The sequence below is a fragment of the Octopus sinensis genome, unplaced genomic scaffold, assembly GCF_006345805.1.
Source record: "Octopus sinensis unplaced genomic scaffold, ASM634580v1 Contig10079, whole genome shotgun sequence".
Classification (NCBI taxonomy): domain Eukaryota; kingdom Metazoa; phylum Mollusca; class Cephalopoda; order Octopoda; family Octopodidae; genus Octopus; species Octopus sinensis.
In genome coordinates this window covers 336,952-481,130 of record NW_021831989.1, presented here as the reverse complement: position 1 = coordinate 481,130, position 144,179 = coordinate 336,952, and the positions used below count along the sequence as shown (strand labels likewise).

The 144,179-nt window shown below is 34.4% G+C and overlaps 7 protein-coding genes, 1 long non-coding RNA gene, 2 other non-coding genes and 2 pseudogenes across 10 annotated transcripts; 7 read left to right on the top strand and 5 right to left on the bottom strand.

Annotated features, from left to right (window-relative positions):
* Positions 1-22,591: 22,591 nt before the first annotated feature.
* On the bottom strand, positions 22,592-23,971 carry LOC115228258 (60 kDa neurofilament protein-like). Its single transcript, XM_029798887.1, has 3 exons — positions 23,517-23,971; positions 22,990-23,485; positions 22,592-22,816 (listed from the first exon to the last, which is right to left on the bottom strand). Exons 1-3 carry the CDS (start codon positions 23,963-23,965, stop codon positions 22,592-22,594), a joined length of 1,170 nt encoding a protein of 389 aa, XP_029654747.1. The 5' UTR covers positions 23,966-23,971.
* Positions 23,972-48,502: 24,531 nt separating this feature from the next.
* On the top strand, positions 48,503-49,174 carry LOC115228257. The gene has a single exon (XM_036498893.1). It carries the CDS (start codon positions 48,559-48,561, stop codon positions 49,096-49,098), a length of 540 nt encoding a protein of 179 aa, XP_036354786.1. The 5' UTR covers positions 48,503-48,558; the 3' UTR covers positions 49,099-49,174.
* Positions 49,175-60,089: 10,915 nt separating this feature from the next.
* Positions 60,090-62,922, top strand: LOC115228256 (annotated as a pseudogene).
* A 10,580-nt stretch (positions 62,923-73,502) lies between these two features.
* Positions 73,503-75,797, bottom strand: LOC115228255. Its single transcript, XM_029798885.1, has one exon. It carries the CDS (start codon positions 75,795-75,797, stop codon positions 73,503-73,505), a length of 2,295 nt encoding a protein of 764 aa, XP_029654745.1.
* Positions 75,798-80,774: 4,977 nt separating this feature from the next.
* Positions 80,775-82,112, top strand: LOC118761172. Its single transcript, XR_004997191.1, has 4 exons — positions 80,775-80,970; positions 81,003-81,354; positions 81,421-81,749; positions 81,782-82,112. It is a non-coding gene; the product is annotated as an uncharacterized LOC118761172 (long non-coding RNA).
* A 1,174-nt stretch (positions 82,113-83,286) lies between these two features.
* Positions 83,287-87,061, bottom strand: LOC115228254 (annotated as a pseudogene).
* Positions 87,062-88,640: 1,579 nt separating this feature from the next.
* Positions 88,641-91,194, top strand: LOC115228253 (synaptosomal-associated protein 25-like). The gene is made up of 6 exons (XM_029798884.1): positions 88,641-88,667; positions 90,449-90,490; positions 90,522-90,570; positions 90,639-90,756; positions 90,953-91,097; positions 91,129-91,194. Exons 1-6 carry the CDS (start codon positions 88,641-88,643, stop codon positions 91,192-91,194), a joined length of 447 nt encoding a protein of 148 aa, XP_029654744.1.
* A 7,260-nt stretch (positions 91,195-98,454) lies between these two features.
* LOC115228252 (serine/threonine-protein kinase pakH-like) lies at positions 98,455-105,757 on the top strand. The gene is made up of 5 exons (XM_029798883.2): positions 98,455-98,556; positions 99,742-99,834; positions 101,699-101,887; positions 104,733-104,930; positions 105,333-105,757. Exons 1-5 carry the CDS (start codon positions 98,455-98,457, stop codon positions 105,543-105,545), a joined length of 795 nt encoding a protein of 264 aa, XP_029654743.2. The 3' UTR covers positions 105,546-105,757.
* An 8,167-nt stretch (positions 105,758-113,924) lies between these two features.
* Positions 113,925-113,996, bottom strand: Trnat-cgu. The gene has a single exon. It is a non-coding gene; the product is annotated as a tRNA-Thr (tRNA).
* An 8,005-nt stretch (positions 113,997-122,001) lies between these two features.
* Trnar-ucg lies at positions 122,002-122,074 on the top strand. Its single transcript has one exon. It is a non-coding gene; the product is annotated as a tRNA-Arg (tRNA).
* An 11,088-nt stretch (positions 122,075-133,162) lies between these two features.
* Positions 133,163-135,247, top strand: LOC115228251 (polypeptide N-acetylgalactosaminyltransferase 11-like). Its single transcript, XM_036498888.1, has 4 exons — positions 133,163-133,179; positions 134,127-134,491; positions 134,743-134,870; positions 135,107-135,247. The coding sequence occupies exons 1-4, from the start codon at positions 133,163-133,165 to the stop codon at positions 135,245-135,247; spliced, it is 651 nt and encodes a 216-aa protein (XP_036354781.1).
* Positions 135,248-138,156: 2,909 nt separating this feature from the next.
* Positions 138,157-141,420, bottom strand: LOC115228250 (arginase-1-like). The gene is made up of 5 exons (XM_029798880.1): positions 141,364-141,420; positions 140,839-141,104; positions 140,625-140,729; positions 140,516-140,592; positions 138,157-138,227 (listed from the first exon to the last, which is right to left on the bottom strand). The coding sequence occupies exons 1-5, from the start codon at positions 141,418-141,420 to the stop codon at positions 138,157-138,159; spliced, it is 576 nt and encodes a 191-aa protein (XP_029654740.1).
* Positions 141,421-144,179: the final 2,759 nt, after the last annotated feature.

Below are 144,179 nucleotides of genomic sequence, written 5' to 3'. Positions count from 1 at the left end.
ATATCCCGCTGTCCCTCGACTTGTGGCTTTCTTGTTCGGCCAAATATATCCTCTGCTGTTCCAGTGCCCCCATGTACTGTCGATTGCACTTACTCTTCTTGTCCACCAGACATCCGTCATAATAATAAAACTTAATTCCCTGCAGAGTGAAATACGCCGGGAACTGACCGATTTCCCACACTTCCTGTTGACCACTTTGCTGCAGTGGACTTTCACTTCCTTGTCTAATTGGTCGCTGTTCAGGCGAAGTAACATCTCCTCGTCGGACTTGAGGATATTTCCAGCCACTAATTCCAGTGGACCTGGTCGGTCCTTCAATTTCCCGTTTAAATTGGTTTCAAGAAAAGATCTTTTGAGAAGGGGCACTCTCTGAGACACGAGTGGGTCAAAGTGAGGGGAGGCTGTCTTATTTATACTTTTACACTCACCTATCAGAATACTCTGATTCTCCAACTCAGTTCGGTCTGGTCGGTGTTCGAACTTGTGTTGCAGAAAGTCCTTGGTCTATTAACGGTCTCGATTTGGAAATGTGAACCTGGGCCATTATTAGCTTTCTTCGCTCGCCAGAATATCTTGGGGGCCCGTTGAGAGCTACAAGTAAGAATGTGTTATAAACAGGGATATATTCCGTTGCTGGCTAGCTGGGCTAGTGTTGGTCTTTTTTGTAAATTTTTGTCGAGTTCTGATAATTATTATGGTAATGATAACCAATTGCATTCTTTATAATATCACTGTTTGCATTCATCGGATTAAACAGGCGTAACAACAACAATTATTGATAAAAATTAATCTTTATTCTAACATTTTTATTATCAATAAATATGTATTCGTTTTAAATAAATGAAATTATACATTGATAGGTCAATACAAACAAAAAACAAACATTCTGAGAAGTTTATCCGGATTATGCCAAAACAATTCTCACCTGGTATTGGCAAACATTTATCGTCAATACTCCAAACCATTCATCTTCTACGCCCGCCTATCATGAGGACCGCTTCTATCTTGGACCAACAGGAAGAGAATAGAGAAGGCTCAATTAAGGATGTACAGCTTAGGCAAACGTTAATCTTATAAACCAAAACTAGCCCAGCTAGCCAGCAACGAACGTTGCGGAGCGGTTTCTTCAAAAAACCGGCCAATATCGCCGAGAAAACGACAAGCGGCCTTGTGTGGACTCGTGGAAAGATTACCGAGCGAGAATGAGGTCCCTGGTGGAGTGCATCGAGGTCACGTGACTATTTGTCCGGTTTGTAACGTGGTCTTGGTGTTTAAATAAAATAGATTGCATTATATCTTCACAAACCAACGTGATTCCAAAGTCATGATTTCAATTCCTACTAGAAAACCTATCGTCAATCTACGAAAAATTCCAATGAAGTCAGATTTAAAAATTGCAATATCATTCTTTTTCCAAAATAAAAAATTAGCATTTTGTTTTGGCTGTCAATATAAATAATGAATTGACATCTGCGTTCTAATAAACTATAAATAATAAAAAATTCGAATCATGCGGCTTTATTAAATATTAATTATTAGCATGCTCTGTAATGTGTTTTTAAATTACGTTTTGTAGCAAAGTCCGAGTATCAAGCGAAATCCCTGAATAAAAACTTTGACAAGATTGGAGCCGGCACAATTTTGAGGATTGAAAAGCAAAAGAAGATAATCGAACAATCACACAACAACCGGATCAACAGATACAATGATAAAATATGGCAATATCAAAAAATAAAAATGATAAGTTTTACATTTTTGTGAATTTAGATAAACTTTACAAACAACAAATTAATGATATTAATGAAATACTTAATTTGATAAATATACAAAATTCACATGGCACCATGGAAAAAGGATTGCGATGTCACGAAAATTTGAGGTAAAAATAATTATCAGACAGATCGTCGGTTTTCCGCAAAGAAATCAGTAGAGACAATATCAGAGATTTCTTTAAATACAAAAATATTGAAGGCATTAGGGAAGAATCAAATAAGCACCTTAAACAATCAATTGAAAGGTGTAAAAATTATTGTTTTTTTTGAAAAATGATTTGTTCTTGTTCGATTTAATTTAGATTCACCCTACTCGCTGAATATGTGTTCTAGTTATCAAATAAACAAATTAGTGAAAATTGTTTCTAAACACAACTAAATAAAATTATTGAGATATTCGAACAATTTAAAAATTACTGTTAGATAAATTTATTGTGTTAAGCTTAAAAAATTTGATTTCTATGCAAGAATCCTTTTGAATTTTAAATTTTATGAAAAATATTTTTATTTGCTTTACAATCGTCTGTGGCTATTTTTTATGTGGCTAAACTCTTATTATATGCATAGCGACAACCCCAAAACATTATTTATTCAAAAGACTGTCAATTTTAATAGATAAATACTCATTTACGAATAAGATCCGTTTGAAAGTATTTTCTTCAACTAATTTTGTATTCATTTCAAGAACAAAAAGATTAAATTGTCGAAATGTGAGCAAAAGGTTGTCGGTCATGAGATCAAACCTTACCACCTTTAATAGAAGTGTAAGTAAATAAGAGGCGGAGTGGCACATGGAAAAAGTGATGTGACGCTGATTCCAATTACCAAGCTCATTTTCGTTAGTCAAAGTGTGAAGACAATCCATCAAACAATTAATTGACTTGACAAACATGTCATTGAACTGACCAAGTTCTTTCGCATCAAATTGGCAACTCATCAACATTTTATCAACATTTTCATCCAGAAAAATGGAAAGAATTTTTACAAGGGACACGTTGTCTTGAAAAATGTTTTTTAATTCACTTTCAAACAGAGACTCGGAGAAAGCCGAAGTCAGACAAGAGAAATCAATCGTAGAGAGACAGTTCAAAATAATAAAAACTACATCAGACGTACGAATCAAGCTGCAAAAGATAGGAACAAACTTCTGTAAACTGCCATATACATTCGTATGAGGAATTGTTTCAAAGTTATACAAACAAGCTACCCAAGCTACAAAATTAGTCATCAAAAAACGAATTTCCCCATCGTCATCTTGTAATAATTTAATAACGGAATTAAATACGAGTGAAAGGTGATTGACTAAAATTGAAGACAATAATTCACCATTTAAAGAACTCAGAATTTTTACGACGTTCACTACAAATAAATTCTGCAAAAACGAAGCAGCACATTTTCTTAAATGAAAAAGCTCACTGTCGACAAAACCAACAAACACAGAAGATATGTCCTCAAAAAACATATTCAGGTCAAATGGAATTTCCTAGTTTAATTATCAATTTAAAATGGAACATCATTCTCAACAAGACGAGGAAACAAGAAAGGCAAAAGTGTTAGAGGAGCGACCCGCAGGCAGTCACTAAACTCCATTATGTAAAACAAACCTTGGTGCGTTTTTTAAAATAAAGACTACCGAATTAAGAGTCTAGAAAAATAAAACACACCAAACCCTGTGAATAAAATCCACAGAAAGATCAGAAAGTTTATGACCAACTGTACTCAAAGCAAGCATTGCCTTAAATCAGAAAACTATACCAACATTAGTGACAAGTTGATGATTGATGTGATCAACGAATTTGTCTTGTTTTGCATTTTCGTTTATTAGGAAGCAGACTATGCTTGCCAAGTTAACGGAAGAGTGATTGAGCAATAAAACGATGTGCTCAGGCTCACAGAATGACATCACTTTCATAGCAACATCGTGAGAACACAACAAAGACAACAGAGGCTCTCCGAATAAAGTACATTTAACGACAAGCTTAATAGCCCGTCGCAAAATTGCAGATAAATACACAGTCCCGTGAAAGTGACTGACAATTTCTTTATCAATGTTGCGAATAGAATCAACAAAAAAGTCAATTACAAAAGGATCGTTGTGATCCATAGGGGAATTAATAACACTCGCGGAAATCAAGTCCAACGGAACATATTTTCCCCCAGAAGTAAACAATCTAGAGTTTAACAAATCAGGAACAACGTTTCCTTTAGTTTATACACAACAAGTTTAAAAATATTATTCATTTCAAAAACAGACTCGTCGCTAATTTTCATAGTTTTTATTTTTTTAAATAAAAGTAGTACCTAAATAATACACACATCAGCTTCATACTTGTAGCAGCTTTCCATGAGCAAAGTTGCAATCAGCGGATTCCATGGACAACAACTGGATTAGAAGAGAGCTCAAATTGGCGATTATATTTTGTTCACTGAGCATATTTACACACAATTCGGCAGTAAATATTCGTATTCGGTACACAGGACAAGAAGACAGTCTAAAAACATCAGCAAAAACAACTTTTGAGCGAGAAGTGACAAATGACTTATTCTTGATGAAACACTGTCTGTTGACTGTTCAGAAGAAGGTTTGAGACGACTCAGTAGCAAAATCATGGCAAACAAACACGAATTTCGATTGAAATCGTCAAAACATGTTGACAGATCTTCAATTTTGGAAATGATAAAATCCGTAAGCATGCAATAACGTTCGAAAAACACGGAATGAGTAATCCTAGGACATGAAAAAGAGGTATAGACGTGGACACGACATTTTCATTCACCCGTTTATTGCCAAGCAAACGAAAAGAAACTGATCCAAACAAAAGTGACGACAAATTCCGAATCTATACAAATAGATGGTCAACGACACCTTCCAACAAGAACTACACAATCCTTCAAAAGAAATGCAGCAAAGTGTTTCCAAATGTATTTCAATTATCTCTTCCATTCCCCGATCGGACACCAAATCAGATAATGTTTCCAAAATGCACAAAACAGACTAAATTTTGATAAAAATCACAATATACACTCAATTGCACATTCTCCTGGCGAAGAAAATAGTCTTCCAAAATAGAAACAAATAAAGAAATACACTCCGAAGACCTAATTTTTCCATGTTTAAATGTTTCCATCTCCGCCAAAATCACATTCTATAAAAATTTATAACACATGGAATCACCTTAACGATGAAGCAGATTCCACCACAGTTTCTAACAATTGGAAACATCGACGGTTCCTCATCAACTTTAAACAATCTAACAAGATTTGGAAGCCACGACATTATGTCACAGGGAATAAATTGTCTCTGATTTCTATCGGTCAAAATATCATTGTCAAAGTGCATCTTCCACAAGGAAACACAAATCCAGTAAAATTGGGTTGATGTAAATTCGAAAAGGCCATGGTGAGGACATTTAATCATTTCATACAGATAAAAGCAAATAATATCTCGGATCTACATTCAGATAACTGGAACTATACATGTTCTGAGTCTAACTTGGAAAAAACACCACTCTTGAATATCTGAGAGTATATTCTGACTACTTCTTTGATAGACTTCCATGATGAGGAAATAGCAGCGGACTCTGCCGATTAAATATTTACTATACCAAATTGGTTTTCCTTGAAGGCCATTACGTAGGGCAGTGCTATTCTCCTGACTGTGGAACAGAGAGTGAGAATAGTTCTTATTAACTCAACCTCTATCCTCTCACTGTAGAAATTTATATTTCACCAAAGCTCACCAAATTTTAGCAAAGATGTCGGCCATCAAAATGAGCGATGGATACAGTGGTGCTCGATGTACTTCCCCCTCAAAATCAAGAGACAAAATATCAAGTTGAGAAGAAAGCACATTAATACTTAGCTGGATCATCAAATCATCCACTTGGTGATACTGGCTTAAGTATTTGACCAAATATATGCTAAAAGTGGCATGGGAAAGATTATTTGACTTGAGAAAAAACTTTATCATCTCAGTCACATCAGCAATTTCCTTCAAAATTAAAATGACAATACTTGTTTTAAAGAGAACGCCTTTAGTATTTGGAGAACATGGTGTCTGTTATTCGGGTATGGGTCACCCAACAGGCGAAACAAGGTTGTCGTACACCCCGAAGGAATAGGATAGAAATCGAGCTTCTCGATCCTTAGAATTATTGTTCTCATAATTTCAAGAATCAAAGCTCGTCGCCAGTATGGAGTCGGGAGAGCCAGGTTAGTGAATGCAGAATTCAACAATTTTGTGATAAAATCCTGTAATCATACTCAAAGACAAACTAACCATATAATCGCGCTGATGCTGAGAAGAAGAAACAGAATTTGTTCCGAATTGGGTAGCAACTCGAGCAAGACACTACAATTACTGAAATATGTAATATACTTTATCGAATGTGTGCACGACTTGAATTCGGGAGCCATTATTATCAATACAAAATACTCGCGACAGATACTGTTGGATAAATTCCATGGCATGAACGGAGTATTCACTACACACAACATGTTCGCAGAGTACGGAAAAGACAGGGCAATACACCTAAATATGACAAAAAAGCTAAACCCTGGAATCGTAGTGTTTTAGTGATGTCCAGAGAAGAAGCAAGTCATCTCGGAAGAAAATGGAATACATTTTTTCAACATTAATCGAGAGACTTCGCCTGGTAGATGGCACACATAGCCAACTGAGGGCGGTCCATATAAATATGAGGTAGTTAGTGTTATATACCAAAACTAACCCTATTAGGTACAAAAATACATTTATTTAAAAATACTTCACTAATAATGACCCTGAGAAGGACCAATGGTTTATTTTTTGACAAATGTGGAATGACTTCATTAGTAAAAAGACTGACGTCGTCACACGATTCCAACACATTCGAGATGAAAGAAATGTGAGCCTCAACCAAATGGTCAATATTGGAAATAATTTTCAACAATGATTGGTAAACACGCGAAATCTGTCAATAAAAACATTTGTCAAACATCGTAGTTAGTAAAACCATTTTCGTGCTGGAAACACCATTCAAAGAGTTTTATAGTAATTGTAATAGAAAGAGTTGCACGTCGACACAAAACGTTGACTGCACAACTGAAGAGACAATCTCCACAACCCAGTTGGTTCAAAAGTTCTAGAAAAGCCTCAGGGTGCGTTTTTTGAATGTCATTTTCTGATATTTCACTTGCCGTAATTTGAATTAAAAATAAATCAAAACAAGTTTCAACCAAAAGCTCAGATTTAAACCTCGATTTCTAATTGAATATAAAAACACAATACTCGTTTTTTGACACGAGAAATGACACTGACAGTCCGAAGTACAAATTTTATGATCTTCAATATGCTCGGCGCCATTGCACAAATAGTATATTTTGAATGTTTACTACATTCATGCAGAATAGTGGACAGCCAGATTTCGAATGATTTCACAGCAATTTGAGAATCCAGAAAAACACTAAAATGGTTTTTATTATTAACTTGAGGGAAAAGAACACGTTGGCAATATCTTGGCAAATAAACCCAACAGGCATTTCTTGTTCGGATGCGTAGATGGCTGCATTGGACAGAAATAACATTTTTGTAGCAATCGGCCAATTCTGAGGAGGAAAATCTTTACTTATATTATTAGAAAAATACCAAAACAATTTTTATTAGCCACGGCTTCATGAAGTGAATTCGGAGTCCATTTCCATTGGAGATATATGTACACCAGATGTTTTAATAAACCAAATGAGTTGTTTTCCTCTATTAAATGACAAGCAAAACGCACCCTCGAAAATAATTTCTGAAATTCTGTCAAGTATGATTTTGTAAACTTGGTTTAAACAATTTCTTGGTTTCTTGTCAATATAGGTACTGAACTTCTTTAGTAATTTTTTATACTCATATATTTCTGATCGAGTTAGTTGAGATCTTTTGGTCATATAATTATTACTTTATATTTTTTAATTTGTCTATTTCAAAATCATCAAAAATAACTTCAGAATCACACATAAAATAAATTTTAGTCTAATTCATAACATTCAATGTATATTTTCAATTAAGTATTAATTCGTATTAAGAAAGTTGGAAAGAGGTTCAGGTGAAAAGCCGGGTCGATGAGGATTCACAGACTGTGAAAGTCCTCAATCAACGTCTCACCCCTCTTGTCCCGCACATGTCCCGTTAGTCATTACGGATGCTTTCCTTTGAAGTCTCTACATATAAACACATCTTTAAGTGTGGAAAGTGGGAAGAATCCATGAGTACGAGAGGAGCATGACTCAGAGGAAAAAGATATACGTTAACTAATGTTATCGAACGTCTCGGGAGACGAATTTTTATTGTTACAAGTTCAATGTTTTCGCAATCCTGGAGCAAAGTGCATACATTGTCAGTAACATCCACATAGGGAATCCCGTTCCGAATGATAGTCAGGATGCCTCCTCCAATTTTCCCATTTCTGTCTTTACGAACAACTGAATATCCAGGAAACCTTAGAGTGGATTGTTGGGCGATAGTTTGAAGTAGTAATACGTCGATGTAGTGTTTCTCCAGAAAGGTTCTAAGTCCAAGAGATTTATTCTTGATCTCATTTACATTGAGCTGGACTATCCTAGCTGGGTCAGAGTTTGACTTGATGTTCCCAGATCGAAATAGGCACATCCTTTACGGATAGGTAAAGTGAAGCTCTTTTTTCCAAATCCCACCACGTTATCGGCGAGCCACATGACATCCTGAATGCAGGTCTCATCAAAAGGGAACAAAAAATGGTGAGGACAGCCTCTATCGCTGCGATTCCTTCATACGTATTCTTGTTTAACTACTTCAAAAAACGTCCCCGTTTCGAGCTATCGACATGCCTTTTCTGGAGAACCATCCAAATTTTCGTCCACATAACCTCCATTGCCTTCGTCTGGGATCATTTTTCTCTTATTTCCGTATAACCTGGTGATCCTGGAGTAACAATAAATAAAGTTGGAAATAGGTTGATTATTTCAGTATGAGGTATAATTTTAGTATGGTTAGCATGATTAAATCGATAATTAAAAAATATTCAAAAGGTATAACATAAATGTCTATATTCACATCCTAAACTTTAGCTATTGATTATTCGCAATAATTTTCCAGAGTATGTTATTTTTCACCATAAAAATAATAGCTCATCAAGCGATTGCTTTTTCAGACCAACATACTCGAAATAATAAAAATCTTGCGGTGAAAAGTTCATTGGCAACACATTCTAAAATTCAGTCGCGTATCGATCCCAAAAATGTGATTTTCTACGTCATCGATTAAAAATTTGTCAGAAATGAGTTGACATTTGCGTTTTATGAGTAATAAGATGCAAATTATGCGCCTCGATGAATACAATTGAACTTAATCAATCACTCCGATGATATGTAAAGTGTTAAAATCTGAGTTTTTTTAGCAAAATCAAAGCTTCGGGCGAAATCCTTGAATGAGAAATACGACAATGTAGGTGCCTCCAATATTCAGATGATTGAAAAACAAAAAAAGATAATCGAGAAATCACACAACGATCGAATCAGCCATTACAATGACAAAATATGGGATTACAAAAAATTAAAAATGATCAGTTAGATATTTTGTAAAATCTTAGAAATACTCGACAAAACGAAATCAACAAATTTCAATGAAATGCCTAATTTAAACAAATTACAAAATTTATCCGATATAACTGACAAAGAATGTCAAGGAAATTTGAGGTGAGCCAAGTAGTTTCAATGCAGGCCGTCAGTTTCCAACCACGAAATCAGTAAAGAGCATATCAGAGATTTTTTCAAATGGCATAAAATCGAAGGAATCCGAAAAGCATCAAAAACTAATCTTGAAAATTCAATTGAAAGATGCAACAGCTTCAGTTTTTTTTGAAACAAATTTTTACTTGTTTGATTATAATTTAACCTTATTGCTGACTTGATTTTATCCGAAATAACACAAAATGCCAAATATTATAGATTTGATTAGAAGGGCTACAATTTAACAAAGATTTCATTTAAATTTTCTTCGAGTATTTGTTTGGCAGACTATTGAATAATTGGGTAACTTTAATGCTTTTTAATCAATCATTTGTGGCTAATTCTCGTTTGTATTACACCATAATTACTAAACAGTTAGCACATTATTTTTGAAGGAATTTTAATTTGAATTGGTCGGCCCTTGTTTACTTTTATCAATTCAAAATACAGAACTCTAGTAGAAAACACAGAATGCTATCCAAAATGAGAAATGTATTCGAATTATAAAGTTGACATGTTATTAATATAAAATAATATAGAGCAATTATTTGACACCATTAAACTTATACACGACCTTCATTTTGTTGGTGGGAAAAGACACAATATTGCAGATCACCTTCGCCAGAGTGCTTCTGTCACATCCAGTCATGTACCCGAACAAAACTTGCCGAAAATACTAAAAAAGACAACACATGTGTACCTCGAGTTTTACTCCATCAATACTACTACACGTGAGAGAAGTATAAGAATCAGTGTGAGAACTGAGCTGCCTGCAAATTCATAAAACATTGCTCACATAAACTGGAGAGGGAAAGTCTTGAGAGAGTGAGCAAGTGAGATCGAATGGAGTGACCCGATAGAGCCCGTCTCAATGTACCGTTCAAAAAGGGTGATGAGTTGTTCATTGATATCACACACATTCTACCCAATACTCACACAAACTCACGTCTATAAAGCTGATCATTTTGCTGCTCATGTCCAAATTGGCACCAGTCAGTCTAAGTCTTACATCCCTAAACTGAGTCATAACCATAGATAGACAACCCTCCGATCGTACGAGTCCTTGTGTTGTGTCTACGTTATTTATTAATAAAGAACAACTCACATTCTCGTCGAAAAACTCTCGATATATTGCTATATCTGCCAACAGGTCATTCAATCCTCCAATCATTCGCGTGATTCTGTCTTCCTCCACGTCTCCCAAAACAATTGGCAGATATGGCTGGAGAGAGGACTCCAACGCGTCTCTCAACCGAGGATACAAGTCCTCTCCAGTCTGCACTCCCGCCTGACTTGACTCGACGGGAATACCCAAAGGCTCTGCACGATCCTCGTTCATTTGTTGTAGTTTGACTATTTGGTCGGCATACTCCCTATTTTGAGCTACACACGTGTTGTAATCCACTCTCATCTTGTCCTTCTCTCTATCATTTTCTTCTCTGAGCAAGGATATTGCCCGCTCATAATTCTGAATGGCCTCCGTGACTTGACTTTGGAAGTCATCTTCAACCTCCTTTATCTTCTCCTGAGATTCACGCAGCAAATCAGTCTTTTGTTGGAGAACCCCCACATAGTGTGTTCTCAGTGTCCCATAATTTTGACTGATTCGAGATTCCAGGGTATCCACTGTCTCCGCTTGCCTCTTCAATTGCTCTTCCATCTCAGACAATCGACCAAAGACATTTTCTACTGATTTGGAAGTGTCGAGTTTTAAATTGGTGTATTTCTCTCCAATCTGACTCCACTTGGACGCCGACAACTTACATCTTGACATTAAAAGTGAAAATGAGTTGTCCAGCTGACCAATCTTAGTTTCCAATACACATAGACGTACACATATAGCATTATACAACTCACTAATCGTGTCCTATGCAATTATTCCAGGAATATTACAGTGATTGAACACATTTTCGACTGCAATACTGGGAATTGAGAAGTCCTGACATTTTCTGTATTCATTTCATGTATTTTGGACTCGGCCAAGCTGAGTTGAGAAGACAAATCATTTTTCTGGGACATGTACGACTCCTCTGCTTCCTCCATGGCTTTTTTATAAGCAGAAAGTTTAGAATTGAGATGCAACAAGTCAGACTCTTTCACTTCAAGTTCTTTTATTAGAGAGTCAATCTAGTTTAAGTATAATAAAACAACTTTTTGATATGATTTGGATTTTGCCTGTTCGAGTTGATCATTCTTTGCTATCAGCTTGTCCACAACATCCAGCAAAGAAGCATTCTTGCCTCCTAATATTTCAATTTCTTCATTCTTTGCGACATTATCACGAATAATCTGTTTAATCCACACTTCGACCTTGTCCTGCCTCTCCATATTACTGATTAATACATTCCTTAAACCACCCAATCGCTCTAATGACTCGTCTAGGTTACTTTCGTCTATATTTAACGACTAGATGTTATTTTCGGATGATCAAAACATACCTTGTCAGCCAAACCATTCTGATTGATATAAAATTCAGTATTATTCCGAAATTGTTTGTTTTCCTCTACGAAAGTCTCCAAAGAAAGACACTCCTCAGATCTCCCTTCACTTTTACTCTGTAATATTTTAAAATAAATAGTGCCATTGCTGCTGAAAGTCTTTTGCTGTATTCCATGCAGAGTTCCTTCAGTTCATCAAATTGGGAGACATTGAATTTTGATATAGCTGAAGGGGATATTAAATCTATGTCTTCAGAGTGGCGTCGTTCATTTTTTTCATTAATGTCAGCCTATTGTCATTAATATTGTATATAAGGGCTTTACCACATCAAACTTTTGTATTAACTTCCTGAACATTAAAGTCAACAAGAGGACAAATAAGTTGCGTAAATAAAATATTATTTTTTATTAAAAAAAATATTTTTATTTAATTAAAACTAATTTAATATTATATTTGCAATTTATAAAATGACAATCTTTTAATTCCGCAAAAGAAATATTGTCTCCAGTAGTGGAAATTGTTGAGTTAAATCATTTTAATATAAAATTATTCTATTTTAATGTAATTCAAATATTGAATAAAATGTAAACGTAATTTGAATTTATAAATGGTGCCTTCTCTATCGAAGGTGACTACCTTTGTGGGTGTTGTATACAGTTTATACTCTCTTTTTACCCTTTACAATCTCTTGGTTCCAAAGAAATGTGTCGAATCCCCTAATAATGAATGTTACCAGTCACTCTTGTCCCGTGCTCCTCTTATATCGGTTTATTTGTGTCTCAAAAATGCAGTTCGACATACATTTGTTTGAAAATTCTCTAAATTATGTAAAGAAGATTCAAATCGACCAATTTGACAGTGAAATTCCATTTCAAAAGTTTGTTTAATCATCAAATCTATCAGAACTATTACCCTCTCAAACATCCCAAATGGTCTGATGGCCCAAATTGTGCTTCTGGTGAATGGCGAACGTGTGTCCACCAAATGGACTAATCTGACATATCTCGGAGTAATCAAAACAGCCACTAAAAGTCTCCTGTCTTCCAATAATTCAGCTAATAGTGTCCCATAACCTATTTAGAGTGCATTGGATAAAGCAAAACAAGTCGTACCTCACTGGAAGGGAGTCCTCTACCTACATTTGGTGGAGTCCCATGCCATCACAAAGGGAAATATCCCCCAATACCTCAAGAGTGAAATAAAGTAGTCGTTTTGAATGATCCCCAGATTAGTCGAAGAGAAGGAATATTTGCCCATTCTGTATGTAAATGAATTGAAATTCACACAAGATGAGGGAATTGTCGTGTAATCACGTATTCCAATGTCATTAGAGACAACGAGACGAATTTCAATCTGACAATTCACTACAGTCTTATTTCCATGGGCATGTTTGCATTCCATTCAGAAATACTGTCGACAATGGCTACTCTGAGTGAATATGGTTGGTGGTGACTGCCCTCCGATAGGGGTTAAGGATGAGGCATTCGATCAGCTGAAGAGTCTGATAAACACGAATATATATTTGCTGTTGCTTACATTTTCAGTCTCGATGATCCACGTGAGTCAGTTGTTATTTAATGTCAGTTGCTGCTGGATTTTATGGCCATAAAGTCAGAAGTCGCGTTTTGGAAAGCCAACAAATCAAACGACGGCATTTCAGTCACGTCCGGTCTCTTTCATGTCTATATAGCCAGTTCGCTGGCGTTGTCTGAGTAGTATCGTCATTTTCTTGTACCTCCTCGACAAGAAGGCGAGTCTGCTCATCCTCGTCCCCTCCGCACTCTCTGTGTTGTTGGAGATTTGGAAAGTAGTACTATGTGCACGTGCCACATTCAGTCTGACCTGGCCATTTGTCAAAGTAGTATTGTCGGCAGTCCTTCTTTAGTTTAATAAACTTTCCGTGGCTGAATTGGAATCGTGGAGTGCGGAGATGGAGGTTGCTTCTTGTGTGAATTGTTAGTGCGTACGACTGATGAGTCGCTACGTGTATCCACTGCTGGTGATATCCGCAGGGTACTCGCTCGTGTACTTTCCCTATGAAAGGTAATGACCGTGGATTGTAGCATAGTTGGTATTCTTGGATTGTGGGCACATTGGCCAACGGTATTGTGGTGTGGTGAGTCATAGGCGTGTATTGCTTTGGATTTGTGTTTATGATGCCCCAGTTGTACATCAACTATAAGGTGGGGTGTTTTTATACGATTGCAGCTCAAATCGGTCGATAAATTGCCATGGCCTGTACTAATATATAAAGTAAGGGATATCCTGTCATTTTAGGGAATCAACGCCTTCATTGACGATCTTTTTGCATTTGTGATCAAAATGCCGACTGCTCATAGATTGGCTCATTTCCGGGATGACATCATTTTTATTATTTATATGGCACAACGATGGTTGTCGTTTATATATTTATGGATATAGGATGTACCCAGTCGATTCTTCACGCACTTGTCAGTACACGTCTGATAAGGAGGATTAGTCCGTACTAATATTGGTTCATTTCTTTAGGAATTTTTAAATTATTTAATGTTTCTGTTGTTATTAAGAGATGATATTTAAGCCAGGTCATTAAACCTTTCCATCACTCCTGACGTCTTCAATTTTACTGGGTCACGAAAAGTAGAATAAAATTCGGAAGAGTTTAATTAAAGAAGAGAGTTTTTAATATGATTTGTCTAATAGTTTGGATTTAGTACGTTTAAATTACGATATAAACCAACTAAATATAAAACAAATTTAAGCCTTAAACAAAAAAACCAAAGTCCAAGGGTAATTAAGACGCATAAGGTGTCTCCAAAACACTCGCGGAAGAGGCGACAATCCGAACCATTTTGTTGGGGGCATCTCGATGGTCAGTCTTAATATTGCCAATTCTGATAACAAGATCCTATAACTCAGACTGACAGTGACAACCATCCCATCAATCACTTTCCCGAAAACAACGTGTTTCCCGTCCAGCCAGTTGGTGGCAGCAAGTGTTATGAAAAACTGTGAGCCGTTAGTGTCGGGGCCACTGTTTGCCATAGACAGGACACCGGCCGAGTTGTGACTCAATTTGAAATTTTCGTCCTTGAATTTCTGTCCGTAGATTGACATGCCTAGATATGACACCCTCCAGAAACCTCCCGTCCCGTCTCCGCGGGTGAAATCTCCCCCTTGGATCATGAAACCGGATATGACACGATGAAATGTCGAGGAATTGTACGACAAGCCGGGATTCTGAAAGAATTATTAATTAATTTTACTGTTGAGTTGGCAATTTGAACAAAATTTTCCACAGTTTTGGGAACAGTTTTTCCATAAAGTCCGATTTTAATCGTCCCCTCAATTTTATCTCCGATCGAAATTGTGAATTCAACCTACAATTGTCATGTTTAAATAACCTCGTGTGTGATTAGTGGTCCCTTCGATAAAAAATGGGAGAATAATATGAAACATACCCACATCTAATATTGACACGTATATACTCTTTATTAATTAAATTATTACTTCTGACAAAAATATTTTATTTATGAGATATAAACTAAATATTCGGAAATGAGATTATCACTAAGTCACTACAGAAACCAAGTTTTGCTTTAACTGTAAGACAACCGGGTCTCAACCGTGGTTATATAAACGATTTTCTGGGTTAGATATCTCTAAGCTTTCCGTGAGACTGAGATTTTTTTGTAGGTCGTCAGTATTTTTAGTCGCATTTCTGTAGGTAATTTTGTATGGATAATGGCGATGTTGTGCGTGGTCTGCTTACAACTTTATTTTGCAGAGAATACATTTTCAGTAAATTCCAAGACGTCCTTAAAAATTATAAAAAAAAATTAAACTAGACTAAGCTAATTACAAAAATTAAAGTTAAAAAAATAGAATCGATAAATAACGTGTTTGTCTCGTTGTGGTCAACAAAAATCGACGAAGTGGGTACCTATAGTAAAAAATAAGGATTTGTTTTTTAATCAAGGGAGCATTGTGTAACCATTGTGGGTAACTTGGCAACCCAGTGTGGTAATACGCAAGAAAGTATGGAAACGTAAAAGTCAATAAATTAAAATGATCCTCAGTCCAGTCGATTTTATTCACATAAAAATTCAGTGCAACCAAGTCGATATTTTTGTGGAGAAAAAAATAAAATTACACGACCTTTTGGCTACAAAGAGTGGATTGATAAGTTTTAAATTAACTACCTTAAATTAATTGTTGAAATTAAAGTTTTTGTATTAAATTAAATTTGAATATTTTTAATAAATAAATATGCCGCCAAATTGATATGGTCTAAGTGGTGATCCACGATTTTTAACATTTAGATGCTTCAAGACATACAATTTCAGTTTAAAATAATCATTGTTGGAAACGGGGGAGTTGGGAAGTCTAGTTTAATCCAACGATATTGCAAGGGATACTTCACTAGGATCTACAAAAAGACTATAGGCGTTGATTTCCTAGAACGTCATGTCAAGTTATTTCATTTACGCTGAGTTCATTTAGAATTGGGGACAAAATCGTGAATTTGATGTTATGGGACACTGCAGGACAAGAAGAGTTCCAAGCTGTGACTCGGGCTTACTACAGAAGTGCTCATGCAGCAGTGATTGTATTCTCAGTGGACGACAATCAATCATTCTTGGCCATTCCTCGCTGGATTCAGCAGGTTTGTGCTTGTTCGGGCATGTTTGGACAGGTCCGTGAAGAATTGGACCAAATCCCCATGGTTCTGGTTCAAAATAAGATGGATCTTGCATTCTGTTCTCAAATTGACAAGTTCACTGTTTGACTACACGTGTTATAGCAATTCCTCTAACTTTTTGTCAAGAAAATATGGATTGCCCCTTTTGATGACTTCAGCCAAGGACAACGAAAACGTCGATGCAGGTTTATGGCTCATTTTATACCCAGTTTTTCGAATTGTGGCAGAAAAGTGTTTGGACAATCAAATACGGTTGTACGAACAGTATAAACGTGTTTTGTTGTGTTTTAAATACTAGTTAACCACAATGGAGGGTCTAATGGAGTCCTGAGGGAATCTGCTGGTCAATATCATCAGCCTATTCGACTCAGGTTTTCCGATCACAAACATAAGAAATCTAAGAGAACTATTTGCTTTAAAATTTGACTAATCTTAAATTTATTTACAATAAAATTAGCTTGTTCAGTTTTTTGATAAAACATGTTTTGGCGTGTTTGTGTGATTTATTCTTAAATTGACTAAATAAAGTGAATCTGACGTGGAACGAACAAGAACTTGTGATACTTTTTTGTTATTTTTTGATATTCAATAATATTCAACACATTCGTTTGAATTTACTTGTTTGTCTGCTGCATTTTGGACCAAATTGGTATTTTTGTTTAACTTCCTGAGAATAGTGCTCATTTATTATTAGAAAATATAATTATTGAATTTTTCGAGTAACTGAATACTTTGTGTTTTATAAAATTTATCTTTCGATTCTGGAAGATGTTTCCACAATGATACACCAGAGTTATTACTACATTTGTAAGTTGCATATCAGCTTCTTTCTGATTTTCAACTTACCCGTTTTATGATATTCTCACAAAAGAAAAAGTGTGAATGATAAGCATCTGTTTTAAAAGTTGACCAAGTAGATCATACGAAAATATATTGACATCACCAAAACACTTTCTCCAAGTTTCAATTACTTTTGTTTGTTAAAGGACATGTATTAATACTGGTATTTTGTTAAGAGGTCAATTATGATTATTCATAAAATCGTAATTACTTAAAGGAGTTAAAATAAGTCCCGGGTTGAATTTCTAAATAAGTCAATTAAAATTTAAAGTTACTAATACAAGTATCTCTGTTGTTAAGTACAATAATATTGATGAAAAGAATCGTCGATAAATTTATTCAATTCAACCCACTCTATAAAAAAAACAAATTTTGTGTTCTGGTCTGGAAATATCTGAATTGTGAATAATTTTGGATTATGATTTTTTAATTACTTAAGTGTTTCAAGAGGTAACTATTCGATTCTAATTATTCATTGATATTTCTAAAATAAAAAAAATTTTACATTTTTATTGGGATACTTTTTTAACCCACGTGACTTTTTCTGAGTCTATTAAAAAATTTTAAAGAATCCGCCAGTGATTTAGAAAATGTAGAAATTTGAGACGGAGTTGAAAATTTAAAATGATTGATTTTTATCAGATAAATAAATTGTTCTGGAAAAAAAATATTTTAAACAATAAAGCAGGAATGAAAAAAAGAGTGTAAATGTTGAAATAAGTATAGATCCAGATTTTATATATTGAACTTAAATTTAATTGTTTACTTTGTAATTTTGGATAAAGCTTGGTTATTAGGAAATTTTTAAATCCAAATCTTATAATATTATAGCAGTAGTGATTCTTTTGTATTTTAATGCACTCAATTTTAATTAGCAATAAAATAGTTTAGTATGGTAATTGCATTCCATTAACTTCTAATGGACAAAACTTGAATATTTTTATCAATAATTCATCCATTAAGGAATTTAATTTTAATTGAATTTTCTAGCAATTTCTTTCCGAGAAAAATATTTTTAAATAGTAAATATTTCATGTAAAAACCCAATTTAATTCAGGCCGCCTAAAAGGATTTTAATAGGTCATATGATTAATTTCATATAATTTATTTTAGTGATTTATTGTAGACTTAAGTGGATAAATTAAAATAACTATAATGTAAAATTGATTGTAGCGAATTTAACGAGTTAAGTATCAGGTCACATTGTTAATTTAGCAATAAACTTTAAATCAATTTCCTTTCATCATCTGCACCTGTTTGAATATGGTTTGGCAAGTCTAAAGAATTTACAAGTCTAAAATTCAGTCTGTCACTTTTTAATGACAGTCTCAATTACGATAAGATCTTGAAAAATAATCTTAACGTTTTTTGATATCTCAATTTCAGAAGATGACAGATGATTATTGTTTTTTACGATTCGTTAATGATTAACAATGTCTATTAAGAGTCTCATACCAAAAAAATAATCATCTCTAGACAGTCCAAAATCATAATGTGACATTAAATAGTTTGGTATCTATACAAAATCTGTCTCAAAAATGAATATAAAAACTATACTTTAAGAATAATGATTTTTTTGAGAACCCAAAAATTATTTTCAAAGTGGACACTCGATTTAGTACTTAAAATATTGCATTCGAGTATTACAATTAAAAAAATCTCAAAAAACGTATATTTAATTAGCACGCTGCCGTATGCTTAAATTAGATAAGTGAGTGAAAATTACGACAGATTACCGAACCATGTGGATTGACAAAAATAATAATCGCAGCATAGAGAATTATAAAAGTTGTTCTAAAGGTTCAGGTTGTTCATTCTTTATATCAATTTATAGAAAATGAGATTATGAACAAAAATAAATCTTCATTGTTGACATTCACTGTATATTTTACATAAAAAATCTTTTTAGAAAAGTGTTAACCGAGGAAAACATGGATTTGGTTTTTCAATCACCCTTGATCCGCCAATAAGGGTCTGCATCGTCTTTGAAAAATCTCCAGCTGCTAATGCTGGTCTAAAAAATGGGGATTTAATAATCAGAATAAATGGAATGAGTATATCTGACTATAAGATCCACGATATAATTCGAATGATATTGTAGACATAACTATTTTTGTTTTCTTAGAAATTATCAGGGTTCGTTGGAACTTGTCCTCGGAAGAGTCACATTAACAAAAAACCCAGATGGGGCCGCATATAGGAGTAAAAACAAACCAAAAATAAAACCGATTTTTAAAAAAAAGTCTAAAAATCTCAAAGGATTAACATCCAGTAATATATTGATAACCAATTTATCAATTATAAATCTGAAAAAAAGAAAGAAAAAGCGGAATAATTTATCCTTACTTTCAAATAAAACTACAATAGAAGAAAGAGTTTCAAACTGGCTTGAAAACCAGGATTCGAATATATTTTATAAACTTCCCGATTTAGAGAAAAAGATCCAATACCCGGGAATGTACGGAGGAATCTCTTTTGACGAGACATTTAACGAAAATAATCTAAATATTTCAGCCAACGGAAAAGTTTTAAAATGCGAATTCAAAAATGAAATTCCTGATGTTCCAAAAATAGACGACTATTTTGAAACCGCTAATTTCAATAATTATACAAAATTTGAAGACAATCAACATGTGTTGGGATGCCATGAAAAAAGAACAATGGATTTTTCTGACTCGGATGGAGAAAGTGATGACTCTGTTCTCTTCAACCTTAAATTAAGCAATCACTTGGTATTGGATAGAATGATAAATAAATTAATCAATGACGAAAAAAAATGTTGGGATCTATTTACAAATTTTTTGTTTGATGAAAGTGGTGTTATTAAACATTATTTTGAAAAAAATTGGATTGATTACAATTTTTACAATCAATGTATACGAGTATATTTTTAATAGCCTGATTATACATTTTAGTTATTTCTATTCGTTCAAGAAAGAAATTTTAACAATTCACATATTCAAATTGAAAAGTCCATGTCTTTAAAACTTGAAAATTTACAAAATGCTTTAAACAAAGACGTAACATTAATACTTAATTTATTGTATAGATTTGCAGTCTAAAATGTCATTATATGAAATATTCTATTCACTTACCCCATTTATTCGAACTAATCGAACAAAACACTTTAGAAAATAATGACATTAAATTTCAATATTTTGTGGAATCGATAAAAAATCCTTTTTCGGTTAAAAATGCTGCATAATATTATTAGAATTTGCAACAAATGATATATAATCTTAAAGAAATTGACACGTTTCTTATTGCAATTTCAGACGAGCAACTTTCAAAGATTTCTTTCAGAGAAATTTACACAGGTGTAGGAAATAGTAAAATTTTTAGAGCTTGGTTCAATTATCTCAGAGTCAAAAACTCATTTGGGTTTAGATAACTATGAGATTTTTTTTAGTTTTAACTGTTAACTTTAAATTGTAAATCAAAAAACTTAGATTTTTATTTAAGTTTGAAAAAAAACGCTCTATTATTGTCTGGTCATTCTATTAGTGCCTGTTAAGGCGATCTTGGAATTATACAAGATCTTAGCGCTAGTCAATCAGTACTCAACAAAGGATGAACATTGCATTCACAATGAGCGACGATGTAGGGGGCAAAAGAGAAAAATATCGGAAGCAGATTTGTCGATCTTCGAATCCTCTGGCTTGGAAGAGCCATATCCCAGAGCTAGTGATGAGAGGTTTCGAAAAGTAGGCGTGTAGGTGTTTCCGCATGTCGCGTTCCATTCAGGGAACTTTTTGCACTTGACAGGGAAGATAATTGTCCAATTAAGGCGTTTCCCATTCGAGCCAACAGGTTCGAGTACGAAAAGAAATCCGGGCACATTTAGGGGTCTTTTCACAATGTCGTTGAGCAATCGTTCCTGCACTGAGCTTGCACAAAGGAGGATAAAAACTATATCGGCCAACGGTTCCACGCAAACACAACTATAACGGTTCCTCCGCATTTATGCTTGCGAGCTGACGCTGCTTAGTTTTGAATCAAAGACTCTTCAAAATTTCTTATCACTGTATTCTACCTTGATTTTTCTAAACGCATTTCCGGATTTGAGGGTTGGCCGTGAAACGTGTTTCAAATCAATATACCAGTTTAAAATCTCTTGCCCGAGATGGGGGATCCAAGAATAACGAGTTCATAAATTCGGCAATCTCTTTGCTCAGCGACGACAGAGAGATTGTTGAATAATCTTGATAAGCAAATTATATTGGATTTATTCAGAGAGATTATATGGGAGACATCCGTCTTGATCATTTTAAAGTACCACCAGGGTGACGTCATCCAGGTACCAAAAGTTCAGATCAGAAGATAAATTACAGACGTTGTGATTAACTTCAAAAAAATAAAGGACCCGGCCACTCTAATAAATTCCAGTTTCATTAAGGAATTTACTTGTTAATGATAATCAGTTTGAGATAACACAGGCATGTATATGCTATCGCTGGTTACATGTAATATTATCTCGGTTATATGAAAAAACCCAAAACATATTAGCAGGAATATTAATGTTAATTAACAACTAACGAAAAGTGTCGAAACTTAGACTTTATATAAAGCTTTCTGTGTGTATGTCGATTTTTCCTGCAAAATTAATTATTAAAATGCAACTTTTCCCCTTGAATTGAACAGAATTGTGACAACTTGATCTCCAATTCCAAGACAGGTTTCATTTTGCCATTCCAAATCGTTTGAGTTTCTTGTACCGAATCCCTTTGCCCAAATATTTACAATATCTCCAGGTCCAAGATAATACCGTCCAAAAATGAACTCGTTTATTTCTGCTCCATCAACTTTTTGCACAATCCTCCAATCTTCTAGATTTTGGGCCTAAATCGATATAATTAGACAATATTTGTTTTTGTTACAAAATTTTTATCCATGTTAATAATCGTTACACACGATCCATCGGATACGGTATCCGAAATAGCGATAGATCCTTTCGAACTTCTTTTGTAACTATATTTTCTTTCCAACTTTGGTTTGGGTCTAATCTCTTGAACAACTTTAATAAATTTAATTAATCGACAACCTGGTTCTACAACTTTATTGGACTTGGAAACATTTTCATTACTCAAATCGGAAATCCCAACTCTAAATTTAATTTGTTAATTCGAATTTACCTAGCCTCCTCGTATTCAAGCAACTTTTGATATGACACAATTTCCATTTGTAGAGATAAATTATCATCAATAATTGTTCTAAGTTCCGCAAGAGCAGCTGCCTGGTGCTTTCTGATTTCGTCTATTTCATTCATTTTTTGCATCGACAAGTAATCATATTGATCTTTCAAAAGTTTAATCTCATTTCTAAGCTTTTCATTTTGTGAAATTAGCATCGAATTCTTCAATTCGGGAAATTATTATACCCTTTCTATAGTTTCCGATGTTTCGTTTTCTAAAACAGAATTAGATGTCTTTAAAGTTTCAAGTTGATCTGATGAACTTGTCAATTGACTATTCTGCATAGAATAAGTCTCTATTTCACAGATCTGTAAGTCAGCATCTCTTTATTTACTTTCGTATTGTATTGAGATTCCATTTCAGATTTGACTTCATCCAGCCTATTGTTGTATTCTTCTTGAATTTCCTTAATGCATGACGAAAATTCACAATTCAACCACTCCTTTGACTGATTTAGTGGATCGTAGTTAGCCATAGCAAGCAAATCTTTCAATTCCTTTTTTATATTTCGACTAATTAAAACCCGTTCGTGAATATCTGTATTAAACTGTATTTCTTCCGCAATTGATTGACATCTGTTTTGGCTGTCTGATCGTAAAATCGTCTCTTCGTTTAATTCCTGCAAAATTAATAATTCCCACACATTTTGAGCGATTTCAAGATCTAATCTCAAGTTCTTTATAATCTCAGAATCTCTGTTTTTTTCATCTTTCAAAAAGTCATTTTTTGAAGATAAATTATTTATTTTAAAATCCAAATTTGACAGTTGGTTGTCCAATTCTTTTATTTTTAAAATGTTATTCTCTTCTGAATTTTTAAAATTGTTAATTCTAAAAAAATCAAAAATGTTTTTTATTGAACCTTTCTTCTAAATCGTCACACATTCTTTGATTGTTATCAGCAACCAAAATAAATTCGTTTTTATCATGTTCCATATCATCGAGAACATTTCTGAGTTGTCCCAGCTCGGCTTCATACAATTCTTTAATAGCACCAGTTTCGTTTCTGATTTGGTTTTTGACATATTCAAGTTCGTCCATCAATTCAAAATTTAGATTTGACTTTTCTCGAGAAATTTCTATGTAATTAGCTAGGCGGGAATTCAAATTTGTCATTTCGGATTTTTCTCTCATCCTAGAGTCTTTAAACATGTCTAATTCAGGAGTTCCAAAAGCTAGACTCGTGGGCGGATTTGAGATTTCTACAGTTTGTTTTAAGTAGGTAGTTGTGTTTTCGGAATTGATATTGTTTTCATCTTTAAAGTCTCGGCGAAACTTGAAAGAATCACCAAATCTTAAGTTTCTTGACATGTGCTATTTCCCAGAACTAGCTAAGTTTGTAATCTTGATTCGTTTAATATTCGTCGAAACCGGAAATTTATCAATTAAAATTCCAATTGATAAAGATAAAATTTTACATGAAAAATGAAACATAGTAATTTCAACAATCCAAAATAAACATACAAATTGCTCTTTTCTCTCCACGCGGATTATCAATGTGATTTTTCTGCCTTCCAACCTTATAACCACTTTACTGATCCTCAGAGGAAAATAGCTTTTCATCGTGACACTACTGACTTTCAATAGTTTTATAAATGGCTCTTAAAATTTGTAAACGAAATATCATCACTTTATTAGAAAGTTCCGTCTGAAAGAAATATATTAACAGTATCAAATATATGTGATATAAAATTCTTTAATTTTTTTGATATTTCTCAATTCAGATAAAAGGAAACACCCATTTTTGCCCCTCTCAATGTGGTTATCTGCTTTCTACATTTAGTGAAAGAGTAAAAATAACTAACATGCAAAAATTGAATTACTTTTAGTTTATCAAATTTCAAGAATTTGTTGTAATTTTATTTTGTTGATACTTTCAAATCTTCGTGATTCATAGTGAAAAACTCAGTAGTATTTTAATTAAATAAATATGCGAACTCATTGTTACTTTTTCAAGGTAATTTAAAATTTTACCTATTGAATGCTGCGGTTGCAACCAAATAAGATTGTCGAATTTATTTGTCAGATGAAAAAAGCAAAATATTGTTTTGAGTGAGTTTCATCTTTCTCCAATAATAAGAACAAGTATTTTCAATGCTTTATAAGCATTTTTTTGAAATCTCTGAATGTTATGTTCATGTGCTTGATTCTTACATATCTAAAAATCATATATGATTGAAATTCGTTTTATACCGGCTTGAATGCTACACCTCAGATCAAAATAAAATTAAAAATGACAGGTATTTTGCAAGATAGATTGGTACAGTTATCCATATTTTAATTTGGCTATCTCATGAGGAATTTTTCTTGATAAGGTTAAGTCATTCGTCACTTTGAAAGTATTACTCAAAATATGTATTTGAAATTAATGTCATTTTTATAAGAAATAACATTTAATCACATAAACAAGAAAAAATAGGACTAAAACGTACATAACTGAACAGTGTGTTTTTATTCCACGGAAATATTTCTCCCTATAATTCAGGTTTAAAAGAAACTTTGTCACCTTTCTAATTTTCTTCCGAATCCATCAAAATGATACTACTACAATAAGTAAAGGCAATTATTCATCTATATTTCAATAGATTAAATATTTCTTAGCGGGTTTTTAATTTATGGATAACATCTATTAGTAGTAAAGTCAAAATATCAAAACCACTAAACGTGGAGACCTCCCAGCAAATATCCACAAATAGGCATAAGCCGATATGAAGTCTCTATAAAATATTTTCAATTCACTTTATGCAAGGATCTTTTGATTTATTATTAAATTATGACAGTATTAATAAATTAACCAGATATAAAACCGGACTATATGCTTTGGAAGAATCTGATGCTTTTTCTGGGGACTATAACTAAGGTACTCTGGTTTCCGACATCACCTTTATTGATTATTTTTAAATGAATTGGAATTCCTACAGAAAAGTCGTTTTAAATTATATTTTTTTCCACATTAGCTTAAATTTATTGATTATTTATTATTAACTAATAATTTCATCATGGCAACTCTTGTGGCTCAAAATCTCAATGTCTCGTATCAAATCTCTACAAAGATACAGGCACTCTCAGATATAGGTAACAAGTTATTTAAATGATTTTTATTAGTTTCGTCTCCATACGAGGATATTTCTCACAAAGAACAAGCGTGATTGAACTTGGAAGTTGCTATCAAAAAACAAGTTGGGCAAAGGTTGTTTCAATGACACAAAATGATTAGAACTGGGAATTCTTATAAAGAAACTCCACCCATTTATTGAGGAATTGAGCAAAATCAAAGCAGCAAAGATAATTAAATCTCTCATTGATTCATTTCTCACTTCCAATGCTAATTTGGACGATCAAATCGACCTCTGCAAGGACTGTGTTGCCTGGGCTCAAGGGAACGGTCACGTTTACCTCCGACAGTCTCTCGAGGTAGCTTATTAAGTAATTCCCCAGTCCCGTCTAATTACAATTTATTACGAACGGAAACAGTATCAAAATGCACTGGAAATTGGTTTTTGTCCACACAATATTCTAGTTTCTAAACTTTTATGGGAACTGAAAAAAATTGACGACAAGGAACTTTTGGTTTATGTGCATTTGCAGGAAAGTCGTATTTACTACCAGCTGGGGAATATTGTCAAGTCCAGAGCTGCTTTGGTGTCGGCGAGGACGACTTCGAATGGAATTTACTGTCCCCTTGTGATGCAGGCCAAGTTGGAGTTCCAGTCGGGGATTATTCATTCCGGGGACGAAAAAGACTTTAAACTCGCCTTTTCGTATTTTTATGAAGCTTTTGAGAATTTCCACAAGATTGAAAGCCCTGTGGCTGTTTTGGCTCTCAAATACATGATTTTGTGCAAAATTATGCTTTTAGCGTATTCTTACAATTTGAAGTATTTTAGGCCGGAGGAGATATCTAAAATAATGACGGATCGAATCACTCTGAAGTATGGGTGTCCTGAGCTGAACTTCATCATGCAATTTGGGGATGCCGTCAAAAAACGATCCTTAGTTGACTTCAATAATGTTTTCGTTTTAAAAAACGTGTAGCTTATAATTCAGTCCCACGAGAAATACAACGAAGATCCAAATATTATAATGCATTTGAGGGACCTCAGGGAAACCTTATTTGAGCAGAATCTCCTGCGAATAATCGAACCTTTTTCGGCAGTGCAGATTTCTCATATTTCCGAGCTCATAAACTTGCCCATGGTTGTTTATTTGTGTTTCATGCTGTAGCATGTGGTGGAAATAAAATTGTCGCAAATGGTGTTGGATGGAATGATCAATGGTTGTGCGTTTATTGCCTATGTCTAGGAATTCTCGACCAGAATAACAATTCATTGATTATCCACGACGACTCTTCCACCGAAAAGTTGTACGAATCTGCCCTTTCGGTGTTACACTCGACTGAGAATATAATCGGGAGATTGTTTACTCGTGCTCAAAAATTGTCTTAGTGACTTATTAGACTTTATTCTTTCCTGATAATAATCCTCACAGTTTTTATTTGATTATTGAGCTTAGTGAGATAGTTAGTTTTATCCTTAATCTAATTTGATACAACAATCGGTAGAATCTAAAGCCCGAAACATTTTTTGGATGGCTAAAACATTTTGTGGATGTGTAGAATATTTTTGTACCGAAAATTCCTTAGGTGGTAGTCTGAACGTTTTGGGACAGGACTAGAACTGCACAAAAAGTGTAAAGTTAAAACAAATTAACGATCCAACTCAAATTTTACCAATTTTATTATCTAAGTCAGGGTTTCTCAAGTTTTTTAACGTCGGGGCCAAATCGATAATTAACCATTGTCTTCGGGGCCGCAGAATAAATTAAATTAAAACTTTCATTAACTTTTAACTAATTTTTTTTTAGATTCATTTTTTATTCAGAAACCGAGATAGTTAGTCTTAATTAATTAAAGGAAAATGACTAAAACGAAAAATTGTTAACTAAAACGAAAAATTGTTAGCTATTTTAACTAATTGTTAACTAATTTGTCATAACACGGAATATAGGAGGCACATGTAGATCGCAAAAGCTGGCATAAGTGATTATCAGTCAATTTATTTCGATATTTATTTTTTATGTGAATCATTTTACTGAAAATTGACTCACATAAATAAGTGGATCCGAACATTGAAGCATATTTATAAGCATTTATGAGTATATTCGGATATTTTTCTTTGGGAAGTGAACTATAAAATTCCATTAAATTTTCAATCTTTTGCACTGAGGTAAATTGCACATCTGATTGAAGGTCTATCAATTCTAATTGGAGTGATGGCGGAGCATTCTTAGGATCTATATTGAATGGTGCTGCAAAAATTTTCATTGATGGCAAAATTTCATCAAAATTCTTAAAATAAACTAAATTTTAATAAACCTTAGAACGTTTTTCAAATTCAACAATAAGGTGACTGATAATGGTAGTATATTTTTCAAATGAACCGTTAGCTTTATTTTCACTCAAACAAGTAAAATGAATTGTATCTTTGAGCATTATTTGATCCCTCCAAAGTTTTAATTTTGATATAAAAGAAGCAATAGATCCATAGAGTTGATGGCAAAATTTATATTTCCCCTGTAATTCACAATTTAACGACGATAAATGAGAGGTTAGATCTACCCAAAAAGCTAAATCGGCAATCCACTCTTTACTGCTCAACAAATCATGGTATTTGTGGTCTTTAACAAATTCTCTTATTTGAGGGAGTAGTTCATAAAATCTAACTTCTATTCAAGCAAATATACCTTTTGAGGCACGCGGCACGACTCAACCATCGAACAGTGGTATGGTAAAGCACATCATTATGCACTGTGTCAATTTCCACTAACATTTTTTTAAATCTCCTGTGATTGAGAGATTTACCGCGTATCCAATTCACAATGGACAACACCGTACTTATTACATTTTGCATTTTAAGTGACTTTGCGATTATATTCTCCTGATGAATGATACAATGTTGCCAAAATATAGGATCAAGATTTTTTTCAAGTCTCCATTCTGAATAAAGTCCATGAAACCCTTTATTACGACCAATCATATTCGCCCCCCCATCAGTACATATGGAAATTATTTTGGAAGGATCAATGTCAAATTCTTTAATACTTTCAAGGAATTCGTTAAGTACATCCATTCCTTTTGTAGTGCCTTTTAATGAACGAAGAGAAAAAAATTCTTCAGAAATTTTAAAATCCGAAGTGACACCTCTAATGCATACGACCATTTGTTCGGTATCAGAGATATCTTTACTCGTGTCGACAGCAAAAGAATGATATAAAAAATCTTTCGATGTTCTATAAAAATTATTTTTAATAGTAAAGAACTTGATTAGCTGACGGGCAAGGTCCTCAAAAATACATTCTATTCTTCTGTAATAGTATCATTACTTAATGGTAATCGTTTTGCAATATTTTGTATATTTGACGGACAACATTCATCACAAAAAATGGAAATAGCAGTTTAATAATTTCTCCGTCAGAATAAGGTTTCATATTTACAGCAAGAAGGTGGCTAATTTTATAAGACGTTAATAACTGATGCTTATTTTCCACTGGTTTAAATATTGAGGACTGATTTTTAAATGACGTCTTTAATATATTGAGTTTTTTTTTCCTTGACTCTCCGAGATAAATTGTATATTTCGGAGTGCTTCTTATAATGACGTTCAATAGTATAATTTTTCAATGAATTAATGACACAGTTGCATATCAAACAAACAGCTTTACCATTCAGTTCAACGAAAAAAAACTTTTCTTCCCATTCAATTTGAAATTCTCTATTTTCTTGAGATAATGTTCGATATTTCTTTGATGGCATGAAAAAATACTCAACCTGAAATATATTTACAAACACGTGTAGTTAAAATATTATCTTTAATAATATTAATTTACAATTAATTTTATATCCAAAATTTATTTTAAAGTTTGGAAGTCGGGGCCGCAAAAAAGATTCTCGGGCCGCATGCGGCCCGAGGGCCGCACTTGAGAACCCTGATCTAAGTAAATAATTGCAGCTTTGTGATGATTAAAAATAACTTCTTATCTTTTTGTTCATAAATGATATATTTTTAAAAATAATTAAATTACGATTAAATATTTATTAAATGTTGACTATCGAATTATAAGTTTGGTTATGTCTGTAAAATGTCCAATTTGTTGCGACAGAATCAACGTCGAAGGAAATTCCTCAATTTCAGCCTTAAAGTGTGGTCACGTGTACCACGAACAGTGCATTACCAAGTGGTTGAGTATCGGTCACAAAACGTGTCCGTCCTGTCGACAGGGACAAGTATCAATGTTTCGTCTTTTCTTTGACAAATCCGAATGCATTGAAGTGAAAGACGTGGATTTCCTCAAAGAAAGAGTACCGTCTGCTCATAATTCTGCAGATTATAAGCTTAGAACAAGAAACTGCTCTTTTATCTACCCAAAACTCAATTCTTCAATCAAAAAACGAAGAACATACGAGAATTGTCAGCCAGGCGGTGAATCAGTTACTCCAGTGTCAGTCCTCGCTCAAAATAAATGACGAAAAGAGGGATTGTCTTAGAAAAAGAGTACGGATTGACTGTTCTCAACGTAGGTCGAATTTTTAGAAGCAGAAAACACTCGATTGGGGCAATTCGAGGCTCGGTCTAAAGAAGTGTCTCTCAGAGAGGAACAGTTGGAGAAAACACGAGAAATCCTCAAAAGTAGAGATTGTTATCTCCAAATTAGTTCACCCCAAGGATGTCGAGAACATGGTCAAAAACTACTCGGTTAGTTCTGAATCTGTCCGACAACTCTGTCTTATGGTGTCAATGCTCACTGAAGAACGTCAAAGGTAGTTCACGTGGTATCATTCAGACTTTTGAAGGATCGACTTGCGTATAAGAAACGTTGGCAATTGGCCGAGAACCGAGTTGAGAGTCTTTGCAAGGAAAACTCAACTTTGTCCAATCCTTTGTTGGTGGAGTGATTAAGTGATTGTAGAGAGAGTAGGGACTCTCCCGTATGTGATAGAACCATCCATTTATTCAAAGGGGATGACCCAGTAGAGCGGGCGGAAAGTAGCGAGAGTATTCCGCAGCTCAAATTTGCCCCATTAAATAATAATCCGGTCAAGAGGCCGTTGACTCGTAAAATCACCAATGTGACTAAAACTGCTTGCAATGGACTTGGAGGAAACTTTATTTGGAAATTACCCGAGAAGAACAAGGGAATGAGATTCAATTTGAATCCCAGAGGTGGAATGTGATGATTTTTGTTTATATTTTATAAATTTGTTTTTAAACCAAAGCGAATTTATAAAGCTGATGATGTTTCTGATTTTGTGGTTTTCGATGTAAAGTCGAAGTGAACAAGTAAATTTAAAAAAAGACAATGTCTGAACAGCCAATTAAGAACTTTGATTAATTAAATATACAAGTCAGATCATTTTTTGAAGATTCTTATTTAGTTTTCACCAAATAACATCAATAGTTTTTAGACACACATGATAGGTTCCTCAACTTTTTGTTTCAATCAATGTTTTATTCTTGATGATTTTGAATTTTTTATATTTCATAATGATCTGTTGAAAATCCTGTTTTCTATATTGTGTTCAACTTTTTTTTGATAAATATTTGACTAATAATATTTTGATGTATCTTCTGTGATTATAAAAATTGAAATTGTTTGGTCTTCAATAACCGAAAGGATTAACTTTTTAATTTTAAGATTATTATCGTGAAGGTAATTAAATATAGCTGATCAAGGTGACTTTCTCGTGGACCACAATGTTGGTTTTGTTGTGCTTGACAATAATCAAGGTGCGTAGTGACGTATCCATCTTAATACACACTTTTGAATGCACATTTTAGAATTCTTACATACAAACGGTCGAATCCATTTTTCGAATTGACATTTTCGAATTCTCGGTTAAACTGGATAGGTTCGCAAATTTCTACTGCATTCGTAAACTCTTAATTCTTAAAAAATTCTATTAAAATAGTCATTTTCATGATAATATTATTGTTTTGTCTGTTTCAGGCGGAGCTTAAATCGATAGAAAAGCGAGTCTTTATTTTTTAACTTAACATTCAAATTATTGTAATTCAAGATACTACATGTCATTTAAAATAATTTAAATATAGCATTTTTAATAACGCCGTAATCAAAATGATTGTAAGTGTAGGTTTGTACAGCGGGGAAAATAAGTCATGGCACACCTATCATTTTTTTTAATTCAATATGTCGCGACCCACGCTGGCGACCATCAGTTTGACAGGTTTTTTTTTTTAATAATAATATTAGTAATTGTCGTAAGTTATAATGTCTAGGCCCGTTCTAAGTGTCCGGAGTGATAAATCGGATTTATCACTCCAAATCATCTAAATTCTTTGTTTAAGATCTGAAATTCTTAATGATTACTTTTGTTAATTCAATAATTTTTTAAATTATTAAAATTTGAAAAAAGTAACTCAGTTAACAAGAACGCGGAAATTAAACAAAGAAATTTTCATCAATCAGGTGATTGAGCGTCATAGTAACGAACATAAAAATGTAAGATTACTCTATGCGAATTTTTTATAGGAATAGGAATAGGAAGTTTTATTGGAAACAGAGAAGGGTTAAAGGTTAGGGGGGAGTTTGTATAATGAAACAATAGGACTACCCTATCGACTTCTTCCCAGAAAAAAAAAAGAGACCCCCTCAAGTAAATTTTTTTTTTTTTTTTTTTCTTTTCTACCTCTGCAGGTACGTCCCAGTGACAATTGAGTTGGATTTATAACCACTTATAGCTTTTTCGACAGTTTCACCGACCATGGAGGATTTACTTTCAAGCCACAGGGGGATTGGATCTTCAACTTTTTGGTGGTAAGCAAGCTTCAAAGCGAGCCTGCGAGACTTTTCAAATTTAGTTAAGATGGTGTCCTTCTTTTTAGAGAAGTACCATCCCTCTTTTCCGTATAGTAGTCCCGGTAGGATCACCGTATTGAAAACGTAGAGGAAAGTATCAGGCTCCAAATTTAACTTCCTCAGGCAGAACAGAGCATTAGTTGCTTTCCTTTTACTTATTTTGCGTTTTCGAGATAGTTTCCCTTTTCATCGATGAACAAGCCAAGATATTTAATTGAGTTTTGTCGAGGTATGTTCTTGATCAGGCACGGTAAATTTATTAAATTTCTGCTTTCTGTGATTCTCAGTAATGCGGACTTCTCACGCGCAATAATGAACATATTTTCATCGCACCATTGCTCCACTGTATTCATATATGATATAATCCTTTGTTCGGATAAGGCAGGTTTCGATGAAATGTCAAGGATTACAACATCATCGGCGTATATCAAAATTTCCGTCCGTGTGTTGACAGGAGACGGCAGATTGCTCATCACAATGTTGAATAATAGAGGACTGAGGACTGATCCTTGAGGGACGCCTCTTTTAAGTTTCAGTTCATCCGAGTCATAGTTCAGAAAGCTTATCACAGAGCGCCTGTCGCGGAGGAAGTCTTTTAGCCATAGGAATAGTCCTTTGTCTATGTGACACTTCGCCAGATGTCTAAGGAGACCGAGGTGCCAAACCATATCAAAGGCTTTTGAGATGTCTAGAGACACAATTGTCAGACACTCTTTGAAATCCAGAGCCTTTACAATCGACGAATTGAGTGTATAAAGACAGTCAGCACAGGAACGACCCCTCCGAAAGCCCCACTGCACGTCTTTGAGATAACCATTTCTCTCGACGTGTTCAGAGAGTCGTTCAAACATTACCCTTTCCATTATTCGACTGATGGTAGGAATTAGGCTTATAGGCCTATAACTTGTCGCCAAGTAACCAGGTTTTCCAGGCTTCCGTATCATCCTTACCTCCGTCAGTTTCCATGAAGAAGGGACGTATCCCAAGCTCACACTGCGGGAGAAGAGACATCCAAATATTCGTAAAGTTGCTTGGGAGCTTCTTTGAACATGCGCATGGTTATCTTGTCCTTTCCCGGAGCGTTATTTTTGGAGTATCTAACTGCATTTTCCACGTCTTTGCACGTTATAGATTCCGAGCACATTGGTAATGAGCTAAGATTGTCTTCCAACTCTTTTTCCATATCAAACAAAGCTGAATCAGATAGATTTGTATCCGGATTGACTTCTTGTATTCTTTTGAGACTATCAGCAAATATGTTCGGGATTTCTTCATGAGATGCAGGGGATCCATCTTGTTTTAGCAGTTTAGGTATAGTTTTCTCAGACGTCGAGGTTAATTTCGAGTAGACCTTCCAAAAATTTGGACTTCCTTTATGTAGCTTTTTGCACTCAGTATTCCATTTTTTATCCTTCGCCACCTTCGCCGATTTTCTTATTTCTTCCGTAATGGTGAAGATTTCACTTTCCAAAACGGACCGGTCACGAAAATCTGCGCAGCGCCGGAGTTTGTTCCTTAGACATTGTTTTTTCCTTAGTAGGATTTCAACATTCATGTTTGGCATGTGAGTTTTCCTATTGTTTGAGACGATTTTTGTAGAATATGTTTCCAGATAAGACTTTATGTATCCAATAAGGGAATTGCTAGACTTCTCGAGGTCCTCAGATGAAGAATTTTCGTCAAGTTTAGGAGCGAAATTGCTCAGATAAAGTGTAAAACATTTTCGGTAGTGTTCCCAGTTTATAGTCGAGAGGTTATATCGTATAAAAGTTGGTTTACCCTTTAAAGGTCCAAGGTTGAGTTTGTATAAAATTGGTAGATGGTCACTTCCAATATCATTTAAGGTGTAGGCGGTTGTTCCATAAATTGAAGAGTAGACATAGAGACCAATGCTACGCCCAAATAGTCCCACCCTCCTGGTGAGTAATGATTTGGGGTTTTGATGTGATGACCGAGAAACTGAGAGATTCTGAAAGCTCTTAAGAATGATGCCATCCCTGTTGGTTCTCAGACAGCCAAAAGATGTGCATTTGGCATTTAGATCCCCGAGGAGTATTGACAAATGATTGTGTTTATCGGCAAAAAAGTCCTTGATAAGCGATGAATAATTGGAAAGGGATTTTGAGTACATCCCTCCGATTGTTACCCACCCTTTTCCAGAAGGACGTCGATTGTGAGGAATTCACACAATTCCTCGGACACAATTTTTAGATTTTTCACCCTTAGAGTTGATTTGTAGTAGATAGAAGTGCCTGTTCCAGCGATCGAGCCCGGCTTCCACTTAATATCAAGGGAACGATAGCCATCCAAGTAGTAATCATCATGTTTTTTGATTTTTGTTTCGTTTACGATCAAAAGGTCCACGGGGTTATGGGATAACATATCCTCAATCTCTGAACGCCTTCTCTTTAGAGAACGTGCGTTCACAGCGATAATAGACAGAAAGGGGCTCACGCCTGATCAATCCTTTCCCTTCCAAGAGAAAGGGACAACAGATTGTTGATATCGAGGCCTTTTTCATCGCATATAGCGATTATTTTGCGAATCATAGAGGTAAGCTCAACGTCGATAGTTGGTGCTTTCCTCTTAAAGCGGGTTGGAGGCTCTGTGTGTTGTGTATTGGGAGGCAAAGTTGCGTCTTCACTAACATCTGTTTGCGTTGAGGAGTCAAAACAGCGGGAAATTGTGGGTTTTCGCCATACAGATTCAACGGCCTCCGCTTTTGACCATACAGTTTTTGAGTGTTCTGCTTTGGCCAGTCTGTCCCTGGCACTGAGCTGCTTTTTTAGTTGTTCAGTGGCTGCCTTAGCTGAAGAGCAGCCACCGTAGCAAGCCAAATGCCCACTCAGACCGCAGTTTATACATTTTTTCTCAGTTTTTCCTTTAATCGGGCACATTTTCATATTATGATCACCACCACAGAAAAGACATCTTTCCACTTCTTTGCAGAAGTTAGCAATGTGACCAAATTGTTGGCAGCGAAAGCATCTTGTTGCTGGGTTTTTAAACCATTCGCATCGTATTTTTTGAAATCCCACTTCGATTCCCATCCTTACAAGCGAAGTGGCTTCTGCCCTCGAATTCAGACTCAACTTTCCAACAGGTATACTCCGTCCATTTTTGTAGAACCGTTGGAAAGTAAAACCGGGGTTGAGAATTTCTTTGAGGTAAAGATCCAGGTCTTCCTCGGAGACCCAAGATGGTATTCCCTTCAAGACTACGGTCGATGGTTGCAGACTGCACGCAGAAATATAATGGCCGTCCTGGCCAAATGGTTTGTTATACTCGAAGTCATTCACAAACGAGTCCCTATCACTAGAATTTGAGAATTCGAGGGTAAAGTCCCCAGACTTCCTGGCAGTAATTCGGGCCTTCTGTGCAGTCTCGGATTTGGTTAGAATATTAAAGGACTTTATTCGTCCAATCGCATAATTTTTTATCTGCAGCGAGAGGACAAGAGACTCAGTACAGTTTGGATTGTTCAAAGAGACTTGAGAGGAGTGTGACCCCTCCTCATCTTTGATACGGATTTCATCTTTGCGTTCAAGCTCTTGAGACAAAGAAGATTTTGAGTTTTTGATAGTTTTATTTTTTGCACCACGAGAAACGAAACGTGTCATGACCTCATGATGCGAATTTTTTTTCACATTTAACCTCAATTAATTCAATTCAAATCCTTTAGTTTTATAACTATTTGTTGATTGCTAAAAAGACTATAAAATATAGATATTGACTAAATCGAAAACCGAAACTAAACATAAAAATAGATAATAAAATTTACAAACATTGTCCCAAACAGTCTCGTATAATATAAATTCAGTTTTCAACAGAGTCTGTATTTAACCGCTACATATGATTCTGTGCAAACTCTTCCGGTCCTTATTTATGTGACGAAAGGGTTTAGACGAGATGACCTTCTTCCAGTATAGAAGCAACGTCTCCTATGTCGAATAAAACAAAGCAAAAGTTCACTTATATTATGAAACAATTTTTAAAAAACATTACAAATTGATTGAATATAAAATGAAAATGTAATTTTTTAAAGTTAATTTTTTTAATCATTGACTTTGGAATTGTCTTCCTTTCACCAGATGTGCAATTCTCAACGAGAACGGAATGCAGAGAAACTTCTTCCACTACTAGAAATTGTTCCTTGCTAAAAAAACTAGTGAGTGGATATTTTCTTGTTTTTATATTTTTATCGAAATCAATTTTAATTGTAACATTATCTCCAATTGTGATATCTTTTTTTCGAAAATTTTTATTTGCGTCTTCTGTAACTTTTCTTTTATACTTTTAATTATGAGTTTTTACTTCTAAGGATAATTCCGTTTCTTCCGATTCTGAGTTAATCTCTTCTTCTTCGCCTCCACATGGCAAAATATTAAAACCCGTTATTCCGTAAAATAGACTGGGTAAATAAAAAGAGACTAACCAAAATGGTGACTTTCCAGTTCCGCGATGACAAGTTATGTTGTATTTATACACCACCTTCTGTAGAATTTCTCTCCACCTTATATATTCTGTTGCGAACAAAGTCTTCCCCCACCAACGTTTGAGAGTTTGGTTATATCTTTCTATTTGTCCTTGAGATTGTGGGTGCCTTGGTCTTCCATATATCGGAGTTATTTTCCAATCATCAAAAAGTTTTGAAACTTCTTTGTTGCGGAATTCCTTTCCATTGTCCGAATGAAAATAAATTGGAGGACCGACAGTCTGGAATAAACTCTCAATTGCATTATAGATGCTTTGTGATGTTTTATTCTCTAACGCGAACTTTAAAATATAGACATTTTATCCCCAATTCGACCCATTTCCTATCTAATTCAACAAAAAAAATTTCAATTTTTTTGCCTACCAGAAAAACATGCGGGTATTTTACCAATAATTTCATCCGTATCCCCGTATAGGACGTTATTTAACCAAAATTAGGCGACACAAATAAAATTTATTCCCAAAATCATAATGATTTGGAGTGATAAATCCGATTTATCACTCCGGACACTTAGAACTGGCCCGGACGCTATAACTTACGACAGTAATTAACAAATAGTTATTAACTAACTAAATTCCCGGCATCGTAAATGGAAACACAGTTTCCACGTACTATGGCCAAGGAAATCCTTTCGAAAAGCCACTTGGACTCGCGTGGGTCTCCCCGTTTATGGGAGATCATGCGGCCAAGCTTTTTTAGAAAGGAAAGAGACTTTTCGCCGATGACGCCGGAAGTCTCGACGGCGATGGGAGTGAACAGATACCGTTCAGAGAGCTCCTTGTACTTTCCAATCTTCATCTTCTCGGTTTTGCGAGAGACTGAGCCAGACGTGTTCAGATGCGACGTGTTCAGACACTTTCTCGGAGCTCAACCTTCCTTCTTCAGCTGTCGAGCCTGGCTCAGTCTCTCGCAAAACCGAGAAGATGAAGATTGGAAAGTACAAGGAGCTCTCTGAACGGTATCTGTTCACTCCCGTTTGACAGGTTATGACCTTAAGTTTGACAGGTGATTAGTTTGATATTTAATTTAAACCGGAAAAAATTCATTTTAAAAAATGGTTTAGCGTCATTTTAGAAAAAAAATTATGGTTTCTCTCAAAAGATCTTAGCATGAAAAAAGCGACTCAATTTATCATTATTAATTATCGATATATTTGCGACTCCTAACTCATAGTTTTTATCTAAAGGACGAGAATAACCAAAAACACAAATTGGTCATTTGTTTGGACAATGAAATCGAGATGAGGACACTAGCATTCGCCATTCACCAAGAATCCCACTGGGGAATACGAAAGCTTCAGAAAAAGTGCAGTGAATTCTACTTCACTGTAAAACGTCCAATCATCGAACAAATTATAAAAGACTGCGAAATTTGTAAATTTTCCCTACCATTGAAAGTATTTAAAAAAAATATACCTAGGTGTCGGATTCTAATTACCATGTAACTGCAGGAAAACTCAATGAAAGATTCCAGGCGGATCTTATTGATGTTAGAAGATATAAAAAGTTTAACGATGGATCTAATTGGATTTGAAATTTAATAAAAGAAGTGGTGAATAAATTCCAAAAATTGTTTTATCAAATTGGATATTGTCAGATCTTGCAAACGGACAACGGGTTGGAATTCAAAAACCAACTTATGGCTCAACTATGCGAGGAATAAATTTGAAATAAATTAGGGTGTAATTGAGCGCTTTAACTAAATATTGACACGTGGTATGGCAAAACTGATGGATAAAGAAGGAACTAAAAATTGGAAACAATACGGCGGACATATTACGAACAAATTTCGACCTTTCTAAAAATCAAATTATACAACATGCTACTGAAACCGGTCTTATTGTACAATTTCTCTACATAAAAAATACGTAAAAATTGGAAACAATTTTTAGACAAAGTAACTTTTTCCTATAATACGACACACCACTCGGCGATCAATGAGACCCCCTTCAAAAGTTTAGAGGTATTTCTGGAATTAACACTGTGATTCATAAAATACCAGGTTAGAAAATAACGAGGCATCGTTTGTCGAAGATGAACTTAATGGTAAATTTACGATGTATTTATTTTTAGAAACGAATAATAAAAGATTATGGGACGAATCCGTCATTGAAGCTACACAGATTTGAATCCCCATATGAAGAAAAGGGAAAAGTAAAAAATATAATGTCTAAATACAGATTAATGGTTAGTTGTCTTTCCTAACAAACATTTAGTTTGAATTACGAAATAGTTACTATGAATAGAGATAAAAAATGTTAAGTTTTTTGATTTTTTTAGCAATTATCTTTAGTTCATAAACAATATTTTGTGGTCGGACGAATCAAAAATACAACTTTTCGGACTGAACTACACGCTTTCAATTTGGCGCAAATCAAATCAGGCGTATATCCCAAAATGCACCATACCTACCGTAAAGCACGGGGGAGGTAGTATCATGTTGTGGGGTTGTTTTTCATCAACAGGTGTTGGTGAACTATTTGTAATTGATGGAATGATGAATTCTCTTAAATATTGCAAAATTTTGGAAAAATGTCTTTTACCTTAGGTCGCGAACTTAAATTTGACACAACATTGGACATTCCAGCATGACAACGATCCTAAGCACAAGTCAAAAGTAACCGTTAAATGGTTAGAAAAAAACAAAATAAATGTTTTGGAATGGCCAAGTAATCGCCAGACCTGAATCCCATCGAAAACTTATGGAAAATATTAAAAATAAAAGTTGGCTTAAGAAAACCAAAAAATATCCAGGAATTAAAAACAATTTGCTACGAAGAATGGAAAAATATTTCTAAAGTAGAATGTCAAAAACTAATTTTTTGTTGCAAAAAACGATTAGAAGCAGTTCTGCTAGCAAAAGGGAATGCAACTAAATATTAATTGGATTTCGTGCCATTATTTTTTTCCCTCAAAAAATTGACTTTTAAAAATAAATCGTTAATTAGTGCACTATTAATAATTCCCTTTAAGATAGTTTTTTTAATAATTTATCTAAAAAGTTCTATATTACTAATTTATTTTTTAAAGTAATGTATTTAATAATTTTTTTGCAAAGAATTGTTAAATTTAGTCAAAATTTGCAAAGGTGCCATGACTTTTTTGCCCCACTGTATATTGAGAGCATAATTGTTTATTCATCGGAAATATGCCCTATTTTTATTGATTATGTCACGAGCCTAGGGTGTTACCGAGCCTAGGTCGTTACACTTATGGACTTAGAAAAAAATTCAAAAAAATATTTAAATTCAATTTCAAAATCGACTTTGTCAAAATAAATATTATAAAATGACAAATACTTAGAAATGGAATTGGATAGATAAGGGTTTATTTTGCAAAGGGATATCGGACATAAAAGGGCCAGTAGTGACCTTACACAGAGGGTCGTACGGGGCTATTTTCTTCTCTCTGAGTCTTCTCCGCAGGACTTGATTCTTCTCAAATGTTCAAAATGGAATTGGATGCCAATATTTTCGATGATAAAATATTTTAATTTATGAATTGCTATTTTTTCAAATAAGAAAAATTCAAAATGCTTCATAGAAAAATACGCAGAAAATATATTTTTATTCGAAAATTTTGTCTATTTGAATGTTCGGTTATAAATGTTTCTCTGCTAATTAGTATTTGAATTTTTTTTATTAACAAAACACTCAAGACAAATTATGTTGTTATTAAAATTTTTTAATTCTTTTCATAAGTGTCTTCTTAGTATTTCCATCGTCCATTTCAACTCTGACCATATTATGCGGGAGGGAAAATTTGCAAATTTCACAATCGGCAACAATTTTTCGGATTATTTGTCGTTTTACAGTGAAGTATCTTTCATGGCACATGTTCTCGAGAGTATTATGTCAACAATGCGAAACGAGATGAATTTGGCTAGCCAACAATTTCATCTCGTCAACGTTGTCCGTCGAAATCACTAATTTGTGATTTCCACACGGCTGTTTGAGGTATATTCTTCCATTGATTAAAATAAACTTTTTAGCTTTCTTTTTAAGGCAGTAAACTTTTTGTCTCGATTGATTTTCGATATTTTGTCCATTTAAAACTTTTTCTAGCAATCGATGCTCATCCATATTTCTTACAAAAGAACGCGACATAAGTAACACAGAAGAAACACGCTTATATATATATTACAATTACAGATGTTGGTAAGCAGGTGAGGACGGGTCCATTCTCAGGACGTGTCCGAAAAGCCTCCAGCGGCCATCTATGATGTCCTGGCTGACTGGCACCGAGTTACTGAGTTTGTAGAGCGATGAGTTGTTAATTTTCTTATGCCAATGCAGACCATTTAGGACGCGAAGCTGTTTTCTGTGAAACGAGTCAAGATTCTTTAGTTCGGTGTCAGAGATGCCCCATGTAGATGAGTTGTACAATAGTACCGGTTTGACAAAAGCATTGTAGATTCTAGAGCGTAGTGATGGGTTCCCGGGGCAATATCGTAGCCAATCTTTCATGACGGATTTTAGAGCAACAGCGGCCAGTAGCTTTCTCTGCATGATGTCTTCTCGGTCTCCAAGCAGAGAGCCAAGCTTCTTCGAAAGTCTCCATTTTTCCATAGTTTGGGTATCCGAGCGTGATACATCGACCACGTCAGTCTTGTCCGTGTTCGTGTCCGTGGAAGAGTACTTTCTCTCGGATAGCCCAAAGTTTCGCGGACGTCCCCGCACAACACTGCCGGTTGCGCTGGAACACGATCTGAAACACGTGGGCAAAACCCTGAAAAAATGCGAGGACTTGGACGAACCGCGATGGCTTGCACAAAACCGCAGAGGATGGCAAACGATGGTTAAGAAGATTGTATCGTGTGTGGCACGTGTGGGAATATAACTCTTTCTTTTCCTTGTTTATGTTCCTACGGGAAGTGCTAATAATATAATAATAATTGTGACCGGTCGAAAATGAGATACGGTTGAATACGAGCCGTTAAAAATATCGATAGTCAATATACCGATAAAAAAGCCAATTGACAAAATGGCAAACGGCGCGTACTAATGATTGAACCTTTAATCTTTTAAAAAATGAAGTTTTATATCTAAACCAAGTTTGCTTTAAATTAGTCAAATTATTCACAATATTAGCAAATTATAATTTACATCATTTTAATTTTTGATAATATACATTTCATTGATAGGCGGAAAGTATGTATAAAAAGGAGAAGGAAAGAGGCCACGCAGCCCCCAATGAGAGACGCTGAAACAGCCATTGGGTCTTGCGAGTGTCCTTCATGTACACAGATCAGCGATCCGAGCCATCTGACAAAAGAATTGATTGAATTTGGATTAAACAGAAAAAAATTGCTGAACAACTTTTCTTGATCATATTCGGAAATAATTTAACAAGATCTTTGTTCCTGTTATCACTTAAATAATCTTATTTAAATTAATTTGTAAGAAAATCTTAGTACATAAACTAGTGTACAAGTTTGCTTTAAACTAGTCAAATTATTCCCTACATCATTTTTATTTTTGAAAATATAAATTTTATTGAATTAAATTTCGATTAAGCTATTCTAGCCTCGCTAAGTCTCTGCTATTTTCTTGTATCACAGTACCATCTTCTGCCTCGAGATCAACAATTCCTGTGGCAGATACTCCTCTAACATAATATGTGAATGTATCAATGTGCTCATTTAAGGCACTTTTCCGTGTTTTTTTATTATTGTCAAGATACACCCTCCTGACAACTCGATCGCCGATGTTAAAAATGGAAATATCATTCTTCCACGTTCTTTTTCCTAACATTTTTCTTTCAGCATGGTCTGAATTCGAAATTGCTTTCGTTCTCGTGGTTTCATTCGATGACCAAAACCATGCAAGATATTCAGTTGCTTCACTTTGTGTTTCTTTATTCCCGAATCAATTTGGTGGAATATTTCATTCATTTCGTTTTCTGAGTAGTGATTATTAACGGTGTCATCGGCAGAAGCTCCAAACATCAATTCGAATGGAGCGTGCAAAGTGGTCGAATGCTGGACAGAATTATACGAACTTGTAATTTCTTCGATGATATCGATCCATCTGAAATTCAAATTCTTTGAAAAGCACGTAGAAGAAATCATGAACTTCAATGTCTGATTCAGACGCTCTACTTGTCCCTGCACCCATGGACACCTAGGACGCCCTCTGACGTGTTTTATACGATATGTTGAGCATAAATCGAAAATTTTTTCGTTTACGAATTCCTTGCCATTGTCTGTGTGCAAAATGGTTGGTTTTCCAAACATCAGAATTATACTTTTTATTGCACAAGACACCTCCATGGCCGATTTAGTCTTTAGAGGTCTTGTCCAACAAAATTTAGAAAAAGAATCCAACCCAACCAAAAGCCAGCAAAAATTGTCATTGGCATTTGAATAATGCCGTAGATCAACTAAATCAAAAATATATCTGATATTAGAGTAGATAACTACTATCTTTCTCTGACTGTATATGCTCTGATAGGTGTTATACTTGGTCGAGTGTTCATAAGTCGTCTTGCAAGACATTGTGGACAAGACCTGAGAACAAGCATAACTTCATCTCTGCAAGATCCATAGACTAAATTCTTTAAAAGAGAAAGAAGTCTATCACGACCAGGATGTCCATTTTTGAGGTGAACATTTTCAATAAATATCCTCTGCTGTTCATCCTCTTCCACAGCGAACACATGCAAAAGAATTCCACTTGTTTTGAAAAAAAATAATTGATCCGGCGAGGAGTCTATTAATCTGAATAAGGATGCAGTTCTTATAAAATTTCGCTTCTCCTTTAGCAAATTGGATGGTATAATTTGATATTTCAGATAGGTTATAATTTCTTGCTTTTGTAGCAGATTGAAACGGACAACCCTCATAACAAAAAAAAACTAACGTGAGGAAAAATCTATTACTATTCTATCTGACGTAAACCGTTAAGAAAACAAAAATTTGTGAAAAATTTAGAATTATTAAAATTACAAATCATTATAAAGGTATAAATTAATTAATTGATTAATTTTTTCATTAAAAAAATATTGACGATTTTTTTAACGGCTCGTATTCAACCTGGGCTCGTATTCAACCGGTCACATTAAATAAGATAACCCAATTCTTTAAGTTAGTCTTAAGATTAATTTCAGGCCACAACCCCTTAATTAATTTCAGGTCATTGACCAGTTTTTAAAAACAGCAAGTTTCAACTGCCGCAAGAGATCCGCTATAAGTGATCAAAAGGCAACCAAAAATCAATGAAGTCTATTCCATAAAAATAATTATAATTTACCTCCGATTGCTCGTAAAATTCTCGTACTCGCCGAATTTCGATATTAAAAAAGTTAATTTTTAAATATTTATTATCATAAAAAGGAAATGAAAGTGAATCAATTTATGATAACGCGCAAGCAATCCGTTCGGCTGGATTAATTTAGTTAACTGACAATTGTTTTGTTCATTTAATCAATTTAACACATTAAAAAAAAAAAATTTATGATAATTATGTATATTTAATTAGCAGCAGAGGATAAGATGGAATGGCAATTCCCACGCAAGATGGCTATTGATATGCGTTGGAAAAGCAAGGAAAGGAAATTATAAATTATTTTTTGTCGCGTTTCAAAAATTTAATTCGAGACATGCAATAAATAATTTTAAATCAACCAAACAGAAGATTTTTGGAATTAATCCAATTATTTGGAGAAGATGTCGTTTTTAAAACTTAGATATTTATCAATTGATTCTAGAATCATTACTAAGATAGATTACATGGAATCTTTTGAAGCTTGTCTCAATTATGAGATAATTTTATCGAAAGTAACTGAATTTTCTGCGTTAAACGGCCTCTCTGAATTTAAATCAAGTATAGGATGGCTTGAAAAGTTCAAAAAAGCACAATGTAAATTACAATTTTTTCATGGTGAATTGAGATATACTGCGGATTGTTCAAAGAAAAATCTTAAAGATGGAGTCTTATTTTTTTATCTTGCCTGTACAAAGTGTCAATGTTTTCAATACGCCAAATGGAAAAAAAGGCATTAAAAAACCTACTAAGAAAGATCATAAAATAAAGAATTTCGAACAATTAATGATCTCAGATCCCATAAAAGAAGAGGACTCTATAGACTTTAATACTCTAAAAATGACAAACTTCATGAATATCTTCTAAACAATAAAGATGAAAATAACAATTTAGACAGCACAATTACTGAAGATTGTGAAAAACAAATGTGCTGCACATCGAGATGCGATAAAAAGTATTTTGTACCTTAAAAAACTTTTTTACATTACGACCATTTTGATGTAAATATGCTTGAAAGTTTAATACAAATGCAAAAAAATATGGAGAAAGATCAGGAAGAGGTACAGCGTGAGATTTCTCGTTCTGCACCATGGTAGGTAAATTTGATTCATTACAGTTAAAAATTTTTATCCTTAAAGTCAAAGATAACCTTGATAATTTCGAGGAGTCAAAACAAATACAGCAGAGTCTCTCATTAGCAGCAGAGGATAAGATCCGCCAATTTTATGAAGAATTGAAAACGTAGACCCGATCATCTATCGATTTCAGTTTCTTCAAAACGACTTGAGTTCATGGTTGAGCGTGGTCGGTAATGTTATTCTTTGTCGGGCCCGATATGTTGTCTTGTTTGGTAGGCAGTTTAAAATTCCATGGTTTGATTGGCCGGCGTCATTTGGGAGGTTCTAAGAACATGTCCAAAGAGGAGCCACTTCCTGGAGGAGAGCCTGTTTTTGCGATCTCGATGTATGAGTAATTCTGTATAGTTTTTCGTTGCTCATCTATGGCCAGGGAATTTTTAGTCTTAATTGCTTTCTTGGACATCCCTCGCGATAGTACGCTCTAATTCTTTCTCGATCGCGTCGGCTTCCCGTTCATGAAGCTTTCAACACTTGACCGATTGCGACATGAATCGGGGATCACGGGGGATTATAATTAACTGGCTTACCCTGGTCTTTTGGTCAATAAAATCTCTTAAAATCAACATAGGAATGATTTTAATTCGCAATATATCACGTGATTTATAATAGTTTAAATAGCGCTTTTTCCATTAACTGCGCAATAAAAATAAAATGACTGTAATTGTAATTTTGACTTTTTTATCAATAATAGAATATTGAGAACTCAATTGTTAATTCTTTGGAAACATGTCCCATATGCCTTGATTATATCGTCAATCCAGTAAGAACGAAATTGACAATCATTTCTCGACTTGTATTAGCAAATAAACTAATTTAATAGAAAAGGAAAAGATGTAAACATATTTATTGTGAGAAATGTCTTAAAAAATGGATTGGCTATAATTCAACATGTCCGATGGACCGTAGTTCGATCTGCGGATACATAAAAATTGGTTGATTCAAATCGGTCCATCAAATAATTTATATTTTTGATTTATGTTCAAATATAAATATATCTTTATTCAATGAGATACCCAAGTTTTTAGCCTAGTATCAAAATTAATTTCACGCCACGATCCCATGGATCACCTCATCAACCGATCTCTGAAGTTTCCACTCTCACAAGAGATCTGCTGTAAGTAATCAATTAGTTATTTCAAGGTTTAACTGGATTTGATTAGAAAATAATTAATCAAAATGTTAAATAATTATGTCACTGCAGCACAATTACTCAAGATACATGACATCACATAAATACATGACTAATAAATGACAGTATCACGTGTTTTTAGCGTGAAAGCACGAATAAAGCATGTAAAATATAGGTAAACATGGTTATTCTAAATATTTATTTAGCTAGAATCTAGATGAATACTCCGGTACTATCCCATTAAAGATATTCACTGAGATTAGCGACAACTAGCTGTCAATTTTTTAATTAGTAGCAACGGTTCTCGATCGTCATTATCCGGGAAAACAGTTTGGCAATCCGCCAGGCTACATAATAATGAATCATTATTATGATGATTATTAATGATTATTAAATCATTATTAATGATTTTTTTGATTAACTAATTGAAAAAAAATTAGTAGTTTTTAAATAGTTCCCCAAAAATTAAAGCGAATTTTTTAAACTCAAACATACGACGAGTTTTTTCCAAATTATCAAAAGTCTTAATAAAAAACGGATTATAAAATCTAATTACTCTGACCAGGTGCACTTTATAGTCCGACTGCCTGAAAACTAATCCAAATAAAATCCCCAAAACTAAGATTTTCAAAAATTCTAAAATGTATAGTTTAGAGCAGAGGTTTCCAAGCTCTTCTTTACACGCCTCCCTTAGAAAAAATGTACAATCTTCCGCCTCCCTTTATATTCCATAATATAATACAATTATTAATTTATCAAAAACAATTTTGTAAAACAAAAAGTTAGTGAGATTATTTTTTTCCATCTTGGCGCAAAGTTTTTGAAATCTTGGTGTCATTGAAGAGAGTGCTACTCTTAACTTATTAGTCACTACTAAATGAGTTCGATATTTAGATTTTATTGCAGCTAGTCCAGAAAATCCAGTTTCGCATAAATATGAGGTAGCAAATAGCAACAAAACTTTCATTGGTTTATTCGACAAAATTTCATATTCCGTACTTAAATTCAACCAAAAATAAATTAGCGGTTCTCTCTCAAATTTTTGTTTCAATAATGTATCACCTGACAATTCTATCAATTTTTCTTTTTCAAAAGTTGTCAATGCAAATTCATTATCTTCTTCATCAATAAATGAATTCTGTATTCATTCGAACGTTTTACAATCAAAATCTTTAAATAATGAGCAAAATAATGAGATTCCGACACAATAATAACTACCGGAAATAAAGGTTTTAATATGTTAAAAATAAGAGAAAATTATAGATTAGTGTTGGTCTGTAAAAAAGTCGCGACTGAGTTTCCAACGGTTGAAGGAATCAAATTGAGTGAGGAAAACAAATTCCTAACTCCATTATTCCAGTACTGTTTGACCTGAAAAACAGGGTCTGCCGGCCTCTACAAGCATTAAAAATAATAGAACATTCATGTTTAGCTGTTCCATTAGTTCGGGGAATGCAGAATTGCTCAATCTTGTGAGAACCATGTAGTTATCAGCATTAGAAGATAACAGTCCGGAATAATGAATTAAATACACAGATCCACCCCCGATTGCTGTTTTAATAATACTTAACATTTTATTTAGTTAATTCTATGAGAATGACAACTATTTTGAGTAAATGAAAGCACTAAACTACAAAAAATGAATTTAAATATTATTAATTTAATAATTTTAATAATAGTATATTAAACTAATAAGATTAATAATAAAAAAATTAATTTAACAAAAGAAACATAAAAATCATTTTTAGCGATTTTTGACTCCTTTATTAATTTTTTTTCTATAAAAAAAGATATGAATTTTTTTTCGAATTAAATTAATTTGAACTTGTCAATAGTCATTAAATAATTAAATAAAATTTAAAAACCCTTTGTCACTTGTCCATTTTGTTGTGTTTGCCATTAGTCCTCACAAAAATGTACCAAAATACATACAATAAAGGACCCGATGAGAACCAATGCCAAGATCCAGTAATTATATAAATTAATAATTAGGTCTATGCAACTGCAATGTACCAAACTCGTCTACCTAACGAACTGGAACGAGTTTTATCGAATAGAGAGCAAAGATCCGCAGCAGAGGTGCATCAAGATATCGAACCAGATCAAATTGTAGAAAAATCCTCAGATACCGACTTTTTTTCCTCAGACCAAGAAAAGCAAGACGAAAATCACACAAAAATCCAGCCAAACAAATTGAAACATCGCAAAAGAAAGAAAAAGCCAAAAAACCCCCAAAACAGATCAAAAATCCCACCAATAACAGAAAAACCGCCACCCACATCGGAACCCCTCCCAGAAAACGTGGTGGTCGAATATTTGGAGGAGGAAATTAAGTTTGACGTGAACGACCCGAACTATCTCGACTACACCCGAATATTGGACGCATTCAAGACGGCGGAGGCTCGTTCGCAGCCGAATCGAGTCGTAGTCCGCAATGACAGCAATGCAGTCAAAGACGAGGCCATGAACGTGGTCCCCGTCAAGGCAAGAGGTGCCTATGCTCAGTTGGAGGTCGAGAAGGAGGTTGTGTCACGACTGACTGTTTAGATTCGCGAAAACAAGGATAATCGAAAGCTGTCTAAAAAGCAGTGGAAAAAGCTGAATCGGTACACTGTGGCTGAACTAAAGCAAGTTTGATGGTTGTTTGTGTATTTTAGTTGGTGGACAGACCGGAGTTGGTGGAAATGCAGGACGTGACGGCCAGTGACCCCAAACTCCTCATATTCCTCAAGTCATATCGGAATTCGGTCCGAGTGCCCCGCCATTGGTGTTTTAAGAGGAAGTATTTGCAAGGAAAGCGTGGGTTTGAGAAGACCCCCTTCGTCCTCCCCGACTACATAAGGGCTACTGGTATCATGGAGTTGAGGGGAGTTGTGCAAGAGAAAGTAGGTCACAGGAATCACGTGTTTAGGAAGCCCATAAAAGTTTAAAATCGAAAATGCGAGATAAAATAAGGCCAAAAGTGGGCAAACTTGACATTGATTATGCCAAATTGCACGACGCCTTTTTCCGTTGGCAAACTAAGCCATCGCGAATGACGGGGCATGGCGATATTTACTACGAAAGTAAGGAGTTTGAGACTAAGCTTATGGAAAAGAAGCCTGGCAATTTGTCTGAAGAGCTCAGAATTGCGCTCGGAATGCCCGCAGGCCCTGTTGGCCGTTGTTTTTGATCTTGTTTAGGATGCCTACAAGTTTCCGCCTCCGTGGCTTATTGCAATGCAGCGATACGGTCCCCCGCCCTCCTACCCAAACATGAGGATTCCCGGACTGAATGCCCCCATTCCTGACGTCTGCTTGTCCTGTTATTTGTAGAATTGTTCGTTTGGGTACCATGCGGGAGGATGGGGGAAGCCCCCTGTGGACGCCTCGGGCAAACCACTGTACGGCGATGTATTTGCGGCCTACCAGATCCACGTCCCGGTCACGTGCGTGGTTTTATTCCTGTAGGAAGTGGAAATTGAAAGTGTCGATAGAAAACGGTGGGGGCAAATGGAGGTTGGTTCTGAGTCTGACGAAGACTCTTCTGAAGAACAAGAAGATGACGAGGTACCTTTGGAGAAGGATCACATTCCGTTGGCGGGACTCGACACTCCGATGGAAGGGTACTTAATAATTTAAAGCCAGATTAATTACTCCAAGTGGAACCTCTACTTTCCCTCTGGGGTTCGAGACTCCCGACAGAATTGAATTGCGAAAGAAGATTGAGGATTACATGGACTCTACCGAAACCCCCTCTTTATATCAAGTACTTCCGGAGAAGAAAACTTCCATTGGTTCCGCGATTATGGGATCTTCTCACGTATACGACGTGTCTGCTGTAATTAATCATTATTGTTATGGACAGGCCAGTCATTCAATACCAGCTCCTCCTGCACATAGTCGGAGTGTTGATGTGGCCTTGAATCCGGATGAGTTGGATTTGGATTCTTCAAAGATTAAGTCACTTTATGAAGAGAAGGTCAGACAAACAGATGATTTGCTCTCTCCAAACATCTCTTCTGATCACGTGTCTAAAAAGGTATTTTAAATTGTTTATTCTTAGGTGCAAAAGGATAGCCAACATTCGTCCAATAAATCGAAAAGTTCAAGCAGTTCAAAGAAGCACAAGGATTTTAAATTTTAGAATTTTGCTAATCTTTCCTTTTTTGGACTGAAATCATTTTTTTAATTCTCTGTTATACTTATCACAGACATCTTTAGGTGATTTTTTGAACTAATTTAGTTGACTGTAAATCGTACCGGTCTGTATTTTTGAGCTTTAACCTTCAAAGCGCAAGCATTAGTGTTCATGCTTTAAGCATTGATGTCTAAGGTCCAAAATTAGTTTTTAACCGCACATAAGTAAGCATTAACGTTTTTAACGAATTAAAAGAGTCACAGTGTTAAATTTATTTTATCCATCTTTTCACTCATCGCATTTGAAAATTTTATGGAAAATGATTCCATATTTGTTCATCGCAGCCTTGCTGTTATTTTCACAATTTGTTTCACTGTGTAGTCAAAGTCTTTAGGACATTTGTTAATAGTACTTAGACTGATATTTAGAAAACAACATCTCAATAATGGATTATTGATCAAACCAAGAATGTATTGCTTGTGTAAATTGTTTAATTTGGAAGAATAATCTCCACCATGAATTCGCACTCAATTTCTTCATTGACAAAGTATTCGGGTTATGGAGGATTGAGGAAAATATGTTTGCTTATATGCCGTTTTAAAGCCAATGTTAAGAGCTTTGACATTAATCACTGAAGCGTAAACACTAATGCTTGATGCGTCAACACTAATGCTTGCGCTTTCGACGTTAACGCTCGAAAAACCATATAGATTGACTGATATGCTAATTACAATTATGCGTTTTTAGACTGTTTATGTAATTTTTTATTGTAAAGTGCACGCAACAATGTTTTGAGACATTTTTTTGTATTATTAAAAATTAATAACAAAATATTGCTATGGGATCCTTGTCTCAGCCTGTGGCTTGGTGGTTTATTCCCAGTAATAGGGGAATATATAAAATTGAATTTTATCACAACACTCTGACAGGAGTAAGAGTCGTAAAAGTGGACAACGAAGTATTGCTTTACGATATCCTTTAAGATTAAATATCAGAGTCGATGGAAATTTAATTTGTGCGGAACACAGAAATTCACAGTTCACAATAAATATGACCTTAGATTGAGGGCAAAGAGTTTAGTATTATTATCTCACCCGCCCACGCAATGGAAATGAAATACACTCTACTGGTGGAGGGAACGGAATATCAGGAGTATATGTTTGCAATTAGCAAGAAATTGCTCAACTGGGAAGTCATTCAAAATGATATATCCCATAAGATAGTGTTATGTATGAATCTCTAAATAATTCTAGTCAAGAACTCTGGAGATATATACATAAATGGGAGAGAAGTGATTGCAGAGGTATTGTTCCGTGAACTATATAGACGGTGTTTACTAATGATGGGAATGAGACGTGTTTCACGCAAGAAGGTCAGTCGTATGTCGTAGTCGGAGTCAATACCAATAAAGGAATGGTGTATAATCTCTACAGAAATGGGGTCATTGTTCCTGTGTGGGATAAACATTAATGTGATGTGAACTGATTATTACAGCAGTCAAAACTTAAATGAAAATACTTTAAATTTGTTAAAACGCCTACAGAAGTATAAAAAATAAAAGTAACAAATCATTCATTAAAATGAGAACGTGATTTGGATGTCTTTTTAGGACGAATAATTTCATCTAAAAATTATTAGGATTGGAACCTCCCGAATCTCCGAGAGTAACTTCGGTCACCTTCCCTCTCTTTGGTTGAGAACACGTGGGGGCGACTACCTGCATCTAAAACAGTCCCCACATTTCTACTGAGTCTATTTCTTCGTTATCTTCTGGGTCTTCAATATCCGGAGAAATTGATAAAAATATAAGCGATTTGACAATCTTGGAAGGCTCGTCCTCGTCACTAAGTCCTCCATATCAATATACTCACCTACTGAGATACTCGGGGTTGAGTTCCTGCTTGAACACGTCTATATTCTCCTCAAAAATCTCCACTAAAAGAAAAATCAACACAAAAATAGAACAGTCCACGTCCTTGATCGACGCGTCCTCGTCCTCGCAGTCAAACTCGGACTCCCTTTCCTCATATTCCACATTCTCATCCAATTCCTTAAAATCCGGGGCATATGCGCTCCAATTCTCCTAAAAACGTGATTCCGGGTTAAACCTGTCTCGAATGCCCCCACACGTAGACCTCCATTTTGGTGACTGCACATATCACAGGGCGGTGGGGATTCCACTGGTTGGTAACCACAAGACCAGTACAGTCACGTCCTGCAGTGCATCGCTCTGGGAGTCCCCCAACATCTTCACCAACACCCCCGTGGCCATTTCCCATATATAAATCACGTTTTGGTTTCCAGATGAAGCACAAACGTACTTTCCATTACCAGAAAATCGACATTTCGTCCAATAATTTCTAAAATCGTGACATTTGGCCACCTGTTGACCAGGTCCTGCAGTCTCAGCAATGTTTGGGGCTCTCCGTCCACTCCAGATTCGAGGACAGCATCCAAATCAAATATCCGAATTGTCTTGTCCCCACAATTAACCAGAAAAAAACTAAAAATAGAAAAAAACCCCAACTCTGTCCTCCGCGGGAACTCGATTGCCTTCACCGCCGTGGCATTCGAGGATCCCACCAAAACACGGAAGGAGGCCACCAACGTCAAATCCCGTGATCCGTACACCATAACCTTAAACTCCGTGGACATATATATACTATTCCGTGACTATTTCCCGTGAGTATATACTTCCCTCTCCGGTCGTAGGAAAAACAGATATTGGAGTCCTGGGAAGGTCCGAGGGGGACTGTCTCGAAATCGCAGGTGGAGAGTTTTATTAAAATTGTTGCAGACCTGACAGTCCCGACCAACATATTGTCCATATTTCGAGGATTGAAGGCCACATTTAACACTGGGGACCGAAAACTGAAAATTATTTTCCAATTTTTCAAACCGGAAAGTGTTGAGACAATCTCCGGATTTGACGTCCCACAAAGAGCAAGTCCAGTCAGTAGAAGCCGAGGCGATTGTACAGCCGTCACGTGACCAACTAGTGTGGTTAAAAGTAAAAGGACGTACCTGATGCTGGAGATAGGATAAACGTGTGCTAAAATGATTTTGCTGATTGAAATCGTGATAAAATCCCATAAAAAGATGCGTCCGTCTGTACAGCCAACAGCCAGAATGGTCCCCAGTCGGTTGAAGGTACAGGTGGTTGCCCGACTCACACAATCGAGTGATCCGTGGAATGCCTAATATTTTGAGAATTAAAAAACCTCGGGGTATAGTTGAGAAAATGAATCTACATTATTTAAGGATTGTAAAAGCAACCAATAAAAGGTAAATTCATTATTTTATTTATTACATATAAAATTAAATAATTTAACAATATAATAAAAATAGTTTTTATACATTCGGTTATTTCCTAAATAAAAAAGTAGATTGACTTCGACTTAAAAATATTTTATTTCCTTAAAATCTAAACTTTGTGTAAAAAATTATGCATTTATAATCAAATTAAAAATTAAAAGTTAATTATTAATTAAATGAATCTCAACTCTTACTGCGTGTCTCAATAAGCCTGAAGATGGAATGTATGTCTCCTTGTTGCACATTCGAAACATTAAAAAACCGTTCTTCTCCTTTTTCTGTGTTATAAAATAAAATCAGTGACCGAATCTGGCATAAATGCGGGGCTCCGTCCCCACGGATTCCCTTACTAATAGTGGAAGATCTTCATTTTGTTTCTTCAAGCTCATGTAGTTAGTTAAAATAAATTGCCTATTTTTAAGTCAGTTTTTCACTGCCTGATCGCGTTACTTGATTCTGACACTTGGCAAAGTAAAAATCGAATTTCTCTGAGTTTATTCCCAAAAACGAGTTTCATTATTAAAATAAATAGTTCACTATTAACAAATTATAAACCAATTAATTGATGAACCACAAGAAATCAAAATATAATTTTTTTAAAAGTCCATATTTTAAACAATTTATTTTAATTTAAATATTCAGGTTTTTTACTCTTAGGAAATAATGTCTGTAATTTTTCTTTACTAGTCGTCTATGACTTTAATAAGTCGCGGTTGTTAATAGAAAAGTAGTCAAAAATGTTTTATTGTAACTAGAATGTAAAATTTAAAAGTCGATTTACATATTAGCAAAATCATAATTAAGATGACGCCAATTAGAAGAACCATTTGGTGATATTCATTGCATTTCCATCACCAAAAGTCACAAATTTATTGCAAATTTTTGTAAAAATGATCTCTTTTTGAAGTTGTCTTTTTGGTATGTCACTTTTGGTTAATTAAAATTGCATTTGAATACTGAATTAACAAAAACTGGAGAGAAATTTTTAATTAGTCGTCAGAAATAAATAAAAAACTAATTAGAAGCAGGATCAAAGTGTTTTCCATAAATTTTTCGCTCGAAACCCCAGAGAAGGAAAACGTGTGGACTGCATCACTAATTTTTTCATCAAAAAATCAGTTTCCTCGTCTCAAAAGTTCGGACCATTCTTAGAAGGAAATTAAATGACATTTTGAATGACACTTTTCTTTGAAAAACATGTAGTTAAATGGAAATTGGCATGTTGCAATTGATGTCATAAAATGACTTTTAAATTAAACATCTTTTGTTAATAAAAAAGAATGCCTAAGTCTTGAGCGTTTAGAGTAAACAGGAGTTGGCACTTCATGCATTTTTTTCCTCTTATTCTCTGGCTTTGTAGACCTTCAATATAGTCCAGCTGACTAAATGTCAGGAAAGACTGGATCTGCATTTTTAATAATTAATGATAATTATATAAATGAATTAGGAATAATCATGATAAATCACATTACCATATCTGAAAAATAATGTAAAGGCTTCGCATATTACAGACATCTCAGCTGGTTATTTGCTACTTTTATATTTCTTTAAAATTCATAAACAGGTTGGATGTATGAACTAACAAAGTCTATAGACAAAAGAAATTTGTAGTCACTCAAAATAGACTAGAAATAAAAAAAATGTACTCAGCCTAGGAAAAAACGTGGGGATATATTAAATAAATAGAAAAAATTGAATTTCTGAATAAATTATCTAATAATTAGTTTAGAATATTATAAAATTATGCATCCACCAGATTTGTAGGGATTCACTGATTCTCTAAATCCAGACACAAGGAAATCATTGCTTTGGTTATTAGAGCAAAAATTTTTGAGATCTTCCAGTGTCTTGGATGTCAGTTGCCTATCGAGGTTCTCTCCTTCCTCTAGCCAAGTTAGTGGACTCGGGATCGGTATATTTGAACCATCATCCATCTAAAATACATTTAAAAGAAGCCAGACTTATGGTACAACCACGAAATTAAATTGATAATTAATATTTAAATATATTCTGAATAAAGTTACATTATAAAATTTATTTCCAATTCTTTCATAAGAAAATTTTTAAAGTTTAGATCCATCTGGCAGACCAAGGTATACCAACAAGTGATTGCCCCGACGGTTGAGTATGCCTGCTCAGCCTGGAGGTTTGCAATTGCTTGTTCGAAAGCGGAACGTTTGAACTCACTCAGAAGGAAGATTATGCTCCACACTGACACCTCAGTTGGCAGCCTTGCTTCCGAGGAGGCGATGCAGAAGAATGGACAGGGTTTCTTACGTTTCTGCAAGGAACTAGGAAACCCACTCAAGGAAAAGGTGGCCCATGCAGAGGAATTTCGGTCGGTTATAAAGAAATGCACTCCAATTGAGTTCCTCTGCAGAAGGAAGAGAAGGCATTTCCGGATTACGGTCGGGTCATCAGAAGATCATGCAAGGAGAGTACGGCTGTTGTTGGAGGCAGGGATCACCTAATTAGTTAGTTCTGACCTATCTTTCTCGGTGATCTTGGAGTTAATAAATAAATAAATAAATCTGGCAGAAAATATTCTTTCATGAAACGATAGTCAGGCGAATTTGGATCCATTTTTAGGATGTGATAAATATCTCCAGCAGCCGTCTACGATGCCCCGGCTGATTGGCAACGAGTTACCGAGCCTTTAGAGCGATAAATTGTTGACTTTCTTAGGCCAATGTAGATCATTTATGACAAAAAGAAACAAATCAAGATTCTTTAGTTCGGTATCATATATGCCCCATGTGGATGAATTGTACAGTAAAGCGGGTTTAACAAAAGTATTCTAGAGCGTCGTGATAGGTGGACAGGACAATATCTGCGGAAGTTGGAAAACGATAGTTAAGAAGGTTGTATCGCGTATGGCACATGTGGAAATATGACTTTTCTCTTTATGTTCCCACGTGGTGTGTATAATAATAATTAAAATAAGGTTAGAGTTTGGGTTTATTTCTTGGAAAGTATTTCTAAGTAATCACTTTTCCTTATTTGTCCAATATAAATCAACTATAAATCTGTAATGCTCCATTTACGGACACAACATTTTGAGTTTTGTCTAAATATTATAGTCTTTAGGAATTTCAGATTTTAGAATTTTGATTTGTCATTTTTTACTTAGCAGATTCAAAATACTTTTTTAATTATGTTGACCTCATTTTGAAGTTATAAAAATAGTTTTTGCCTAGAATGTATTTTTAAACATCAATCGAACATTAAATGTTCAAGATGAGTTTGTTACTTGAAAATTATTTCAACTTTCAATAAATCTCTGATAAATTTGAAATGAGTTTTTGTTGCTTTTAAAAAATACATTAATTTTTTAATGGCATAAATAAACATTCATAAAAAGTCATTTTAGACAAACAATGTATTTTAAACAAATATGTCTTGTTCTAAACAATTTATGAATAGAAACATTCCTAAATTTTGAGAAAAATTCCAAGACATTAAAATTGACTAAATTAAATCAATTTATAAGCAGTTTTGTGTTACATGGATCAGACTGTAGGTAAGTATTAATCGATTTATGTATTGTTATTCAAATACTAATATACTATCCATACTCAGTCACCTGTTATTAATTATAATGAAGGATATAATATTTTCTTTATTATTCTAATCCAGTCAACTATCCATAAAATAGTGTTTAAACAAGTGTAAAAAGAAAATCACTTAATACGAAAAATCAATATATTTTTAATTTTAATTATTTGGCAAACTCTAGTGATTTATTTTTAATTTATTTCAGATTTCTCTTTCTATGAACGAATAATTAATTTTCCCGACTCTTTATCCACTAAAATACATAAAATTGATTTTTTAAAGTATTTTTTATACATTTACAAAAATTCATATATTACTAACATCTTTGAAATATATTTTTATTGTCTTACTGATTTTATCTCAAATAAAAATATTTTTATCGATCTTGTCAATAAAATACGGTGAAAACTGAAAGAAAACAAATTAAATCGTCTAAAACAATTTACGCAAATTTATTACTTATTCTCCACGCTAGGCTGACGTGTAAATGCAAATTCCCAATTCTGTAGAATGCGTTGTATCCAACTCAATAATTGTAACTTTAAGGAATCTGATTCTGATAAACTCAATGAATCGAATATTGGCATCGATGCTCATTCTGAAAATCGTTATATTCCTTATCAGGCAGAAAAGACAAATCCCCAAATTGTAAATTTATATTTTTACAAATTTACAAGAAACCAGACCAGTATTGGGAAAATGTTTTAAATTTGGTTAATTTGAAAACTCCCAATGAACTTATAATGAATAATTATTTGAATAATATAAAGTACAAAAAAGATTTGTTTACATTTTAGTGTTTTCGATTACAATAATTTGCTCAGAAAACGTTCTTCGACTAAAGAAGCAACAGGAATACTCAAAAATTGGTTAAGCTCTCATTCCTATAATCCATACCCAACCAAAAACGAAAAAATAATGTTGGGAATTTTTTCAAATATGTCCCTTACACAAGTAATTGTAACTTTTGAATATTTTAGGTATCGACATGGTTTGCTAATGCCAGAAGGCGTTTGAAGAAAGAAAGAAATGCAATTCAATTAGACAATAATAATCAAAAAAAATCCCTAACAATCAAAAATGAGGAGAATAGTAATCTTAAAACTATAATGATTAGTCCCTGAAATGATAAATAACAATTCGAGTACTGAAAAGCCAAAAATATGGTCTATTGAAGATATAGCGAGACCTAGCACAAATGTGGGCATAAATTATTTCCAATTTCCGTTTACAGAAATTAACCAGCCTTTAATAAGCCAACTTATCTATCAAAATATTATTCCAAGTCCACATCAAAATAATCAAGAAAACCAAGTTGAAACAAATGCATCAGAATTTGAAAGCAAAATGAATAATTAAATTAATTGGCATTAAGTAATATTTTGTTCTTTAGAAAAGTGATTGTATCTACATAATCTAATTGATACCTAAAAGTATATTAGTAAATTAAGAACCTGCTATAAGTGTCTAATTATAGGTATATTGTTTTGATATACTTAACCTATTAATTGCACTCGATTTATCAAATTAGATGAAATTGAGTCAGATAATTGACACTTTCCATATGTGACGTTTACTTAAGAAAAACTGCTGCTAATTAATAGTTACATTGTTCACATGTTGACAATGATGTTTTAATTATTTGGTTTTAAAAGAAATTTAAAGATTTCTTATTGACCACGGAGAACAATTTTGACCAAAATAATTAATTAAAACAAATTTTGTCTACTGTTTATACCATAATTTCAAAATTTTAATAATCAAAAAATAGATCATCTCTGTTACAAAATAAATCGTCATTTCTGTGGCCAACAACTTTTTATATCAAAATATTTTTGGAAATTTCAGCAGTTGAAAATATAAAAACTGAGGATCGGATTTTCAGATCTATGAAAAGTATTTTTACTACCATATAGTCAATAATCCTCCGATAAACTAAAAAAACAGTAAATTAGGTTTTCCCTAAAGATTTCAATGTTTAGTGTACTTTTTGTAAATGTGCAATATGTTTGTGTTATTTGGAACAGCCAAACAGAAACTAGATTATCGTTTGTTGTTTTTTTAATTTTTTTGTTGGATCATTTTTTCTAAACTTGTGAAAATCAGATATCTCCTCCCAAAATGATACAGCTCATTTCGAACAGTCTTTATGAAACTAAAAAGGCTATTTTTTAGTCCAAATCGTTTTCTTTAATAAATTTTTATCTCGAAATATTTTGAAAATAACCTTAAAATCTCTTCTTCCCTCTGAATAAAAATAAAGTTTTATTTAGAAAATTATTGAAAATATAATTTCTTTATTTATTTTAGACTAACTAAAGTAATATAGTTTAATCTCTTAATAAAAAAATAAGCAGGTTGACGAACGTGGTTACATGAAACGCAACTCGCAATTCCCCTACGAAAGAATTGCATTTCTGGGAGAAGGACAGGTAATTTGTCCGCCCCAAACCATTCCAGTACGCAATGGTCTACAAAGCGTACAAGAAAGACAATCCAGATATGTTTGTAGCACTCAAAAAAGTTGATAATTTCAAATAATTAAAAAGATGAAACAAAATGACAGAGAATGTGATGGCGTCCACCAAACCTCAATAAGAGAAATAAAATATTTAAAAGAATTAAATCATCCAAATATAATAAATGTATATATATAATGACATATATAGCTCATTGAAATATTCGAAAACGACGGATGTATATACCTGGCCGTGGAGTACATGGAGAACGATCTGGAGGTCCTCATTAGGGCAGGGAAGGTCCTTTCCCCATATCCGACATCAAGTCTTATATATATCAGATACTGCTGGGACTCGACTACCTGCATAGCCGCTTTATACTTCACCGAGTGACTGTTTTCTAATAAATGTAGGACATCAAACCCAGTAATATGTTGGTCAGCCGCCAAGGGGTTCTTAAACTCACCGATTTTGGGCTAGCAAAGAACTATGGAACTGCCAACCAGGAATATACCCCACAAGTAGCCACAAGGTCTTATTTTAACTCGAATTATAGGTGGTATCGGTCCCCGGAACTTCTTTTAGGGGCCAGACACTACGGCACGTGTGTGGACATTTGGGCTTTCGGGTGTATTGTGGCAGAATTATATTTAAAAGTTTAAATTATTCCAAATTTCAGCACGCTTTATTTCCTGGACAAGCTGACCTGGACCAACTGTACAAAATATTCACAGCACGCGGCACACCAACTAAAGAAACGTGGCCGGTACATTATTTTTGTGATAAAAATAGAATGTCGAGTTATTGCCGGATTATTGTTCTTTTAATCATATTCCGTGCATTCCTCTGCAGTCCGTGCTTCCTGGTGCTCCCGTGGATTTGATTTGTATTGTGGACGCCTCGCTGCAGCTGAATCCTCTCGCTCGTCCATTGGCTTCGGAGGTATTTTTATTTTAATATTTTTTGTTTAGTTGATTTCGTTCGATTTTTTTCGGAATAGTCCACCGCCTACCACCTGGACAAATCACCCCCAGGTGTCTCGAGTGAATTCCCCACTTCCCTCTCAAGGCAGTGAATTTTTATAATTTCGATAGATAAAATTTCAAGAAGATTGTTTGACTGATTGTTGTTTATATTTATGTAATAAATCGTTTCTAAACTTGTATTTCTACTAATGTGGAGAATAAATCCACGTGCTGTCGGAAACGCGTTTTATTGTAAAAAGTGTACATATAACAATTCAAAAGTAGTCATGAGATTTTTTGAAAGGTCAGAATATGCCATCCTTTACAGTCTACTAATTAGGAAACAAAACTAGTCCATCATCAAGTTCTAAGAGAGTCAAAGTCTGATAGACAAGTTGATCTTAATGATTCTGTTTTAAATACACTTAATATTGCCAAGAAAGAGGTGGCTGATGAATCTGTATTTTATTATGACAGTAGAGTACTTATTTACCAGTGTTCATTTTTATAATTTAAAGACATTTACGGCCGAGACTTAAAAGTTTGTAAATAATTATTCCAAATTTGCGACGTTTTGATGTACATTACCCAAAATTTATTAAAAAACTGAAAATCTGTTCGCAAGGTTAACGAGTCATGTACACAATCACCTCTACATGTCGAGTATGGGGAAACAGATCAACAGGCATCACATAACTTATTTCAAACGGAGTTCCCGCCATTCGATTTGACCGTTGTTTCAGTAAACTAACACAATCTAAACAACAAAAATTACTCCACAAAATTGTTCGAAGCCTGCTCCAACGAACAACTCACAAAAATGAGTGTTTTTATCAGTTCTTCCCGGCGAATTGCAGCGATTACATTCCGGTCTACACTTCCTACTAATAAACTAACGAACTCCCGAGCGTGGAGGATCCAATACCACCACACATTCTTCTGAAACACCAGAAAGGACGGTCGGCAATGCTTCCCGAATATCTTGTGCTATAAATTCAACATTTTCAATCTTATTTCTCCGAGCATTCACACGAGCATTCAACACCGCCTCAGGACATAGTTCAATCCCAACAGTTTTACGAGGCTTTAACAACTTAACAATCCATAAATGTGCTCACATTGGATAAAATGACCGAGAAAGTACCCGTCCCGCAACATAGATCAAGCAAACATATATTTTGGGGATCTTTTATATTTTGGAGGACCAAATCAGCCACTGACTCAAAGAGAACTTGACTCGCCAACGTGTTGACTTTGGTTAGTTGTAATACAAACTCTGAAAAAACGAGGCGGGGGATATTTCAAAATCCAGGCCACATACACTCTCCACTACAAAAGGGTCTCCCAGAATATGCTCGCAGGGCACTTCCGGAGTGAACTGACAAATCCTCAAAAATTGACAAAACCACTCACTTGGAACCCAGGACGGCAAAAAAGACAGATTTTACGGGAAATGAAGACTGTCCAAAATAGCGAGCCAACTCTTTCTTTATCAAATCCAGATTGTCCTACCAATAATCACACGCAAACACATTTGTGAGTTCCTGGCGATGTACCACCACGGTGATCATAACTTGAGGCTCAGCTTGACCCACAACTCGGACAACCAGCAACTTCCAATGACCAGAATTGTCCACCGGATTAAACACACTCATCCCAAGTTCACCAAAAAACCCATTTTTCATATTTGTTGACAAATACAAAGCAAATTCCTGTAAAATCAGTAAATTTAAGTACAGATACGATCATCTTCATTACAGGACTGACAATGGGACAGTCTTCCGGAGATACGACTTCCACTCCCTCGCTGTGTCTGCTCAGTCGGAATCCCACTTTTATGACTAAAATCAAATTAGAGAGACAACCCCCCGAAGATCCCGCCCCAATAGAAAATTCGCACTTATTTCTGTACCCGTTTATAACAGGCTGCAAAGGAATTGGAACACAAACACAACTGATTTTTTTGTAGGGAGAAACGTGATGTTCTCTGATCTAAAAGGACTCATCAGGACAAGTACATTCGAGATTTGGCTTCTGGGTCCAACCACTTTTCTTTCTTCAATTTGCTGTGAAAGAAATTTTTTACTTGGTTTGATTTATACTATAATTTTATAATATTAAATGTCAATTTTTTATAGTAGTTAATATTTAAAACAAAAAATACATCAATTTGTTCTTCATACTCGATGTGGTGCAATGGGCAGACGACGTTCAAAAGTCTAATTAAATTACAAAAATATAGAAATACCCATCATGCTCGTCCAAACTGTGCTGCGATGGGGCAGTAGTGTCTATTTTTTGTACCGGCTCCTTTTTCTCTTTGCAGAACTATCATAAGAAAATTTATTTCTACTTTTGCTGAAATTTTAGACTTTTTAATATAAAGTCCTTCCTCAACTTTGGCCATAAACTGATTTGCCTCTTCTTGAGTTCTAGTGTTTTAGAGTACTCTCAGAGTGCTCATACTTGAAGAAAAGTCGAGCATTTTTTCCGCAAGGAACCAACTTTGATGTGAAAATATCTTGTTTTTTGAGAAGAGTTCTAAGTGTCTTGAAATTTTTATATGATTATTACTCCAAAATCCATTTTAAATGGAAGTCCTGAGATGTAACATTGTGACATGCAACACAACAAGAGGGTGCTCTACTTAATTATTTATTCAAAAATTGAATATATTTATAAATACAAAAATATAACTAAATAAATATAAGTTACAGAAAATTATTCTTTGGGAAGACATTAAGTGTTCTCTAACTATCCTCCAAATGAACCGCATCTTTCTCCTCAGACTTTTTTAAATTCAGAAAATAACATTTTATTGACTAGAATCAAAAAACGTCATCAACTCCGTCAAGAATGACTGCACTTTTAATATGTGTCATGTGGTTTATTTAGATTATGAAAATAAATTAATCTTTGGTTAGTTCAAATGAAATATAAAGTTAATTAAAGCCAAGGAATCCCAGGTTCGGCAAACTCATTATTGGGCCATTTATACATTTCGCTGTATTCTGATATCAGTTTAGGCTGGACAAAGTTCATAATTTCCCTTCCGTATTTATAATAGTTTGGAGTTTCGTTTATAATAAACTGAGACTTTCCTCGTTTTACTTGTAGTCGTTTATAGTTGTCCATATATTCTGAGGTATCAGCAAATCGCTCGTCGGTGTACGGAATGAATAGTATTTTACCAGTTGGAGTTTCGGTTCGTTGTATTTGGTCTAAATAATTATTAGTTTGTGAACGAACATTCATTACTATCAACTTGCTCATTTTCGAGTTCTAATAATATAAAATAAGGAGTTAACTAGTATTGTCCTGAAAACTTTGTGAATTATACTCAAATTTGTCAGAAGGTTTTAAAATGTTGTTTCTCGAACCTATAAATCTGTCGGTGACCCCAATGTCGTCTGTAAAGGCGTTCATTGCTTTCTGCACTGTGTCCCCATATGGTCGAAATTTCTTGTTTATTTTTGATTTATAATACCTCGATGTAATATTCAAATCGAGTCTGAATCCAGTCTCTGAATTGTTCTACTGCGTTTTGGCAATTTGTGTCAACGCTGTCAATTTTTGTACTAATTTCAGTTGTGAATTCGATTAGTTCGTTTTTCAGTGTTTCGAATTCTTATTTTAAATTATTTAAAAATTTTACCGGGCTCAATTCCTAGGAGTTCATTTTTATAATAATTCTCGTTAAATACTTTAGAATTTTGTAAAAATTGTTGGCAAAGTGAAAAGTTATTGATAGTGTCGATCAAATTATTAAAATAAACCAAATCTTCGTTGAAAATTTCCACGTTTTTACTGTTCTGAATGCAATTTAAAGATTCGCAGAGTTTTGATGGCAACATTCAGTTTCTATGACTATAAATTAGTTTTTGTTCTTATAAATTATTAAAAATCAAACAATTAAAAAAATAATTTTAGGAAAAATTAACAGTTGACATTTTGTAGAAAATCCGTTAGTTTTCCGTGGTCAATTACTCATTCTTAACAAAAATTTAGATTTTAATATTTCTACCCACATTTAATCTCAAACAAGAGAATTCACAAGGGTAAAAATATTTTTGACATTTTTTAAAAAAGTCGTTGTTTGTGGTTTTGTTTACAAAATATCTTTTTTAAAAATCCCTTAACACCATTCACCAATGATATTATTAATGATACTATTAAAATAAGTTATTCAACCCAATAGAACAAACAGTTTGTGTTGTTGCAAGAAGTTCAACACGTCTTTTATATCATTGGTTTTTACTGTTTTTTAATTTCGACTAATCAGGCTTGCTCTGCTCGAGGAAGGAATTTTGTTTAAAGAGGAATTTATTTTTTTACTCACGTCAAATCAATTTGTCGAAGAGAATCAGTTTTTATTCAATATAGGAGTTGCTTCACAGTTTTTTGTTACGGGAAATGAATAAATTAAAAAAATATATTAAAATAGCCAATTTAAACAAAATATTTTGATTATTTGTTGTTTAATTTATTAAGTTATTTGCGGTTCATAAAAAATATCCCTATAAATCTCAACATTGAAGGTATAAAAATGCTAATTCACTTAAAAAATAAATTTTGTGACTCACTTATATTTATTAATAAAAAAATAAGTATTATTAATAATACTAATGATGGTCATTCTGCATGGCTCTATGCCAGCCTTCTTTCAAATATTTTCTGGTTTCCTCGTCCTCCATAAGTCGATTGGTCTCTGTGATCACGTCATCTTTCCCGAATTTAAATTTCCCAGACGGAACGGGCGATAGATTTCCCCATTTTTGTTTCTTCTGTTTTTTCATGATCACCCGCACTCTTCGTCCTGAAGATATCTGTCATTTTTAGATTATAAAATTACTTTTATGTTAGTCTCTGAAGTATAACATTAAATAACAATGTTAAATTAAGTCTCCATTCAGCAAAGGAAGTCGAATTCAAAGAAATGGAAACGTGGCAAAGAGTCGAATGTGTGACTTGGATTGTATTTTCATCAAAATTAAAGTTAGGTGTAATATAAATGCTGACAAGAGAATTGGTTTCATCCCAAGCTTATATATATAATATGTATTATACCAAACGATTCAATTCGATTATATATGGCAGGTGAAGTCATTTGTATTTCTCTTTGCTCACACATAGTTTCCACAAAAAACTAAAATGCACATTAAAATTTATATTAATTTTTCAATAGTAAAAAATCTTGAAATTTTAAATCAGATCAAATTTTGTGTCTGAGAAAATTCCAAAAAAATAAAGACTAATGAGATGAGGAAAAATATAAAATAAATAATCACGTTTCTCGGGGGTCTACAGAGCCAGAGAAAAGGAAGAGTCCGAAAATCTTGTTCGAGAATGTGTCGAAACAAGTGACGTCTGAAAGCCATATTTGTGTTGTAACGTGCATGTTTATTCCTAGTGAGCTTAACAGAACGTTCCCAATGGACCTATCTACGAAAGATAAAGAAAGAGAAACCACCAATAACGTATACCGTGTGGTCCATGCACAGCTCGTAGCACAAGAATCTGTTTCCTATTCTCCTAGTCTGGTGTCAATGCTAATCTGTCATCATTCTTTACGTCAAAGTCTGTGGTGAAGCGTCTGGGTCAGATGTCGAGAACAAAGTCCAACTTTCCAATGAATCAAGAAAAGAATCACATGGCTGAAATCTCTAATTTTAGATAATTCTATTTCAAATGAATTCTATTTCAAGATTGAGGAAGTAAAGTGTATCCCTCGAAATATCCAGAAGCCGAGCCCAAAAGTCCCATACCAACTACTTAAAAAGAAATATTGTCTGAAATAAATGGATTTGATTTGCGAATATATAAAGAACCCCCCTCCTTTCAATTTGAATGATATCACAGACATCATCTATGCCGCACAGCTGACATACCATTCTTACAAAATACTCCCCTAAGAAAGGAGACATGGAAGCAAAACTGAGTAAACTTGAACAGACTACAGTAAGAACAGACTTATAAATGAAAATTCGAAGTTCGATAAGGCAACGAGGGATACCCTGAGTGAATACGGATTTCAAAACTCAAAGAGAGAAGAACTTGGAAGGATATCTGTTTGAATTGGAGACGAAATAAAGATTGTCGAAAAAAACTACGACTTACTGAACCAAGAAGAAAATTTAGTGAGGAAAATTGGTCCTTTGAAATCAACCGTCGGCGTTTCTACCGAATATTAAATCACGGAAAAACGTCTTCAGAACTCATGTTTAACTAGAGGGAATGTCTTTTCTATTGGAAGAAAATATGGAGTAAACACGAGAGGGATGGCAGTACAGTGCCGATTAGCAAGAGAGTCACTGGAGCAGAGGACATATTTGCAGATTTTAGCAAAGAAACAATTCTTGAAGTGGTTAAACAACTCACAAACTGGAAAGCCAGTGGATGCGACGGGGTGTATATCTTCTTTCTGAAAAAATTACCCCAATCCATGACCACTTGTGTGACGAACTCGCCAAGATAATACATGGAGAGTATTTACCGGATTATTATTATTATTAAAACACCAAGACCACAGTAAAAACTGAAAAAAGTCACGTGCTCCCCATTCGCTTAACCAGGGACCTCATCCTCGCTCTGTGATCTTTCCACGAGCCCACACAAGATAGTACCAGGCAGCTAGCCGCATTTGTCGCAGCATTTGCAAACGAACTGGAGTTCTGCTTAATTAGGTCCTCCAGAGGGGCTGGTCTGGAGCGTTTTTACCGTGCAACCAATGTTCGGTTAATCTGTGAGCCCTTTGTTGGGCCTCCTCAATTCGCCTCCTGTTGAAACAAGATAATCGCGGACCCCATGATCCGCAGGCGTAGGAAATGGAGAGTTCAAAGTATTGATAATAAATATTTGCCAATACCGCGCGGGAACCGTTTTTCCATAAACCGGATAAGCTTCTGAGCACGTTCATTTTTTCACACATTTACGAAATAGGTTTTGAAGACAAAATTGAACTCCTGCAGCTTATTTAAACCTATAAATGAGAACGCATTATTGCTTTGCAACTACTATATTGGGCTCGTCAATATTGAGCCAACTGAATTTGAAAAAATTGACAAAAATGTGCGCTATATCCTTGTAAAACATCGAATTCACTTGAAACATGCAAACAAAGAAAGGCTTTACCTCCCAAGAGGCCAACTCGGGAGAGGACTCGTATCAAATGTCCACAAAACTGAACGGATACTTCTCCAATTCCTCATTGATTATGAGAAAAGTCTCGCTACTGCCTAAGGAAAGATGGGATTTTGCGGGCCATTCATGCAAGGAAAACACATTTTGCCACAATCGCGGAATACCTCAAGCGCAAATACAGCATCCAAGAAACTGAGGACCTTGATTTGAACATGCTGAGAGATGTTCAGAAGAACCCCTTGATTGAGCAAATAAGGAAAAAACCATTGTCGCAGTAAATAGGGATTCCAGGAAATAGCGATCCGTAGTAAATAGAGCGCATAGTATTCAAATATAAATAAATTAAGCAATTTATATGTCTATTTAGTAATAATCATTTTTATTTTTGAAAATGTTTTTATTTTTTGCAAAAAATAATAAATTTTTATTTGAGCATGGGATATCTATCGATGTGCAATTATGAAAGGGATCAGATTATTGATTATTATCTATGATATCCTTGACTTTCCTCTGGGGACGAAAGTGGTCATCCACACCGACACAGATACGAATACAACAACACGCCGTCGACCATTCACGAACATTTGATTGTACTGAATATACTGTCGTTGGGATTTTACAGCACGACAGGGTCCAAATTAGTCCGACGAATATGTTGATCAATCATGAGCCCCTTACGAGATCGATATTAATAGACTAGCTATCGTTGGAAAACTATAAAATTTTGTTTCGGAATAAACTTCTTTATATCTTAATTTTTGTTCTTTTATGATTGCAATCGAAAATAGACAACTATTTGCTATTTCAAAAAAAAAGAATTTGAATTACTTTTCATATTTTCATTTTTGTTTAAAAAAAATGAAATCGAAACTAAAATACACTCCATAAAGATTTAAACGCGAAATTGACTAAATTGTTAACAAAAAGCGTCATTTAAACATTTAAAAAAATTAACAATTCAAACAATAAACGAATCTATTCTTAAGCAAATATTTTCATTATTCCTGTACGATTTTAAAGCAGATTTTGTAGTAAGCTATTTATTAATTATAAAATTATCAATTAACGAAAAAATCGTCCTGCACAGTATTTGTCTTTATAGATTTCTCTATTTGGACAATATAAAATTTATAATTATTTTACTTCGGATCGCTATTCCTGGTATCTCTATTACTGTAACAACCATTGCATGCAATTCTCTTCTGTGTCTAGTACAGGACTGTAACCTATTTTCGACAATGCTGGAACATTTTACAGTCATTGTTACTCAGTCACGAAGACAGTTGATCACTTAGCGACGAGATGTGTTCGAATGCTAAATAGTGACTACTTAAGAAGACACAACGAAATAGTAAAGTGTATACATCTGCATTTATGCACGAATTATAGAATTAAGAAATCCAGGAGGTTGAAAACTCATTCTGTTCAGTCAATGGTTGGGAATAACTCTACGGAGATTTGTGTTGACACGACAATAAGTACGCATCTAAGGGTCGAAAATAACAAGCCTGACATCTTCATACTTGACAAAATGAGGAACACAATCACGCTTATTGAGATTGGGATCATCTCCGACAAAAACTTAAAACAAGTTGAGGTAGAAAAGCTCCATAAATACGATTTGCTCGCCAGTGAACTGGGAGTAATTCACAACGCAAAGGTAACTATAGTACCACCTGTACTAACGTAGGACGGTGCTGTGATTAAATTCTACAAACATCACTAAGACTTAATTGGTCTCGAAGGGCCCACAAGAGCTTAAATCCAGTCTGTGGTCATCCGGAAAACATTGGAGATCATGCGTACAGATTATAACTTTGGAATGTTCCCAGTTTTCAAAGGCAAAGATAGAGGAAGCTTCCCCGAGTGAGACCATAGAATCGGACTTGAGAACAATCAGAAAAGTGACCTGGCTATAAAATGGATAAATGTGCCCGTCGAAGGGCTTGAAAAGGAGGAGAATCGACTAAAAACAGACGCACTAATTAAAAACTAATTTTATCTGGACTTTTCAATTTTGTTTTCGTACTTTTTTGTAATTTTCTTGATAGAAAATCCAAAGACTAATCTAGTTTAAATAATAATTTATCACTTTAGCTCCATTAAAATATTCAGTTTAATCAAAAATATTAAAAAAACTAATAAAAGTACGCAACTGTTGTATCGAAAGCTTAGTAAAATATAAGATTAAAAACTATTTATTTAAATTCCATCAAACTAATTAATGGACTCATTTGTTCAGGTGTAATTACTTAAAATTAATTTTGAAGTTTGAGAAAGTTTCCGTAACATTTGGACTATTTAACACAAATGTTTCATACAATTGCTACCTTAAAATAGTCGAAGGAATACTATTTCTAGGAAATTATCAAGACATTGATTACATGGTGTCCCTCCCTTGTCTATTACCAGATATCGTCCTTCGAATTGGTCAGTGTGGCTAAATATGGGGACTCCGCCCTCTCTAACAAACTCCGACTAAAAACGAAATTTTTTTTATGCATTACAATCACATTTAATAACGATAAAGACATGGGTTGTGCCTACGATGTACTTCTCGCCATTCTTCCCAAATCATCATACGACCAGGCAGTGGCCTTCTATCCTACCGTTTGCTCCAAATACCCCTCAATTCGTCAATTTTCGTTAGAAGACGAATTCGGACGACTCGGTCTCCCAAACCAATATTGGCGTATCAGCACATCCCTAAACGACAGATTCAAGGTCAGTACATTTTCTATACTCTAGATGTGTTCTACTTATCCTCAAGTCTTGGTGGTTCCTCGAAATGTCCCGGATTTGGTGGTCCTCGACAGTGCTTCTTTTCGTAGTAAAAATAGGATTCCCGTGCTTTGTTATCACCATCAGGCAACATTGGTATGCCATTTAACTGATTGAAAGACCTCCCTTTGCCGTTCGAGTCAACCAATGCTGGGAATTAACAGTCGGAATGAGAATGATGAAAGACTGATAGAGATGATAGGCAGATGTTCTCCTTTTTCAAAAAAACTGGTGGTAGTGGATACTCGTCCTAAGGTGGTCTCATGTCCCCCATTCTAGATAAATGCAATCGCCAACAGAGCGGGTGGGAAGGGATATGAGCTCAAACAATTCTACCCAAACATTGACTTTGTTTTCAAACCAATCGAGAACATCCACGTTATGAGAGCCAGTCTTTCCAAAATGATTGAATGTTGGCCTATTCAGTCTATTATTTGTTAGTAATTGAACAAAATTCTTCCTGTGTGGTTGCAGTCAATTCAAGCATGTGGTTAAGTCACCTGCAGGCCATTATGGACTGCTCAATCTTCATTGCTGAGGTAGTCATTTGAGTGATGGCACAGCAACTTATTAATGGCTCTAATGTGCTTGCCCACTGCTCTGATGGATGGGACAGGACCTCTCAAACATGTGCATTGGCTGCCCTTCTCCTTGATCCTCACCACAGGACTATCGAAGGGTTTTGGGTATGTAGATCAGTTGTTATTGGAGACTCTTATTGAACGGGAGTGGCTGGCATTTGGGCACCAGTTCTCTACCAGATGTGGCCATCTTAGTAGTCTGGTTGACCCAAAATACATTTCCCCAATTTTTGTGCAATTTATGGACTGTGTGTGGCAGTTTTATATACAATTCCCCGATTCGTTCCAATTTGATGAAAGATTGCTTATTTTTATTGTTCGGAATACGTTTAGTTGTACTTTTGGGGATTTTCTTTATAATTCACCAAAGGAAAGAGTCTCTGCTTGGTTTAGATTATTATTTTATATATTATTTTCAATATTTTATTTTCTTTCCATGTCTTTAGTTTATATTCCCGGAATGTCCCTTCGATGTTTTTTTACATTCAACATAACCAAAGTCAATTTCTCAACAAATTATACGATCCCGAAAAAAATGTGAGTCACTTGCCTTATTTGAAACCAAATAGTGATATTAGACAATTAAGGTGTTTATTTATATTAAGTTTAGACTGTGGACACAACTATACGCACATGGGGGACGTCCTCGCGATGGGGAGGTCGCGATAACCAAATTAATTGACCTTACAGTCCAGAAGGAGACTAGTTTGTTAGAAAAATGTGAAAATTTGAAAAATGTTTGGTTTGGTTGAATATCTAGAAAATTCGCTGTTTTGTGAATCAGCACGGCTTGAACCACACAAAGGAGTTATTGTCGAGTATTTCAGATTCTGAATTTAGTTTTGTAAACAGTTTTCTTTAAACTAATATATTTTATGATTTTTTGAGTGAATACTTAAAGAAGGATATGTTAGTGACACCACCTGTTTTAAAGTAGCTAATTTTCCTGACCTCTCTTTGTTTTAAAACGACAATCAATAATATAACTATTTATTGATTCACTTTAGTTTTATTTTCTGCATACATAATAGCGATAAAATTTATGTTTTTGTTAATATTTTCAAATGGTGTGGTTAAATTAGAATTTATCTGGGAAATTTATTAATAACCAAATGCTAGATTAATTGGGAAAAAACGTTATTAGTTGGTATTTTCGTCTTCGGCCATCAAATAGCAACAAATGAGTCCAATTGGAAAAAAGAATATCCCGACACAGATACCAAGAGGGGTGAAATTTTTGTTAAACATGTTGAGCTATAATAATAGTCAAAATAAAATCTCACTCTATATGACTTGTCAAATTGAGGCATTTAAATGAAAATTATTTATAATCTATTTTATTTTGAACAGCAAAAGTAATATAATACAAATTATTAAGAAAGAAACTAATTAACTAAGTAATTTTACTAACTAAGTCCAGAGCCTTCGAAGTGAGCAGAAGGCGGCACTCCACGCACCTCCTCCCCTTCTTCCTCCTCTTCTCTAGCACTGTAGACCTTCGAGAAGGTGCAGTCCAGCGCCTCTTGCTGACTAAACGTCAGGAAAGGGCTGGATCGGCGAGCATCAAACGAGACACTCTCCAGAGTCCTCTTAAGAACAGTTGACTGTATATAAGCCTGTAGAGACTTATCTACATCCAACTGTCTTAAGTACCGCTTGTGGTATTTGGTGACCAGTCCATCCCATGTCATCACACACGGGATGACATGGACTTTGCACTGGTGCATCAGTCCTAGCTCGTTTGCAAGGAGGTCATACTTCCTCCTTTTCTCCACTTCCACTATCTGCAAACGGTCTAGGCACGTGATGCCCACCTCCACGATAACAATCTCCCCGGCGACCTTATCGTGGACCACAATGTCGGGTCTGTTGTGCTGGACAACAATCGAGGTGCGTATGGGGGTATCCACCTTAATGCACACCCGCGAGTTCTCACACACCGATTGAACTCGATGGGTTCGCAACTTTCTGGACCGCCTCAAGCCATACTTATTGCAGAGCAAAAGATGGAGGGACCTCACCACCTCGTTATGCCTTCATGTGTAATCATGGTAAAGCATACTCCCGCACTTCGTGGCTAAATGGTCAACGGTCATTGCCTTACTCTTACAGTGGTTACACTGTTTCCGTTGACCATTAAAAAAGTTTCTATCCTGCAAATATGAGAACAACCCTTCTGATCGGGGAGAGTTATTCCCATATTTCAGCCACGTAGATGACGACGATACGTCAATGTGCGGGTTGTCCAGGCTGCTAAAGAGAGTCTTGTGAAGGACTTTTAAGTTGATCTTTTTAATTAAAGACTCCTTTTGAAGTTTGATCAACTCCTTCACATTAACTTGGGTAGCACCTAGACCATACTTAGCCGACACATAGCCTTTTATGGTCCCTAGGTGTGTACCACGCGCTTTTTCAGCAGCAAGGATGGCAGCCTTCCTTTGGGATACACTCGACCCACTCCACAAGGTGTCGTGCATCTTAGTCAGAATTCGCTCACTTAAGTGTACGATGTTACTCAGTCCACGTCCTAGCTGCCCGCGAGACAAGTACAATCTCTCCTTATTGCTTGCCAACACGTGGACATGATTCTCTCGGAGTACTCTTCGGACAATAAGGTCCATTTCATCGTACTCACTCGGCTCGAATTCGATCAGGCCAACGTAGTAGTTTAGCAATGAGATGGCATACTCGTTCAAGGCATGAAATAAGTTCCGTGCATTGAGCCGAGTCTTACATAACATTGCCGCCCTACTACGCACACCCTCCACTACACACTTTCTCGTTTCGGGTGTGATTAATGAGGCTAGACTCTCAACCACACCAAGATACTTATATCCTTGGTGTTCCTCCAAGACTTTGACTAGGTCACCGCACACAGGGGTGTTAGTCGCCGACTTGTCGTAGTTGAGCTCCAACCCCACGGCCTTCATGAAACCTTTCAGGACTTTACCCATTGAGTGGAGAATCTCTGAAGACCGAGCGAACAGCTTAATGTCGTCTATGAACATGAGATGGTTGGTGCTAAAACACCCTCCTTCATGTTCGATCGACATTTGTTCGAATTGGGCAGTGAGGACTCTACTCAGCGGTTCTAGGCAGAGGACGAACAGCAGCGGAGACATGCTGTCGCCCTGTAATATGCCCCTCTCTAGTTTCACCTCGCCTATATCGCATTTGTTGTAATTTAGATGGACGTTCCACCTGTCCATCACAGTTGCAACAAATTTGATAAACCACATTGGCAACTTAAGCCATCGCAGACACTCAACGAGGTAGGCATGATCAACCGAGTCATATGCCTTCTTCACATCCACCCACATTGACACTAGTGAGTTTCCGTGGGCTCTCGCGAGGCATTTGTTGATCAGTGCCTGCTCCTTAGCTCCCTGGCAATCCCGCCGAGTACCTAACTGGTTCTCGGACAGAATCCCATTCACCTCCACGAAATTTCTGACCTCAGTAGCCACCACCTTAGTCATCAACTTGTACAGGTTGGGCATACAGGTTATCGGACGATAATCTGTCGGAGCGGAAGGGTTATCTACTTTAGGGATCAAATAAGTGACCCCAGTACATAACCACTCTGGAATCGAGCCAGGGTCTAGTGTAAACTGTTCGATTGCTCGACACATGCAATCATGGATAGGTTTGCAATTTTTAATAAAGAAATTATACACCTTATCGACCCCAGGTGTCTTCCAGTCAGAGAGACGGGTTACTGCTTCATCGAACTTCTTGCGGATGTCAGAGACACCACAAGACTCGGTCATCAAGGGAGCATCGGGTCCACAAAACGGAAACGACACACCCTTGCGAGGACGTGCTTTCCACATACTCCCCCATGTGTCAAGCATTTCGGCCTTTTGCTGGGTACCCTCCTTCGTCTCTCCGTGCAACCGACGATAGAACGACCTGCGATTAAATTCAAACAGGTTGTTCTCCCGCCTGCGCTGACACCGAGACTCATGAGTTGAGAGCTTCTTCTGATAAACGAGAATCAGCTCCTCCCTCTCTGCCCGGACACGCCTCAACTCGTTGAGGTCCCATTTGGCAACTCGTTCCCGACGAAGTAAAGTACGCACCAAGGGGGGAGTCTTTCCCTTGACCCCATTGCTCACATTCAAAATGTGCCCAGTCAGCGCTTCCAGCTCGGCTTTCCTTGCGGCTACTTTTGCGGCAATGTTTTCTCTCCATCTACTCTTTGGGGCAGGCCTCTGAGTGATTTCATCATAGGTTGTCTGTGCCGAGTACAAATAAAGAGAAATCTCGTCCATTGTCTCCGGAGGCTCACGCACGATCGCGTAAGCTATGGCACGATTGATGCAACCCATCACGTCACTTCTGAGTTGCCACCGAGGTATCTTTCGGGTCACTCTGCGGTCCGCAAGGGGGACAACACGATTCGCAGAGATATGCCTACTAAATATCTCCTTAACCTGCAAGAGTAGCGATAACTCACTACTCTGGTGCTCGTGTTGTTCAGAACACGGGGGGCATCCTGACGGCGTAACCGCAGCGGCAGTCCTCCCCGCGAGCCAGGAGGAGGGGTCTTGGCCAGCTTCTTCAGTGCATCTAACGATAGGTTCGAGCTAAAGCGTCGATTGAAACACTGAAGCAGGGTAGGCCACCCATTTCTGGGCATCCTGGAAGCTCTTCCCAACACTTGGGAAAGGGCGGATTTAACCCAGTCCTCCCGGGTCGTGCACTCGATCCCTTCTGCAATGGCAAAGACGATGTTCTTGCCATCGGACGTCTGTCTCTCCGATGCGGTTGTCCATCCTGCTCTAGGTATATTATTATTAATAATATTGTTAGTTTCTTGTTGTCCAGGTAGAGCACACATCGAGATAGTAGCACGTTGCATAACAGACTTTGTTTAATACAAATTATAACAAAATTAAATTATTAATTAATTGATTACTTTTTTACATTGTGAATTTGTTTAAACCGCTGAGTATTGATTTACAGCCAGAGACCATTTCTTATTCAATCCAGTCCAAGCCGACTTAAGACTTAAAGATTCTTAGATTGTTTACTATCACCTAAAAACTCAACAGGAATTACACAAATGACATCGCCTATAACATGTAGTGTAATACTGAGGTATTTTGTAGTATTAAAAATTGTTTTAGACGTATTTATTAACTTTCTTCTTTTATAATTTATCTCTGCTAATTCAAGGCATCAGATAAATTTACACCCGTAGTTCTCATCTCATTAAATTTTCTCTTGTTTGTTTGGCATCTTTCAACACGCTTCCGATAACACTGCTGTTTTTAGTTGAGAGAGTTTTGATATTTGTCTCTTTCAAAGTTTCTCTGCATTTTCGTCCAAAACAAGTTCATTTCACGATGTAGACAAATGTCTGGGAACTTTTCAGCACTATAAAGGAGATTCACAGTCCGCCACAATCACAACAAGAGGGCCGGCATATTTCCAGTTCTCCTAGACAATCTCATTATTCATAGAAATGCTCCCATGTTATATCTGATTAGTGTCAGCAAAAATTTTCCGACATCTTACATCAAATTAAAGAATTTTAAGACTCAAATATAAATTCTCGAAAGTCATTTTGTCAACCTATAGCAGATAAACTAACTTAATGCATGGAAAAAAAGAACCGCAGCGTAGGCAAAACTGACATTCCTATATCTAATAAATAAAATATCAAAATTCTTGGTTTATTGGCTAATCAGATTGCGAATGTGTTCAGGGTTATTTAAGGAAGTGACAATAAATTTTGTAAAAAATGCGTCTCCGGAGCACATGGGTGCCTGACCGTAAGTAAGAGAAGTACACAAATTAGATGACTAGTCTAAAAAAGAGAGCTAGATTTCAAATAATAATTTAATATTTTTATAATTGTAATTCAATCTTTGTAAATTATCTTATGTAATAGATTTTCATATTTATTATTTTTATGATGCAGTCGCACACTGTATAAACTCATTTTTTGGATTTTTTAGGTTACTGTAATTTCAAAAAGGTATACATGTTGTGGAATCCTCCTTGCAATAATCTTTTTTCCATTCGGGATCATTTGCTGTTATTTAATGGCTGACGATAAAATTGTCTCTACCCAACCAGTTCCAGTTCAGACCTATAATTAATTGAACATCTCATTTTTTGTTATTTAATTTTACAATTTTTTGATTTTTAATTTTTTAAAATTTTCACAAGTTGGCCGAGTTCTGCTACACTCGGTCTCAACAAAAAGGCGGAAAAATATTTTTATTTAAGATCAAAACGGCGGAAGTAATTCGTTTAAAAATATTTTTCAAAAACCTGAATCCTCAACATTTGAGCCATATCCGTGAGAAAGCGGATTATTTTAATCCAAACTAAACGTCTTACAGCCCTGGTCTCTTTGCCTTTCTTGAACCCGTATTTCTGCAAATATTATTATATTACTCGGTCAGATTCTATTGATTTCCTATTTTTGCGGTTTTGCATGCCAGATTTTGCTCTTTATAGAAAATTTAATCCTAGGGACACCAATAGCACGAGTCTCGCACGAGTCTCGAGGAAGCAGGGAGTTTGTCTGTCGGAAAAAAGTTCAACTTACAAAAACAAAGTGAAACTTACCAAAACCAAACTATTATAAAAATAATTTCTGTTTTTTTTGTTGATATTTCATTTTTTTATTTGTATGCCTGCACAAATAAAAAATTCTGAGGCTGCAATTAAGAAAAATTTTAGGGAGATTGTGACTGGAAGGAACTTTCAAAATCTCTCGATGTTCCGAAAACCACTACTTATCGTTGGTTGAAAAAGAAGGATAAATCTCATCAGCGAGGGGGATCAAAAACAAAAAATTCTTGATCAACATAAAAATTATTGTGTTGAACAAATTGAACTTTACCCGAGGATTGCTCTCAAGACTTTGAGAATTCTTTTAAATTCTAATTTCAGCTTAAATGTGTCAAAAGAAACCATTCGAGTCCACTCGGACCAGAAAAAGGCAATAGTCAATTAAATAAAGAAAAAAGAAAAAATTTTATTATTTCATTATTTGAACATCAAGGAAATTTCTATATTACCTATGGATGAAAAAAATCTTGACATATACATGTCCCGTAAAAAGGGTCGTTAGAAAAAGGAACAAGGGCTAATGTGGTTGCAACAAGTTTGCGAGGTGCCAATGCCAATTTCATTGGTTGTATTGAGTATCTTGAATTGTTACATTATGAATTGAAACGTGGATTTTTTAATAAAAAAATCTGCCCATGAATGGTTGAGAATTTGTTTACGAAAAGCCAGGAAAGCTTACAATTTCACAGTAGTCCTATTAGTAAACAATGCTCTATGTCATTCAGGAATTGAAGACATTGTCAAAGAAAAAGGAATTCATCGAAAATAAAATTTCAAGATTGGGTCTCTATAACCCTATGCTCAACGCAATTGAGAATATTTGGTCAGTATTCAAAGCTGACATAAAAAGATACATCTCAACAGACATGAAAAATATTTTTAATGGTATGGGACAAAAAGCTTTGTCAACTACTGAATTTCGACTTCGAAAGTTAGAAAAAACTATGATTAATGATTAAAAAAGAGTTCTTCAAAATAACTAATTAAGTGTCAGCAGAATTATTTATGTATAATCACTTCATCTTTATGCAACACCATATTTGCTGGAATTCGGAGGTTGGCCCCATAGGTGTTAAATAATGATGAAATGGTTTATTAAATAATTTTATTGTTCCACTTTGCTTTTGGTAAGATCCACTTTAAACTTGGTATAGTCGCTGTGTTAATGATATTGTGTCCGGAAGCAATCACAAGATTGTCAGCGTAGGAGAGGAGTAGTGTTTCTGAATTAGTTGGCATATCATTGAGGTGTAGGTTGAAGAGAGGTGGGAAAAGACAGGAGCTTCGAGGTACCCAATTAGGTAAGTAGCAAAACCAGGAGTTTTCTGACCCGTATTTGGTATGAATCAGTCTACCAAATAAGAAGCTACACAGCCAGATTTTCGAGCTTAGAACATGTCGCAAAGTTTGGTCAAATGCGTTCCTGATACCAAGATTTCGCTGGGGAGAAAAGTAGTTGTTAAATTCGTAGGACAAGGATTTTTGATAGGACAGAGATAAGTAAGATTGGCCTGAACGAAGCGGGGTCGCAAGGGTCCTTGTTGGGCTTCATAATTAGAATGATAATAGAATTTTTCCAGACCATAGGTATTAGACAGAGTTTAGCGATGTTTTGAAAATATCCATCAGTCCATTCAACCCATTTTGGCCAAAATTTTTTAGATGGTGTATGCAAAGACCGTAAATCCACAAGCGTAAGAATTCTTAGAGTTTTTTTTATAAGTTGACTTATTTCAGAAATTGATATTGTCATTTCTGGAAAGGGGGAAGTTTTGTCAAGTTTGAGTTTTCGGCAACAGTTGTCTTTATACATCTTCATGTGACTGATCTTCGCATAGTGATTCATAAGAGTATTTGCCTGTTCTTTGAACAATTTTGTTTGCCTTTTTGGTTAAGGCCAAAGGCGTGTGAAGTTGTCTCGACTGATTGTGATGCATAGATTTCTTTTAAAGCTCTCCAGAAATGCGAGAGCTTGATTTTATGATCAAGAGAGGAGATAAATTCTAACCATTTATTTCTCTTAAGTTTTGCGATTATCTGATTAATTTTTGTTAAAGACTGACAATTCATGCACGTTTGTGCGGTAATACCTTTTTTCTAAGCGTATTTTTTGTATGAGTTCTACTATTTCTCTGTTGAAGAATGGTTTTGCATTTTTGTGAAATCCTTTTGACACATATCTCTTATCAGCCGTTAATAGTGTCGATGTGAAGAATTCTGTTAAAGATGATGGATAAATCAAATCCCGACACATATACTGACTAGTCTGATTTGTATATAAATTTTAATTTCACTTCTTTTTTTCCTCTTGTCTAAAATTTGTGTAAAAAATTATTTTTTATCAATAAATTATTATTATTGTGTTTTTTTATTTGTTGCCAAAGAACCGAATAAACTCAACAACATGCGTGGAAATCTTCGCCCGAAAAAAAATAATTGTTGTATAAATACAAATAATTGTAGTTAATGCTACTGTAGAAAAACATCCCATTCAAGCTCAGAGTGTTATTCCAGATTTCAACAACACTGTTCTTCCAACCACTTGCAGTCGGACTCAGTATATTTCCTGGATTACATTTTTAATAGTATCGGACCTTCCGATTCGAAAGTAATTGAAAAATCCTATGTCGCTAACCTCGAAAGACAGTTGCATTTTTACGAACTAGAAATAAAATATTTGTGACCAATATTTCAATAATTTTACAAAATAGAAAGGAAAAGGCCGAACTTTCGGCACCAAAGTTTGACATTAATGAAATGGCTAATAAAATAAATGTTTTGTATTTTGTTAACTCAAGGCCTTACAAACCGAAAGTGAAAATTTGTCAAAAACTTTAAAAACCAATTCGGAGACTCACGCTTCCCTTGAAATGGAAAAACAGAAAAACGAAGAAATATTAAAAGAAACCAAAGGTGAAAAAACTTGAATAAATTTTCATTTTTAGAAGAAAAAAAACGCATGTTGATAAAAATAAGTGACCTTGAATCACAAATCATGTCGATGACAGAGCACGGGCAGTGCAGGGATGCAGAATTTGAGTCGTTAAAAATAGACTTGGAAAACGAATTTGAAAAAGAACAGGAGATGCAGGATACAATTAAGGATCTTTCCGAGAAAGTTTGATGCTTTATCTATTTAAGGTTAAATTATATGAAGATGAAATCAAACAACAACAAAAAAATATTGATTCAAAAAATGAAAAAATAAAAATGAATGAAGCCAGATTACAGCAATATGAAGACATGGAGGAAAACCATGACTCTAGTTTTAAAAATAAACAAATAGAGTCTCTGCGGGTTTAATTAATTAAATTTAATATAAATTTGTTTTTTTATATAATAAATTTGATAATATTATTATAGATGGAGATTAAAACACTGAGAGAAGATCTGATAAAAGCAAATCTTGAAATTGAGAAAAGAAATGACTGCGAAGAAAAACTGATGAATAACTGCAATTCAATAATTCGCGAAAAAGTAGAAATAACCCAACAACTTTTTGAACTGAATCAACAAATTATTCACGTTAGTTTAACCACTTGATTTTGCAGGATAAGGAAACTAATCAATCATGTACAAATGTTCAAAAAACATGTTCAGACAATAAAATTCAAGAACTGATAGCACAAATCGACGAACTAAAAAATAACAATTCGATACAAATCAAAAATTGTGAAGAATTAAACAAAAAAGTTACTTAGAAATAAAATAGACAGAATTATAGTTCGCAAACTCAGAAAAGAAAATAAAAAAGAAGGATTTGAACCTCAAAACTCAGAAAAACCACGTGAAAGAACTTGGGAATTTGATAAACAGTCTCGAAAACACACTCTCCACTTTAAGGAGGGACAAAACCCTTTTATGTGAGAATGTGAGAGATCTGCAGTCTGAGGTTGGACATTAAATTGATTCAGGTGTCTCTGAAATCTGAAAAGATTAAAGAGATGCAAGAACAAATTAACAAATTAGAGAATGAAGTTAATTCTAAGCAAAATGATGTTCTAAAATCACACAAACTTAAAGAATTGGCATATTTGGCTAATAAATTAAAGGAGTTGTCGTACGAATAACTACTAACATAAATTAATAAATATTTGCTATGAAATTTATAGCATTTCTAAACATTTCACGGTGCAGGTTCGATCCAAAATATCCAAAAAATAACTATTATATACTGCAGTGAAAAGTTAGTGGTTCTCAATTGAGGTCTGCTGAAGACAGATCATTAAACAATATTTAATAGTTAATTAAATCAACTATAGTTTGCATATTATCACTAAGTATTGAGCTTTGTTTCTTTCTGTTATCCCGAGCCTAGTTCAAAGCCCAGTTAATACTTGTAGATCTTTAATTTTATTTATTAATTATAAAAATCAGCAAATAATATCTTTTCGGAATGAATAGGAAAATCACAGCTACATGAAAAATAATTAACAAAAGCAATGAAAATAAAAACCATTAGAGTATAACACATTTACGGATTAAAGATTAAAAATTATAACCATCAAATTAGAAGAGTAACATATTTTATTTAAAAATAAGCGTCACTAGGAGTCTCGGCTGACATTAAAATTTAAACAAGTTAAATAGAATACATTTTTAACGTGATTATAATTCACATTCCTATCATTGCGAAGCATAAATTGCAATTTGCTGTGATTAAAAGTTGCAATTTTATCGACACAAGCGATTACGTAGAGTAGAAGAAGAACAAGAGGAATGATTTCTATGATTATGCATTGTCCAAGTAGCAGTTTCATGAACTGTTTGAAGAATACGGCATCGAATAATTGAGGAATAATTTTATTTTTCTTATAAATTTAAATCGAAATATAGTGAACAAAACCAAAAATTAGATTCTTGATAATTTTAATTGTAATACACGATCTGCTTTCCTCCTTATAAGCAAGTCTAAACAGAATATAGGCATTCTCTCAGAGGAAACCAGGTCCCTTCTTATAAACGAATCGTCCTATACGATAGCTAAAAAAGCAGAAGTTTAATAATAAACAGTTTTCAGCATCAATAAAATGATATCCAAAATGGCAGCAAATATAATCCTTCACCTTTTGAAAATGAATTACAATCACAAATTCAATCTCATAGACTTGTAAATTCTTATCGAACTTGACTAAATAATAAAAATTATCCTTAGTAAGAAAAAAGAACAAGGAAATAACAAATTACATGAATTTGGTGACTAGTTGGATCTTTTAGCTTTATTTTCTGTCACCGAATCATTCCCACTCGCATTACCATTATACTGTCTTTTTTCACTCTAAAAACAATAAATAATACATTTCCCACTTTTAAAGAACTGACCCTTTCTCGCTCTTCTTCCTCAATCTCCTTCTCAATAAACGTGATCAGGAAATTACATCGCCTCTGCAACTCAGTGGCAGTTCGCGATTTAATGAACCAATCAAAACGAAACTGAGGATCTTGCCTAATTTCCCGCCTTATTTCATCATATAAATTTTCTTTATCAAGTCCCAGTCGATGTGCAGTGCAAATCAAAAAACGATCTTCATCGTCGGTGTACTGCTTTCCCCGGTTGGGCCCATAGGCGACGATCAACTGATACATCGGGTTGTCGTATTTGCTCATTTTAATATCCAATGCTCGCCGGGCACTGACTCGTTTGATTATCCTCGCCTCCCCTTTCTCGATCTGCGACATTATTCGTTCGCAGTCCTGCAACTCGCTACAACGGTCCCAAAACACTTCCGAGTATTGTTTTACCTACACTACGACATTCCCAACAACCTCTTCCAATGTCTTTCCCTCAATCTCAGTGCATATATTCTCAATATCTGATCTCCCAAATTTCTCCGATGCTCGAATGAACTGATTAAAGTCCTTTTTCGACCAATTGGGGAAACCCTAGGAATACAGCCAATTATAAACTTGTTGTAATAGTTCTTCCTTCTCTGCGATCTCTGCTTCGGTCAAACCCTCGGCGTTGTCAATTTTGCTCTGTTCGTTGTTCATTTCAGTCAAATTGTCCCCAACGTCCGACAATTGAATCTGAAAATTCGCTCACAACATGCCAACTTTGATGTTCGCCATTTTGCGTGCATGATTATATTCTTGGTCAAATAACTCAAACAAACGCGGAGGAAAAACTGAAAGTCATGCAAATTGGGCTGTTTGGGACAACGGAATGTCTGAAATGACAAATTCGTCGATTACCTTATTCTTACTCTCGTTCTTGTTTATCTCGCGGTAGTAATTGTCGAGTGTCGAACTCCCCTTCCTCTCCCGCTTGGGCAATTCAATCCAATGATAATTCGAGATTGGCGTCTTTGCCAACCCGCGGTAATCCAATCCTTCGAAGTGGTAACAACTCCCTTGTTTGTCGTGGTCCATTGAAAAGCCTCGAAGATTATCCTCGGAGAAACCCTCCAATTGTTGGTCAAATTCAATGTTCTGAGTAGTTTTACTCTCCAAACCTTCTTTTTGGACTTTTCAATGATCGAATCTATTCCATCGTCGGTAATTTCGCTGTCCTTCGAAGCAAAGACATATTCGGCTCCGTGTCTGATCATACTCAACATCTCCGCTTTGCTCATTTTAGTATTCGCCTGGTCCACCAACCGTCCTAAATATAAACAAGACAAAACAAGCCTTGCTGAATCACCAAATGATCAAGTCTTAGTTTCATTTTGGCCCGTTCTAGAATCCTCTCCTCTACAGTGTGTTCCACCACAAACCGAAATACTCTCACTTGCTTGGTTTGCCCAATCCTGTGGGCTCGATCCTGTCAAATCAGTCAAATGAGGACTACCATTGCCTGCAGGTCGATCTGAGGATTCCAGTCCGAGTCATAAATAATGACCACATCAGCAGTCGCCAAATTGATTCCCAATCCTCCAGCACGTGTGCTCAACATGAATATAAACTTGGAACTTCCCGGAGCATTAAAGTTGTTAATATGTTCCTAAAATGTGTCACATCCACTAAACTTGTCTCAGAGAGTGTGCTGTCTGTCCGTCCAGTCGACAATACTCGTATTCCTTCCACACACAATAATCCTCGATTATGTCCAGCATGCGAGTCATTTGACTAAATATCAGAACCCTCGAATCTACAAATATCCACAAAAAATCACTTTCTTCCTTCAACCGAGCCAGGAGTTTATCCAACAAGACCATTTTGCCCGAATTATCAACCAAATGTTTGTCCGTAGTATAGGGAGGACCTGTCGGCACATTAAACACACAAAAAACCAGGTTCGGCTCCATCAAAGAGATATGGGTGGTTAGTACACTTACGTAATTGCATTAAAATATTGAGTAATCGAATATGCTCTGTTTTACCCATACTGTTGAGCACGTCAATGTCCTTTGTCAGTATTTTGGTGTACCTACACGTTTTATTGACCAACAAACCATTCCCGCTGCATTTTACTGAGTCCAACGTATATATTCAACTCAATTTTGGGCAAAAGTTCCTTTTCCACTTCAGACTTGATCCTCCGCAACAAAAACGGTTTCAAAATCTCGAATTAACTTAAAAACCCAACAGAGTGGAGTCTGGTCACCAACGATTCGTCCTCAAAACACACAGTGGCGTTGAACATGTCGTCAAACTCCTCCGCCGAATGAAAAACGTTGGGAAGAAGAAAGTTGAGCAATGCCCACAACTCGTGCAAATTATTCTGCAGAGGAGTCCCAGTAAGCAGAAGACGATGGTCTGATCTGAATTCTCTGATCACTCCCGATAACTGATTTATTGGGCAAACATGACCTTAGAACGTTCATTTTTTATTCGATGTGCCTCGTCGATCACGATATAGGCCCAACTAAACCTTTTCAGTGCCCCCTTTTCCTTAATGCAGATTTCGTACGAAGTCAAACACACATTCCAATCTGTCGAATCTAAAATGTCGTTGTTGATCACATCTTTCTACAAAATATTAACCAAATTCAAAAACCCGGTGATTTTTGTCTCCAATGAGGGAGACTACCTTCAACGACGGACACCAACGACTGAATTCGTTGGCCCAGTTCGTCATTGTCGACTTTGGGCAGATTACAAGATATTTCTTGGTCTCTTTTAAAAAGCAGTGGACATATCCCAGCAAGGAAATTGACTGTAAAGTCTTCCCCAAACCCTGATCAAGTCATTTTTGATGAACCGACCATTTCATCAGCTAAAATCCCACTGATTGATCTCGTGTGAAGAGAAATGAGCCAATTTAACCCTCGGATTTGATAATCTCTGAGTTTTCCGCTTTCAATGTCTAAAATGTGTTAAAAATGGGTCACATGAAGGGGTCTCGTCGAATCTGACAAAATTTCCGTTTGTTTGTGTCTGTTCGTAAATAAGTTCTTCGTCCTCCTCCTTTTCAGTTCTACGATGTCGATTACTAGGAATAAGATGATTGTGAGAAATACTCTCCGGAATCTCGTTTATTTATTTTCTCAGATTCAGGAACGTCTGACTCCTTGCAGGGGTCTAAAAGCGAATGCATTTGAGCATAGGCCTCGGTCTGTTTGAGCAGGGTTTCCAGTTTTTGTTGCTTTGCCTTGTCCATTTGTGTGTTTAAAAACTAATAAAAATATATTTACAAAATATTTGGATATATAAATTACGGAAAATATTACATAGCTACTAACAAGAGAGACACGCACTGAAATTATTGGATTTTCATTAATTTTGTTTCTCAGCCAAAAATATTATTAAAAATAGGTTTAAATAAACTAAAAAAATTTAATTAATTATACCAAATTATAAACTAACAAATTTTAGTTAACTACATCAACTAATTTTATAAATATCGCAAGAACTAAAAAACCAATAAATAAAACAAATAAAATCAATTTAAAAAATCATTAACAGAACTGTCAATCGAGGCATCGACGGAAGTGTTTTTACTCTTCTCCATCAGCTTGGCCCTCTGTTGGATTATAGCCTGTTCACGCAGCTTCTCCTGCCTTTCCCTCTCGTGCTGCAAAGAAATGGCTAATTCCACCACAACCTCCTCGTCCAGCTTCCGCATTTTTATTGCCTTTCGCTCCTCCTCCTGACACCGCTTCAAGCCTGTTCTTCCATTTCGATCTTCCGGGCCCTCTCAATGTGTGGGTCGGTCTGAGAAAGCAAATCCTTACAGAGCCTGCAATCTCAGCCGACATTTCTTACTGAAAGCCACTGTTGGCCTTCCTGGTCTCAGGCCTAGTTCGGTCCCCCGTTTTCCCGACAACGTGGAAGTACCTCAGAGACATTTGCAGGTTTTGAACGGCTTGTAGCACAGCCTTCAGATTAGCCTTGTCGTCTTTCAAAATTGTCATTGCAAATTTTTGCAGTGTCAATGCCAAGTCGAACATGAGGACCGTGTTGGAAGGCCGGATCAGGAGGGCCTACAAAATCGGGGATCTCTCCATACAGTCTGCAACACTTTGCTGCACTTGTCAAAGTCCCCGTTCTTGTACAAAGCCCTCGACAAGAACAAAGTCAAATCCAATTCAAGTTGGGCGGAAAACTTGAGAATATAGTTCTCATACTAGTACTGTAAGTATGCATATACGACCATTTGAATTGCGTTTTTATATTGTCGTTTCTCCATGTATATGTGAGCAATGTTCAGCCACACGTCGGGGAACTCGGCCGTGGCTTCTCTGACTTGAGCAAATATGTCACGTGCTTCATTCACGTGCCCCCTCGTGGCCAAAATGCAGCCTAATGTCCCCCATCAGTCCCCAACCTATTCCATTGGCTGCATAAATGTTGTTTTTGTCAATGTTGAGAATGTGGGTGTAAAAAGACAAGGCTCGGTCCTGACTTTTGGCTACTTTGACCTCATCCTTCGCGGAAATCCGCATCATTTCAAGCCAGATATTGCCCATGGCCACCACCGAATAGGCATCGTCTTTATTCGAAGACATTTGAAGGACATGTTCCAACTTATTCTGAGCCGGGCCCAACTCGTCTCTCGACATGCACAGATTGGAGAGCATTATCCAACCATCACAGTTTGTCTCCAAATACTCAAACTCCCACCACCTTATCAACCGAAAGAGCCTGTTTCAAGTAGTCCTCCGCCTCCAAAGTCTTACCCCTCCCATTATAAATACTGAACAGTCTGAAATAGCCTGCTAGTTCACATTCATTACCATACAGTCTATATATTTGGGGTGTTTGGCCAGTATTTGTGTGTATGTCTCTTCCGCTCTCTCACAGTCGTGGGTGGCCTCATACACTCGCCCAATGTTGTATTTGATCGTCACAGCAATCACGCTGTAATACACCTCGTCCTTCGACACTTCCTGGCCACAAGTCTCCAGGGCTGACTCAAAGTATTGCTGGACACATTCAGCAATCAAACAATCAACCTCGGCCTCTTCGAATCGACACAACTTGAAACAGAGGGCTCCAATGTTGTTGAGTATTTCCGGCGGCACTTGCACCTCCACGTTCTGCTCCAAAATTCGTGCGGCAGTCGTGTAGGCATTATAGGCTCTCTACACATGTTTTTAGAGTCCACCTGCGGATCAGAAAATTCCAGAATTTGGGACAACTCAATCCAGGCCTCCACGTCGTCGGGTTGGATTTCAGTCACCTTTCCGAGATATTCCTACACAATGTCACATTTGGAGACCTTCGCCTTGGTTCGGTCGGCTTTGTTGCTGGAAGTGGCGTAGAGACAGCCGAGAATCTTCAAGGTCTCGTAGTTGTCTGGACAAATATCAATTACTCGCTGGAAAGCATTGATAGCCTAAAATATAGCAAAGAAGTACATTTTGTCTGTCATTCCTCTCCAAATATATCTGACCCAGACCGTAGTAAGGCAAAATAAATGTTTGGGGGGACAGTTGAGTGCATTGGAAGTAAAATGTAAACGCCGACTCGTAATTTCCCTAAATTAGCAATATAAACAAATATACCAAGACGTGGTGATATCTGGCAATATGGTAGAGACTCTCCACCTTCATTTTTTCGTGGAATGAATTATTGAAGGCGTGGTGAGCTAAGGGCTTCACCTTCGCGTAGTCTTTTTTGTAGAAAAAGTGATTTGCTAAATGATTCAGAATCATCGGATCATCTGGATCAATTCCATAGGCAGCTGAAAGCAGTTCGATCCCATTTTTGATCGAAACCGACGTCTTGGTGTTCAGTTCGAGCAATGCCAGTCCCACCAGCGCCCCAGTGCACGTGCTATCCAGCCGAAGTGTCCTCCCAAAGGCCAGTCTAACGTACAAACACTCCTTCATATACCGAGCATTGTCGAACTTTCCCAATTTGGAGTAACACAGCCCAATTCCGAGTCGAATCGAGGCAGGGCCGTTGGGATTCGCCCTGAGTGCGTCACAATAATATTTTAAAGCCCGCTTGTACTCCTTCCGGCCAAAACAAATCCGAGCTTTAGCCAAAAGCGCGGGAATACACCTCGAGTCCTCAAATGTAGTGACAATGTGGGGTACCAGTGATAAAATAAAGTCAAATTGGTCCTCGGCCTGCTCGATTGTGCCGCCGTGGTGAAGATATAAATATGCCCGACCAAGGAGATGCATCTTGGACGTGTTATTGGTGGCTAACCTGGTCGTATGACATCATTCTGTCTGTTTTTGAGTAAAGACACGTCGCTTTCTCGAAATATTCACTTTTTTGGGCCTCATTTCGTGTTTGGTGGGCTTTTCTTGTGTAGAATATTGCTAGGCTGTCCAAAATGTGCATTAAGTCGAGTTCAGAGCCTTCGTAGTTCGAATCGCAGTATTCCTCGCTTGAGGTTAATATAGATTCGAAGCCAGCGTGGTCCCCAGAGCGGTAATATGATAACTTTAGATTGATAGTTTATATTGTACTGCTAGTTCGAGGGCAGAATAGAGTGGAATGTTTTCATTCTCCATTATGTTTAGTATTTCGGTGTATTCTGGTAGGTTTTTGACATCAATTTCAATAAGCTATTTTTATTTTTAAAGAATTACCTCGTCTGTTCCTCTGATACGAAGTTCGATAACATCAGACATTTGGGAAATAAGTTTATACTATTTTATAAATTTAAATTTTTTTATAAAATGATTATTTAATATTATATTTTAATATATTTTAATTGAAAAGGTTTTTTGATGAAAAAATAATTGGGTTCATATTTTTAATTTTTTTGTTTATTTTTTATCGAATATAAATTGAATAAATACTATCTTTTTTAAATTGAATTAATAAAAATATTATTTTTATTTCTTCTAATAATCATAAAATATATTATACTCAGCAAACCAAATTTTCTAAAACAATACATTTTTAATGAAATACAAATAAAATGAATCGGTCATCTAGTAATTCGTTTGATCCATTGTCTGCTGAAGGAAACGAATCTCCTCAAAGTTTTAACAGACAAATAGATGATGTTATCGAAAGTGTATAATTTATTTTAATCAGCACATTTCAGAGCCTTCAAAGCACTCGTCGAATGGTGGAAAACTCCAACAAAGTACCGAAAATATCCAATTTTTTAAATATAGAGCAAAGATGCAGGAATTCGAACTTTAGTCATGCTTGATGAGCAGGGAGGTATGCTATAGGCAATTGATTGATTGCTAATTAAAAATAAATATGTTTACGTATATTCTGCAAAATAGAACAATTGGACAAAATTGAGGAAAACATGCAACGCGTTAACCGTGGCATAGAAGATGCTGAAAAAAATCTTGAAGGGCTGGAAAAATGCTGCGGACTTTTTGTACTTCCATGGAAAAAGTTTAGCCAAAATGCTTCTTTAAAAAAGGAAGAAGAAATTTTCTAAAAATCCCGAATACAACGACATCTGGAAAAAAAACGACGATGGGATTCAAGGCACAGATGCGATCAGAATTACAGGAAATACTTCTAAAATTGGCGGGAACGACTCTGGGTATATCACGCGGTTTAAAACATGTCGAATAATCTTATACAGTCTTACAAACGACCAACGGGAGACCCAAATGGAAGAAAACATTGGTGAAGTGATGGGCGTCATGACCAATCTGCGAAACATGGCGATCGACATTGGGGCAGAATTCAAATCACAAAACAAGCAAATCACAAGAATAAATAATATGGTTATCTTTTGTTTTGTTTTGAATTTTTTAGGCAATTTCAAACGAAGCACGCGTTGAGTTGGCAAATAAAAGAGCCAATAAAATACTCAAAAATTGAACCAATAATTATTGTCACAAGGTTTCATTTTGGACAGGTTTTCATTTTGGACCATGAGAAAAAAATCAATAGAAAAATTTTTATTCCACTAAAACTATAATTAGTTATGTTAAAAATTATACTTTTGTATAGTTTTTTTTTTCTTTATTTTCATTTTAGTTTTTTTAAAAATAGAGTATGCAAAACCAAACCAATCAACAATTTTGATTAATTACAAAGAACAAACCGTTCTCGTTACGATATTTATTAAAAATTGGTCTTTTCCGTCTTAAAAAATTAAAAACTAAATATAATTTCTATTAATTATAAAATTTTAAAATATAGAACCCTAAGACATTTAATTTTCATCATAGCCCTACACCCAAATCACTAATTCTAACAACCCTAATTTTTAATTTAATTTTAAAAACCCTATTTTAATAGTTTTGTCCGAACCTAAAAAATTTAATTTTATTATAAAAATCTTAATCTAAACTAACAAAATTTCAACCCTAACCCTGAACATTTTCTCTCCGTAAACCTAAACATTTTAACCTTAACTTAAAAAAAGTTTTTAACCCTAGAACCTAACATTTTAGCCTTAACCTAAACAAATTTTACAACCCTAACCACAAAATTTTTCTCCTAACCCTACATTTTAACTTACCCTAAACAAAATTTTTAAACCCTAAACATTTTCTCCTTAAACCCTAACATTTTAACCTAACCCTTAACAAAAGTTTAACCCTAACCCTAACATTTTAACCTTAATCGAAGATTTTCAGAACGTTTTTTGGACGCAGTAAATTTTAGGCTTAACAACTTCGATCACGCCAAAATGATTTTCATTATGTAATAGCTTTAAATTCAATATTTAGCTTACTTTGATATTTTTAAGCTTAAGTTCTCTCTCTTCCGAACAAAAAAAACGAATATTTTTGTTATTCTTTACAAAATAGGCCTTTTCGTCAACAAAATTAAAAAAAAATTGCGATTTTTAAGGCGCTACTTTTCTCTTTTGTCCATATTGGAATCATTAATATACTATTCTTAATATACACTGATTATTTTCATTCTTCTCTTGTTAATCCACTAGAACCCATATGCACGCGTTAATTAATTAAATAAATATTAAGGTTTTTTATTAATTTATATTATTATCTTTTTTTTTAGTGGGAAATTTAAAAAAAAATTTTTTATTATAATCTGAGCATGTCGTCCAAATAAAACCTGGTCCAAAATAAAACCGGTCACAATTATTATTTTCAAATTCTTGTTTTACTATTAAATTTATCATTCTTTGTATTTAAAAGTAATTTGAATACCCAGAAATAAGGTAGAGTGGAGTGAACATTTAGACAAAGACATCCCTAGACATTCAAATTATGCATTTCGTTGAAACTGATTCGATATTTTCTCATATATTTGGAAAATGTGGGCATCATAAAATTTATTATAGTATAAAATGTAAATACAACTATTAAAATTAATTAAATGGACAAGTAATTGTCATTAATAAATGTGACCGGTTTTAAGTGAGCCCAGGTTGACAACGAGCCGTTGCCGTTAAACGTTGAAACGAATCACCGCAAAAATCGATAATCTAATTAACCGTGCAGGACAGCAACAGGTAAAATAATAACAAGAGATGAAGAAAAAAAATTTTTATTTAAAAAGAGGTTGTTAGTAGAGGATAGATAAGGACCTTAGACATTCCTGCCTTTTCAGTCCCTTACACACGCTCACCTCTCAGCCGCAAACAATAACTTACCGCCTTACCTGCCACCCAGACATTATCATCTACTCAGGGAGGACTTTGAAGGACAATTCCTGGGTGTCCGAGAGCTCTTTTCGCCATCCTAAGCCATGGGTTAGCCCAGGGGTCTCCAAACCCCGGCCCGCCATGTGATTTAATCCGGCCCGGCTGTTGTAAATATCTTTTTGTGGCATCCGGCCCGCTTGTTGTTATTAACTTATATTACTTATTTAATAGTTAATAATATTTTTTGAATATATCAAATACGTAATTAAATTAAATAAATATATTTTTGCTTTTTTTGCTTTGTTGTTGGCGTTGTAATTATCGGTTAACTTTATAACTCTTATAATTATCCATTTATTTAAAATTCTTAAACTATTAATATATTTAGAGTCTAAACATGAATATTTTATGTAAAAATAAACGAAAAATTGACACTGAGTGCCGTTTGAAAATTTGAATCACTTTGTCGAATTTTATTATCTCAACAAATAATGTTCAAAAGAAAATCTAATGAAAATGAATCAATTACTATGGTAAGCTATAAAATAGCTTATCTCTTGGCTAAAAATGGAAAGCCTTTTTCTGATGGAGTGTTAATAAAAGAATGTATAAGGCAAACAGTAGAAGAGTTATACCCGGAAAAAGAAAATGTATTTAAAAATATAAGTCTTGGAGCAAATACGATTGCACGACGAATCGAGGATATTGGTTGCAACTTATTCGGACAAATTGCAACAAAGAAAACTTATTTAAAGAATTACATGAGACTATTTCAGAATATAAACTGCAGTAAAATAAATTACATTGTGTAACTATCGATGGAGGAAAGAATATGTCAGGAATAAAGCACGGTTTGGTAGGAAAGATCATAAAAGCTTGCAATTCTGATGGAGTTCCGTCGCCCATGTTTCTTCATTGCATTATTCATCAACAGGCTCTAATTTAGTAAATAATCAATAGGCACCATGTGGGAAATATGTGGACATGTCTTGCGTTTTAAAGCCCCTTATTTCTATGGCCAATTTTGTTTGATCTCATGGATTTAACCGTCGAGAGTTTCGTGAATTTCTTAAAGAATGTGAATGCGAATTTACAGACTTACTTTATTATACGGAAATTCGATGGTTTAGTTGCGGGAAAATTCTTTTACGATTTTTTCAAATAAGAAAGGAATTAGATTTGTTTCTCACAAAGAAAAACCGAAATAACCACTTTGGTTAGACATAGAATGGCTTTGTAGATTGGCTTTTTGCGTGGACATTACAGGCCATATGAATGAATTAAATCTCAAATCGCAAGGTTAATTTATTATATTTTAGTTTTGAAGGTGAATATGCTTTTATTTGTGATTTATTCACACATGTCAAGTGCTTTTTGGAAAACAAGTCAGTTGGAACTTCCAATCGGATATGGAAACGCTCAGGAGGCACTTAATGCCTACCGAAAAAGGACTTCTAGAACTCTGACTCTGGGACATCGTCGTCTCAGTCCGATCATTGTGGGCAGGATCAAACCTTTCAGAAGGATCTCCCTCGCTTGAATCGGGGATCACGGGGGATTATAATTAACTGGCTTACCCTGGTACTTTGGTCAATAAAGTATTTTAAAGTATTTTTTTAATAATGTTTTAGATTTATTAATACTTCTTCTATAGTGTTTATCCTTAAATTTTATATTCAAAATAGAACGCTGTTTTTACATTCTTGTTTGATATCTAAGATGTCTTCTCGCTCAAATAAGAAAAGTCGTCATTATCAAAACGAATATTTAAAATATGGGTATATTCAAAGTACTGAAGATACAAAACAGCCTTATTATCTTATTTGTCAATGTTCTTTCTCAAATGAGGCGATGAAGCCATCACGATTACAGGATCATTTAAAACGCAAGCACCCAGATAAAATGTCAAAGCCGATTGAATATTTTCAAACTTTAAAATACAATTTTAAAAATAAGAAAACGATCAAGTCGTTACTCACAAAGCCATGATAATTATTTCACATTTATTTATATGTAGTTGTGGATGCGCAGATCGCTTTTTATAAAATTGCTGAAATTCAAGGGTCTCACTAATAATTTTTAATAAAAATTCAATTTTTACATTTGATTTATTGTTTTATATTTTGATTTTTGAGTTATATACATAAAACAACTAATTAAGGGACAATGCACAAAAATTTTTAAATTGTATGCTGACAAGGGGCGATAAAATATCTAAGGGGCGATGAACAACAAAAGCTTGAGAATGCCTGATTTAGAGAACGGCGGAATTTTTCACAATTGTCACAGGTTTTTTTAAAATTAAAATTGTACACTAAAATATTTATTAAAACACTCAAATATACATTTTTGCTCAACTTTATTTCACTTTTTCCCCAAGTGAAAAACTAACCCTAACCGTAACCTTAACCCTAAATGATCTTCCAATGAAAATTAAATCAAAAAATTATTGTTTATTAAAAAGTTAGCCTCCAGGTTCCGCCTCTTACCTGTCACATTGTCGGTTCTAGCTCTTCGAAAAACTTTGCCTCCGATTTTAAAAACATAAGCGTCATTTTAACAGATGTTTTTCTGAGCATTTTTTGTTCCGCCACATCAGAGTACTGGACAGCCTTTGTTCTTGTACTATTGGTGGAAAACCATGTCCAAGCCATGTAGTCCTCTACGTCATTTTTTTCATCCACGTTTGATGAATCCAATTTTGTGAATAAAAGATTAAGTTCTTCGCTATAGTGTATGTTTGTCGACTAATCGGCATTTTCTCCAAACATAATTCTGAACGGTGCAAACGACGTGGTCGAATTAAAATAGGATGACTTGTTCAAGGCTAAATTAACATTTTTCAAGATAAAATGTAACCCGTTGCCCATACGTATCAGCCGCACATGTCACATATTACTCTTGCAAATAAAATCGTCTCTGCCAATCAGCTATGTGGTTTCTATAGTATAAGTCAAGAAAACCGAAATTTTTTTTGAATCATCATAGAGATTTCTTATTGATTTATAAGTCAAGCGGAATTTTAAGGGAAAATGAATTATCATTAACAAATTCAGTAAAATGATTTTTGACAACCAAGGGTAAATTTTTTAAAATATATTAAAATAATAATATTTTTAAGCCAGGTGTCCATTTATTCGCGTGTCCATTTATCCGACTGTGACAAACTATATTTCAAAACACATTTTCCAAAAAATCATTCGATTTCAGCAGGTTTCATCAAAAAATTAATTAAAAAATAATAGGACGTGGCTAATTAACAAAATTTATTGAATAATATTAACAATGATTTATGTGACTAATTAAATTTTTTAACAATAAAGAAAATTTTAATTCACATTTTGGATATCATCAAAAGAGATATTTCAATCAGAAAAAATAGAAATTTAATTTACAAGTAATAATAATGATTAGTGTATTATATTGACTGCGCAATAATTTCATCATAAAATATAGATTATTAATATTATTGATATTTGATTAGTAAAAATAAAATTTAATGTTCTGAACATAAAACCTATAGCCACAATAAGAAAACTCGTGATACAATTTATTTTTTTATAATTTAAAAAAGTTAAAATTTAAGCTGAACTCCTGTACTTTGATCCGATCAGTTCTCTAACAAGCAACAAACCCTATCAAAAATCAGTCAGAATCTTACAATAAATATCAAAAGACAAGCATTCAGGACAATAAAAAGTGTTAAATTGTCTGCAATATATTCCTTGATAACAATATAACATCCCTATAATAATAATATTTCCAATAAATCACTTTTCTGAATAAAAGTTTAGATTCAAAGTGACACTTTAAATGTCCCAAACAGCATGAATTTGGAATTGAGTTGTTATTCCAATCAGAAAAATTCGTGGCTCCACAACATTGCAACTATAATGATATATAATACTTACTATGCCTTGCACAAAGTCAATCGAGTATTTATAGGATCCTCCAGAATGATACAAATCAATTTCTGAATGGATTATTTTAAATATTTTGTCTGAAATGATAGTTTTATACATCGTTTGGACCAAAGAGCAGATGATTGTAATGCAGAGAGAACAGCTAAGAAACGAAATATACTAAATATTTTTTAATACGAAAATGAGAACTGGATAAAACAAAGCTCGGGAACATGAGTGGTACATAATTCCAAGGACAGTCGTTAACACAAACACTAATCCAACTGCAATCATTACGAAAAAAATAATGATGAAGGGTTTATCCATCAGGAATGAATTGGCAGATCTATGGAAGAAATAAAGATATTTTATCCATTGAATAAGAATAAAAACACCCGATGTCTAGTTTGTATTATATATTATATACTAATATTATAAAATATGAAAGTATGTAATGAGACCAAGAAAGAGACATTTCTTTTAATCGTATTTACGGCGTTAAGCCTATATTTATATACACAAAATTTTTCGTTAATTCAAACTTTTATAACATATTATAAAATGATTTGATATAATAATAAATTCTAAAATATATTTTTTATTTTACAGGTAAACTTTTATTAAACAAATTAGCAAAAAATCAAACCATGAAAGCTATCTGAAACGTGAAACCCTTCCGAAAACAAATGATGTGAGGTCAGCGACGGAGGCTAATGCTGATCGGCACTGACAGTTCCTTTTTCCTTGGTTTCTTCATTCGATTAGTTAGCTGTGACTGTTTGTGCTGTGTTTGCTAAGCAAATTTGGGGGTTAATAAATAATAATGCCATATACGGTATGTGGGATATACCACAAAAATGTACACAAAAAAATGTTTTTTCTTTGTCAATTATCGCTAATTTTAAAGATTTAAAACTAGTTTCTAAATCATAATCTTTTTAATTTTGCAAAAAAATAATTAAAAGTCAAAATACTTCATATTTTATGAGTAAAAACGTAAAATACTAAAATTTATTAAGTGATGCCATGACTTTTTGGGCCCACTGTATATTTAACTAATTATACAAATAAGAAACTGTTATTTACTAGAAGTTAACAAAGCCATCTATCCGAAGTGGACCCCGCCAACATAATTGACGTTCCGTTGCCTCTCACGATAGCAACGGAGATCAACTGGAGAAGCCACCGGGTCTCACGTGTGTCGTGGCTTTTTAATGTGGCTAAGCGTCCAAGCTTCTTTAGGAAGCGAAGCGATTTCCCATTTATTCCTCCAGTTGTCTCGACCACAATCGGACAGAACACGAATCGATCTCGCAGCGCTTCATATTTTCTCTCCTTTGCCCTCATTGTTTTTTCCGCGGCATACAGTCTGTCCACTGCGCTCCCGGCAATGTTGGACGGGCAGAGAGTGTCCACACAGATTGCGTCCCAGACTAGGGGTTTCCCCTCTTTAAATGGGAAAATTGTGATCCCATCAGGACGTTTTCCATCTCCTCGGTCAAGCCCGACCGGTTCCAGTACAGCTGGGTATTCTGCAGACTCCAGGGCTCGCTTGACAATTTCGTTGATCGCCTTGTGTCTTGGAAATCGTCCTGCACTTCTTCGCCAAGAGAGAGCATGGTGTCCATAACAATCGACGGTGGCCCCACACCGGCATTTGTGAGTCTGGCAAATCTCCAGTCCAAGTCTGGTGCTGATGCGGACAGTATCGTCGTCAAGGTGGGTTCCGACACTATCAACGGGAAGTGCATTGATCCAAGCTCCACTCGATTCGCATCTTCCAGTCACTAGACAGGCACGTCTGTGTTGGCTTGATTGGTTCAGAAGCCTCTCGTATTTATCCTCGCAGATGGTCTTGTAACGATTTTTCTGCTCAGGCATCATCCCTCTCAAATGCTCCATGTCTGTGATTTCAGATGATTTAGTTTGGAGTTGGAGAATCATCCTGATCAGCAGTTGGCTAGAGTCCAAAGAGGATAGATATGCGGGGCAAGCCAGATCATTCGGAGAAGTGATTCCCAGTCCGCCCAGGTAAACGGGTAGGGTCGCTTGGTCCCATCCTTGGTCGTCGAATTTCACATTCGTAATGCGTTCAATTGTGGTCCGAAAGAGACAATCGATATTGTCGAGCTGTTGCGTTTTCAGGTAGCAGGGTGCACCCCGAAGAACGTAATTTAGTTTCTGTGCTGACAAGGCGTTTTTTAGCAGGAATAGGGAGGTACAGTGAAACCTCTCGAATCCGCTGCTTCTCGAATCCGCCGCTTCTCGAATCCGCTTGTTTTAATCAAAAATTTGAAATTTCCTATGAATGATTCTTGAATCCGCTTGTTTCTCGAATCCGCTTCTCAAGTATTATGAAAAATAATTTTTTTATCTAATTGTAAGTTAAATTAATTAACATTTTAAAATTCTCATTACACGTTAAATTGTATTTTTCTGATGCGTCGCTGTGTTAGACTTTCTATAAACGAAAAAATTTCTATACTACGTTATATTTCTGACAACCCATTCGTTTCTGCATCTCAAATTTCCAGGATTTTTTCTTCACGGTTAAAAAAGAAAATTTCTCCTAGAACTATAAACGACCTTAAATCAAAATCGGACCTTTTGAATAGAACTGACATCAAAAAATTAAACATACGAGAATTCCAAAACTCAAATTTAATGAAATTGATGTAGCGATGATAACATGGATAACTTAATGGAATCTAGTGGAGCAATTTTAACTTAATCTAGTGGAGCAATAAATGATATAATCGAAAAGGTCTTATAGTGAATTTGTTGATTACGGATATACTGAAAATGAAGAGCTAATCAAATTTTTAGACAAATCTGAACAAGCTGGTACATTACAGTCAAAAAAAGTTCAATCAGTTAGTGATTTTATTTAATAATTATACTTAGGAAACAATTATTGAAGAGGAATCAAATGAGAAAAAAGTTGATCTCTCAGAAGCCTTCAGAGCTCTAGAGATTATTAAAACTTATGCTTCTCAGGTAAATGCAGATATAGATGATCATGAAATATTATGCGAATTGGGGAAATGTTAAGAAAATCAATTAAAAAAATAAAATTTCTGATTTTTTTGAATATAAATAATTTTATGTATTCAGTCATTTGTATATAAAAAGAAATACTTAATCTATATTGTAAGTTCATATTTCAACTATAAAATATTATTTAAATTGCCTCTCGAATCCGCCGATTTCTCGAATCCGCCGATTTTTTGGTCGGTCCCAAAATCGGCGGATTCGAGAGGTTTTACTGTATGTGCGTCTGGCAACTCCAAACGTCTGAAAGTTGTTTTTAGTTGATGTTCTTTTGTTATTAAAGTGTTACTGATTCCTGCATCAGTGAGTGAACATCCAAGTATTTCTAGTTGTTCTGGTTTGGTTTCCGTGGCTTTAGGGATGATCTCTCTGAATGTTTCAAGAATCAGGTCCCATTTAGGCTGCGGGAATCAAAAATTGATAACTTCGCACTTATTGGTGTTCAGGCATAGGGATTCCAATTGGGCTATCAGATTTTTTAGGCAATCTAGCACATCCTTTGGCTGGCCGCCCATTGTGCAATCATCCAAATACCATACCCTCAGAGGAGTCGAACAATATTTGGTGACACGGGCAATTCCCAGGCTAAACAAGGCAGGGCTCAATGGGTCTCCTTGTTGGACACCAGAAAACGATGGGATGTGATATTGGCCGTGCACCAGATGGTTTTCCATAAGAGCTATGAATATAGCTGTACACTGATGGGTAATGTGTGAGGCAATCCTCCAGAATTGTATCACGTCGTATCGAGTTGAAGGCGTTTTTAATGTCGATTTAGACGATTACAAAAAGAGTGTCCTCGTTCTTTTCGGTGAATGTTCGGACAGCATGGACTGCCGCCTCACAACCCCCCGGTGAACCGACCCCAATTTGGGCTGGTTGTAATTGTGTAATCAACGTAGGCAGGATTGCTCTGCCAACAAGCTTTTGAAATGTATAGTTGAATAAATACTTGCTTGTGCTGAATAAAGAGAGCCAGACGGGTTAAAGCATGCCAGGGGAATTAAAAAGACCGAGTCTCCCCCACGACCTCAGAAAATGGCCATGTAGGAATCTAGAAATTTAAAGAAATAAATACTATGTTATCTAATAATTTATTTTGATTAAAAAATCATATCTAAATGTTACATTTAAATTGTGCGTTCTTGTTGTTGTGCTTATTTCATAAATGTTAAAAAATCTATCAAAAATATATTTCTTTCCTATGCGGTTTAGCAGTCCATCCCAACGATGGGCTCAACTCTTTGAAATGGACGATCTGCAGGTGTTCAAAAAAAACATTGAAAATCAAAATAAAAAGAAAGCCCGATTTAATCAGATTCGTAAAAATCGGAGCCTTCTTTTATTTTTTGGATTAATATCCTTTATTTTTGCCAATGGTACTGTCAATAAAACATTCCTAGCTTCATATTCCTACTACAAGTATAAAAAATCAGATGTTTTAATGAGAATTATCATGTCTAAGGATAGTCCAGATTCGTCAGATTCGGCCTATTTTGACGAGGATGACTAATGTTTACATTGATTTTGTTTTTTGTGGAACTAATATGTCATTTTTTATCAAATTTTATATTCTTATATTATTAAAATATTTTTTATATATATTAAATATATTTTTAATTTTTTTATAATAAATTATTATTAATGTCTGTTAGGTTTTTGTCTTATGTGGTACTCCTATATTTTCTTTAACAAAACAACCTAGAAGTTAAAAAACCGATTTCTTGATAAAAATTCCAATATTTGCAATGTCATATGTCACAAAAATGTAATAAATAATTCTTTGAATAACAATGTACTTAAACTAAAGAATGATATTTACATCCTCAACCACACATTTTGGACAATTCAGAACAAGAAAGCTTCCAAAGTTTGTTATATCAGTATTATCCACAAGTTTAAGCATCAGGCCAATTTTACTGATAATTCTCTTTATAGAAAATTTGCAAACGACAATCTAGCTTTAAATCTGGCCTATATGTGGTTAGATTTGTTTGATGTAATTTTGTAGGCTTTGGTACAGAAAAATCGCAAAATGCGCTATGATGGGCTTAATACTTATTTTTATTAGAAATAAAAACTTTTTTTGGATGAGAAAAAATTAATTTCATTAATAAAATGATTTTTATTAAGTTTTTTGAATTTTGTTCATTTTGTGTCAACACATGGACTTGAGTCTAGTCACTAGACGGATGTTATTAATACAAATAAAATAATCAAATGTTTTCTGAAATACTTAAAAAAATTAAAACTAGTTGAAAGAGTCATAATTTGGTTTGAGCTAAAAAATGTAGCTTTGGTCTTGGAGATGAGGACTTGTGTTCCATCGGTAATCTTAAAGTAGGCAAATCGACGCTGTTTCGACTAATTTTTGTATTTTGTGTGGCTGAATTTTTGTATTACTTGGATATTCAGTCTATCCTGAAGACGTACTATAACTACATTGCCAATAAGATCAAGCGCAAGACGCTAGAGGAAATAAGAAAACTTTAATATTAAGAATGAGTTTACTTCTTACTTCTGACTTTAATCCATTCGTGGATGAGACGAGAGAACAAATTGGCAGAATTTGATAATTACTAATTTGTTGTTTTGTTTATGACTTTTATTTCCTAATTTGCGTGACAGGCCAGCATCCTGACAGCGAAAAAATCCAAATCAGTCTAATTAGAGTGGAATTATCCTTTCGGATATTTACAAATGAGAGAGTAGACGAAAGAAATAGTCAATTTGGTCATTCGCCAACAAAAAATTTTGCTTTGTCATGACAACAATTAAAAAATAGGTAAGAAATGAAAGTAGTTAAAAAATGAAATTATTGGACTTTTAATCAAAGCAAGATATTTTTTGAACAAATGAAATCAACCCTCGTTAATCCGAAAAATTCAAATCGACTTTCCCTACGGATTTCGGATTACTTTTCATCTTTGTTAATATATTGTGATAAATTAAAGTACTGCAAAATAAAGAATGTCTTTTCTAGTTTTTTGCAGTTAACGTTTTTGACCTGCAAACACGAATTAAAAAAATACGATTTAACATACGATTACGAAACCTAAAACAATCACAAAGGAAACAAATCTCTTGGTCTTTGGATGAAGTAAAACATTTAAGAGTATTTATGAAATATTTGGATACATTAAAATCACTTACAACCGTGTTCGAGTTCGTTGATGAATGTAAAGAATCCATAATGAAGCACATTGACCACAAAGAATAACTGGGGACATTCGGATTATTGACTTGTCCATCTTTTATGTTAAAAATGTTAATTATATCAAAGACATGTGATATTTTTTTCTGCATCGTCTTGGAATCGGTCACAGGTGTACAAGTTTTAAATATCTTGGGCAAAATTTGTAAAAAGAAGAGAAATTTTGATTTGGTTAAAAAGTGCTGATCTCCGCCAATGAAAGCTGTTGATAATTAAAAATGTAAGTCTCTCACTCAAAATAATTTCAAGGAATATATTTTAAAATACACGGAGTAAGATGCTTGAAAACTAATACTGGGAAGATTGTCCATCCATAATGAGGGCTCAAAATAAAATCAAAAAATTGTTTTTTTCAAATTTTTTTATTGGAACGTTGAAGAGATCGCATTTCATTAGAAGAATATTCCATACAGTTATGTATTTTTTTTTGGTTTTTTTTGAACGAAGAATCAAGGACTGCGTATTTGCTGGCCGTCATTCTCTTAGGACCTGAAAAACCAAAGTTGCGGATGAAAAATAAATTGATAATTTTATAATTTACAAAAAATGACATTAATTTCATATTTTGAATACTTTTCACATTCTTGTTATTAGTTTTCTGAATTTACAGCTAAAAAAGTAGCTTGAGTTTTGGAGATGAGGACTTGTGTTCCATCGGTAATTTTAAAGCTCCTTTGACTGAAGGTTTAGATCAGGATCTGGAGAGTCGTGAGTTCGAATCCGAAGAAGGCTAATTTTTCAGCTGGGGTCAATTTTCGTTATCGTTCCCTTGCCCGCAAGGCAACGAGTACTTCTGACACGACACAGTTGAAAAATGGGGATCTCTTACCTTCCTTCCGGTCTTAGCGTGGTGTTATGGGTCCACCATGTCAGTTGGAACTTCCAATCGGATATGGAAACGCTCAGGAGCTACCGAAAAAGGACTTCTAGAACTCTGACCTTGGGACATTTTCGTCTCAGTCCGATTATTGTGAGGAGGCTCGAACCTTTCAGAAGGATCTCCTTCGCTTGCAAAATGATCTCCTTCGCATACATTTAGTCAGCGAGAGGCGCTGGACTGCACTTTCTCGGAGGTCTACAATGCCAGAGAAGAGAATGAAGAAGAGATGGAGGTGCGTGGAATGCTATCCTCTGCTCACTTTGAAGGGTATGGACTTAGTGAGAAAATTACTTAGTTGATTAGTTTTTTTATTAATAAAGGATTAAATATTAGTTTTTTGAAATTAAATTTTTCTAAGATATCTAACTAATATTATTGAGATGCAATAGGGTTGCTTTTTGTTATTTATTATTACTCAAATTACTAAAAATATTAATTTAATAACTTAAATTGTGTTAAAATTTATTTTCTTTTCTAAAAAAATACCCCGTTTTTTCATTATAAAATATTTGTTGTTGGATAAAATATGAGTTTTTATGTTTTTTTAAAGTTAATATAAATTGGGTATTTTAAAAAATCGATTTGGGGTTAACCGCACTAGTTAAATTTAATTATTGTTTTGCCATTTTAAATTTTGATTTATAATTTTGACATTTAAAAGGAATTTTTATTTCGTTAAGAAATTATTTTTTAAGATTTTGCCGCAAAAAATCTCATTTTCGTATTATGAATCCTCAAAAAAAATATCAGTTAGAAGAATTATTAGGAAAAGGTGCCTACGCCACTGTCTATCGAGCTGTCGATATAAATTCAAAAAAGAATGTAGCAATTAAAATTGTCGACCTGAATTTTGCCGAAACAAAAATCGAATGCATTCAAGGAGAAATAAATGCATTGCTGGAATGTAAATGTCCAAATATAATTTCATATCACGAATCTATTCTCAGGGTGAGTAATTAGCTGTAACCTCAAGAACTCGAAATTGTGGATTGTTATGGAATATATGCAAGTCGGCACTCTTTCTCAACTTATAAAAATGAGGACATTCAAGGAATATGAAATTTGCGTTTTTTGTAAGGAAATTGCATGCGGTTTGGAGTATCTTCACAATTGTGGGTGGGTTCATCGAGATATCAAATGTTTTAATCATTTTAATTTGTACTTTTAAGCTGCAAATATTCTTGTATCATCGAATGCAGAAATTAAATTAACAGATTTTGGATTTAGTAGATCTTTTAATAACACTCGAAATAAATTTAACACATTCGTGGGAACTCCGCTTTGGATGGCCCCAGAAATCATTAAAGAATCAGAATATGGCTATAAAGTAGTGTGATCTAATAAATCTAGGTTGATATATGGAGTTTAGGAATTATGTGCATTGAGATGGCGTTGGGCAAACCACCTTTTTCTGATATTCCCGTTATGAAAGCCTTGTTTCTTATCACGGTCAGCCATCCGCCAAAATTGCCTACTGAACGTTTTTCGGCTCAAATTCAGCAGTTTGTAGACCTCTGTTTGAACAGAAATCCAAATGATGTCATGTTGATGATAATTTTGTAGAGACCGACGGCTTCAAATTTACTTCGGCATTGTTTTTTGAAAAAAAGTAAAAAAAAATCTGCAATCGTTCAACTTATCGAACAATTTATGTCACAAAAAAATAAAAAAATGTATTTCAATTTAAATGTAACGAAGAAATGATTTTCAAGACAACGACAATTTGGAAATGACTCAGGCAGGAGAAAAAGCTTCATTATTCAAATTCGACTTTTCGGCACAAAAAAATAACATTTTAAACGAAAACGACAAAGAACCTAAAAATATAATTTTTGAAAAGGATAATACAATCAATAAACAAATTGAAAAAAATATTTTTGAAAATTTGGAAAACGATTCAAATAATAAAATTGAAAAAATTGTTTTACTAAAAAACAATGAAATCAAAAAAGTTTATAAAGAAAAGGATTATATTATTAAAAATAAATATTTTTTGGAATTAAAAAACACGGTATTTTTGTTTCAATTTTGTAGTTAGAAAACCATATATCTAATGACAATCAATTATTGATCCAATCATTTTCAAACAGTTTGAATCGATGCGCAAATAAAAATTTTAATTTTTTCCACAAACTATCTATGAATATTGTTCATAAAATATTTCCAAATGAAAAAATACAACTTTGTACAAAATTATAGTTACTGTTAAAGATAATCTTTATAAAACGATAAGTACATTTTATATTAAATAAATGATTTTATTTTTAATGGATTTTTGTACTTGAACTTCAATTTGCTAGCCATATTTTGAAGTTCGGTTGGGTATTTGAAGGCTTTAAAACCAAATCTATCCAAAAAAACAACCCTTTGCTCAGTAGACATACAAAAAGCGTTCAATTCAGTCTCCAGAAAGACCCTTATCCGCAAGATTTTTACCTCAAATATCCAATTGAACCTCAATAGCAAATTGATTGTGTAAACGTCGAGGGCTTGTATATCATGGCGAATAAACACTGTTTAAACAGCTACCAGACGGTGTGCCTCAAGGATCATCACTGTCTCCAATTCTGTCAACCTTTATATGAGCGATATTCTAATCTCTACTCACCAGGACGACATCTTACTCTCCTACGTTGATGATATTATGTCGCGAGTGCGACGCGCATATATTTATTTTTATTTATTTTTTTTAATTTATTTGAAGACCAAACACGGGCAAAGCCAGTTAATTATAGTTATTCCCGTGAATGCCGATCCAAACGAGGGAGATCCTTCTGAAAGGTTCAATCCTTCCCGCAAGATCGGCCTGAGACGACGATGTCCCAGGGTCTGAGGAGCTAAGAGTCCTTTTTCGGTAGGCATTAAGTGCCTCCTGAGCGTTGCCATATCCGAAGGAATTTCCAACTGACATGGTGGACCCCGTAACGCCACGCTAAGCCCGGAAGGTAAGAGATCCCCATTTCCAACTGTGTCGTGCCAGAAGTACTCGTTGCCTCACGGGCAGGGGAACGATAACGAGAATTAGCCCCAGGATGAAAACTGTCCTCCTTCGGAATCGAACTCACGACCGTCCGAATCCATTATCCATAGCTTAGTCTTAAGCTACTAAATGCAATAAGAAATACAAAATAACGTTATTACCATTGAGATAATATTCCAATATCTATAATATATAAAATCTATTTAATATAATTTAAGCAGCGTACCAGAATCATAACATTTTTAATCCCGTTTCACACTTACTTTCGATTTGTTGAAACCATGCCACAATCAAACCAAAGATGCTTCGTTCAAGATCAGATTGAATATAACGAATTAAAGAAAATCCTCAAAGGGGAGATTCCACAGATAAACGACAGATTACGCAAACGAAGGCTAATTTAGAAAGCTGAATCTTTTGTGCTTATTCAGGGGCACATATATCTAAAGGATGCAAACATCAAGAAACTAGTCATTTCGATGGATGATACTGAACAGATGACAATGCTTGATTATGGGACAAATCCATCTCTTATACTAGAGAAATTTGAAAGCCCATATTCTTCATTTGTGAAAATCATTGAAACATTTTGTCATGATATTTAACAGTGATGGATTTCATATAAAGATACACTCTCAAAGATTAAAAAAGATGATATAATTTTTCGTATTTAAAAAGAATAAAAACATGTCTAACTATTCGGTAATTAGATAAACTAGGTACCTAAACAAATCCTATTCTTAACCCTAACACCAATGATTTCATAGGCCAATAAATCCCGAACACTATACCAAAAATCTTCCTAAACTAATCCCTAACCATATCAAATTTCTACTTAACGCTAATTCCTATCCCTATCCCAAAGACTGTCCTTAGCCCTATTCTTATTCCCAAACTTAAATGTATTTCCGACTCTAACTTTACTATTCGTTTCGTTTTCTAAAAAAATTTGAAGTATTTTTCATTGTGCCATCCAGCCCTTCAAAATCACAAAAGGAGATGCTCCAACGTGGGGGTCAGAAACCAGCTAAAAATTGAAATCAACAATCTCAAGATGATGATAGTAGAAATGGCAAGAAGAAAATAGAAACATAAGGAGGAAGGAATGCCGAATGCTGGATAAGAGAAATCCAAAGTTTTGGAAGGCGTATCAGCACCTGAACACCACGGAAGGAAAAGGCGACAATATTGTATTAAAGAGGCAAGATGAAAAGTATATTCCCTCCGATCTTGTTCCTGATGAACTAAGAAGGCAGCTGGGAAAAACCCAAAAAGTCGAACCTGAATCAATTATTCCACAAAAGACCTTTGAGAAAGTCACTTCAAGGCTAGAATCTCTAAATCTTGTGAATGGACCTCTATGCGAGACTATTACCGAAAAAGAGACACAAGAAGCGATTGCAGAGCTGAAAAACAAGCCCCCTGGATTCGACTACATATCTGTGTACCTTCTTAAGAAGGCTCCGAAAATCCTCCTACGGGCTCTAACTATGCTTTTCGACGTTAGTTTTACCCTTGGTTATCTTCCGCCAACCTGGAAGTGCACAGTCGTTCGTATGATTCCGAAACCCTGGAAAACAAGTCTCCTAGCAGAAAACTACAGACCTATAAGCCTGATCTGCACTTTTTCGAAGATTATGGAAAAAATAATTTTTGAAAGACTCTCATTACATGTTAAAAAATAATCTGTTTTCCGTTGTCCAATGGGGTTTTCGTCCTGGCAAATCCACAGGAAACTGCCTGAATGAACTAAAAAGGGAACTTTCTTGGGCAATACTCAATAAATCTTGCATAACCGCTGTGTGCTTGGATTTATCTAAGGCTTTTGACTGCGTCTGGCACCTTGGACTCCTGGAAAAAGTTTTGGAGACTGGTGCAGGTGAAAAAACATTCAAATGGCTAAAGAGTTATCTCAACGAGAGGAAATCTTATGTACTGTGCGGAAACCGACTATCGGACAGTGTGGATCTCAAAAGATGTGTCCCTCAGGGTTCTATACTGAGCCCGCTGTTATTCAATCTTTTTCTCGCTGACATCCCGAGGTCCTAAAGAAGATAATGTCTGGGTGGCAGGTAAGGCGGTAAGTCTTAGTTTGCGGTTGAGAGGTGAGCGTGTGTACGGGACTGAAAAAACAGGAATGGCGAAATCTATCCTCTACTAACAGCCTCTTTTAAAATAAAAATTTTTCGTTCAAATTTTTCGAAAAAATTTTTGGTCTAAAGTTCTTTTTAATAGAAAGTGCTTCAATGGTTTTTTTCTTAATTGAAAATAGCTGATTCTAAGCCCTTAAATGACCACTCTATTCACGATTATCAAAAAATATCCAACTCTGAAATCAATGCTGTTTTGAACGGAACAAAAATTCAGCAGACAAAAACGTAGGAAATACTTGGTGTGACTTTTGACACTTAATTCTCATTCTCTAAGCATATTGACAGTCTCACAACTGAACTATCCAGGGGATTAAACTTTTTAAAGGTTTTTCTTAGTTCATGCATAAAAATACAACTCTGGTTAAACACTATATATAAAAAATATGTGGAGCCTCCAATTGGTTATGCTTGTGGTGCCTGGGGATCATATCTTGCCCCAACAAATCTGAAAAAGATCTCGAACCTACAGCGAAAAGCTGCAAAGTCTATCTCTAGTTTCACTGAAGGGCTTATAAAGCAAACTGCTTTCGAAACGCTTGTAAGAACGACGGGTTCTGTGTTCCATGCTGGCAAAATCCCAGAACCATGGATTCTTGTCCAATGAGAAGATGAGTCGGAAACACAGAGAGAAGATACGTAAATTTATTGGGAAAATGTTACTTTTGAAAAATTATTATTCAAACGAAACATATGAACTAAGGGTTATAATTAATTAACCTTAATAATTACAACTAATCAAGCAATTAATATTAATTATTCATTACATTCCGAGCTACCTCAAACTTTGTGGAAAGTCGTCTTTCCCTCTACTGTATCGCTTTTATTTTGGGTTTCGGGATTTGTTTTGGTTGTTTGCCATTTAGTAATTTTTGAAATAAATTTATGGGTTTTGATTAGACGCTTAAGTTCAAATGTTGTATTTAATGATTTAGATATTCTACGAATTTAGAATCACAAAAATATCAATCGTTATATGATCAAATCAAGCTCATAAAAAACGTGCACGCGTTTTTGTTGTCTAATTCTGTATATACACGCGCCACTTTATGGGATCATACTCTGCTGGTAGAAACAATTAAAACAATTTTTTTAGAATTTCTCTGGAGAAGACAAGTAAGCGAGTTGAACACAAACTTCGCTTTTTCTAGTGGCTTTTTTTCCTCCAAAAAAACTTTACACACAATAATTAAATAATTTTTTTGATTATTTTTTTTCTCGCTAAATTATACACTAATAACATATGTGGACTAAAATAACAGATAAATTGAATGCAAATTCAAGCATTTAAAAACCGAAATCACTCACTAGGTTGCAACATTTGAAATATTTATTAAATTATTTTGATAATTAAATTATTTAAATCCGCATAGTACCTTTATAAATTAATTAAAAAATTTCATTAATTTAATTCAACACAAAAAAGTAGGCTTTTTATAACATACATAAATCATTCTTTTAATAAATCATCAACATCAAATCCATTTCTGAGTCTTTCCATAAAAGACTAACAAAAATTAATTTCCAGCAACTTGAATTTCCCGTTTATGTCCAAGATTCTCACACCGGAGTATAATTTCGTCCAATGTCATCGAAGGACACATAAAATGTGCCCACATTTCAATTTTGTTCATAAATCGAGATAATTCAGACTCAATGTTTGACTCATTTTGACTAAATTTAAAGTTGTTCATTATTTTGAGTAAACTTGGGATTCCCTTTGGACTTAGTAGTCTATAATATAAGTGCTAATGATTAATTCACCTGTTTGTATCTAATTTAGAAGGTCTGGCTCTTGGCTTACTAATTTTCTTATCCTTGGATTCTGTGGATTTAGGAATTGGTGTTTTTTCTTCCTCTGGATTCAAATTATTTTCTTTTTCGGATTCCGATGATAAATCGGGGAGAACATCTTGGTCAAAAGAATCCATTCTAATACCCACAAGACCACTATTAATATAATAATTAATTTCAAATATAAAATATTTAAATAATAATCATTCTTATGAATTATTGTTACTAATTAGTTATCATAATATAAATTAAGTAAGAGTATGACTCCAATTGATGGGGTCAAGTTTGAGCATATCTCTCTCCAACAAAATATCCCTCCACCTCGTCTCTTTCGCCTGTGCCCACTTTTCTTCCATCATCTAAATTTCATACAAAAAACTACTTTTTTATTTGCATCTCTGAACTTTTTGAGATAAATCGTCTTTTCTTGAACCAATTTTGATTCATTTTCTCTGGAAATGATATCCTTTGCCATTATCTCGGTAAATTCGTTTGCCAGGTTTTTGCGGAATATTTTTCTGTCAGCATCTTTGTCCTTCATCTGGTAAATCAGAATTTCACGAATGTTCTTTCTGTAGGCTTCTTTTTCGCTTTTTGTGCCATAAATCGGTTTTTTTGTTGCAGAAGTCAAACGGTTGAATTCTCGCCGTTTCATCAATTTAGCTCGCTCTTGATTCCATGTGTTTAAATATTCTGTTTCTCTTCCACGATTTGCAGTGAACGCAAGACGATTTGGGGGAATAAACTTGTCGGATCTGTAGCACCAGTCGATCGGTGGATAGAGCCAATCTAGTTTATTTTCGTTTTTTATTTTTGAATATTTTTTCAAGGCATCGGTCATTGAATTCATTAAAACGCCTTTTTTGGCCACATATTGTTCTTTGTGACAAAAATCTGGAAATGCCCGTGTACGTGGTGGAATATACAATGACTGAATAGACATTGATGGAAAGGTTCAAAGCGCAGTTCAAACCGCATAATTTCATTTATAATCATGCTTTTATAACGCCGTGACGTCATTATTTTATTCCAAGATTAAAAATTTTAATTTATCACGAAATAATAAATGATACAGAATTTCTTAAATATAGTTTTGCTATAATATTAATTATCAATATTTTGAAGATATAAAAATTATATTATTTTTGTTGTCATGCGAACAGGGTGTTTTCGTCATTCCATTGTTATTAATTATTGACCAATGAACCATATTAAAGTTTAAATTACACGCTATATTTGATTTTTCTAATTTAAATCGACCAATATTACTCAAAGATTATCCTCATAATGACTAGGATTTCCAAGAATTAATCAAAGAGTGTGAAAAGCTTTACATTTTTCATTGGTTTTTTTGAAATAAATCCAAATTTGTAACTTGCGCAATTTAAAAATAGTCGTTTCTTGTTATGTTTGTAGCAGATTTTGAAATATAAAATGTTCTGACAGCGAAACTCGTCATCACATAAAGTACAATAACTTGTATAAATTAACAATTTCTAAAATTGATATTTTACAAAGAACTAAATGCACTAAGATTTAATGATAAAGATCAAAAATAGACAATAAAGATACGATAAAAAGAATATGAACTTTAACCGTTTTTGGATATTGAATTATGATGCAGGTTATTTGAATATTGAGTGTGGAAAGTGATACTCTTTTGGTCTGTCTTTAAAAATTGAGTTATCTATTTCATGCAATAGAGAAGACTATTATAATCACAATTATTTTAGAATACTCCGAGGGAAACTTTGTGACTAAATAATTATTTTTATTTATATTCTGAGAAGTCGCTTGTATGGGACACGATCGAGCTGCTCCGAGAGCTAAAGGATTTGAAATGCTAAAGGATTTTAAGATAAAAATATGCTTCTCTCTTGGAGTCGGTCAGTTTTGCCTCCCTTCGCTTTGAGACAGGTAGTATCATTGGTAAGCGTGCACGTGGGCTTCTTTCGGAGATCGGTGGAAAAATCTTCTATAAGACATTTAACGTTATGAGACGAACTGGCTATTCGAAAAAATATCTTACGAAATCCTTGGGAGAAATTTTATGTCAATCAGTTCACCGGTATGTCTGAATTAATTATTGAAATGATAATGGATTTTCCCTTTTTCATTTGTATCTTTGAAGAAAATAGAAAAAGTAAATAACTTAAGAATAGTCGAGAGCCTGAGGATGAGCTCAACGACGCCGCACTGCGTATTGAATGGGAGTTTCCGCGGAGCACAGCGTCCGAGATTTGCTGAAAGAGTCAACTCGTCTCCCTACGGTTGTTTGTTCCATATTTTAGCGATATATTAAAAACACCAGTTCATTATGTTGAAGGGAACAAGTATTTAATTACAAGTTAATTAATTAAAAGCTTCATGGGCGGGAAGCCGACGCGATCGAGAAAGAATTAGAGCGTACTATCGCAAGGGATATCCGCTCGAAAAACCATCTCGATTCGCGGGCGTCGCCTGTGATAGCAGACATGCGGGACCCGATCTCTTGAACGAAGCTAATTGCCTTACTGCCCAAGGAACCAGAAGTCTCAACCGCGAATGGAAGGAATTGGAACTTCTCCGTAAGTGAGGAGTACTTCCGCATCTTTTTGCATTCCGCGGTTGTGACAATGGATCCAGGAGCGGAGGCGGACATCAGCAGGTTCTGAGGCGAGAAAGCGTCCACACACGTGGCATCCCAGGTGAGAGGCTTCCCCCTGTTGAAAGAAAACACGGTTATCCCGTCAGGCCTTTTTCCGCCCCCCCCCCGATCGATCCCAGAGGGTTCAAGCAGGGAGGAGATTCCGGCGACTTCCAGGGCTCATGTTGAAAAGAAAGAACTAAATCTTCTCCAAAGAGTCTCGTTGGCGATCGTCCGGGGAAACAGCAAGGCCATCTTATGCAAAGGCAGTTCAATTCAGTTCAATATTTCTGTCTGTGTTTTTATCTTTCATTTTTTTCGAAAAATAAAAAAATAAGCAGAACAAAAAAGAACTAAATATATCTTAAAAGTTATTTATATCAAAGAAAGTAAGCCCCCGGAGGGAGTCGAACCCTCGACCCCTGGTTTACGAGACCAGTGCTCTACCACTGAGCTACAAGGGCTCTTTTATTTTTTTACACTTCGATTTTGATTTTCGATCTTCGATTTCGAATCGAAGTTAACTCCCCTCATTGATTTTTTTAAATTCAGAAAATAATTAGCTTTTAAAGCTAATCAACCTAATGGCAATGTTGGCGGAAGCGTCTTCACTCTCTTTAAAAATTCAGTTCCGTTCTGGACTCAACAGCTACTTTTCGTTCTCTACAAACCAATACATTCATTGTGAATCTACATTTATCAGAGTGTATATAGATGTGCTTCCGTACACCCTGGTAAACATATACATTCCTTTTTCCTTCTGCTCAAAATTTTGTGCTGTTTCAAATTAGGTATCGAAACAAGTACAGCTCTCGATACATGTTAAATGGAGTTCCGCAAGTCTTAGTACTACCGTCAGCTCCCTTTAATCTTCATTTAAGTGACGCGCTATTCACCAAGTATATGTTACTACTCTCATACGCAATAATATTTGCAATTGTAAATCCGCCAACAAAATGAAAATAAGTGCTACCTGTGCTGATCTGGAAAGAATTTTATTGAAAATCTACTTTAAAAACGGAGGACAAAAATGATCAGCATTAATACATGATTTTATTTTCACAAGAGCATCCGGAGACTATCACAACCTGCAAAGCTTTGAGATCTCTGGCAGCAACCTGCCCAAGCTGTGCGCTGCTGAATAGCCGCTGGCTTTCTGCATTTAAAAAAGTTCGGAGTTGCTAACTAATTTTTTGTAAGAATACTCAATATAATTATTAAACTGACTTTTTTAACCTTTTATTAATAAGAAACTTAAGTCGTCATGGAAAGAACTATCCAGTAAATTTTAAAAATTTTAATATTTGTGTCAATATGTTTTCAAAACTTATTTTTGTGAAAATACTTGGAAATTTAAGAATTTTTTATTAAAAAATATATAATCTTTTTTTCTTTATTTTAAAAAATATTATTTTTTCTTAAAAATAATAAAAATCTCCAAATTCAAAATCATCAAATTATTTTGCAGATGGCTTTTTCTAATTACATGATGGTAAAGTTTCACTAACTTAATTAAATTCCAGAATAAAGAAAATTTAGCAATTTTGAAAACAACGATAAAACAATCTGACGAAACCTTTGATAGATATGAAGAGATTTCTAGTTCATTAAAATATAATTTTGATACAATTTTCACAAAATTAGCACCTTTTTATGAAACTTTGAACTCAATTAAAGAAGCTAAAAATAGTTCACATTTTTAAATTATATTTAAAGAGTTTAATCAATCAATTGAACAAATTGACGAAATTTTATTTCATTATAAAATTTTGAACGAATCTAAAAAGTGATAAAATGTCAAAAAATAATTTTAGGATTAATTCGTTTAAAGAGACTGCTTTATTCCTTCCTAAAATAGTAGATACTGTCAATTTTTTGAAAATAAATCGTCCAAATTCTAAAGATTTAGCAACAATGGTTTATATTTAAATTGAATGTTTTTAACAGAAATTAGTTTTAGACAAAATGCTGAACAAATTAGAAATTAAGTTTCATAGTACTTTATCAAAACAAGACTGTCTTCCTAAATCAGCTCTTATTAATTCAATGGAAGATGTTGGTTAGCTTACAATTGTGGTCACTTGTATTGTAATAGAAGAAAAGAAAAAAATTCCAGTAAAATACCACATGATGCCAGATGTAATTTGTTTTTTACAAAATATTGTCAATATTATCCCAAATGAATTTCAAGATAAACTCAAAGATTTGTGCGATTTATATAATAACAATCGAAAAATTGTTTTTAACTGTCTAATTCCGATTCAAAAGTAATGCTTTTATTTTTCTTTTAGGGTCAACAAGAGTGGATCTATTGATGTACAATTAGTCTAATAATTATAGAATGCGAATATTAAAAGTATTTCAAGAAAGACATTTTCCATAAATTTTAGTGTTCAATCTATCAGAGATAAATCAATTAAAAGAAGTAAATATATTTCTATATTTAAAATAGAAAAATCAAAATACAATAAATATTTTATCGAATCTGACGAACTAATTTTTTTTATTTATAATTCAAAGCTGGTTCTGACAACCGAGTTCGATGCTATAAAAATAATTTTTCCATCGGATTATGCTCATATTTGTCAAAATGAATTAAGTTTCTTTTTTATTGGACAAATTTGTGACAATGGACAAGTATTTGTCAACAATAACATTTTTAAAGTTGTTAATAGATGCTGCTCTTGACAACAACAATATTTTATACATAGCCCCACTAAAAAAACTTCTGTATGTTATGGATTATCTTGACGAAGTTTTGCCATCATATGACGAATTATTACAAGTATTTTAATGTTTTAATAAAACAAGTTTGTTTGCGACAAAACAAAGGTTCTATTCACACAACTATACAAGAATATGGAAATTTCTGTAACTAATTTCTAAAAAAATTCTTAGTTGGTTCAAAATTTATCAAATTTTGTAGCATACATAATAGTAAATTTTTAGATATTATCTTGTAGAAATGTGAACACAAAGCTAAATGTATTCCATCAGATGGAACAGTCAGCAATGTTACAGGAACTGTTTTAATTATGGTTAAAATTTTATAGTCTACGATTTTGTTAAATACACTTTTCAAATACAAAAATATAGTTCAACAAGCATTCCAAAATGTCGAATTGAATAGTGAAATGCAGTATTTCCAATAAACATATTCAAATTATAGAACTTATATCGATCAAGTAAACGACGAACCACTTGTAGATATTCCTTATATTTCGAATTTTTATTTTTTTATCGGTTTTTGCTAATCAAACTAATATCTTGAGTTAGCGAGAATATTTATCCCAAGTCTGAAATGGAATATAAATGCAAATGCTGTAAGATATAACGATCAGGGAGTCAAAAATATTTATTTTATTAATAACTATCTTCATATTCTCGAAACTCTCCGAAAAATTGAAATGTGTAATGATCTTATGTAAAAAGAGCTATATTTATATCTAGTGATGAAGAACTTTGTGTACTGGCAAAAATAACAGATTCGATTAAATTTCAAATCGAACGTTCTATGACAAATTATCTTAAATTGTAAAGAATTGTATTTTATGTTTTTGAGGTGGATGGAACCTTTTAGAAAGTTTTCGTCAAATTACAGTTTTAAATATCCTGTAATTTATTTTTAATTTAAATTAGCCAAAATTCTGGCATAAAAAAATAATCAAAAACATGTTTAAAGTTTTATTTAATTATTGAATTTTTGTAGAAGTTCAATAAAGAATTTCAAAAAACTGTTAATAAATATTCTGAATTTTCAATTACAAATCAGAAATTTCGTGAAGATATTTTTAAAAAAACTCTCATTCAGGTTAGTGATAAGCATTCGGATATTGTCTCACATTTCGAAGCACTTTGTTTCTCTAAAAGCATGCAAAAATATTTCAAATACTCATATGATGATTTACAAATTATATTTTTAAATGTTTTTTTTAAAGACTAAATACTAATATCATTTTATTTTTAAATAATACTCAATTTTTTTTAACTACTTATTTTACGAATTTTTGTCTAGATTCTTTAATTCGCTTGATTCATTGGTCAATAATCATTTGAGCAATGCTGCCACAGATTGTTATTGTGTGTATTTTCTCATTATGAGTTTGAGTCAATTATATCATTGCTATAATTTTCATTTTTCAAATTCTGCTAATATTTTTTTAATTTTTGAAGTTTTTTTCCTATTTTTGTCCGTGTTTCTAATCTTACGACACTGGATTGCTAAACTTTTATACTTATACTTTTAGTCTCAACAACTTTGGTTTTTTAGACAAAACGCAAATCTCGTAGTTCCACAATTTTTAGGGCTTTAGCTCCAATCACGTGAGAAGTTATTTTTTATTGAGTATGTGACTTTTATGCATAATAGGTTTGGTCGATATGTCCAATTTGGCTATGTATTTTTGCTTATTTTGTGAAGATTCCCGATATATCTCACTTTTCTCACATAATCGAGTTTTTCAGTTTACAGAAAATTTTATTCAGTCCGAAGTCTACAATCTGTGGCTTCCGCTAGTTTCTAATCCTCTTTATGGTCGCGAGTCTACTAGGAGATCCTTACGGCTGCGTTTACATTCATGTTTTCTATGTGAATCCTCGCAAATTGGCCACCTCGCAAATTGGCCAATTTTTAAATTATTATTTTTTTTAATTAGAAAATAAACTATTTTTTTAATCACATGTCTTATAAAATTTCTCGTGGACGTATACTCGGCTCACTTTTTTGAAAAAACACCACAAATTATAAACTACAAAGGAAAAAATGACAGTGTTTCGTGTCAGCTTCTGGCTGACAGATTCTCACATTTATTCCACAAGACGATCTCGAGAAAGACGATCAATAATTAATGCTTAATAAAGACTCTATTTTACGGGATTCGAAATCTATCAAAAATTTCGTATAAAGCTGCTCACAAACCAAAATTTCCTACGCTTGAAGAAAAATTGATCGAATGGATGGATACAATACAGTACCGCTCAAATGTTTCGGACCACCCTATTTTTCAATTTCCAAGTCAATCCTAAATTATTTTTATACGGTTTTTAGAGAAACTTATTAGATAAGCTTAAATACATTTATTCTATTCTAAAATTTTCTTTAAATATATTTTGTTTGGCGCCAATTGAATATAATTGATTTTTGACTCGATCATATGTTCCGGACCAGTTGCAATCATATGTTTCGAACCAGTTAAATCTCTTTAAATTTAAATAATTTTTGATTCAATTAAAAACAAAAGACTAATAAATAACAAATGCCGCGTGTTTCACTGGTTGATCGGGTCGCTATCATCACTTTTTTTAAAGATGGAGCTTCACAAAGAGAAATTGCCGAAAAATTAAAAATATCCAAAACTGCTGTTCAAAGAACAATTTCCAGATATTCATCCGTTGGACTATATTCCGACAGACCCAAATCTGGTCGACCGAGATTGTTATCCCCAAGATCTGAACGCAAATTAGTGAGAATTTCGAAAGCAGACCCCACAAAAACGGCAAATCAAATTAAATTTGATATGAAATTAAATTCTATTGTAAGCACAAATACAATTAAAAGATGCCTACAAAGAAATAATTTGAATGGGCGAAAGCAATGCCCAAAACCAAGTCTTTCCATATGCCATAAAAAGGCTAGAAAAAATTGGTGCATTGAGAAATTAACTTGGAGCCAAAATGATTGGGGTAAAATTATTTTTAGTGATGAATGCAAAATAAATTTGCATTCAAACACAAAAAATTATGTTAGAAGGCCACCAAACTCTAGATTTGACTCAAAATATTGTTTAAAAACACGAAAATTTTCTCCTAGCATTATGGTCTGGGGAGCTATTGCTGCAAATGGATGGAGAAACATTGTCTTATGCATTAAAAATGTTGATTCCGCAGAGTATCAGAGAATTATAAATGTTGGACTCGAAAATTTTTATGATGAGACCATGTATCTCCAGCAAGACGGCGCTCCTTCCCATCGGTCCATGTCGACAATGAATTTTTTTCAAAGGAAACAAATAAAAATCTTAGAAACTTGGCCGAGCCAGTCACCCGAACTGAATATTATTGAAAATATGTGGTCGGTACTAAAACAAAAACTTTATGATCTGGAACCAAAAGATCTTCCAGAGCTCTGGAATTTGACCAAAAAATTTGGTACGAGATTGATAATTCGTACATTGAAAAATTATACAATTCACTTCCAGAGCGAATAAATGCTGTTATAACGAACAACGGAGGAAATATTAATTATTAACTTTTTATAAGTTTAATAAATTTTCGGTTTTTTTTAAACTGGTCCGGAAATATGATCGAGTATAAAATCGATAATTTTAAAATTGCGCCAAACATGAATATCTGTCCAAGTTTTTAAAATAGAATAAATGTGTTTAAGCTTATCTAATAAGTTTCTCTAAAGAACCGTATAAAAATATTTAGGATTGACTTGGAAATTGAGAAAAATAGGGTGGTCCGAAACATTTGAGCGGTACTGTAGAGTCTAAAGGTATTAATTGGAAACCAATTTTTAGGTGGTTTTTTGAATGATTCCTTAATATCTTACTGTAATGCAGAAAACTTTACTGTAATGCAGAAATGAGATGATGTTTCGCTGATTACTGCAATAAGAAAATACAAAGAAAATGTAAAAAGAGCAAATAAAAAGGAATTAGGATTGATTTTATTTTAATAAAATTAAAATGTTTATTTTATTTTTTAATATTGATTTTTTTCAAATTGGCCATTTTCTCAATTGGCCATAAAATCTCTATGTACCAAAAATGGCCAATTGCGAGGATTCACTGTATTTAGACACATTTACGTATGAGTATTTTTTGTTTAATCAAAGTCGTTATAAAATGTTGATTACATAGTAATAGATTTAGGGAAATACAAAATTGAACCAGGCTTGATAGACATGTTTTTTGAGATTTCTTATGAGATTTAAGTAAAATTTATCGAGAACTTATGGATTGGTAGATGCTCGAATGCCAATTGCAACGTTTTTATTCTTCCTGAGATAGCCTGACATGCACGATTGTATATTTTAAATGCAGTGCAAATAGAATTTTGTGATAACGACATGTTGTTAGTTAGCCTTTAAGTAATTAAGTGTTAGTTAGCAATTTGCGTGCATTTACTTTTGTAGATAGCATATTTAGCTATGCCACTAAATAAATTGTTTCCTATTTTCATATAAACATCTGAGAATCTAAAGACCCCGGAACACCAAAATTGGTTACTTTTATATAAATGAATCAACACTCAAAACCCTCATTAAAGTGCAGGATGAGTTCATAACCAGCATCAATACGATCTTTGAATAAACTCTGCCAGTATATAAAATATTGAAATTCTAAACCAGGCTTTTAAAATACACTTTTAAGGTTAGGACTTATAATATATGATAGAAAAAATATTTTCCGAAATTTTTATAACACTAAAAATTCATTTACTGTGGCTCAATTTAATTTTAAGAAAAAATTAATGGTTTTTATTGTTGATTTTATTAATAAATAAGATCAGAAAGGGTCACATCTAAGTATTAAAAAATCTTATAAAACCAACGTGTCTGGCGCCTTTATTAAAATAAAAATTAATTAGTTTCACATCTGTAGAAACATCTGCCAATTTAGTTTTAAAAGTATAAATTACGTAGCGTAGTATAATAAAAAATGATAGTTCTTATTTTCATGCTCTTTGTCTCAAATGTAAATTCAGGTAGAATGAAAATTTGTTTTTAATTAAAATTTTTTAGGTTTAGTAGAATGTTACAAGGATCATTGCTATGTATATTTTACTCAAAAAATGGATTATAAAGAAGCAGAAAAATCATGTATTGATATCGGGGGAGAACTTGTACCAATAAACGACTGCCTTACAAATAATTTTTTATATAGTTATATATATATTTAAAGTTATCGAGGCACATTTTATTTGAATTTTAAGAAATGGTTCTACATTGGAGTAAAAACATATCATTTGCTTAGCTACAATCTCAAACATGAAAGACAAGTTTCTTTTAAAAGAATTCGCATTTTTGTAGGGATATACAAATTTTGATATTGGTGAACCCAATCACGTGGATGGTGAACATTGTATCAATATGTGGTTTTCTGGGAAATGGAATGCGTTTAATTGTGGAAAAGAATTAAATTTTGTATGCCAAGTAGACGGTAAATATACACATTGTTAAATATAATTATAGGATGTGAAGAGAATGAATCAGAAATTGAATTCAAGTAAAAAATAATTTAATTATTAAATTAAAAAAACTAACTTTGTAGTATTTAAAATATGAAAGTTACTTATTTTTTTCACAGATAAAATATAATGTTCAGAAACCACAAACAATTTAACTCCCATTCTCTTCTTTCTATAATCTGTTAATATTTGTTTAGTTTGCCATCTTCAATTATATAATATTCAACTGTATAGTCATATTTGTATATATTTTCAAGATATAGATTGGAAATCAAAGGCCGCGTGGCCTAACGGATAAGGCGTCTGGCTTCGAACCAGAAGATTGTGGGTTCGAATCCCATCGTGGTCGTTTTTGTTTGTAAGATTAGTATTTTCTTATTAAAATAAAGTTAACAATTGATAAATTATTATTTTTTTATTTATTAAAATAGTTAGAAAGGGATAAAGACCTATCGATGGCTGGAGAGCTTCTTGTCAGGAAGACAATCATTTGTCCGCTGTGGAAACCGCCTATCGGGGTGTGTGGAACTTAGAAGGGGAGTCCCGCAGGGATCTATCTTGAGTCCACTTCTGTTCAACCTCTTCTTGGCGGACATTCCTCTGCCGTCGACACGTACTGGCAAGCTCGTTATCTATGCTGACAATATCCTGGTCATGGATACCTCGAAAAAAATATCGCAGTCTTGGAGACGACTGAAATCATACATTGCAACGCTAAAGATGTGGACTATAGAGAAGGGTTTGACCCTAGCACCGGAGAAGAGCACCATTTCATGGTTGCGGAGAGGGAGTCGCTATGCGGAGTCGTGTGCATATGCGATGAGTAGCTATGTGATGGATCTCCCGAAAAGCAAAAATCTTTCTTACCTGGGAGCAACCATCAACTGTCGTGGCTCGTACGTAGAGCATATAGCAAATCAGAGAAAGAGGAGTGTGAGGATCCTCAAAAGCTTAACCAGGTTCCATCTGGATCCGGAAACGTACATCTACGTATACAAAATGTGTGTGCAGCCAGTCCTCACATATGTCTACGAGGGCTGGTACGGTACGGAGGAGAGTGACTACCTGATCGAACAGTTGGAAAAGACAAGACGTTTCGCTATGAAATTGGCTTACGGAGTACAACTTGACGGAAGGTTAAAAGACTCACAAGAATCCTCTGTGCCCACGATCCGGATGGTCTTGGAGAATTGTCGTCAAACATGACTAGTATTGGGGATACGCATGGAAAGAGACACTTCGGTGCCTTGTTTTTATCTCCCCGCCGATGATTTCTTCCTTGTTTTTGTTTTTGTTTTTCTTTTTGCTCAATAAACACTATTCTATTCTATATAGTTAGAAAGTTTTGAATGGAAAACGAATTCCAATTCTATGTTTTAGTAATAATCCTTTTTGTTGATCCCTTCTCTTATATTATCTATTTACAGTAAAACCTCTGGTGCTCGCCATTTTCGGGACCGAAGAAAAAATGGCGAGCAATAGAATTTGGCGAGCAATGGAAATAATCAATAATTTTTGTGACTTTGAAATTTTGAAAACATCTCGGTTTTCGATACTTTCCGATCATAAGTGAGCCTTCCAAGTCTTTTAAGGTTAATTTTTATGAGCTTCGAGTGTATTTTCTCCATTTTCAATTTTTTCTAACATAAACTCAAATTTAAGTTTATTAAAATGTCCTTTGAAGGATCTAATGATTCCTTGATCCATTGGTTGTAGAATTGTTTTAGTCTTCGAAGGTAGGTAAAGAACTTCAATTGACTCTAAATCAGCGTCAAGTTTATGGGATGGGCATCGATCCACAACTAAAAGAATTTTTCGTTTTTTTAGATGCCTATCCCATGTTAAAAGCCATTCGTTAAAAATTTAACTTGTCATCCATGCTTTTGGTGAATGACAGTAATCGACAAAATTTTCGACTTTAAAATTTTTAAAGCAGCGAGGTTTCTGGAACTTTCCAATCATTAGTGGAATTTTTTGGTCCGTCCCAGTCATATATATTTGAACATAGCAACAAAGAAAATCTAAAAAATAAATATTAAGGTAATCTACCTTCGAACAAAAATTAAACCGTTCTTTAAGGATTTTATGTCCACTTTTTGAAGGGATAGATTTTTAAAAAATCCCAGTTTCATCAGCGTTATAAATGTTTTCAGCATTATATTGTTAAATCTTTGCAGAGATCAAAGAAGTAAATGCATCAATTTCTTGTTTCTGATCAAATGCAGTAGATCCTGATTTTCCATGTAAAGTTCTCAATTTTAAGTTGTTCCGTATCTTGAACTTGCTTAGTCATCCAAATATTTTATATAAAAAATAGTTTAACCAAAAAAATATTTTTAAAAATTAATGGCGAGATTTAGAAAATGGCGAGCAATAGAATATTTATCAAAATATATTAGAAATTTTTAATTTTTTGGAAAATATGTGGCGAGCAATAGAGGTGGCGAGTAACAGAGGTGGCGAGCACCAGAGGTTTTACTGTATATAAATTTAAACTTTATTTTTTCATTTCTATTTTGCTCTAAATATATGTGCTTTCCGTTCCGCTAAATCAAGTTACTTGTTTGCGTTGCGAAATACCCGGATATGTCCTCGAACGTCATCTCATCCTTTGGGTACGCTGGGGACAAAGCATAGCGTGCGAAAAGTACAAAATATCTTTGAACTACATCTTTTTTCCGTCACATTCTGCTCTTCATCATTAGTTTCGGAATGAGTATTGCTACTTGCAAAAGTGAAAAAATCTTGATTAATATTTTCCGCTTGAAAGTCCTTTCTATTTTGCTCTTTGCAAATCCAAATATTTAATAATGTCTGTCCTTGTTCAAAACTTATAAATCGTGGAAGTTGAGAAAAGAACCAATGACCTTTTTTAAACAAACAATTACAGATACAATCTTAATACTATGTCATCCTTTGTATACAGACTTTTTAGCAAAAACTGCAAAAAATAATTAATTAAGTTGGAATTACAGCGCCTGATAAACAAATTGGATTTCCTTTAATTAGACTTTATGCAAATATGTAGTATGTTATTTTATAGTATTCAAAAGAGTATCTCGTTAGATACTCGCGATCCAGTGCTCTCCTGAGATTGACTAAGGTGAAAGCGTCACTTTTTAGGAAGTTTGAAGACAAAGTTGTTAGAAGGGAGTGCCACTTGCTGTTTACTTGAAACTCAATATTTGATTAATTAGTTTATTTATTAAATAAAGTAGTCAATTAGGTCTTTAGAGATATTTCAAAAAATACGCAATACAATTAGCTAATAATTTTTAGGTAATCATTTTAATGAGCAATTTGACCTCAGAAAAAATTATTATAATAAATTAGATTTGCGTGCTCCGAATTAGAAATGATTTGTTTAGCATTACTATTCATACTGAAAATCAAAAATACAAACAAATATAGTTATTTTATATGTTAATTTTATTTAAAGTGTGCGAAGATAAAAAAGATTATTGTGCAAAAAATGCAATGTTGGGATATTGTAACGACGAAGGAACTCAAGGAGTTATCACACGTCATCTCTGTAAAAAATCATGCGGTATCTGTTGTCAAGATAAACATAAAAAATGTATTGAACTGAGAGATTTTTGCAATAATTTATCATTTTCCAATTTTATGGATGAAAACTGCCAAAAAACGTGCAATAAATGTTAATTACTTTAATACAACTAATTTAAACTAATTCTTAAATTAATTTACTTTTAAATTATTTTAACGTTATAAATTTATCAGTTTTGTTTTATCTTTAAAATAATCATTTCAATGAAAGGTTGGATTATGTATCATTTTTGCCTTTCAAGTTACACTTGTGAAAATCTAGTTAAAAAGAACTTCAATTATCAAATCTAAATAAATTGACAAAAAGCTTCAAAATTATTATTTTTTCGGGGAATTAAAAACTTTATCAAATTAAAATCAAGATATTAATTAATTAAACTTCTAGTCGCTACATCCTCTATTCGCAAAGTGATACAAATAGGCAAGCCCTCTTCTTTCCCTTCGAAATACTGACAAGCAGGGACGATGTTTAAACATACTAATTTGTGATAAATTTCGCTTATTCTCTTGTCCAGTTCAAGTGTTCTTTCCCATGGTTAAACTCTGTTTCTATAAGAAACAATTATGCTTTCAAGGGTTTTTTATAGTGAGTAATTGAATGTATGCATGCGTTCTCTTACTGATGTTAAGCGAACGTGCATATTGTAGAAATTTTAGAGTAACCAGCCCATCCCATGTTAATACAATGGGTACTATTTTCACTTTCGCATGATAGATTAATTCCAGCTCTTTAGATAGAAGGTCATACTTCCTCATTTTATCGATCTCCACTTGTTGTAAGTTTTGTAAAGATGTTATCCCAACTTCCACCAACAAAATTTGATTCCTTATCTTGTCGAAAACAAACAAATCAGGCTTGTTATGTTCCACGACGATGTCGGTCTTTATAAATGTGTTCACTCTGATTTCAACTTTCTCATTTGACGATACAGATTCTACCAAATGTGTTTTGAGTATTTTTATCATTATTGAGTCCAAACTCTCGACAAAAATGAAAGTGGATGCATCTCACTACTTCATCGTGCCTCCTGACATAATCCCCATGTAACATCTTCTCACATCACAGTGATCGACGGTCTTCTTCCATCTCATGCAGTGAAAACACATTGAGTTATGTTTCGCAAAGAATAAATTTCTATCTTGCACGAGACAGAATAAGCCTTCAGACTGTGGGGAGTTATTGCTTTTGGCCAGCCAGTGACTTTTAAAATTACACTTATATCATGATTCGAAAAGAAAAATATGACACATGATCTTTTTTTTAAAAAAAGTTTTTTTTAAATTCTTGTTTTTAGTAACCAAAATAATTTTCAACAGTCTTAATTGATCAAAATTTTATTTTTCCTCTTCTGAAAAATATTAACCAGCGATTCAGTCAAAAGACGCAATAAAGAAATATTTTGGAATGTAACTTTTTTCATTTCTGTAAATAAACTAGCACATTTCTATTACTGTATGTTTAGTATTTATATTTTTTAAATTCAAAAATTGAAAGCTAAACCAATTCATTCGACAAAAATCATTGATAATGCAAAATTCGCTTTTGTGTTCGTTCGTATTTAAAAAAGATCAAGATAAATTAAATGACGAACAAATAACACACAAGGTGTACTACATTACATGAATGAAGAGGATACCTAGTGGCATTTTTCAAAACCAACATTTTTGTTGTCCTCATTGATGTTGGATGATAAATTTACAGAAACATATTGCAGAAAAAAGAATAATCTGATAAAATTTAAAATAAAATCTGATTGAGTTTTTTAACATTTTAAAGTTTTTAGTTTAGTCCGGAATTAAAAAAGAAACCGGAATTAAAAATAAATTTGATCCAATTCAACTGAACAAAATACAGAAAAGTATACTAATAAATAAATCAATATGTTTTACTTTGATTATGGATGAATGAATGTTTTTATTGAACACAAAATCGAGAAAACGAAAACAAGTTATGTGGTTTAGGCAACGGTTTTGTTGTGAAACTTTTCGCATTGTTGACCGTTTCAAAAAACTTCTAACTATCTGTCATTGTTGCAGATCTTTATTTCCTGTTCAATCAAAGCGCCGATCGTCTCAGTCAAATCACTAAGCGGAATATACACTCTAGGCTTGAAGGCTAACTTCATATCATACTTTTTTGTCAAACTGTCAATAATCTGATGATTTTCATCGGAGAACATCCATATTCCTTATTCATGTAAAAGTCTTGGTTCGATCACACTATTGTAGATATAAACAAGCGTATCGTTGTTCAAGTCAAAGTGAATCAAACTCTTCTTGTTGTCTTCTTTTTTCAATATGGATCCGCTGATTTTTTTCCCCATTGCTGTTAAAACTATTCCAAGATAACGGAGACTCTGAATCCGAACAAATTCTGATATTAAACTATCAGCTTGTCTCTCACTTTTTTTCTTTGATATTTAACTGTGCTGATTCTAGAAACTAGTTTAAGAAGTCTACGTTGTGAATTCTCCAATCTCCAAGACATGTCCTTTATGAGCACATCATCTGCATAAATGATAAGATAAATATTAGAACTTCCCTCTTCCAAATCAAGACATTTGAGACACTATTTTTGCAAACTCCAATTACCTCTGGAGGATTGGGGAAAATAAGCATCCCAATGTTATCTGATAGAAGTCAGTCCATAAGTAAGTCATATGTAATTCTCAGGGAGGACGGAAATTCTTCTAGGTATTAGGGAGGCTATTTTATAATAATTAGAGCACTTTTTATAATAAATCGAGAAGGAATTGTTTGCCAAATTACTGTGAATGATCTTTCAGTGGGTCGGAGTGTTGACGAAACGCTAAGATTGGTGAAAGCATTTCAATCTTTTGACAAGAATGGGGAAGGTTTTTGTTAGAGTAAACATTCGAAGTATGTCCTGCTAATTGGAACCCTGGGGAGGCCACTTTTAAGCCGACTTTTGATGGACTGAAGAAATATTTCAAAAATGATAATTAGATTAAAATTTGGGTTATTGGATTATTTTTAACATTTTTTTTGGTTTCTTAATATTTTATGTTAACTAGATCATCTACTAAATTTGAGATATTTTTTAATTAAAGAGTTTATTTCTTGATAAATTGCTGTATACAAAAACTAAATTTTAGTTTAGGAAAGCGTAAGAATAGTGCGGGGGGTAACTACTGTACTTTTCAAAGCGCTGATGCAGTTTTTTCCTGACATTTAGGCGCTTTAATGTACTTTCTCTTAGGTTTACAGAGCTAGAAAAAAGAAAAGATTTATGCGGAGTGCCAGCCTGTGTTCACTCCAAGGGCTCGGTATTTAATTAGATAGACTAGTTTATTTAATAAAGAAATGGTGACTTAACGAGTGCTTAAATGTGGAACAATTAACATAATATAAACTTGAATTATTAATTTTATATAAAACTTCAATATAATTATTGTTTCCTTGGAAAAATAAAATGGCAAGGAAGAAAGAAGTCCAGTTGAGATTTTTAATTGACAACCAAGACGATTGGAATTCAATGTTGTCAAGAGAAGGATTATGCGGTTTCTGTGTTATCTCAAAATCTTATTAGTCGTTGATGTCTATCAAGATTGGTGCAAACCCTGTATCGCCATTGAAAGCATTTTTAAAAAAATAAAAAACGAACTAGGAGACGACCTATTACATTTTGCAGTGGTTAAATAAAATAATTCAAATTAGGCCAAATCGGATAACATTGATTCTCTCATTAACTATAGGGGAAGATGCCAGCCATGCTTTTTATTTTATGCTGTTGTTTTAAAAAACTAAAATAAATTAGAGCGGTGTGCTTGTAGCACAACAACGAGGAGCAGATGTCCCAGTTCTCTCAAAAATGATATTAGATCAATTAGAAAAAGAACATCGAGTGCTTAAAGGGGATGCCGTTCGTGTCGAAGTTATTTTAATATAAATAGACTTAGATCGTCGATCCTAACTGTAGTAATATCAAGACAGACGATGTTTTTCAAACTAAACCGTCTCAAAGTTTAAAATTTTTAAACAATCGTTAAGAGACTGTAAATAGACTTGCCGCTGTGGCAATCATCAAGCCGGACATCGTGGCTCAAAATAAGGTGGAGGAAATAATTGAAATTGTAATTTGATAAAATAATCAATTTTTAGATGAAAAATTCTGGAATTGAAATCCTGAAACGCGAAGACCGTGAATTGACTGAGGAAGAAGCCCGCGAATTATACAAACATTTAGAAAACGAAGTTTACTTTATTCTTTCATCTTAGGATTATTTTAACGACATTTTGGAATATGTTTGCAGTGGAAAAAGTTGCATTCTCGCAATTTCGAAGAAATCTTCAATTAATTTTATCGAAGATTTTAGAACTATGATAGGTCCAAAAAACGTAGAAGAAGCCAAAGAATTTGCACCAAGCAGGTAAAATCGACATAAACCAATGACAGCATTCGTGCTAATTATGGGAAAAGTAAACTTATAAACGGAATTCATGCAAGTTTCAATGAGGATGAGGCAAAGAGAGAAATCGAATTTTTGTTTCCAAATTTAGAATTAGACGCGTGTTTGACAAATGAACAAACTCTTGCACTTATTAGACCAGACGGTGTTAGTAACTTCAGAGGTTTAATAAATATAATTTATTTTTTGAAAATATTCTTAACAGTATCGAGGAAAGAGGATTTAAAATAATATCATCGAAAGAAATACAACTCTCACGAAATCAGGCCGAAGATTTCTACTCTGAACAACGAAATATGGACCATTTTTCAACACTCATTGACCGAATGACTTCAGGAGTCTCATTGGTGCTTATTCTGGAGAAAAATAACTCTGTTTCTGAATGGAGGGAACTTTTAGGGCCGAAAATTGATGCAGAAATATCTGATCCAGATAGGTTTATTTTAGTGAACAAATTTATAGTTTACGTGCGAAATTTAAACTTACAAATGTTCCTATAAATTTAATCCACGGATCTAATTCAGCTGCCGAAGCAAATAAGGAAATTGAATATTTTTTCCCAATTCAACGCTCATTAGTTATAATAAAAGCAGATTCGAACGAAGGTTTAGAGTTCTATTTATAATATAGAAAAAATAACTAATAAACTAAATGAACAAAATTTTAATGTCGAGGAAAATTTTGGATTTCATCCAAGTAAAAAACTTTTAAAAACTCTGTTCGGGAATAATATTACTGATGAATTTATTGAACAAATGGCAAAGTTTAATTTAAATTTTATAATGTTTTAGTTTGACGTGTATTCTTGTTAATAAAATTGATGCAATTAATAATCTGAATGTTTTAGCAGGACCAGATAATTCGGAGGAGGCAAAGCGCAGTGAACCCAATAGGTTTTCTAAATAAAAATAATTCGCAAGTATACGAGCGCTGTTTGGAGAAATTGACGGATTTAATGGAATATTTTATACTAAAGATGTAACTGAATTTAACGAATATTTGCAATATATTAAGAATGATGAAGAGGGTGTAGAAAGTGGTAAGATTAAATAAAGTTAATTATAGTTGATAATGCGGAAGAGGACGGTAAGGCTAGTTCACTATTTATAGCTGAAGATGTGAAAAACGAAGACGTTAATTCTTCTCAGGAAGTAGAAAATGATAACAAAGATGAAATACAACCAGAAATTGAAGATGAGAACAACATTGAAGTTAATGATACGAACATTATAAACGGAGAGCAACATCGAGAAGAGGAAGCAGAAAATAGTGACAATAATGAAGAAAAGGAAAATCTTGACAATTAACAATTTCCTTACTAATTCTATTCAAATAACTGATTAATAAAGAAACTTGAATGAATCATAAAACTCACAAAGTTTCGGCGATTGTTTTTATGTGTAAATAATAAGTTAGTTTCATATTCCTAAATGCTTTCTTCATAAATTTTTTCTGACTAACTAAAAATAACGGTCAAGTCTTTTTCTTTGTTCCAATACCAAATGCAATACAGAGGTTTTAATCAGTATAAAATAAAAAATAAGTTTCATAGAACTTTGTATACTGTACCAAAAATTAATTAAACTTATGATAGTAGCGTCATAAAATCAACCTAGTTCCATCTTAATTAGATTTTATGTTTCTACACCACGAAAACGAAAAAAACTAGATCCAGATTTTCTTCCAAACCTTTAAACTACAAATCTGGTCGCATCGACTTTGTATTCAAAATTCTCATTGATTACATTACAATTTATTAAGTGTCAACTGTTCCGAGTTTATATTTCAACGTTCGGTGACTTTAAAATTCGTTATTTCAAAAAAATTAGAAATCAAAATAAAATTTAGTCACGTGTAGACAACTTTGCCTTAAGTTTAGAATTCCGTACACATTCCTGCAGACTAAAAAGCCAGGAATACATCTGAAAATCTCTTGAGCACAATTCTATAATTCTTATCATCCTCAAGAAGACTCAAAAATCTTTTGGTGGACTCTTCCTTGAGGGCTGTCTGTGACTCAACCCCCGCAGAAGCCTACAATTTTTAGCAAAAATGACAACTTTTTTAAACACATTTTGCACAAATTCGCACACTTTTTTTAGCTCGTCTGCAAAAAACGCACGTGCCGACGCATTTTTAAGTCCCCTACAAATAACCACCGACAACTGCCCTTTAATAGACGCAATTATAGACTCGATAACCTGTGTCTACAAAAAGATATCAAAACAACAAAACCTCGTTTTTTATACTTTCCAACAAAGAAATGTTTGTGTTCTTGACCAGGAGTATTTGTGTGGTGTCTCTAAAAGACGAACCCACTAATAAAATGATAAAACAAGGACACTTTCATCTTCCAACTCCATAAATCTAATGGAGTACTGATTGAGTTCTCCTTGACACATTTGCTGATCTATTTTTCGCTCCAAAAGCATCACATGACGTGTCTTCTTGGCCTGTCTACTCACATGCCATAAAATACAAGAAGACGTCTCAATTTGTCCACGTTTTCTTCATTTTGTTGCCTCACCAGTGCGTGGTGTTCTGTTTCTTGCTTTATTCTGAGTGTCTCCTGGGAGATTATTCTGGCCTCTTCACTGCACTTCATTTTAAACTGCTTAATCGACTCGTTTAGGTCATCCACGTCTTTTTGGACTGATAGTAATTCTGCCACGTCTTTTCTACACTACAAGCTTGTCCACGTACTTTGATTCTTTCAATTCTTCACATTCATATTGACATTTTTGTAGTTTTTTGGAAATCTGAGTTCAAAATGAGGAATACCTCGTTTATTTGTAAGGTCAGTTCCTCTGTTTGATCACTAAGCAGGCTACGTCGCTCATTTAGGGCATCCACGTCCAGAGATTGGTATTCTGGACACTGGTGCTCCTTAAATCCTCAATTTCTGATTTCCTCCCAACAAATTCGTCAGAAACGGCCTTTATGGCCTCCGAATGTTGAAATACAAACTCGGAAACAGTCGACAAAGAGGCAGTCTTAACTTTGATGGATATAAAATACAGCAGAAGGCGGTAATTGTACAAAATTCTCATCTTCTCCACCAATATTGCTCTCAACGGTCGATTTGTCTCGATTAATTTTATTTTCCGTGGAATATTCTTTCAAAGTAAGGCGGAGTCGCACATCGAGTGGAAGTGTTCTTGAACTTTCTACTTGCCGTAAAGAGTGCTGTACATTAGTTCTTAAATCAAGCCATTTTTTGGTTGATTTTTGAATCTTTTTATGATAAAAGTTATTAAAATGTACTTTAAAAGGCTCAGATTGATAATTCAGGGCAATGTCCCTCATTGCTAGGGATGTTCGATCTCGGAATTGCATGGCGGTTTTTACCAGCCACTAAATTGGTGTTTTATAACAAAAACCTGAACAACTGGGAATATTTTGATGAGATCCATTCCGTGAATTTGGTGAGGCTCGATGAGATGGGGACACTTCAATTGTAGGAGAGCGGCTACAATTGACTCACTCAAAGCACTAAAATGATCTTAAAAGTGAGAGAAACATTTTTTGTTTTATCATGAGGTTTCGTTGGAATAGTAAATCGTTTTTTATAGCGACAGAGGAATTGAGAATACACCAGACAATTCCACCGACAATCTTTATTTCAATAATTTCAGTATTACTCGGTCAAAATCGCTGTAGAATGAGACACGAGCTCGAAAATATCCAGCCGCTACGAGCAACTGGATCATCTCGTCGAAGGACTTAACATTGTCCACGTCCATTAATCTATTTTTTGTTAATTATTTAAATATATTAAAAGTATATTAATTTGTCATTAATATTAAAAAAATAATTCCTATTAAAAATATAATGATTGATTGGAGACCGTTTCAGTTTTATTTTTTTTCGGTTGTCTATGATTTCTATATTTTCTTCTATTTAAAAAATAAAATTATTTTATTATAAATTTATCTATAAATATAATTTCTATTAAAATTGAATAAACAAATATTTAAATAAAAAGAATACGTGTTACTAATCCGATGCTCCGACTTAGATACCGCAGACACACAGTCCTGTTATTTATATTAGTGCTTATAATTATATATTTAAATGTTATTTACAATACAAATAACAAAAATTCTCCAAAAGAAGCCAAATTCATATTTACAAAAGTCCCCCCACCAGTAGTTGAAGGCCACGAATTAATAAATTACGTCGTTTCAGATTTTTCATTCGGTTACAATAAATTTTTAACCCCAGGCGAAAATGGAGAATCTTTTCCAATTGAACGAGATAATTTATCCCCACAAGATCAAGAAGAATACGACCGGGGATTCAAAATGAATTCCTTCAACCAGTATGCCAGTGACCGAATTTCCCTTCTAAGAAGAATCCCCGACAACAGATTACAAGAGTAACCCCCCTTTTATGACTGTATAGATGCAAAGATATTGTTTATCCAATTTCAGACCTGCCAACTGCCAGCATAATTATTTGCTTCCACAACGAGGCTCTTTCCACGTTGTTGAGGACAGTCTACTCTGTTTTGGACAGGTCCCCTCTGGTGTTGGTACATGAAATTATTCTAGTCGACGACGGAAGCACTTATGGTTACATTTTTTGCTTATTTTTAGATTTTTTAAAAGAATCTCTGCAGGAATATGTGGATTTGGCATTTCGGGGAAAAGTTCGGATTTTGAGGACTGAGGATCGAGTAGGGCTTATAAAGGCAAGGTTGTTTGGAGCTGATAAGGCCACTGGGGAGGTCCTGATATTCCTGGACTCTCACTGTGAGGCCACTGAAGGTACCGGAGACTGAGATATTGGTAGGATGGATACTTCCGTTGTTGAGTTTAGTCAGTAAAGACAAATCGACCATTGTGGCCCCGAATATAATCGCAATCAGCGACCAAACGCTGTCGTTTATTCCCAGTCCACACGGAGTTCAGGTTGGAGGGTTTACTTGGAATTTGGTCTTTACTTGGCACGTTCCACAAGCGGCTGATTTGATTGGAAGGGAGTCGAGTGCGGATCCAATTCGGTGTTTGAGTAAAATGAAGTGATAGGACTCCTACGATTGCTGGAGGGCTATTTGCCATTATGAGGGAACGTTTTATTGAAATTGGGAAATATGACCCGGGGATGGATATTTGGGGAGCTGAGAATTTGGAGATTTCGTTTCGGGTATTGTGGGCATTTGATATGTGTAGAACTGGATGTGTCATGGATCCCTTTATGTAAGCCCCTGTTCGATGGTCGGCCACATTTTCCGATCTCAGAGTCCCTATCAATGGAGACCTGATCGAGACGTGTATACAATCAACAATCTTAGACTGGCCAATACATGGCTGGACGAATACAAAAAGTACTATTTAGGTAATTTGGGGCAAAAACAGGTCAGTTTTTTATACAAAAAGTAGAATTTGGATTATGGAGATATTTCTGAACGATTGGAGATTAGAAAAAGACTAAAATGCCATTCTTTTGAGTGGTATTTAAACAATGTTTATCCTTCGATGTTTAATCCTGAAAAATCGGTCATTTATGGGGAGGTTGTCTAGAATTGGTATAATTGAACAGATCAGGAATGTCATGTTTGATTTATGCCTTGAGAAGCCTCCCGAAGCGGGACCTCTCAGATTGTATTATTGTCATGGTTCTCAGGGAAATCAGGTTTGACGTTTGAATATATTTTTTGTTGTGGTTTTTGTCTAATTTGGGGGAACTGAGGGGAGATGAAATGTGTGTTGATATCGGCTATGTAAATCCCCGAATGGAGGAATGCCATGGAGGTGGTGGGAACCAGAATTTGGAGCTTAGAACTGTCTGTCGTCGGATTTAATGAGTAGGACAAAACTATCGTCAGTCCAAGCTCGGATAAGTGCCTGGCCATTTCACTGGATGGGAAAGAGGTTGTTTTTGAAGATTGCCGGAACGAGCCTCGATTTCAATGGATTGCCAAAGATGCTAAATTTTAAATATGGATTTGATTATTTTTATTTTGAGGGTCTTAAGGGATTCATAAATATCGTTTAATTGCTAAATGGGACACTGATTTGTCAGAGATTTAGCTTATAGGCACTAATTAGACACAGTTCTAAAGTATTTGTCACTGTCAGCTTATTTCATCGTTAATAGGATTACATATTTTAAGTACACTCTCATTGATACAAAAAATAACACGAAAATAAGACTAATTTGGTTTTTATGTTCAGCTTGTTTCTGATCATTGCCATATTCCACATTCGGCTGTCTTGACAATTCGAGAATACTCACGACTGTAATGTACAGTACATACAATATTGGCACAATTTAGAAATTACTAATTTTACCAACAGACTAAAATATCATCAAAAAGTATCTTTTTATAACAAGGTCAGACTACTCTAATTTATACCATTTTTCTGCAAAATAACTCATTAAATCTACATTGCAAAATAGCGCCTCTTAGAGATTACAAAAAATAAAAAAATTAATGTTTTGGGGAAAAGTCGTACTCGTAAAAATTTTGATCAAAGTCTTTTTGGATTCCCAGAGAGTCATAATCAGGACCGAGAGCCCATAGAGATTCCAAATCGTATATTTTACGAGTTTTGTCCAAAAATATATGCAAAACTACATAACCTAAATACTAAAAAAATGTCAAAAAACCCAAATCCAGAACAACCCAAGATTGATTACTCCCGTTTAGTCCATCAACTGTCATCTGACAGTCCCCAACCTTCCGTCTCTTGACATACTACAATAAACCCAACACTCTTTACTATAGATCTCAAAGACTGACTCACCCCGATGAGGTGGCGTCTTGATATTGCTGTGCCTATAACCACGTTTTCTGAGTATTTGTGCTCCTTTGGGACTTTTATACAGACAATATCTCTGATTTTTTCATTTTTTAAAAATTTTATCAACTCTTCGAGGTCGATCACGTTGTTTATTCCACCTGAGACAGTGAGGGATGCCATTTACGTTGAGTTCCGATTGAAAATGTTTTCTGCACTAGTAGATCGTCCATGAGCATGTCGCTTTCTTCGGATATTGTATGTTTTTTGATTGTAGTGGGGTAGTCTTCGAATTCTTCGTACATTTCGGTAAATGTGTCGGATTTATCTTTTTTGTTTGAAGAAAAGTTTGTTTTGTATATTAAATTTGTATTTGCAAGGAATAAATTATTAAATGGTTTTTTTACAGTCCGATTTATGAATTTATTTAATAAACTGAACATTTTGGATAACCACAATTCATGTATTTCAACAAATTAGAATTAAATTTAAAAACTAATTTATGTTAACATATTTAAATAAATTAAAAAATATATTCCAGATAGATTTCTGTATCTTCTCCCATGTTTCCCCATACCGACTTGATTATGCCTTCTTATGCCAGCTTTGACATTTCAGAAAGTAATTGTACATTTATTAACTTGGGTATTTTTATTCGTCATGGTTTGGTAAAATTCGTCCTGTTCACTAATCTATTTTGAGACTCTGCCAGTCTGTGGAGCATAGACGTCGATAATAGTCGTCATAGTTTTGTCCAAAGATGATAAGCTAAGTTGCATCACAGCAACAGGGTAATAAACGGTTAAGATTTTATTCACGCAACTCATTAGGCTGAAATGATTTTGAGATGTATGCATTTGTAACTTCTATTTAATACACAGTGCTGGGTTTTTGAGATGACCCTTAAGTTCTTAATTACTCTTTCAGGCACTTATTCTAGCTAGCATCTAACTTTGATTATATCTCACGTTAATAAACATTCACTTCCATTACTGTAACTTTGTTTATAAGAGGTTTTAGATTCTCAATAAATTTAGGTATATCTCAGTTGATTTATACTGGGTCTGAAAGTGTTTACATATAACCACTATTTTCAAGTTCACTATAGAGATGCCATAAAATCGAGGTTTTACGAATTTTAGGTTTTTTAAAAATTAGATTCTGCGTGATATGTACAGAAAGGTTTCTAAAAATCCCATATTAGCTTTTTTGTCAAGTTTATTTGAGTCAGACAATCATTTCTTTCACTGTCTGTTTTCATATTTATATATGAAAAAAACTACTCCAAAATTTTTTAAAAAGTTTTTTCATGAGCTGGAGAAATCGAAAAAATATTTTTTATTCGCTTCTCTAAACTAACCGGAGTGTTTTCATATAAACAATGCGGTTAAAGGCTATAAAAGGTGACAGGAGATTGCAAAAACGTGAAAAAGGGTGACTATGTAGTTTTAACCAAAGCATGACACCGGCAATGAAGTCATACATACGGAAAATGACAGATGCTAGCACTTGACGTAATAAAGCAAGTGTTCGAAGATTGAATTCAGTCCCATATTTAACTCCATATAAGAAAAAGTTGATGCCTTTATAATTTCCGTGATAATTCTCTTAATTATCAATTAAATTTAATTCAATTCTTAAAAATGTCAAACATTTTAAGAATTCCAATTGAGGAGATTATATCTGTTTTAAATGAAGATATCAGTAAAATTGTTTCCAAAAGAATAGCTCAAAGATTTCCGAGTAAATACATTTTCTTCTGAAAAATAAAAAATGCAATTTACAAATGGATGAATGAACTCTCTGATTGTAAAAAAATACAGCCTTTCGAAAGTGTTTTATCCACTCTTTTTATCATCCGAGACCATTAATTTGGATAAACCCCTTGTGATTGTCTGATAAATCCTTCAACTATTCCCTGACTCTGAAAATTGTTCGGCCTTCCATGAATTTGAATAATTTCGTATTCTTTACATAAATTAGAAATGTGAAGATTTTTGAAATCTGTCCCGTTATCAGACTGTAAATATCTGCAAAGGACACGATCCATGAAAATTTCGTTTAATTTTTGAGCGACTTCAATTTCACTTTTATTTCTAAGAGTCATTGTGATAGAATATCTCGAATAAACGTCAATAACAGTAAAAACTACGAAAATTGTTAATTATCATTTACAAATCAAAACAAATTTTTTAGCCTTCTTTTTTTAGATTATAGTTCCGAGAAGTTCTGATATATTCAGTTATTGTGATTCGAGGATGAATTTTATTATATTGTACTCCTCAGTATTTTTTATGATAATTTTGTAAGGCATCAAAACAACGTGATTAGTGAGACAGTTTATTGCTCTTATTGTTAAAAATTATGATATGCCAGCAAAAATTAGTGTAAATCTTTCCGATGTCGTATGAAGCTTACTTTAATATGTCAAAAAATGCTCAAAAGTATTCCACATAATAGGAATCAATCTTGAAGATGCATTCGAACTACTCTATGGAAATGATGTAGACTTTGTATCTACTGACAAGCAAATACATGATCAGATTCTACTAAAAACACAAACTATTCTGAATAAATAGGATCTGGAAATAAATTTTCTAAAAATGAGTATACACGAATTGAATGGACTAAGTCAAGAAATAATTAATGCTAAAAATACACAAAAAACTCGGCTCACTACTAGGAGATGCTGAGGATATTTGTTCAAGAAAAATGCACACTATATGCTAATAAAAAATTTAAAGCATCTGGATCAGAAAAAAATATATCACCGAAACTTCTTATGAAACTATGCGATACGTTTGTGAAGCAAAAATTGCTATATAATTCTGGAACATGGGGGCCATTGAAAAATTCTACACATTCCATATGCGATCAACGAAATTTTCAAGCGTGCCCTTGAGTCTGCAGGATACCCAGCCGTTCTTGAACCGGTCGGGCTTGACCGAGGAGATGGAAAACGTCCTGATGGGATCACAATTTTCCCATTTAAAGAGGGGAAACCCCTAGTCTGGGACGCAACCTGTGTGGAAACTCTCTGCCCGTCCAACATTGCCGGGAGCGCAGTGGACAGACTGTATGCCGCGGAAAAAACGATGAGGGAAAAGGAGAAAAAATATGAAGCGCTGCGAGATCGATTCGTGTTCTGTCTGATTGTGGTCGAGACAACTGGAGGAATAAGTGGGAAATCGCTTCGCTTCCTAAAGAAGCTTGGACGCTTAGCCCCATTAAAAAGCCGCGACACAGGTGAGACCCGGTGGCTTCTCCAGTTGATCTCCGTTGCTATCGTGAGAAGCAACGCAACGTCAATTATGTTGGCGGGGTCCACTTCGGATAGATGGCTTTGTTAATTTGCTTAAATTAATTAACTTGTAATTAAATACTTGTTTCACAAAAAAAATTAAATAAATTAATTTCCATTATTAATTCTAGACTAGATTCTAGACCAATTAGCATTCTTAGAATACGTCTGAATACACGTGATATCTAATAATGAAAAATTACGTCTGAATACACGTGATATCTAATAATGAAAATTTACGTCTGAATACACGTGATATCTATAATGAAAAATTATAAGTTTTCGTTGTGCCACGGTTAACATCATTTTGAAAATGCGTTTCCATACCCCTGTGATTTACAATAGATCTTGTATTTAGCTCTCTCAGACAACAATCCAAATTAGTGACGTGGACCATAAATAGTACTAAACAAATTAAACAAATAAAAAAATCATTAAAAAGAAACCAAAACTAAATAACGTCAATCATTAAAGAACATTTCGAGGAACGAAGCCCTCTCTAAACGTGCCTGCTCGCCTCCTTCCAAAAAGATGACGAACAATATCAATAACATTCCTAGCTGTTTTCTCCACATCCTCAGGAGTCCCGATTTTGGGGTTAAACTCGACCACATCAAGTGCAGTAACGAGATCTAGCCCATTAAGCTACTCTTATACTCGTTTTACTGAGCTCCTCTGCAATATACAGTGCCTCTCGCATTGTTAAACCATGGGGGACTATATTTTTTAAGTTTTACTTCAAATACTGGCAGTCCCTGTTGATGGAATGAACGAAGGGTCCAGTGAATCAATATCCCAGCTCACGTGTATCGGTCGATCACGACTAAAAAATTATGAATTGTTTAATAAATGTACTTTGGATTGATGTGGTCAAGTGCCATTTCAAGGACTTTCGGTATACCAAACTTGACAACCTCTTGCATTGAGAAGGCTGCCGCCTTTGTTGTTTGAGAGAAAAAACTAAAAATAAAAACCCACTAAAAATACGCTTCACATTCGTCCAGGTCTCTTATTCCTATCAAAGCGATCCTTTCGCTTGGAATGCTACAAATGTGACCTTAGACAGTACCAGGGAGTAAGCCAGTCAAAGCTGGGTGGGAACTTTACATATTTGTTAGATTCGTTGCAGAAAAGTCCCATTACCATTCCGTGGATATTTTTGGTGGGGGATTCTTGAGGAACGTTAAAGTCGGCGTGAGCATCGATCCAGAGAAGACAGGCATCAGGATTCGACTGCAAGTGTCCATGGATTGTTCCTGCTGCCATAGAGTGGTCACCCCCAATAAAAATAGATTGGCGGTTTTCTCGTGTCGAACGTGCACAGATTTGTGATATCTGATGTCACATTAGCTATTTTTAAACCATCCTTCCTGCATTCCCTACACTCACAGGACTGTTCATGTCGTAGGCTTGGTCGTCATTTTCGAATTGTTCAAAAACCAAGTCTCCGTAATCACGGACGGTTCGATTACCTACATGAATATATACTTTTACTGTGTTTTTCTATGAATTTAATTAATCCCCGAGATCTGAGTTCAGCGGGGCCAAAGTCGACTCCTGGTCTGGGCTGGGGAATTTTTCCAAGTCAAAAAACCTGTCCTCTGACCATTGGTACACCCACATAGCCAATAGTGTTGTCTTTGTTCTCCATTTTAGCAAGCTATTTTTGCGGCTATTTATAGTCATATTTTTATCGTAAATTATCGTTAATGTGAATAATCTCATTTTTATGGTTATTTTCCATTAAAATTGCGAACCAAAATTATTTTTATCTATTCAAAAAATTAGAATCCTATTTAGCCATTGTAAGGACTTTTTGAACATTTGTCTACAAATTAATATCAAGAATAAGATACGACTCAAGAGAGTCATCTTTGTTCTTGGAACGTCTGTTCGCTGTAATCCGAGGAAATGGCTTTGCTATTCGCGAGGATGTTCGAGCGTCTTGTGAAGCCATTAACTAGATTAACTCTCTCGTGTCCCAATAAATATCCATTGCTAAAAAATTAGAATACCATAAACCAATTTTCGAGTAAATTATACCACTCAATCGATTTAATCTAATTTGGATAAGAATGTGAATAGCATATTAAGTAGTCTGAAAGTTGGATTTGTAATCTGTTTAAAAATCAATAAAAATTTTTTTGCCGATGGGAGGACCAGCGGTTTGACTGATCGCCAAACTGTTCCCCTCGAGAACGGCGATCGAGAACCGCTGGATCGTGATTGCGATGGAGATTTTGATCCAAGTTAATTTAAATGCGTGTAATGATTATAATCACACAATTTGAATTTCTTTAGTTTTTGTGGTTTTATGCATTTTAAATAATCCATTAATGTTTCTATCATTAATTGTAATATATCAAGGTCAAGGTTGTTGCATTGATAGAGGTGCTAGTGTTGCTATCGTTATTTTTTAAATATTCATTAAAATGTTTTATTTTCCAATGAACGACAAAATTGCATATTTTAATAAGAGTACGGACGGAGTCTTGTTTTTGATTAAATTTTAATGTTCAAAAAAGTTAATTAAAAAACCTGAATTTCCTTGAAATGATACTTTCTCAGCTACCTACTCTAGCTAACAAGTGATTGACATTTAAATTGTTTTGTTACTGATGCATTCGTAAAGCCTGTTCTACTATACAACTCGTCAACATGGGGGATCTCGGACACTGAACTGAAGACTATAGACTCTTTCCACCGTAAACAACTACGTCTTTTACACGGAATAAACTGGCCATCAAAAATTAACAATCTATCACTGTATAAACATTACGATGCTACGCCGTTGTCTCAAGAAATCGTTGGAGGCCGGTGGAAACTATTTGGCCATATTTTGCGAATGGACCCCAGAGCTCCGGCCAATCGGGCAATGGACGATTATTTCTCCGAACATGGAGACAAATATCGTGGAAGACCTAGATCCACTCTTCCGGCAGTTCTGGAGAAGGATCTCAAACTTCATGGCAAAAGTTTCAAAAACTGGGAAGACCTAGAATCTTTGCGGGACCTCGCTCGCAACAGAGGGGCATGGACAAGGATGGTCCAGAAGATTGTTTCGTTTGTGACACGTGTGGGATTATAACTTTGTTTATGTTCCTACGGAATGTGTTATAATAATAATAATACTGGTGGTCCCCAGAAAAATTCAACAGACTAAAGTGGTCCCCGTTTAAAAAAGGTTAAGAAACACTGGCTTAAAACAAGTTGAAGTGGAGAAATTTCACAAATAGATCTGTCGATCGATCCTCTATAAAGCAAAAATAAAGATTATTCAAATTGTCTAGACATGGGATGGAGTTATGTCAATAAGTCATTAATTGAAAAAGAAACTAGGATATACATCCAGTCGGTTGTGTTGAGAAGTATACTCAATGAACACAGAAACGTTGTGAAAGCTGACAACGAAGAGTACGCCTCTTCTTTCAAGCGAAGAAGAGAAATCACTGAAGATCTTGAAAAGAAAAAAAACATTAATTTAAAAAAATTAACAAAACAAACAAGAACGTTTATTTAAATCTAAAAAGTTTAAGAGAGTTGCCAATCCACTGCAGTTTAACAAAACTCCAAAATTTCTACTCGGAATAAAACTAAAAATACAAAACAGACATAACCATAAGAGTTGGGAGGGACGTGTGGGTACATTCCGCAATTACCATATGCCACGTCTGGGTGAAGTAAAAACACGGAAACTTCCTTGTAAAACATCGATAGTATTCCCAATTCGAGTCCAAACACCATTGCGTCTAATAAAGTTACAAAAAGCAATCAACTCATGCCAAGACGGAAGAGTTTAGTCCTGGATTCGTATGGTTGAATCTCTCCTGGTAAATATGCCTGATATTTTACTAAATCTGAAAATATAAAATAGACTTTCGACTACAGAAGTGTCTTCTGGAGTGAACCTTAGGGTTCCGGGGTGAATCACTTTTTTAAAGATACGTGAATTCCAAATATCGACCATTTGGTATTTTAGACACTCGACTTGGAATGTCTTGAATGCGAAAGATTCAACTTGCATTCTTTCATAGGCTCGGAGAAAATTATCATGTTCGTCTTGTCTTGAAAGTCCGTCTCCGTATGTTGCCATTGGCACGAAGTATCCATAAAAGTCATTGAATCCTTAAAATAGTGTCTTTTGTGTGTTTTAACCTTTGATCGTAGTAGTAGGGTCATCATTGAAGACATTTTCGACATCATTTACGACTCCATTGTCCGACTATAAAGGATTTGATTTGTATAAATAAACTTTTTCTCCATTTAGTGTATCTTTAGAGTTCATAAAGTTGTTTTCATCGTTCATTTGGCTATCTATATAACTAATTAAGTACCACCAAAATTTAATTTAATTGATGTTGCACGTAGCTGTCTCATATTATTTTGCACGATATTGTTGCTTCTCATTTT

What these genes read in the sequence shown, in the direction of transcription:
- LOC115228252 (XM_029798883.2), top strand. Translation starts at nt 98,455, where the DNA reads ATGGTGTCCATAACAATCGACGGTGGCCCCACACCGGCATTTGTGAGT. An exon ending in CGGACAGTATCGTCGTCAAG is followed by an intron (nt 98,557 to 99,741) that starts GTGGGTTCCGAC and finishes AATTATACTTAG; the next exon opens with GAAACAATTATTGAAGAGGA. An exon ending in ATCACGAATCTATTCTCAGG is followed by an intron (nt 104,931 to 105,332) that starts GTGAGTAATTAG and finishes TAATAAATCTAG; the next exon opens with GTTGATATATGGAGTTTAGG.
- LOC115228258 (XM_029798887.1), bottom strand. Translation starts at nt 23,965, where the DNA reads ATGTCAAGAAACTTAAGATTTGGTGATTCTTTCAAGTTTCGCCGAGAC. An exon ending in TGTGACGATTTAGAAGAAAG is followed by an intron (nt 23,486 to 23,516) that starts GTTCAATAAAAA and finishes TGATTTTTTTAG; the next exon opens with AATTAACAATTTTAAAAATT. An exon ending in AATCTCAATACAATACGAAA is followed by an intron (nt 22,817 to 22,989) that starts GTAAATAAAGAG and finishes CCCGAATTGAAG; the next exon opens with AATTCGATGCTAATTTCACA.
- LOC115228250 (XM_029798880.1), bottom strand. Translation starts at nt 141,420, where the DNA reads ATGGAGAACAAAGACAACACTATTGGCTATGTGGGTGTACCAATGGTC. An exon ending in TACCAATGGTCAGAGGACAG is followed by an intron (nt 141,105 to 141,363) that starts GTTTTTTGACTT and finishes ATGTGACATCAG; the next exon opens with ATATCACAAATCTGTGCACG. An exon ending in CTTGACCACATCAATCCAAA is followed by an intron (nt 140,593 to 140,624) that starts GTACATTTATTA and finishes ATAATTTTTTAG; the next exon opens with TCGTGATCGACCGATACACG.
- LOC115228255 (XM_029798885.1), bottom strand. Translation starts at nt 75,797, where the DNA reads ATGGGTTGCATCAATCGTGCCATAGCTTACGCGATCGTGCGTGAGCCT.
- LOC115228257 (XM_036498893.1), top strand. Translation starts at nt 48,559, where the DNA reads ATGTACCAAACTCGTCTACCTAACGAACTGGAACGAGTTTTATCGAAT.
- LOC115228253 (XM_029798884.1), top strand. Translation starts at nt 88,641, where the DNA reads ATGTCACATTTGGAGACCTTCGCCTTG. An exon ending in TGGTGGAAAACTCCAACAAA is followed by an intron (nt 90,491 to 90,521) that starts GTACCGAAAATA and finishes TTTTAAATATAG; the next exon opens with AGCAAAGATGCAGGAATTCG. An exon ending in TTTGTACTTCCATGGAAAAA is followed by an intron (nt 90,757 to 90,952) that starts GTTTAGCCAAAA and finishes AATCTTATACAG; the next exon opens with TCTTACAAACGACCAACGGG.
- LOC115228251 (XM_036498888.1), top strand. An exon ending in TCACTGTGAGGCCACTGAAG is followed by an intron (nt 134,492 to 134,742) that starts GTACCGGAGACT and finishes TTTGAGTAAAAT; the next exon opens with GAAGTGATAGGACTCCTACG. An exon ending in ATTTGGAGATTTCGTTTCGG is followed by an intron (nt 134,871 to 135,106) that starts GTATTGTGGGCA and finishes TACAAAAAGTAG; the next exon opens with AATTTGGATTATGGAGATAT.